At 41.2% G+C, this 144,179-nt stretch overlaps 1 protein-coding gene across 4 annotated transcripts; it reads right to left on the reverse strand.

Annotated features, from left to right (window-relative positions):
- Positions 1-11,761: 11,761 nt before the first annotated feature.
- ZFAT (zinc finger and AT-hook domain containing) lies at positions 11,762-95,060 on the reverse strand. 4 transcript variants are annotated; one of them, XR_013956317.1, is made up of 18 exons: positions 93,854-95,060; positions 82,997-83,167; positions 77,114-77,374; positions 70,818-70,991; positions 64,907-65,057; positions 62,776-64,244; positions 61,305-61,537; positions 55,326-55,413; positions 50,372-50,521; positions 47,977-48,150; positions 44,579-44,667; positions 41,171-41,309; positions 36,635-36,753; positions 34,550-34,676; positions 32,777-32,907; positions 18,482-21,395; positions 12,600-12,666; positions 11,762-12,469 (listed from the first exon to the last, which is right to left on the reverse strand). XR_013956317.1 is itself a non-coding variant. In XM_080611920.1 (16 exons), exons 1-16 carry the CDS (start codon positions 94,311-94,313, stop codon positions 21,156-21,158), a joined length of 4,176 nt encoding a protein of 1,391 aa, XP_080468046.1. In that variant the 5' UTR covers positions 94,314-95,060; the 3' UTR covers positions 18,153-21,155. The 4 variants fall into 4 exon arrangements, 1 of the variants encoding a protein (XP_080468046.1); XR_013956318.1 differs by having other exon boundaries at positions 11,762-12,666; XR_013956319.1 differs by lacking the exons at positions 11,762-12,469; positions 12,600-12,666 and having other exon boundaries at positions 18,153-18,684; positions 19,494-21,395.
- Positions 95,061-144,179: the final 49,119 nt, after the last annotated feature.

Consider the following 144,179-nt stretch of genomic DNA (forward strand, 5'->3'; position numbering starts at 1 on the left):
ATTCCCTGCAACAGCTTTCATAGAAAATGATGACACAAAAACAGTCACGTAAAGAGCCAGAACAGACTTCTCCTGATGGGAAACATTCCTAATTACATCTGGTTTCAGACCTACATGGGGCAGGCTGCTTCCTTTGCCAAAAGCATTTGAGGGCTGTTGTAAATTAAAGCAGAAATCTCCAAAGTTTAAACCACACAATCTACAAAACCATATTTCATGTACATCAGGCACTTTTCAAAATCAGTGACAACCATTTAAAGCAGGCAAGAGATCATTCTAAAACTCACTAGCAACTGCAATGGATTTATTAGTTCAAAAGTACACTGATATGGAAATAGTGTTTGATGTGGCATAATTATTCTATAAAATCCATTTCTGAAGAAATGTATTATTTAAACTGCAATTTCTACATACAAAAGAACAAAATATGTGATAATAGATGTGGACCAGCAAAAAATACATATAAATAAATCTGGGGTTTTTTTTCTAGGACTGGAAATGCTTCTCAGAAGATGCAGTAAGTGCTAGGGCAGCAGATCTTAATCCCAGCAAAGAACAGTCCTTTCTTCAAAGAGCATTTTATGCATTTAAAAAATAGAGACCTACTTCTGTCTCTTTTAGCTTGTATATCAGAAGGAGAAAATGTTCACTACCTGGCTCAAGTGCAGCTATAGCTCTACTGACAGAAGTATTAGTGGGGTAGGCAACATGTAGACTGGTTTTTACACAGTGAGTTGATGATTTCCTTACAAACTGACCAGGTTCCACGCTGCGAAGAGGCCTCTCTAGCCCTGTATAAAAACCAAAAGGTTGTAAGAGGTGAGTCTGACTGGTAAGTGTTGTCAAAGCGTAATGGATTATAAAATGAAGTATCCTGTCTGGTATCAGACACTGAAAAGGTCTCTGTAGAGATCCTTTCAGTCTGTAGGTCTTCATAATCTGTAGGCAGATTATGGAGATCAGGACCCCATGATCCACAAAGCAAGACCTCCTGCTGTTTGTTCTCTGGTATGGATCAGTGGTTTTAATTGTTAATCAAGTGACTTTTACAGGAAATGCCACATCCACATGATGGGTATAGAAGTTTGAGTCCTCTCATCCTGGGGAAGGAATTGAATGGAGGTCTTCCACACTCTGGACACGCGATGGAAAAGGTAGTTAATGTACAATGTTAACTCATCCCAACAGAGAGGATACAACACAGGTATCCTCTCTGCAAGAAGACCAAATGCTCTGACCACACAGCAGACCGACAAACACAATATGCAACACTACATCAAACGCTTGTATTTCCTTTGTTTGCCTCCAGGTTGCTCTCAGTCAGTGTGGAAAACACCCCTCATCTTCCACCAGAGCATTATTTCACCACCCAGAGAGGGAACCTTGCACCAGAGCAATCCCGAACTCCCAGCCATACAGAAATTAGCATCTTAACAGACCTCAAACTATTCTAACAGAGGTTAATAATTGGAGGTGGGGAAAAAACTACTAGGCAGTTAGTGAGACTGGAGATGGACCAGAAACCTGGAGTCAAACGAGAGGTATGGCCAATACACACACATCCTGGATTGCTCTATGGAAATACCAGCTTTTGAATGAGGGATCCTACAGCCTATGAGACTATGGCTCTACTCTGCTCTCGTGAGACCTCACTTGGAGTATTGTGTGCAGTTCTGGTGTCCTCAACATAAAACGGACATGGAACTGTTGGAACAAGTCCAGAGGAGGCCACGAGGATGATCAGGGGACTGGAGCACCTCCCGTATGGAGACAGGCTGAGAAAGTTGGGGCTGTTCAGCCTGGAGAAGAGAAGGCTGCGTGGAGACCTCAGAGCAGCCTTCCAGTATCTGAAGGGGGCCTACAAGGATGCTGGGGAGGGACTCTTCATCAGGGACTGTAGTGAGGGGACAAGGGGTAACGGGTTAAAACTTAAACAGGGGAAGTTTAGATTGGATATAAGGAAGAAATTCTTTACTGAGAGGGTGGTGAGGCACTGGAATGGGTTGCCCAGGGAGGTTGTGAATGCTCCATCCCTGGCGGTGTTCAAGGCCAGGTTGGACAGAGCCTTGGGTGACATGGTTTAGTGTGAGGTGTCCCTGCCCATGGCGGGGGGGTTGGAACTAGATGAACTTAAGGTCCTTTCCAACCCAAACCATTCTATGATTCTATGGGTGGCTTCTACCTAAGTGATTTGCTCAAGGCAATGTAGGAGGAGCGTGGCACAGCAAGGACCAGAATCGTAGAGCAGTTACACTGGGTCCTTCTTGGTCTTGCTCCTGAGTTACTGTCATGTTAATATGCTGCTGCAGCCAAAAAGCCAGGCACAACACACAGGGTACCGAGCTGCAGGAAATAAACCTTTTTAGCAATGCCTGGCAGCAAGTTAGCATAAGTCAAAGTTCCTCTTTTCTTGCCCTCCCAGCAAAGAGGAACAGTGGAAATACCAAACGACACATAAGCACTAAAAAGTGAGATTTTGAAAGCATCAGTACACTTCTGGTAATCCCAGGTGTTATTAATAGCATCAGGATGGGCATTTATTTTCCCCACGCTGAAACGAGAGTTTAATCCCCTATTGATTGAAGCTGAAGTGCAGGACACGCTGCAATTTACATGATTGATTCGCATTCCTTGAGGGAATCAAGTCATCTGTAAACCAAATTCTTTCTTCCCTTGAGGTCCCTGTTAAACAAATGTCTCTGTAAGCAGAATATATTCTTTAAATTAAGGGCAAGAGGGCAAATACACTGCTAGCAAAAGCAGGCAGACCTGCAGTGAAGTCCAAGAGGAAAAGCTGACCTGATAAATGTTTCCTTAAATTATGGGAAGGTGACTTGGCTTCAAGAAAAACAACTTTTTTAAGATTGAGAAGTTAAACGATTCCATATACAAGATACACTTGGCAGCACCCAGAAAATTATATTCGCCTATTTATATACACTAAGAACGCTCTTCTTTTCTAAAATAGCAGGTTATTGCAACAGCCCAAGCTGGTGCCCAATTCAAGCAGCTGGGATGTGCTCTGTTTTCAGAAGGTGCCCCTACTAAAACTACTAATCTTCACTCAGGTGTAAAATGAGAAGCTTGAATATCCCGGTCACTTCATGAAAGGAAGACAGGAAACATGTTCAGAAACTGCAGGTAAATCACCTTAGGAGTAAAGCCAGAGGGAGGAGACAGCCCCAGGTGCCTCTGGTGTGTGTGCTCGTGATCGACAGCTCCTTAAGCATTCTCTTTAAAGGCTTCACGTCGAAGTTTCTCCAGTCTCTTGACAAACAGAGCCTTTGCTGCTTTCAGCCCAGCAGGGGAAAGTGTGATAACTCAGAAGGGCAAAACTCAAAAGTGTTTCTGGTTCATTTGAAATAGCAGCAGCCATGAGTAATAGAAAACAAAGTTCTTCTCATTGCCGTGAATCTCAATGATGCTGTCTCAGGCAGGAATGATAACATTTCATTTTTCTTCTACATTTGTCATGCAAAGGCGAAGTGCCTTGAGGAGGGAAAGGAAAATACAGCATTCATACATGTATATATTTATTTATATGCTGAATGACAAGAGTAAGGAGTTGGGGATTGCATACAGGTGAGCCTTCTGGTCTACAGCATTCAAAGCCAAGAGCTAAGTAATTTGGTAATCGTAGAATCTACTAGGTTGCAAAAGACCTTTAAGATCACCAAGTCCAACTGTTACCCCAGCACTGCCAAGGCCACCACTAACCCATGTCACTGAGGGCCTCATCTACACGGTTTGTGAACACTCCCAGAGACGGTGACTCCAGCACTGCCCTGGGCAGCCTGTTCCAATGCCTGAGCATCCTCTGCGGAAGAAATTGTTCCTAATATCCAGTCTAAACCTCCTCTGGCACAGCTTGAGATCGCTTCGTCTTCTCCTATTGCTTGTTACTTGGGATAAGAGATCGACCCCACCTCACTCCATCCTCCTGTCAGGCACTTGTAGGGAGCGATCAAGTTCCCCCTCAACCTTTCAGACTAAACCCCCCAGGTCCCTCCACCGTTCCCCATCACACTTGTCCTCCAGGCCCTGCACCAGCTCCATCGCCCTTCTCTGGCCCTGCTCCAGCACCTTCTTGTCTCTCTTGTAGTGAGGGGCCCAAATGTAAAGTTTGGGTCTGGTTCATGCAAAAATCTCATTTATATTTTCTGATTTAAGTGAAAGTGGGCAACCACTTCCCACCCCAGGAGTGGATGCAGCCTGGCCCTAGGCTGGCCTGTTTCTGTCCTGCTAGCAATATGCCACCTCAGACTGATGAAGCATGCTGTCATGTTATAGAGACACCTCTTTCCAAGCTGCACATGGAAGTTGTGAGTGAAAGATTTGTTACTATAAGGGTTTTTTTCTCCCTTTCCTTTTTATGTATTATTGATGGCTTATGAGAAGAGATTCACGACTTCCCTGTGCACAGGATCTTCCCAACAGGGGAAGCTGCAATGAAATAACTATTGGATGACACCTCTATAAAACAAGTCCAATGAATTACTTCTTCATCTTCTCCACAGAGGATGACTTTTACTCATTCACAGTTACAAAGCCTTCTGGTTAAATTTAACTATGGAGAAGGTGATCAGTCTTTCTACTCACACCAATGTCGTGGCCATTGGGCCAGTGGGAGGAGGTGGGTGAGGCAGCATATGGGAAACGTGCCTCTGAAGCCATGCTGAGTCCTTGGAAAGAGCCTGGATATTCAGTTCAATTCCCTTCTTCCCAAGTAACTTTTCATTTTGATGTGTTCCTGTGCAGCCGTGTCTCAGCTGGATGTAATAGTGCCAACATTTTGAAAGGAAAATTGCTTTCCATTTCTCACAGTATTTCATGCATAAAGCATCCCTTACAATCAGAAAATGCAACTGCTCAGCCTGTGTAGAGCAGGGCAGTTACTGAGGCCTCAGGAAACGAATGGGCTGAGGTCTTCTCTGCTTTTCCAGTCTTAAACAGGAAAATTGATGATCCTTACTGTCATGACCAAGGGACCCAGGACTACACTGGCATGGGGCAGGACTAAGAAAAGAAGGATGATGATTCTTCACTATGAGGGTGCTGAGGTGCTGGCACAGGGTGTCCAGAGAAGTTGTGGCTGCCCCATCCCTGGCAGTGTTCAAGGCCAGGTTGGATGGTGCTTGGAGCAACCTGCTCTAGCGGAAGGTGTCTCTGCCTATGGCAGGGTTTGGAACGGGATGAGCTTTAAGGTCCCTTCCAACCCAAACCATGCTATGATATTTCTGGCCACCTTCACACTTAATTTTAAAAGTATTCAGAAAAAAAAAAAAAAAAAAAAGCAACTGGAATCTGTAGATTTAATGCAACGAAACAGAACTGAGAAAATGAAAAAGCCTCAGGTTTTTTCCATAGCCCCAGTTGTACGTTCGTTTCTGCTTGTTTGCCAGTCAGAATCATGCAAAGAAAGATTTCTTATCTACAACTAAGAGTAGTTTATTGTGTCTGTTTAAACGGCTATGAAAGAGCTTTTGGAGGAATGCGATGCTCTATTTATGTTGTAGGCAGCACTGCAGTAGCAGAAAACATATTTCTATTCACTTCCTGTGGGAGGTGAGGGTTTTATTTTTCCTTTTAAAGCATGTTTGTACATAACGTTGTCAGAAGGTGCCAGACGATGCCATAAACACAAATCCTCTATTCATTTGTCCATTAAACAGCTTGGGCAGTCCCATATGCCTGAGGGACTGCTCCTTATTGACTCATAGACCTGGGTACCAGTGGTGGAAGCTCATCTCCTGATCTAGTTGAAGATGCCCCTGCTCATTGCAGGGGTGTTGGATTAAATGACCTTTGAAGGTCCATTCCAACCCAAGCTATTCCATGATTCTATGATCATCTTCTCCCGCACAGGGAGCCTGTGCTGCTGCTGGGCCGTGTGTACCTCCCTCTGTGCATCTCACCCTGGGAGATACAGCCACTGTTCTTTTGTTAGCACACATATCTGTATCACATTCAACCCCAGTCAGATTTATCACAGCCTTTCCTTAAACGTGCGTGAAGTTTATCCTTGCTGCTCCTGAGGGGAAGTATGCAGAGCCCAGTAAAACAAGTCCTCAGAATGACTGTCGGGTATGAACTTCTGAACAAAACATCACACCCAGGGATCGATGGCGATCTCCGATAGTGCTTCCCTTTGTGTTTTCTCACCTTTATTATGCTGAGGATGGGCTCAGCTGCCTTTCTGCAGCTGCACAGTGCAGTGGTTCGGATGAGATGGAATATGTGAGTTATTGTGTAAGCTGAGGATTAGAGCAGGCCAGGAACAAACAAATGCTTGTCAGAAAACCAGTCAGACACACAGAGTGTTTCCTTCAACCCAACAGAGCACGAAACCCTTCACATCCCAAAAGGGTCCCTGCAGTGTCCTACAAACCACCCTTATGGAAATAATGACCAAGCAGGTCCGCTTCCTTGTGCTTTGCTGGCAGCCCAGTTACAAACCATCTCCAGCATTACAAGTGCACCTCAGACACAAAGGAGGTGAAAAAAAGGGGCTAATTTTAAGCCATCAAGAATGTTTTCAGGCTGTCAAACCCACTTTTGAGAGGGGGAAAGAGAAGGAAGGGACCTAAGAGCACTTGAGACAGAATTAAAGGCTAGCAGGAGCACATCCGGTACAAAGTGAGATGTTATAAATCCTCAATTCCCTTCAAAACAGTAACGCCAATCATTTCAACTTTGTTATTTACTGCCTGCTTACTCGGCTGCCTTTCAGTTTGAGCACTTGAGGAGAAATTTCTCTGGACAGCAGACCAGCAGCAATCAAACTTTAGAATCCAATTCATGTCTTTAACTCCAATATCTCCTCTATTCTGTAAGGAGACAAATGGGTATTCCACTAAGATCTAACACAGACCCAATCTCCCAGATTAGCACAAGGTGGCAATTCAGCAAAAAACCTGAAGTGAGATAGAATTTATATTATTGGATGGGGCTGGCAGGGAGAGAAACTTGAACATTTGCATTCAGGGTTTTATATAGAGGGGTTTTTAAAGGGAGAAAGAGATCCAAAACATTTAGCAGGGATAAAACTGTGCAGAATCTGTTCAGAACTCAGGCTGTGTCACTCCAACACTGCTCCCTTATTTAATGGAAATAGAAGCAACCAATGCAGAATGCTCCATCTTCTGATTAAAAAGAGGAAAGAGGAGGGGAGGGAAAGGTTATCTCTGTGTTTGCAGGACAGCATGTTGGCTTCTTTATTTTCTTCTTGATTTGGAGACTCACTTTTACAACTGCTCATTAATATTTCATGCAGCTTCTAAATGGCAGGGCAGACGCTGCTCCTTTGTCACCCTTCACAATGGCTGAGTGACAACAGTGGCTCTGACTCCAGGCTACTATCGGTGACTATCTGCCTGGAGAGACACATCGCTGCCCTTCCTTTGTCACTCAGTCCCTGACACAGCGGTGACAAATGCTGACATGCCCTGTCATCGCCTTCACCCTCCGATAACAGAGATCTGCCACTTTCCACTGCGCGGTCTGCACTCTTGTCCCCCTGAAGAAGAAGCTGGATGTTGATGATGCTCGGTGACGTGCAGGGCTGCTTCTGCCGGCTGCTTTTCCTCTGGTTACGTATTTGGATTGACCATGCTTCAGAAAGCACAGACTTTAGATGGTGTTTTGGGACCAGCATCCAGCTTCAAGCTTGTGTGATAATGGTGTCTCAAGGGGGTTGAGGAGCAAAACATGTTCTCTTTTTTAGCAAAAGTGATAGGAGACAGTGCCAGATCTTAGGACAGATCATAAAAGTCCATAGATGGAAAGAACTCTGTTTCTCATCAGTGCCAAGGAGCTCTTAGGCCTGAGCTGGCAAGGTGCCGTGTAATCCCAAAGCCAGTGCAAGGTGGTGCATGCCAGATGTCCCATGTACCTTCCTTCCGTGCTGCAGCATCACAAACCGCTTTGCAGAAGTTCATAAAGGAAACGATCCTTCTCCCTTTCTCGGGTGCTTGGAAGGCTTTGTTTCTGAGAGGCAGCACAAAGTGTGCTGGGGCTCCCTCTGACCCTGACAGCAACTTGCAGCCCCTTTCCTCCCTGCTTGCAATAGGGTGCACATGCTTGATGCATTCAGATAAAACTACTCTATTCACTTGATGCCCAATATCCATTACAGAGTATCTGAGCATCTATCGGGGTTGTTGACTCGAGAAAAGGGCTGGGAGCCTTAATGAGTTTCCTCATTTCCAGCACTTTGATCATCCCAGATAAGTGTATGCAGGCAAGTGCAAAATGAGGATTAAGTCATCATAGGCAGAGATGGCAATACCAGCCTACTGAACCCACCATGCCCTCGTGCATGCAGTGCCTTCACGGGGAATATCAAGCATTCAGCCAACACACCCTCGGCAAATGTTCACTCCACGTTGCTATTATAAACAGAGGGGACAAGATGTAACAAGGGCATTCTTTCTCCTACTGAGACATTGAACGCGGCTTCCTTTATCCTTAGCTACAGCAGCACTGTTACCGATTACAGTCACTAAAGAAGAGCTGGCACTCGTTAGAACAGAGCACTCTCCAATCCCACTGAGAAAGGATCTCCTTTCTTTCCTTGCAGTTTGGATCAGGCTCACGGACCTGATGGTTTAGAAAACAGAGGTTTTTTTTCCCTCCGTTCCTTTGTTACTTCTTCATCTCATGTTTGTGACTAGAAACCCTTTCTTCCCGTCTATACACCAGTGACAGGAGGTTGGGGCTGCATTATCCCCACCATTTCCATAAAACCAAAAATGTTAATTAAAAAGCTGCACAGCGGGGCTGGAACTATTAGAAACTAGAAAGGGAACAAGAATGAGGCAGAACAGCAAACACAGGCAGACTTTTGATGCCCTTTACGCATGATGTTTTTCCCCATTAGAATGCTTCCATGGCTGTTCCACGTGCTTCTCACAGCTCAATTTGTCTTGCACACGGATCTTACTGAAAGGTAATAAACAACTCCCAGCTAGAGAGTCTATTAATGTGTAATCTTTGACATTTTTGAGTCATCGGTGGCTGCCAGACAGGTTTCTCCCTTTTACTCATTGAAATCAATTGTTTGAGGGCTTGAAGATCTGATTTCAGGTTGCATTTTGCTATTCATCTCGAATGCGCTGTCTTCCAGTTCTGTGGTGGGAAGAGGCACTGAGTTCAGTGTCTGAAATTACCAGCAGAACTCTTCTTGAGCCCGGGGGGTAACAAACTGATCCAATGATGACTATGCTCACAGATCGAAATTTCCTTCTCTTTCCATTTTCCTTTCCTTTCTCCTTCCCTTTTCTTAATTTCCTTTCCTTCCCTTCCCCTTCCCTTTTCCCTTTTCTTTTCTCCTTTTCATTTCTTCCTTTCCTTTCCTTTCCTTTCCTTTCCTTTCCTTTCCTTTCCTTTCCTTTCCTTTCCTTTCCTTTCCTTCTCTTCTTTCCTTTTCTCCTTTCCTTTCCTTCTCTTCTTTCCTTTTCTCCTTTCCTTTCCTTTCCTTTCCTTTCCTTTCCTTTCCTTTCCTTTCCTTTCCTTTCCTTTCCTTTCCTTTCCTTTCCTTTCCTTTCCTTTCCTTTCCTTTCCTTTCCTTTCCTTTCCTCTCCTCCCCTCCCCTCCTCCTTCCCTTTCCTTTCCTTCTTCCCTTTCCTTTTTTCCCTTTCCTTCCTTTCCTCTCCTCTCCTCTCCTTTTCCCTTTCCTTCCCTTCCCTTTCCCCTTTCCTTTCCTTTTTCCTATCCCTTCCCTTCACACTTTCCTTTCCTCATTTCCATTTGGGGACACATCTTCACTTCCATACCCAAGGCTCTGAGCAGTGAAGAGGCAGTGTCCAGATGACTGCAGCACCTGCTGATATTACCCCCCGTTAAGGGTTCTCTCTCTTGCTATCCAAAGAGCTCAGCTGCTCCTGCAGCAAGTACTGAACGCGATGCAGAAAGGGAACATGATCTGAGCTTACCCTGTATTATCAGAACGCAAATCAGGAGAAGTTCAGCAGCTGCTTCACAAGGCAAAAGCCATGGGGAGAGAGTGACAGGCTGGGCAGCTGAGGGTTATCCTCTCTACATCCTTCCCAAGTTGCCAAGACAGCAGGTCCTTGATTTGCAGCCCAAGCAGCTTTGGCAGAGTAAGTTACAGGTAAGGAACCTTACTGGTACTGCAAGTACCTCAGCATTCACCTTCCAGACTGGTTGGACAGGGACCGTCATTTCTCAGGTAACCGGAACCCAACTGAGATTTCAACTGCTATAGAACTGTTTCATAATGTGACCTAAACGTCATTGCTCTGTAATTTCATTACATATAATAAAATGGTGTCTGTTAGTTAATAATATGCACATATCTAAATACAGCTAATGCAGTAAGCTCCGTCTTGCTCACCTTTCCGCATTACAGCTGGATCCACACCAGTCTCTACATAGGGATCCCATGTCAGCTCAAATGGTTGTAATTATCTGTCCTTGAAAGATTACCAAGAAAGCAGGATTATATGAAAGAATTAAACACACGCATAAAAAGAACATGCTTAGTAATGTAAGAAAATACATAGGTAGGCTAATGTCTGAATCATCCATGAAGGCTGAAAAGCTGTAAAATTGCCCTGTCTTATAGAGCTGTGCATGTTCTACATCTTGTTTAGCTTGTTTAGAATAACTGCAATAAACTGCCAGCTGTACCCAGAAGAAAGGCTACTAGAATGCTGTAATAATTTCAGTTACTCTGGGCCACTTGCTAGAAACAGCCACAGCTCTGCAAGTCATTCAATTCATCTGAATGTCATGTAAATATATGGGTGTTTGACACCAAGTGATGTCTTTTTGGTGTTTTCTCTTTACGCTGCTGAAAACCAGGCAAGATAATAGCAACGTTCAAGAAAGAGTGATTACCACCATTGTGTTAATGGTGGTCACAGAAGAAAGGCTCAGGCTCAGTGAGCTCTGAATTGAAAATTAATTTTGCAAAAGAAGTAAGGAATAAATGGGAGAATCTGAAGCCCAGACCCATAAGGAAGTGATTTACTGCAATTTTCTGTGGACTATATAATCCTAAAGCAGAACAGGATTCAAGCCTTTTAACAGAGAGCTCTGCCACGTTAATATCTTCGCTGCATCACCACCACAAAGTGCCTCCACCCACTGTAATACGCTGCTCCCCGGTCAGATGAAATGGCTCGCACCTCAGATTCAGTAGATGGCCAATAAAATCAAGCTGATAAAGCAGACAAATGCAGCCAAAGGAAAATTAAGCTGCACAGAAGTTACCGTTGCCAAGGCAGAAATGGAACACACAGAGCAGATGCAGAGAAGCTGCTTCACTCCCAGAGAGCACCGTGCTGGCCACGGCAGGGAAAAGCAACCAGAAATCAATGGCAATGTGTTGCACACGCTGAACAAGAAGCCATGCCATGGAATGCATGACCCAAACGCTGTGTTTGCTGGAAGTAAAAATGAGAGACAGACATTGTTCAAAGGGCAATCCAGCAGGTAAGTTTACCATCGTTTATGGAGAGTAGATCAATGTAAGAAGGTTCCCAATGAGAGAAGGAATTAATTGCAGTCAGCGTTGCTGGTGTATGTGCAGAAAGGTCACTGTGGGGCTGGAGCAGGAGATGAACAGACTGAAGTTTTTATTACACAGTGTTAGATGGAAATGCAGAATAATTACTTTTGCAAGCTTGCAAAGGATTAAAGTGATTTAAAGGGGATGAATCTAGCTGGAGCCCACTGCATCAGCTGCGTGACAGTAATTAATATGCAGATTACTTTGCATTAAGGCAACATTCTCCTTTCAAACTTTCAGTGACGTTTCAGTGGCACCTCAGGCCTTAGAATAGCTAGATAAAGTGTGGAAGATGTCATCCAAGTTCCTAATGTATCGATGAATTAATTTTCCAGGCTTCTTTTTAATGCCAAACAACTTAATTTGGGATTTAGATTTGAAGTTCTGATTTTACAATACAAATTCAAAAAGCGTTTAGGAAAACAATGTTCAAATGACTTACAAATATACATAGATAAAGTATATATACTATGGGTATATATAGATATAGGGATATATATAGCTATCGTGTATATATCTCTTTGTATAGATAGATAGATAATAGGGATAGATGGACTTGCTTTGGCTTGTATTTGTGCTTTGCAGCTATGTAAACGCCCCAGAGAACATTAGACATGCTTAAATGCTCAAGCTAATTATTCCCACATATTCATACTGCAGTAGCACTCACAAGCCCATCACGCACTAAGGTCCAACTGCTTTATTCATCTTATCAGTCAGACCTGAAGCTGCATGGACAGAGCTGGATGGTTGTAACAGGCTCCATCTGCAGTCCCAGACAAGGCAAGATGATGAATCAGGTCCAAGATTCACCCAGAGAACACAGTGAGGAGCAGCAGGAGACTGAGCAGGAAGCACGGCTGCAGAGAAAGCTGCAGGGAAGGTCTGAGGTCCATCCAGGAGACTGGAGCAGAGGCAGGACTGGAGACAAGCTACCTACAACCGAGGTCCAAGGTCCTTTTAGGAAACAAGGCCAGGCAAGTTCCTAAAATATCCACGGCATTTCCAATGTTGATCCCAGCTCCCAAAATACTTCTGTTGTCTGTCAGTTGTCTGTTGTACTTACTTATGCATGCTTAATAAGCATATGGTTAAACCAGTCATGATGTAGGCAAGTGCTCTTGACAGCCATGCTAATAAAGGAGAAAAAAGACTTGAGCGCAGGTTTTGTTACCTACTGCTTGATTTTCAAATAAGTCATAATATTCAACACTTCAAAGCACTCCTCACCTCTCACAACCAGGACTTGTATATCCATGCAATCTTCAAGACCACCATCCTATCAGTTTCCTTTTTAAGATTACTAAATCATTTTCATTCAAAAAACGAATTGCATCCTTATTTAAGATGCAGGTACCTGTCACTAACTAAAGATGCTGCTTTACTCTCTACTATTTTTATCTTACAAATGACAAAGAAGGATGGCAAGAAGGGCTCAGAAGGATTGGGACACCACTTGCAGTCAGCAGACAAGCTTATTATAGACGGCTTTTTAACTTTTGAGTAACAATGTAAGCAAAAGTTACATCTAGGGAGAAATGCTTTACTATTAGTTGTTCATTTACCCTAGGAAAATACGCATGCCATTACTACCGAGCTCCAACCTCGATCCACTGTGCCATTGGATGCTCACTTAGTGGTGATGAGCCCCAAGCTCATTGGCACTGGAGAATTAGTTCTGGGGTTTGTGTGCTGATGTTTTATACTCTTTACATATGCATAGCTAATTTTGGGTTTAGCCACATTAGCTGCTCCTCTCAATCTCTAAAACCTCCTGAGAAGTGGTGTAATTCCATTGGTTCCCATTTTCATGATACATGCTCCCAACACATGCAATTATTGCATGTGCAATTGGCAGCCTCACATTATTACTTTTATTGGCAGGCTCAATTATTACTTTCTAAATCAGGTATTTAACTAGTCCTTCTAAATCACGGGGAGGGTGATCTACACACAAATTCATACACCCTTGTGGTGTCAGCCCCAGTGAAATGGTTTGCGTTTGCGTTAAATCACACATCATCCACATCTTGGTGCCTTCTGTTTAAGAAGCCGGATCTATCTCAGAGAAGGTAAACTCCTTTAATATACAGAATCCTTTGAACGAGCACTAAGGAAGTCTAGACTGTGTTTTTAATACCCAAGCTCATTCAACTTTCAGCTCCCCAAAAGTATTTTCACTTCTAATGGTAGTAGCAAAATGAATGCTATCAAGGCTAATCAAAAAGGGGCACCATTTGCAAAACAAACTGTAAAAGCATTGACTGCCTCTGTAATCCACTGTAATGGTTTGTCCTCTGTTTCATTGCTAGCTCATAAAGAATATTAGGGATGAGGTAGCTTCTATGCTCTCATTCCCATGTATCTTTGGTGTTCATGTAAAATACACTTGCAGTGTATTTCATTAGGGTTCATGACACAAAATGATCTCTTATTTTCCAGATGATAACATTCTTTGAAGAAAACCACACAACAAAGCTTGTTCTATAAATTCCCATTAATAGCTTGATTTCATTCCAAAACACTGAAGACCTTTTGATCCCTTTTAATTTACCGAGGCTGATAAAGATATTTCCAGCCTTCCAGAAAAATTTATAGCACTCCCAAAGCCAGGCAGAGCTCTGTGCAATGCAGTGACTGTAATTCCCCTCTTCATCCACCTTCAACAAACAAGACTGTAAAAATATTTTTATGGAGAATAAAAAGGGCATTTATGGCACTGTCAGAGATGTTTATTTTGTACTTCTGTATTTTACTGGCAGCCAGTACTCTCTTCGAGACTTATGCTGGACTTTTCAATGAGGAATAAGTGACATAAGAATAACAAATTTATTTTGTTATTCTTTAGTTTGTCAAAGTGACAATTTTGCTCTTATTTCACATCCCATTAAAGCCCATCCCATCAATTCCTTCCAAGTAAGCTCTGACAAGCATCCTTGTTCGGTGTGGCTCTGAATGGGAGAAAGGCCTTATGTCATTTTGTTCTCCTTCGCTATTATTAAATGCTCAGAAACCTGATGTGTAAGAGAAACCTTTGAGGTCAGTTGCCCTGCTCTTCCCACCAGGCTCATTCCTAATGTCTGGCTGTATTTTGCTCAACGACACGAGCAACTCACGGAGGGCGGCTTCTGCTGTTTCAGGTCCTACCTTCTAAGCTAGTATCTCTCCCCAACAAGACGTTAATCCTGTTATTTGTCCTAGAGTTTCTTTTCCTTGACAGCGTTCTCATCATCCCATGTTTTTGTAGCATATTAAACCCTGCCCATTCTCCTTTGGTGAAATCCTTACGTATTGTTGATGAAGGTGCATGTGGGCACTTGGTATCAATCACCTGCTCAACTGATGTGAACACTTCAGGGACGGTGATTCTACCACTGCCCTGGGCAGCCTGTTCCAATGCCTGACCACCCTCTCAGTGAATAAACCATTCCTAATATCCACTCTAAACCTCCCCTGGTGCAGCTTGAGGCCATTGCCTCTTGTCCTATCAACTGTTACTTGGGAAAAGAGACCAGCCACCTCCTAGCTCCATCTTCCTTTGAACCTCCTTTCCTTTATCCAAAGGGTTTAGATATTAATGTAAAATTTATTAGGCACATTAAACTTCATTTAGAAAGCAGAGAGATAAAAACAGGTAGCTGCACAAAACCAAGCAAGCAGCTCTTGAACTCTTCAGCTGAAGAGTAGGAATACACTGACTATCTGGAGTCGCTCGCCATCCAGATGCTGCTGCAGCTAAGGTAGTCTATTTCATAGAATCACAGAATCATAGAATAGTTAGGGTTGGAAAGGACCTTGAGATCATCAAGTTCCAACTCCCGTGCCATGGGCAGGGACACCTCACACTAAACCATGCCACCCAAGGCCTCATCCAACCTGGCCTTGAACACTGCCAGGGATGGAGCATTCACAACTTCCTTGGGCAACCCATTCCAGTGCCTCACCACCCTCACAGTAAAGAATTTCTTCCTTATATCCAATCTAAACTTCCCCTGTTTAAGTTTGAACCCGTTACCCCTTGTCCCATCTCTACAGTACCTAATGAAGAGTCCCTCCCCAGCATCCTTATAAGCCCCCTTCAGTTACTGGAAGGCTGCTCTGAGGTCTCCACACAGCCTTCTCTTCTCCAGGCTGAATCTCCAGTAACCCCCAGTAATTGATTCCAGCAATCTCCAGTCCTGTACAAAGCAGAATTCAATTCCAAGGCTTCAGATCCACAGGATTATGTTTATGTACAAGCAGAGCATTTTTATCCATTAGAATTTAGCAAGAGAGAAATTTGATGGTTTCCTTTCTTTGCCTCAACTGTCTTCAAGATTAATGGGGAAACACAACAGACTTCAACAGAATATTTTGTTAGGAAAATAGAATAAGGGCTCTGTAATTTGCAGTCCTTTGAAATATGAGGCACTGCTTTTAATCCCTTAAAGTCTAATACTGGTAAGTTTCTGTTGAGAATAGGAACGCATGAACCTAACGAACTACCTTTACCTTTAAAATTATAGTAGAGATTAGTATGATACTGCATATTTATGTCATAATATCAAGCTTAATACTCTCAGGATGTGCCAAAATACACCTCTGTGACTGAGTGAACATGAAAGTCTTCCAAGATGAAAAGTTGTCCTCATTTCAAGGAAGAAATAAAGACAAAGGCAGTAGTGCTGCTACTGATGGAAATGATGTTTGCTAATGATGGGAAAGCTGGAAATGCAAACTGAGAAGCTGTCAAGCCATGTGCAGTACAACTCAGTAACCTCACTGTCATCACATTACAAATGGGAAAAGAACATTGCAGTTTATCACAAGGACTGTATTATTAGCATTACCTCAAGAAACCACATTGTTGCTAATGATGCAGTCTGCAAATGAGCTCATGTCTTTCCCTGTTGAAACCCTGACATCCAGCTCAAACATCCCTTCAAAAAGCAGAAACTGTAATCTGGTAATTAACTGCAATTAAGAAAACTCCACAGCCACAAACCACAAAACAAACTGTAACAACCCATTTACTCCGATTTGGTTACACCATCTGTTTCACCCAGCTCTATGTGCACTCTGATAAGTCACCATTATTTTCAAGCAAAAGAAGTAAAACACAAAACTCAATGTTCAATTCCAGTTGCAGAGTCCTTAGTTGAACCTCACTGTTCTTACATAAACGCAACTCCACATTTAAGCAAGGCACTGAAAGACAAGCTTGCAGTCTTTTAAGGCATAAGACTGGTTGATAATTCTTTTACCTCCATAAAAGATTAGGTGTGACTTTGGAAAAGAGTTCTCCCAAAGTGGTCAGTCTTGAGTATTCAGGATGCTTTTATCCCAAGAGCTTGATATGGAGAAGGACCAGGTGCCTAAAATTTCCTCACTTGGTGAATTTTCACATCTCCATCAACTACTTTAGCTTCAACAATCTGGAGCGGCTGATGTTAAACCTTCTTCACAGGCAGGCACAAAGAGTTCAACAATCATGTCCTGATCCTGAAAGTTTTCCTCACATGCCAAACACTTGGATCTTAAAGCATCTGAATTTGAGTATCCTGCAATATTATTTCTGCTACTTTCTTCCTTTCTTTGCTGTGCTAACAGTACTTGTTCATTCTTGAGATGCAGGGGCTTTCTATGTATTTTGACTTGGGTTGTTTTTAAGTTTGTAAAGCACATGGCCATGTTGTGAGCAAATTTATTGCAATGTGAAAGCATTTTTCTTTTCCTTTATTAAGACCAAACAGATTAAGTGTCATATTCTGTATGGCAGTGCTAGGATGTTGTGTGGGCCCAAAACTTCATAGTTTTAGAAGGAATTTATTACAGCATTCTGAAAATAGACTTGCAGCAATGTTCCTTCTATAATCGGTTGAAAACACGCAAATAAAAGCATTGAGGTATATATACTCAAAGAGTGTAATTCCTTGTTATAGTAGGGACAATTGGTCTAACATTATCATTTCTGTAGTACTCCTATCTCTAGCTGTGATTTCATAAAACCCAAATTTGAGGTAAAACAGCAAAGTAGAATTATGTGGTTCCTTTCTTTTTTTGTCCCATGGACTGCAGGTGAGGGATACAGACCCTGTACAAAGCCTCTATTAGTGCAGCTTCATGTAAGTTAGGATGCTACAATCACTGGTTAAATCCAGAAACAGTGCTGGGATCTAGAGGAACCACAACCAGCCACAGAAACCAAACCACATCAGAAAAGTAGGCAGATGCCATCTTCTTCTCTACTCAGGAAAGAGATATTACCTTCTGTGGATATAATAAATTAGGGATGTGAAATACTTTGGAACCTCCCTTTCCCATGCCCTCTCCTGTGCCTTTTGCCCTGTGAGGTCCAAATCTTCCCCTTTGCGCACAGATGCTTATACCATCCTGTAACATGAGGTCTTTCCGGAAGTAATGCTCCTAGTTAGTTCCTAGTAAGACCTTTTGAAGAAGACAACTTCAAGCACAATAATCCTACCTTGCATTAAATAAGACTCTGCTGCCACTAAAATAATTTGCAGTTTCCTTTTTCATTCTTTGCTTCCAAGACCTATCTCCATTCCATGCTCAACACAGTCCCAGAAACATTTGTGTGTTCTCAGCTGTGCAGATGAGTTACTCGATTTATGCATGCATAGGCTTTGAAAGACTAATATTTGCCAAGTGTTAGCCTAAAGCCAGAATACTCTTCAGGTGTCAAAAAAAGAGGAAAAAACAGAAGATCATATAGTGTAGTAAATGCTAATGAAAATGACTGGGGTGTGGGAAGAATGTATAATCTGCAGAAACAGGAGCTACTTGACTAACAAAACAGTAACAGCTTGTATCCCTGAACTGAAAAGGTCACTTAACCCTCAGATAAGATTAACTGGATAAAAGGAGGTGAATCTACACCAGAACCAATCTGTGCTGTTTAGGTGCTAACAGAAGCAGAGCTTGTCAAGCTATAGATTTAATTCTTACCTTCTTGGTTGTTCTAAATCCAGACGAAAGACAACTGGAGCAGCCATGGCCTCTCCAAACAAGCGCCTGGTATAAATAAAGCTCTTTGTTTAATTTGTGCTTCTGAAAAAATGCAAATCTTTGGACATTCACTTTGTAAAGTACCATTGCTTGCATTAAAGAGGAAGTACTTATCTCCTGGTAGCATTACAGATGTTGCTATTCTAGAAAGAAGAAAATGTATTCGTTATGGAGGGGAGAAATCAATGTGCAGTACACAACACAGCGGACAGTCCTACCTGACTTAGACCTCCTATGTTTCCAACCATTGCATTTCCAAGCAGAGTTAAGCCCCAAATTGAAAAGTATTTTTTAAAGAAATAACATTTTAAAAAAAGGGATAAATTAAATTAACAAAAATGTTTATGCTTTAGTGTAGGAAAATCTGATATAACTCATAAATCACACCTTAAATCACATTAAGTATGCATGGTCATGACATAGTGGAATTAAAATCAACAAAAAAGCCCCAAATCAAAACCCTTCCTCCAAATGCAGACTTGCCTCTCACAGATGTAAGTACTGAGTCAAACTGGAAATAATTTACTTAAGAACTCTTGAGTGATGCATAGCAAAACACATTTCTGTTTTCCTACCCCAGTCAGGTGATAATAATACAATACATTGTTGAATTGATTCAGAAAGGTTTTAGGTTAAGAACATAGCTGTCTCACCTCATACGATTATGATGCTCTTCCAAATGTGGTTTTAACCACAAGTGGGCCATGAATATTTCAGTAAATTCTAAGAAAACTTTTTCAGGCTGCTTTCTTCTCTGTTAGCTAACAGAAAGCATTATTCTTGCATATCAACACTGACTTTTAGCCAGTAATTACAAACCCAAAGTTTCTTCAGCTGATTAATCAAGTTGATACATTTGGTGCATCACTTTCTATCATGCTGCGAATGTTACTAAACACTTCATGGCCCATTCTAGTCAAGATTACTGAAGATACAAGAAATCAATACTCACATCTGTGACCAGCTCTGGCTAGTTACGCCAAATGGCAAAAAGGTCGTCATCCAAACATAATGTCCCAGGGGCATCTTGGGCACTTTCAAGATTAAACCAGAGGAAACATAACTACCACCAATGTCAAATGATTTTCAGTTCTTTTCCATCCCTAATCGCCACAGTTAAGAGAGAAGCTACCACTAAACGTTTGTACTCTGATTCTGCACAGCCTTAACAGAATCCAGCAGAATTAGAAGGGGCAGACAACCAACTCAAGAAATCAGAGCATTAGAAGACAACATGACAATTTTGTTATTCATTAATAACTTTTATAGCTCAAATTCAAAAATATTAAATCAGAAACAATTCAAGATTCAGGAATTAAAATCCGGAACTATATACATGCATAATTAAGAATATCTAGATTCCTCTCAATATTTACTTAAGCTTTTTATACAAGTTCTTTCACACAACCATATTTACAAACTTATCTGTTTAAAACATATGAACATACATCTTTTATAGCATTTACAAATTATTTGAATATAATTTTTGAGTAATTTGAATATAATTTTTTTTGTACTAACATAAGAATATTTCATTGATTTGACAGATTTGGTTTCATCATATGGTACTGGACAGGTATTTATCCAGTGGAATATCATTATTCAATTAGCTAAATAAAAGACATTGAACTGGTACCCAGAATTATCACATATGGCTTTTAAATACCTCCCAAACTCAAAGGATCATCTCACAATTGCAGCCCATCTGTGGTATGTTTCTAATTAAAGTCTTGAGGCTTTGTATGGGCTAGACCCTCAACGTGGCAAACACGTTCTAGGCATGTACTCAGAAACAAGAACCCTTGCAATTTAAAGAAAATAACTGTGCTTCCAGTGAATTAAGCACATATTAAATATGTATAAAATGGGACGTGAGGACTTTTCTAGGCATTCTAGCTACCTTTTTATAGGATACTTTATTGTCATGGGATAACATGGTTTTGACCAGTCTTTCTGGGGGTTTACAGGAATGAAGTGAGAGAGAGGGCCATGAAGATGATCAGAGGGCTGGAGCACCTCTCCTAGGAAAACAGACTGATAAAGAGAAGGGAGAATGCAGCTCCTGGGGAACCTCACAGGAGACTTCTAGTACCTAAAGGGGCTGACAGGAAAGCCGGAGAGGGATTTTTTACAAGGGCATGTTGGGATAGGACATGGGGAAACGGCTTTAAACTGAAAGAGGGTAGATTTAGATTAGATGTAAGGAAGAAATTCTTCCCAGTGAGGGTGGTGAGGCCCTGGCCCAGGCTGCCCAGAGAAGCTGTGGCTGCTCCATCCCTGGCAGTGTTCAAGGCGAGGCTGGACAGGGCTTGGAGCAACCTGCTCTAGTGGAAAGTGTCCCTGCCCACGGCAGGGAGTTGGAACTGGATGAACTTCAAGGTCCATTCCAATCCAAACCATTCTGTGAATCTATGATTTCTTATATACAGAAAGTCTGAGGAGGTTTTGTACATAATGTAAGTTACTGATACAATCTAACCAGTCAGATCACTATCTAGTAACAAGGTCGCACTTCACAAATTAACTAAAAATGTCAGTTTGCTTACTTTTGTGTAGGAAAAAAAAACCCCAAACTTTTGGCTTTGGCAAATCAAGTAGCCATTTCCTCTGTTCTCTAGAGCTCTTGCACTGTTTGTTCCACAGTTTGCTCTTCTACAGGCTGCACAGCTTCCTGAACATAAACTATGAATTCTGAAGCCTCTCCTCCCTGCGTATAGACAGTGACTGTCTCAATCCCCTCCACTTCATCTGATGAAACTACCAGGTGATGCTGCTCAGAGAGCTCCACTGAAGCCTGCTGCAGCGTCTCTTGAATCATCAAAGTGTGGTTGGCTGATTGCTCCTCTTCTTTTACCTAAGGAGAAATTGAAGAGGTTACAGGAATTTCACCTTTTCGAGAAGTACCCGGTATCGTGATGATTACTGGAAACACAGCACAGAAATTAGCAATCAGGTCATTTTGAAAGCAAATGTCAGTCTTACAAGAATTTGTTGTGAGCACTTCTGATTAGTAAGCGTAGAGACAGAATACTGAAAGCAGCAATGCAGCATCTCAGTGATATGCACAGGGAGCTGCATAGTTCCACAATGTAGGTCTTTGCGGACAGCTTTAATCTTTAAGCCGTCGTTCATTCAAATCTGCTCTTACCGAAATAAATCTCAAGTCAAACAATTCCTCTAGTAACAGTGAGATGAGAATGCATCAAAAAACACATGAAACCACATCTGGTGTACCCATCTCTTTCTCTTTTTTTTTTCCTTATCCAACCCATTGTTCATTGTAAACCTTAATAGACTTTCATTAGAAAGCTGTGAAATATAAATATTACTGAAACAGACTCCTAAGACCCCTGTTTGTGAAGCAGCAATTTGTACATTATTCAAAGGGCAGTGACAGAAACAATTGAAAATAACAGCATTTTTACTGAACATTCTGCTTCCTGTCAAAAAGAAAAAGCCAATACAATTTGGAATCGCACTGCAAAGAGCTCAAACAGCTGCCTGTCAATTATTAACATACAGTACTTACAGGAATCCAAGAACAAATATTACTTAACACATCCATACAGAATTTCTATGCAAAGTACTCCAGGCCAGTAAAAACACATCAAAACCTGTAAGTCATGTGGAGGAACTGCATTCCCACAAGTTAGTGATAATATCATGTACTTTTGAGGACAGAATGGAATAGCAATTTTTTGGTATGCAAGGTATATGCAAAGGCATTTCTTAGATGTTTTCAATACATTACCACTCCCTGTGTTCAGTGGAGAGAGCTGTTGCATTTCACAGAACCACAGAATTGTTTAGATTGGAAAAGACCTTTAAAAATCTGTACGTTTGCTTGCTTTTGTCTAGGAAAAAAACCCCAAACTTTTGGCTTTGGCAAATCAAGTAGCTATCTCCTTTATTTTCTAGAGCTCCTGCAGTGATTGTTCCACAGCTGATTCTTCTACTGGCTGCATAGCTTCCTGAACATAAACCATGAGTTCTAAAGCCTCTGCACCCTGTGTATAACAGTCACTGTCTCATCGATCATCTGTGATCAAGTCCAAATGCTAACTCAGCATTGCCAAGCCCACCACTAAACCATGTCCCGAAGCACCACATCCACACATCTTTTAAATACATCCAGGGATGGGGATGGCACCACTTCCCTGGACAGCCTGTTCCAGTGCTTGACAACCCTTTCAGGGAAGAAATTTTTCCTAGTATCCAATGTAAATGTCTCCTGGTGCAAGGTCAATCTATTTCCTCTTGTCCTATCGCTTGTTACGTGGGAGAAATGATCCCCCACCTCACTCCATCCTCCTTTCAGGCAGTTGTGGAGAGAGATAAGGTGCCCCCTGAGCCTTCCTTTCTCCAGACTAACCCCTCTCCAGGTCCCTCAGCCGTTCCCCATTGTGCTCCAGGCCCTTCACCAGCTCCATCGCCCTTTTCTGTCCCCACTCAAGCACCTCAGTGTCTTTCTTGCAGTGAGGGTTCCAGAACTGAACACAGGATTGGAGTTGAGGCCTCACCAGTGCCCAGTTCAGGGGGATGATCATGTATCAAGTTCAAGAAAATATAGTTAACATCAGTATTGCTGCTTAAGAGGGGAGTGGCAACAGAAGGAGAGAACTACAGAAGAGGTTCCAAGCATGTGTTTGACTCCTTACAGGCCAGCAAGGAGAAAAAGGGTTCTATATGTTTGTTTTCCTGCTGCTCTTTCCTAATTTCCCTTTTTTCCCTAAGCAACCATTTCCATTGTTGTACACTGTCTTTTTATTCCATGTTTAAAGTATCTGTCAGTTGAAGATTTCAGACACGCACAAATCCCTCAGGACTTCACTTTGAACTTTCACTCAATCCATCAGGCTATACAAAGCCTTTTCTTCAACAAGTGTGCTCAGGTGTTAAATTATATGGAGGCCTGAGAGTCAGTATGCCTGTAATATATCAATGAAATATATGTGGGTTTTTACCTGGTGAAAGATTTAACACCTAAAGGGAATCTTGCCATTGTTACTGACCTTAATGCAATGACACAATCGTACCTACTCATGCTGATTCTGGCTTTGTTGCACTGGATTCAGAGTATAGGGATAAAACGACAGGAATGGGCTGAAGTCCTTTCCATGTTCTATTTCTTTTACCAAGCATATCTGAACATTTTAATTGAAAGTTACTTTAAACAACTTCTGCTGGCTGGACGCTTGCCTTGATACAGTAAGATTTGCAACTACCCTCAGAAAAGCTAATTCATGTTGTCATAAAATATGGGAACCAACAAAGTACCCTTTCCCAATGGAAGCTTGAGCCCCTCTTTGAAAAGCAAGGAGCTAAATCACTAAAAGAAACAGCACTGTTAAATTCCTTCTCTTGTTCCTCCCTACCCTTCTCATTTTTGTTTTTTTCATTATTAAAGAAACTGGAAGTTCTACTGAAAGCAATAGGAATGTTGTGATTCATACACAGGACTCCCTTTTCACAACTGTCCTTGTCTCTCTCCTGAGGCTACTGCTTCTCTGAGGCTACTTTCCTGCTCCAGTGTCTGCTCCTGCATGAAAGGAAAGAACATACACAAGATCTACTAATGAAGATCGTAAAAGGGAGACAGAAGTCTAATCACCAGCAAACTCAGGAGAGAAGCTGCAGTTAAAGAGGTTACATAATTAAAATCTCACAGCCTGTTATGAATCAGCTCACAATTACAGCCCTTGATGATAAAGACCCTCACACTAACACACAGAGGTGTCTGAAATTTGGCCCTTCAATTATTTAATACACACTAAGTTCTCCTGTGTTAGTGCACTCTATGTTATCCTCTGACAATGTGCTTTCAGTCAGAAAAATTACACTACGTTTGCTAAGAGCTGCAAGAATACATCACACAGTCTGAGAAGGATCTTGTACAGTCTCATTTCAGTCATTTTAAACCAAAACCAGCAAATAATTTTGAATACAGTTTTGTAAGTGTATATAAATAACAAAGAAAGGAAAATAACTAAAGCACACTTGACAAGAAAATGAAATGAAACCAGAATCTCATTCAAGTCAATAGTAGCAATCTAATATTTTTTCAGTTTTATATGCTTTTGAAATGAAAATGGCCAATAAAGAAAGTTAATTTAACCTCCTTACCTGACTTTATCGATGTGATTTTATTACTCTTGTCATGGAGGGTAAAGAAGACTAATGCCCTTATTTCTGATGGTTCTAGCTTCCAGTATCTTTATTGGACAGCTATCTGTAACCCTTTTAGTTTGATAAATCACCGCCTTATTCTGGATATTTACATTTCAAGTCGGTTCAATGTTTACATGCTTCTGCTTGGTTCCTATTAGATCGTTCCACAGGGAATCATCTTGGAATGTTAATTTACATTCCTCAGATTGATGAAACAGTGGAACAGCTGCCATCGGAATGAATGAAGTCACTACACTCAATTCTTTTTATTGGCATCTGAAATCTTTTGAAGACTAACATCCAAGACCTCTTTTCTGTTTGAGAGGCAGCTGAAAAGCATCTGGCTGCTTATCCTTCTCTGAAGAATGACAGCAAGTGGCTGAAGCCACAAACAGCTGGTGTATTAAATCGATTCAGTACCTGCATCGAAATTCTTTACTAGATAAATGTGTCTCTCAAAAGCCAAAGGGACTTCCCCCCTGACGTCTTCATAAGAAATTTAACATTTCTAACTTATAAATGTTCTTAATTCAAATATCTGAGGACCATCTAAATACATATAAGTGACATCTCTTAGAGGTATCGCTTCCTCTCAAAACAATCAAGTATTTTTAATGCGAGACAAATTAATTCCAGTCATTAAGGAAGATGACTTATGCTTCTTCCCTTCCCTGAAAAAAAGTAAAAAAATACTTGCAGTAAGATGCTAAAGCCTCTTGCTTATTCTAGAGCACATCCTGAGAAATAATATCTTCAATTTTCTTTGAAGTCAGCAGGAGTTGCGGGTCCACAGTGTTTAAAATAGTCTTGCTGGGCTAGACTCCAAATCCTCTTCCTTTATTTCAGTTTGAATGCTGCCTTTCAGTTTACCATGAAGAAGAAATATTAATCACAGAGATCTTGCAGGATTTTGAAACCTTACACTGGGTTACAGATGCTCCTATTTATATCATGAGAGAGAGCCTTATATATGATATATGATGTACCAGCTTCTCTACCATTTTGTTCAGTGCCATTTGAATAATTTGAACTCTCTCTGTTCTAGTTTACATATGGATATATTGTGTGAAAACCACATACAGACACACACAGAAAACACTGCAGTTTGATCATATGAACCTCTATAATGAGCTACAAAACAAAGACAATCTGGCGCTCCATAGTTTTGGAATAATATGAGCGTTGAATATTAATGACTTGCTTTGCATAACATAAAGAACGCAAGCTAGCAAACAAAAGTTCATACTGGTGAGGGAGACGTTTACAAAGTCTTAGCAACTGGCTGGCTGAATATATCCTGACAGAAAGACTGTGACTAGCAACTCATCTGGGAAAAGGCTGTATCACCACATTTCCCTCTGAGGAAGTATGGCAACACAGCTAAAATCTGATAGCAAGATTCCTGTTCTTGAAACGATGGCAATCTGTTACCCCAGTTAAAACTTTCCTTTGCTGGCACTGTCACCTTAAGCATCAAATTGCTCCATGCCCTAAAGCAACCAGAAACGTGACAATCAACCTGTATGTAACTCCACGTACTAGCAAATTTTCTAGATGAACACCAGCACCAAGCATAGTGCAGTTACGAATCAAAGCCAGACTGAAATAAAAGGTGTGTTGCTGCAGCCTTTGACATGACAGCCATGCTAATATTATTATTTATTTGTGAAGATTTGTTACACTCTATAATACTGTTCTGTGATCAGCTTCAAGCTGATATGTAATCTTTGCTGTGCATTGCTACTGCTGTCACTTTGAAGAAAGTCACTGTTACCATGGTAGGATTTTACTGAAGCCTGAAGAGATCACAGAATAAAAGGATGAAAGGAACTAAAATAAAGGGTGAAACGCATGGAAACCCTTAAGTGTTTCCTTAAGCTTCACAAAGATCTGCTTAGCTACTGAAACACTTGATACACTTACTCTTCAGAGCAAATTATGCAGAAGTCTAGGTTGAAAATAGGTCACTATGCTTTTCAGGAAGAGCGTTAACCCTGCACTCCAGAGTGTACAGAGGTAGAACATCAGTCCTGTCTCTTATTTCTGAATGGGAGAAAAACGAAAGAATTCTGCAATGCAGCAGCCAATTGCTGCTCTTTGTTGTTAACAGCACAGTGCTTTGGACCAGAACTTGGATTATATCAGATAAGCTATGTGAAAAATGTATTTCATGGCCCAAAAGACCTTATAAGTTCCATATAGGAAGCAGATACAGAAAAAGAAGAATGGGGGAGTACAACACAAATGAGACAGGAGTAGTCTTGTGTGACAGACATTAGTATCAATATAGCAGTATAACCACAGATAATTACTGTCACCATATTTTTGAGGAGTAATTGAGAGAAGACAATGAGGTACACATTGCTCTTCATTAAAAATCCACATAACTAAGCACAATATGGAAAAAGGTGTTAAGAAACTTGTTTGAAAATGGTAATGAGCAATTAAATCTTCATGGCCTGAGCAAAGGTAGGAGTCAAAATTTTCACAGTCAATGAGAAATGTGTTCCTAAGCCAGAAAGGAGTAAAGAGCCTTGGAAACAAAAACAAACGTCTGTTTGATGTGGCACAAAAGAACATCAAGTGAACAGAACTCTGACAAAGAAGGGAAGAGAAAATCAATCCTTGAATTCCTCTGAAAGAATACAAAAGGGGCAAAACATACACTGTGAATGTTAGGAGAAAAGTTTTTTGTTACCAAAACCTTGCCACGCAAACCCAATACAGTATTACAGGCTTAAGCATGGCAAACTGGCAGCACAATTGTCTATCAGAGTCCCAATCAAAACCTCTAAAAAACAGATAACACACAGCCAAATTTAACAAGTTACTATTGCATGCTGATTAAATTCCTGCTTGAAACCAGGAACCCAAAATCGACTCGTCTGCTTCAGTAATTTGGGGCAAAAAGAAAAATGCAACTTTGCATAAGGAACTGTACATGGTTTCTACCTTTTGTTTCAAAGGCATTCGGCACAATTCACTACATTTATGAAAAATAAAGACATTACTTAAACCAGAAAGTATCTTTCTACTATTACACATTCCTTCTAACAAGCACTGGAAATGGAAGAGCAACAACCGTGAAGAAAATAATGCTGATGGACATAGAGTGAAAAGGGGGAACCCTTTTGATGCAGTGAGGGATTCAAGAAATAAGCTTCAAGGATAAGTAATATTTCCTGCCGTTTCTAAGCACTTATTAGGCTCTTTCCTACTTATTCTTCAAACTTAGCACTCTTTGCTCTCACCTTTTCCCCACCTTGTTACATGTTTTGGCCTTTAAGCAGCGCAGAACAACTCAACTAGCATGCCATAAACTAACATCCATTAGTTCTTTCAGAAAGAGATCCAGACTGGATCACTAGGAACTGCAAAGGACTCAAACTGACAGGGATGCACTTCTCCTGCCATGCTGCGATTCAAGCTTCAGTGTGGCTTTTTGCCAATCTCAGATCATACTGGTAACACTTCATATCAGTGATTTTCTTCTCGGGCATTTGGTGTGTATGATGTTCCTTAGCAGCCACATGTTTCCATAGCTGTCACACAAGATTTCTCCCAAATTAAATACCAGAAAAAGCTCAACTTTGATGATAGGTCAGTATACTGACTCTTAGGCAAGAATGAGCTGAAGTAATTTTGGGCTCTAGACACCACCTTTGAAAGGCCTCATACACATGACACTTTCAGACCCAACAACGATTTCTGTATCCCAATCATAATCCAAGCCAATAAAAGTTTGTATTTTGGGGCTTTAAAATGATAAGCTGAATCCCAGTTCTGACTAGGACTGGTTATTGCTATGTTGTCAAATTGCTTTCTTTCCTAAAAATCACTCCTTTATACAAAGGACTCCTTTGTTTATACAAAAAAATATAAAGTTTCCAGTGTCATAACTGAATTTCTTTTCTTCCAACATCACATTGAGGAGCTGGGGACTTTGAACAGACAATCTGATCTTGGTTGCACCTCCATTATGATGTGTATTCACGATTTCAGATACTTGCAATAAGACTACATGCAATCCAGAACAATGATTTAATAGAACACCTCAAAAACACAGCATCCTTTCTTTCTTGTGGCTTAACAGAAAACAATTTAGAAAAATATACCAGTATAAAATATATATGAAATATACCAATAATACCAGCCCAGATCTAGTTAATACACTGGACATCTTGCAATATGCTAAGAAGACTTATGGGTAAAGACAGAGCTTGCTTTTGCAGGCAAAAGCCTTGCACTAACCCAAAATACTACAAGTACTGCACACCGAAGGTATCTGAGCACACAGGTTAAGGGAAGTGCTAAAGCATGAAGATGGCAGCACTACGGATAAGATACATCTGGATTCACACGTAATTTTAAGGATTAAGTGTAAATGACACTTCTATGGGTGAAAAGTAAGGAAAAAGGGTGAAAAGCTGTGGGAGAAAGTTCCAGGGAGGAAACAGGAGACAAAGAGAGCAACAATATAGTGTAACTTTTACAACGATAAGTACATTCTGGTAATTCAGGATTTAGAAGTTCCTTGGTGCAAATATAGAACTATGACAGGAACTTGCAAGGCCTAGCAAAAAATGAGACATGAAGGTAAGAACTGCTGAAAGAAATGGACCATTTATATACTTAAAGAATAATACCAACGTAACAGCATAAAACTCAGAACTACAATTACTGTTGTTAAGGAAAAAAATGGAACCAAGCTGCTAAGGACGGACTCGCTGAGGCCATTAAAGAACAAGAGTGGAAAATCAGTGACAGCTGACGCTGATGTATGGCTGACATCCTGAATGAATTTTTTTGTCTCACAATCCACAAGAGAACCTGAAGGTCAAGGAAGAAGTGTGGAATAAATCTTCCAGTAGGAAAGTGAAATATGAACATTTCTTAAGATCACGTCAAGGTTAATAATTAGGAACCCAACATAATTAAAACCTGACAAAGTCGTAGGTACAAATGAGCGATATCCCATAGAAAGCTACTCAGAACTGGAGAAAAAAAGAAAAGCTGACAATACTGAGCAGGAGAGGATTACAGTCAGGTTAGCAACATTTAAAGACTCCTTTCCCTCAACTTAAGAATGGTTGTGGCTGTAATTCTGAAGCAATGCTCTGGGGGGACGACAAGAACTGGAAAGGAACTAAAGCTGTGGAGCAAATCAAACAGACTTTGATAAAACACTGATTTGCATAGAAAATTAAAAGAGAAAAAAAAGTAAAAGAGAAAAGTGAAAGGAGAAAAATTTAACAGAGGAATCATCATCATCTACAGACCTCCCCTGGTCCTTGCTCCACTTCCACAAAGCCCAGTTAAGGTAACTAAGCAGTCAAGTGGGCTGTCAGTAGCCATACTGCCACTTGATCCTCCCCTGGGAAATTAGAGATCTGCACACTTCTGCACACACGAAGTGGAAAGTCACTGAGGCTACCAGAGAAAGAAATGAGGAGGCATTCCAGTACGTGCAAGAAACATGATAATAGAGGAATGGTGCTTCGAGCATCAGAGTAAGGAGTTAGTAAACTCAAGTGAAAGCAAAGGTAGCACAAGATCACTCAGCTTGAGATGCACTGAAATTCTTCACTGCTTTTGCTTCTGTGCAACTTCAAGTTGCGGGGGGGGGAGCGGAAATGCTTTCTATTAACAAAACTCTGAGGTGAGGGAGAAAACAAATAAGAAAAGCAGCAAAATATTCTGTGCTCTGATGTCATGGTTTAAGCCCAGGCCATAAATCAGAACCATGCAGTCTATTTCCCCCCCCCCCCAACACTTTTCTTCCCTCCGCTCCTGGAGGGACGGGGAAGAGAATCAAAAGAATGCAACTCCCATGGGTTGAGATAAGAACAGTTTAATAACTAAGGTATAACACAAATCACTACTGCTACCACTAATAATAATAATGATAAGAGAAATAACAAGGGAAGAGAATACAACCGCTCACTGACCAGTACCTCACCCCCCACCCTGCAGTGATCCAGCCCTCCCAGGAACTCTCCGTTCTACATCCTGGGCATGACGTGCTGTGGTATGGAATACCTCTTTGGCTAGTTTGGGTCAGGTGTCCTGTCCCTGCTTCCTCCCGGCTTCTCCTCCTCCCTGGCAGAGCATGAGACTCACAAAGTCCTTGGTCAGGGTAAACATTCTGACCAGTAACTGAAAACACCGGCTATCAGTATTATTCCCAGGCCGAAAGTCAAAACCACAGCGCTGCACCAGCTACTAAGAAGGAGAAAAACTGACTGCTGCTGCTGAACCCAGGACATCTGAGAATGCAATACTTGATTTGATAGAGGAGTGGAGATGGTTAACAGTTCGACATCGGACCAGTGAGAGTCACTGATGTATACAAGGCAAGGGAAAAAGAAGTGACCACTGCTTAGCAGCTTGTAAACTCAAAAGCCTAGAAATATGGATTAAAAAGTCAGGGGAAATATTAATTTTGAATATAAAAACTTCTCCACAAAAAGCTACCACTAAATTCAGATGGCCTAAAAAGGAAGATGAGAGATTTTAAGATGAATTAGACATTGATCAGATTTAATAATTGGAGGAGGAAGAATCACTGAATTTTCTTAAAGTTTAACATTCAAATATCAAAACGTAGGTTTCTGTGAAGAAGAAATACTGAGCAGAAGTCTTGATGTTTGCAGTCCAAAGCCACCTCAAATGTACAATTATTTCCTTCTACTTGCTGATTTTGTGTATCTTATCATTCTTAATTTCTGAAGTGCTTTATTAATGCTGTGCTTTGCAAATATTTTTAGACAAAACTGTGCAGTACCAAACTCCAAGGAAAACAGACACACATTAAAGTACCTTTACCAATATCTCATAAGGTTTGTCCCATTTTAAGAGGAACTATAGTGCTGCCTACATCAATTCTATCAATTACCAGTTGAATTCACCATTTTTCTGGAATTAAGAATTCATGCAAAACCCTGAAATGAACTATCAATTTTATATACGCTTTTTTTGATATTGATCTGTATTTTCTGGTCTTGCACAGTTTCCCTGGAAAACAACAAAATTAGCCACAGATCTTTTCAGCCAACTACAACTCAGTTGGATTTTTCTTTATTTATATCAAGTGTGAGTGCCCACACTGACTTCTGTCTCACATAAGCGACGGCTGTAAAGGAGCACCTGCAATATTCTTCTTGGAGCTGTCATATGCCCACAGATCACTTCTGTTGCAACCCTCAGTGTGAACTCAGACTGAGAAGTCTCATTTTCTCCCCAGAGTACATGACTTCAGGACCCCACAAGTCTGTCAAACCTCAGCCACAGGACAGCAGTGCAAAGGCTAATGACAATGGTTCACCCTTAGGTACAGTCCTACATCACTACACTGCACAAACAACGCCCTTCTGTGCTCTTCTGTATCAGGATCAAAGCTGTGCCATAGACCTTCTGATTCTTTCAGATGACAATGGAACTAAGTGACCATGCACAACGCAGGTATGTTAAAAAGCCTGAAAATACCTGCTAGAAAAAAAGGTCCATTTCACACAATGTACATCGGTATGTGTATTTGTTGACTCATATTTTATATACATGCAAAAATGTCTGCATTTTTATATGTATATATATCATAGAATCATGGAATGGTTTTGGTTGGAAGGGACCTTAAGGCTCATCCAGTTCCAACCCCCCTGCCACGGGCAGGGACACCGTCCACTAGATCAGGCTGCTCCAAGCATGTCCAACCTGGCCTTGAACACTGCCAGGGATGGGGCAGCCACAGCTTCTCTGGGCACCCTGTGCCAGCATCTTAGGACCCTCATAGGAAGAATTTATTCTGAATATTTAATCAAAATCTACCCTGTTTCAGTTTAAAGCCATTACCCCTTGTCCTGTCACTATTTGCTCTTAGATATGTATAAATATGTATGTGTGTGGGCATATAAGCACACATACAACATGTAGTAAAAGATTACTTTAGGAAAAAATCTATACGTGTCTTGCACGGTCATTCAAAATTTAGCCCTTTCAAAGTAATACTCATTTCACAATAAATCTATGAAAATTAAATATAGCTTGTTTAGAGAAGAAAAGAGCTCTTACCTGCTTCACCACTGTGACAGTGCCAGGTGCCATAGTAACTACAGAAGCAACCGCAGTGGTGTCATGGGTTTCCGAACCCAACTCTATGATTTGCTGCAGGATGTTTACAGCTGTTGGATCAAGCCTTTCACCTGATCAGAAAGACAGTAAGCATAAGATCATTACAGTAAAACAGCTCTAAGGGTATGTGAATCTAAGTGCCAGAGGCAACTCTTTCCCCTTCTGCTTTAACTCTGACTCACAGCGCTTTTCATACATTTCAAATAGCTCAATAATATGACAATTCAATACCAGATCTATGGCAGGAAAGTAGTCACAAAACAAATTTGCCTGCGGAATACATGAACAGGAAGTGAAGCCGCACTGATCATTTTCACGTCTATGTGAAAGAGATCTGAAAGAATCCATTGGATAAATAAACAATAGGTACAACTCACAGCAGTAACTGCAAATTAGGAACCTGCAAGAGTTTACAAATCCAAATGTATATTTGCCAGACATTCAGCTGAAATAGAAGCTGAACACTATACCTCTATAAGCACAACAGCTATTTGGTATACTACAAACCTCTGCTTACCATCTGTCTGGCCACCTGCAATACCCTTCAATGTAAAAAAGTAACTGTGATGGGGATCTGGGTCAGATAATTTCATTTCAAACAGAAAGTACTTGTATTATGTACACAAGAAACAATTTTATCTGAGTACTGAAAACTGTTTGCTTGTTTTAGCTTTTTTTTCTATACAACTGCCTTTAGACAGCATAATACTGGTTTTCATACCTAGAGGCAATATGCTGAAAGAGTATCTGAAGTTGGATGCACTAAAAAGCAACTCACTTTACTCTGCAAACTACATCTTCATGCTTAAAATCAAAACTTATGTACAGCATATTCCATGACCATGTGTATTTTAAGTTAAATGTATAAAGCTTAAGTAAAGTTCCCAAGAGATTTTAACTCATTCAGAATTCTCAGTCATTAAAATAAAACAATACACAGAAATTGTCAGTAATTTAATTGTAACACGCTTGGAAATGCCATTAAAAGTAGGAGGTTTTGAAATGTATCTGTATTATAAACTCTAAAGACCACAATGGTAAACAACTGTAAAATGCTATCTTCTGGTAACCAACACATTTCTTTATATATGTAAACCCAAAATATATCAACACCTGGTCTAGACCCTGACATTTTAATACTCTCAGAAACCTGGAATTTTTTCCTCCTCTTCCAGTTTTGTTATTTCCCACTCCGCAGTCATTACCTAATCCCACTCTGATTCTTCCTCAATTTGATACGGAATAGCTTACTCAGTTTTGTGTACCATCAGAATTAAGTTTGTCAGTACTGTCTTGGGAACATGGTAAATGAGCTATTCCACCGTGTCACTGCTGCAGTATGGCTGACTTAAGCAGGGAGAAAAATAATAGCTAGAGAATTGCCATTAGATACACACCATCTATGCTGCCAAAATAGCTGATTTCACAATGTATTTAATCATACAGGCAGGAAATTCCACACCCCTAATAACCAAGTGCAAAACAGTGCATAATAAGTATTAATGACTTAAGGATATAGAAATTCATAAAGAACGATCATTTCTCATTATTTATCCCCAAAGAAAAATCCTGAAAGTAAGTTCTGGATGGCAAATTTCATCATTTTTAATAGTTTGACAGCAGATCATATGTTGCCCAGTATACTCAAAAGAATAATGTATTCATGAAAAAAGGTATGTTTTGTGTTCCAACCTGAAAAATAAGGTAGCTTACCATTCTCAGAAGTGTATCTGAGGTTCTGTAATGCAGCTACAGCAGCCTGAGTGCCTTGAACATCTTCTCCAGCCTCCGTGATATGGAGATACTGAGTGGATGCTTCTTCAGAAACTTCAGCAGTTAACTTGAAAACAAAACCCAGACAAGGCATGAATAATCACACTTGCATTTTAGCAATCCAGTGGCAATCAAAGTTCTGAGTTTAAAGGAATGACTTTTGGACAACAAATATTGTAACTAAAGTTATGGAAGTACTGAAGACTCTTCATTAGGGACTGTAGTGATAGGACAAGGGGTAATGGGTTCAAACTTAAACAGGGGAAGTTCAGGTTAGATATAATGAGGAAGTTCTTTCCTGTGAGGATGGTGAGGCACTGAAATGGGTTGCCTAAGGAAGTTGTGAATGCTCCATCCCTGGCGGTGTTCAAGGAGGCCAGGTTCGATGGAGTCTTGGGTGACATGGTTTAGTGAGAGGTGTCCCTGCCCATGGCACAGGGATTGGAACTGGATGATCTTAAGGTCATTTCCAACCCTAACTATTCTATGATTCTATAAGTTTCTATAATTCAAGAGTATTACATGGGAGTTGGGATATCATCCCATAGTTTTCTTCTAGATTCTACTTCAAAAGTTGTTTCAAGTATGCTAAATTATTGTGACTTCGAATTTGTTGCAGTTATTTTAGAAATAACAACTGACTTCTCTTGTACCAGTGTCTAGTAAAGACCTTTTGGACAAAATTAGTCTGTAACACATGTCCTTGCAGATCTGGTAAAATGCTTGTGAAGTCTGAAAACAGCATCTTGTATTAGAAAAATTATTCTTTCCATAATTGTATTTTTTCAAGACAAGCTGTCAGTATTCATTCCTGCTCTGATGGGACTTCTTTACAGCCGTTTGAGCAGTAAGATGTGCTTCCATCCTGGATGTCCTCTAATATTTTCAGGTATGGGCATCTACTGGGAGAGTGTATAGAGAACTGTTTGCAAAATTCATGTGGATACAAGACTTTGAAGAGCTACATTTTAAAATGCTTGGCATTTTTTGAATAACTGGCCATGCAGAATCTACTCTTATTTTTCAAGTACTTAATATTCCACCTGTGGATACTCAAAACCTGTTAAACAGGAACTGCAGGATGGCTCTTTTGAATCAGGAATTAGATTTATAACAGGGGTTAGACTGCCTGAAATTTAGCAGAACAGGTCTTAAAGTGTGGAGGTCAGCCATCTGCACTTGACTTGTGGCTTCTTCCTCTCACTGGAGACCAACAACAGCCTACTCAGGCAGGCGCAAAGACTCAGCTTGCCAACTCTAATTTTTTACATATATGGGTCTACACAGTTCTGTGGTTTCCCCATAGCTTCTGCATCTACAGTCAGCTCTGCTCTGTAAGACTAAGAGTTTTCATTTTAGAACAAACTGCTATGCACATGACAGCAGAGGAAAGCTTGAAAGGGGAAGCCCTCTCAAGGGCCCCAAACAAAGAAAATTAAAGTTGTTGGCTTGGTTTTTATTAACACAGCTTCTTGGGTCTAACTTAAATATTTTAAGGTCTGATCTTTGTGATGCTGTGATTTCCTATATACTTCGGATTGAAGCTGAAAACGCAGTACAAATGACAGAAGACTTACTATATACTTACTCTGTATAACTAGATTCTAGATTCTCACTTTCTCTGGTCCAAGCCCTAAGCTATTGTCATTAATTCAAAATAAGCTTGCAGCTTTGTTCATCTTCCAGTAAACACCAGTGAATATTTAGCATGTAACAAAATGCAGTAAGTTTTTAAATTTCACACTTTTTCACTGAAGCTTTCACCCTTTGTGCTGCAAATAGAGGACTGGAGTCCTAAAATGCAGGAATAAGCACTTACAAGGATGTTAATCGTACCAGTTATTAAAGCGGTTGAGCTTAACAGTCAGAGAAATGTATGCATTTAAAAAGGAGATGAGAATACATGACCTCCTGATTGCATATAAGGTCAAGAACACTTTTTGGAATACTTCTTATTCTTATCCTAACTTTTCTCCCTATATTTATTTAAAATCTTGCGCCAAAGCCATGGCAACTTTGCTTTACCTCCCACTTGGTCTCCCCATCTTGTTCCACTAGCTTCATTCCATGCTTGTTTTTAAGGTGTCTGTTGAACTCCCATTTTGTGCCGTACACAAAGCTGCAGACAGGACACTTAATGCCACCTATAAGGAGACACAAATAAATTCCTTGAGTTATTTTCGTACAAATTCTTTTCCAAGGCAGTAAGAACCCATTTAATTTGACCTCATCTTAATCAAGCCACACAACTGTAATTTAAAAGGCTTTTCTTTAGCCATCTGCCCAACATGAAAAAAGGGGAAGAAATAAAGTAGTTGAACTTCTATAGTGCTGAAGAAATAAAGTAGTTAAACTTCTATAGTGCTTAAAGGGCAATTTTGGATTAACGGTAATGGAAAGAGTCTGGAACAACTCGTATATCTGGGCAGCTACTGCAGTCCTGCTTTCCTGACTGCATGCCTCCCTTTGGTGAATGTTAAGCTGCAGGAATGATGTTCCCATCTTTCCTCTTTTCTACATCTCTCCCTGGGGAGCCCCAGCCACAGACCAATTAGAAAGAAAGAGCAGGAACAGACAGCTCTCTGCATTAGTCTCAGATACAGCATCACTCCTGCAATACGTACATGTAAGAAATATTGGTTTCATCTCTCAGGAGCTAAATGGTAAGGGAGTAGCCAAACTATAACAGAGAGAACATGAATTGCAAAGTAAATACCTCCTGGGTGAGATCTTGTACTTCCTTTGCTGACAAAAGCCATTCTGGAAGTGACATTAGAAAGTGAAAAAGTTTTTGGCCACAAAAAACACTGCAAACGTAGGGGATGCTTCAGTCTGTGCATAACAGTCGTGTTTCTGGCTGAAATTCGACAGCAGCTCTAGTGGAGACTAGTTCAAGTTTCCAAGTAAAGTTTCTTTCAAGTCTGAGGGTGTCTGACTTGCATTCTGCTTTAGGCCCACCAAAACCAAAGCTTAACATGTGTTTTATATAATTCTGAACTAATGCTTCTGCACTGTAGATACTCTTTTCACAGAATCATAGAATAGTTAGGGTTGGAAAGGACCTTAAGATCATCTAGTTCCAACCCCCCTGCCATGGGCAGGGACACCTCACACGAAACCATGCCACCCAAGGCTATGTTCGACCTGGCCTTGAACACTGCCAGGGATGGAGCATTCACAATTTCCCTGGGCAACCCATTCCAGTGCCTCACCACCCTAACAGTAAAGAATTTCTTCCTTACATCCAATCTAAACTTCCCCTCTTTAAGTTTGAACCCATTACCCCTTGCCCTGTCACTACAGTCCCTAATGAAGAGTCCATCCTCAGCATCCTTGTAGGCCCCCTTCAGATACTGGAAGGCTGCTATGAGGTCTCCACGCAGCCTTCTCTTCTCCAGGCTGAACAGCCCCAACTTTCTCAGCCTGTCTCCATACGGGAGGTGCTCCAGTCCCCTGATCATCCTCGTGGCCTCCTCTGGACTTGTTCCAACAGTTCCATGTCCTTTTTATGTTGAGGACACCAGAACTGCACACAGTGCTCCAAGTGAGGTCTCACGAGAGCCGCGTAGAGGGGCAGGATCACCTCCTTTGACCTGCTGGTCACGCTCCTCTTGATGCAGCCCAGGATACGGTTGGCTTTCTGGGCTGCGAGCGCACACTGGAGCCGGCTCATGTTCATTTTCTCATCGACCAACACCCCCAAGTCCTTCTCTGCAGGGCTGCTCTGAATCTCTTCTCTGCCCAACCTGTAGCTGTGCCTGGGTTTGTTCCGACCCAGGTGTAGGACCTTGCACTTGGCATGCACTTGTCATTTTATTTCAAATCATGCGGTTCCTTAGAGACTACATCTACTCCATTACACATCATCACAGCTTCTAAATGTGGATGCATGTATAGTCGAAAAATCTTCAAGACTGGGGTCTCTGACAAGCTCCAGCTTTAATTACTGGTTCCCTGTTGCCTTGCAAAGCCCTGCTGTGCCAGCCTTTGAGACACAATGCAAAATCAGAGTGTACTCTTTCAGTCAGTGCTAGGGTTTCTTTTGAAGTGCTTATAAACACTAAGATCTCAATATTCAACATACACAATAGTGGCATACTTGAATCATTTTTAAAACATGCATCTTCTCTATGAGAGCTGTTAGAGTTTTCTCAAGTTTCAAACAAACTGTATTAAGTTTTTTGGCACATTATCAAAGCAAACTGGAAGAGTTAACATCGTAATGTCATCTTTACCCAACTGTCTCTGCTTTTGAGAGTTTCTACTGTTTATGTTACTATACAAAACCATAAACCTAAGTTTTCCATCTGCAAAATGATGCACAGCATGAATTTAGCCCAAGGTTTACAGTATGAGTGTACAGGATTACAGACAAAAACCTGAGAATGGCAAAATCCTAAGTATCCAATTTTCAACACCAGATTAAACAGCTTTTACTCTTTTTCCCCTGATGAAAGTCAGTTGGTCAAATGTCACATCTCAGCTGCTTGTACTTATGCAAAGAAGTATTGCTCTTTTTCCCCCTATTGACTAAAGCAGAACAAAAATAATCTGCAAGTGATAAATGGTTGCATTAGGTGATCAGAACTCACTCTAACAAATCTAATGGCTAGGGAAGTGTTATGCCACTTTAGGAACTATGACACCAGATGGCTGACTCCACACTATCATGGCAAATGATGACTCTTACCCATCATGTCCAAATGCCTCAAATATACTCTCATAAACTGGTTATAAGCCAAGTCCTCATTGCATAGTCTTTTATGAATCAGGTAATTACAAAAGCATTCTGTTTTAGATTAATGGAAACTCACCTTATGGTATTCTACCAGGTGAAAAGAAATAAACTTTTTATTTTGATAAAAACAGAATATAACTGCACCCAGTCACTAGGGTCTTTCACTGCAGATGAGGCCCTTAGTGGTTTAGTGGTGGACTTGACAGTCCTTGGGTAAATGTTGGACTTGATGATCTTAAAGGTCTTTTCCAACCTAGGTGATTCTATGATTATTCCTATACGATTTCCTGTCCTTGTTCTCAATCTATTATAACTCTTCATCAAGCTTGACTATTATAGCAGATGCTCAATACTGCATCTCTAGACAAAACTGAGATAGTTTCCCTACTAAGGGAAACTCAAAAGTTCATAAAAGAAAAATACCTCTCTTCAGACTGGGACAAAGATATTACCAGTTACAGAAAATGAAATTAAATATTCATTTCACACCAATCTGTGCTAATGGCAAAAACCTGCTGTTGTGAAAGACAGGACACAATTCTGCATTACTCTGACATTGAAACTATAATAACAATACAGCAGAAGAATTAAAGCTGTTTCCTCTTCTATGAATCATTCATTTATTCATAACCTCATTCTAGGAATCTTGAGATGAGTCCAGCTGTCTACATTCATACAAATATTTCCAATTAAGATTATCTGCAATGCCTGCAATGCAGTCAAAAACCAGTTAAGAGTAGAGAAGAAAAGATGAACAAGTATGAGGTCATTCACTCCAGGCTCAGTGAGTAACTTAGAACAAGCAGAATACAATATGAATAGATATAGACAGCTTTTACTAGACATTAATCTTTGTTAGTTTCCCTTTAACTTACATGAAGGGCAGCGTATGCAGTAAATTCAGATTTAACATGGAGCTATAGAACAATGAAAAAGAAAAGCATAAATGTGTGTAAACAAACATGTAACAATGGCCCCAAATGGAAGGAGAGAGGAAGATGAACATCATACTCCTCCTAGCAAAGAACTCCAGAAGCTGATAACTTACAGAAAATCCCATTCCAATGCTAACACCAGAGGGAAACCACCCTTCTTATGACTCAGAGAAACAGTGGAGGGGTGACCACAGCACCAGGCAGAGGAGTAAAAATTAAACATGTACGTGTTACTATTTTAACTGTATTAATAATACTATTGACTCTTCTTCTGTATATTAGTACTCTATTTTATTGTTTCTTTATGATAATAAATAGATCTAGAATAATAGTGATTCTTGAATTAGACTGTTAAGATTTCCTTTATACTAATAATATTTATACAGATAAGGTGTGCTTCCTTTAACCAGAAACAAGATTATCAGCGTAACAATTTGCAACTTGTTTTACCTGTACTCTCTTCCCTCTCCCCATTTTTGTAGTGGAGAATGATTTGCTGCCATTTACTATTCAGTCTCTTCCCTCGTATTTGCTCAACCTTACCTTGAGTTCAACCTTGCCAAATTGTCATAGAAATTTATCAGTAGAATGATAGAAATTCATCATTCATTTCAACAGACAGTAATACTTTACTTACAAAAGGAGACAAACATGTGAAAATGATAAATGCATGCAACCAGGAATAGCACAGGCAAGGTCAATCACACCACCCTTTAGAAACCAAGAGCTGAATGAAGGGTAAAAAGTGGCCATTTCAGAATTAATAAAAAATAGCAACGATTTATCACGTAACTCCCAATAAACCAAGGAACACATATCACACAAAAGTTAACTTTACACCAAACTTGCTTCAGCAAATAATAAGTCTACTATATGGTAGATATGTACCTTGTTGGATCAGGGCTTCTGCTGCAGGCTCCCCAGAACCTACGTTTACATACTCTTCATTAGGATGCTTTCTGTTGTAATGCCTCTTCAGGGAACCAGATATGTTGCAGGAATAGTGGCAGTGTGCACAACGGAAAGGCTAGGAGCAGAAAGGAAAAATTAGACCATATTTCTAGTCCTCTTCAAGATACAGGTCTAAGCTGCAATGCTTCCAGAAACCATGTTCATTTCTGGTTTAGGCATCTTCCAAGGAGACCTTCCAAAATTAAATATAAATGGAAGTTGTAACTAAATGGTAACTAAAATTTGGTACTTTTTATTATGTGCATGACATTGAGTATTTTCATCATTATAAGTTTATAATCTACTTTTTGTAATTCAGGAAACTGTGGTTTCGTAATTGATGATCGCAGGCCTGACCACATGGAGACTTTTCTACTACAAGGAAATGACTCAGCTGCCATGAGCTTTAGTCTGAAGAGGGAGGTTAAGGGAGATAAAACAACTGGAGGCACAATATGATTGTGCAGCCAACCTAATTTCACAGGTAACTGTACCTGACAGGGTTGATCCCTTTCCTTTTCTTCTCTCTCCAACACGCTTCCAACAGCTCCTCTTTCACTGGCACTCACATTCATCTGACCATTTGGTAAAGTAAGTTTCGGGAACTAAAATAACTGATTTTTAAGGATACATCTGCCTTCAACTGACAGGGGGAGACATTTCTAAGGAAAAAAGCTTAGGAGAAAAGTGTTCATGCCTAATGTTAGCCTTTGAGAAGAACCTTCTGACTGAGAGACACAGTTACAGAAAGCTTAACACAACCATTAGAGTCCTGGAAAAGAATGCGACATTGACGAAAGTCCTAGGGGAAAAGTCAAGTACCCCTATATGGGATACAAAATGTTTCATACACAGCAACCAGGCCTGAAGATGGTTTGCACAGAAGTGTTTATTAAGAAGCTGAATTTAAAGCAGGGAAACATCTGCAGTCAGGGTCTGTTGACCAGAACATTCCCCTAAGCTTATTGCTCATGACCTTCCTTCAGGCTCCAAACAGCAACAATAAGAAAGAAAAGTGGTGTTCAGATCCCCTTAACCTTACATTTCAGAGGGCACTGTAAAATTCAGCTATTCCATTTTTCAGAGAGGGATACTCTCCTTTCCTATTGCTGAAACAGTCTTCTTTTCAAGAAAACATTTCTGTCAGACTTCTGGGTTCTTGTACCACTTTCTACATATTTGCATGTCCTGTGTGTTATCTGCTATTGGATAGCAGGACTGCAAATTCATGGAACTTGGAAATACCATAGAATGGCTTGGACTGGAGGAGACCTTAAAGCTCATCCAGTTCCAACCCCCTGCCACGGGCAGGGACACCTTCCACTAGACCTGGTTGTTCCAAGCCCCATCCAACCTGGCCTTGAACACTCCAGGGATGGGGTAGCCGCAGCTTCTCTGGGCAGCCTGGGCCAGAGCCTCACCACCCTTACAGGGATACTAGGATCTTCCTAATATCTAATCTAAATCTTTCCTCTTTCAGTTTAAAGCCATTCCCACTTGCCTTATCCCTACATGCCCTTATAAAGAGCCCCTTTCCAGCTTTCTTGTCAGCCCCTTTAGGCACTGGAAGCTGCTCTAAGCTCTCCCCAGAGCATTCTCTTCTACAGGCTGAACAATCTCAACTTTCTCAGCCTTTTTTCTTGGGAGATGGATCACATTATCATTAGGTCACATAACTACTGACATTACTGAGTTTGATATGTTGCAAACAACTGTCCCAGAAGGAGGCAATGTGTTACTAGCAGGTTTTGAACTCCTTTTGACAAATACTCCCAATTGACCTATTTCAGTGTTTTGCAGTTCTCTTGATAACGCACTGAATAGGCACACTTATATGCAGGCTGGCAAGAGTACTGAAAAGAGGTGCTGAGTCAACAGTTTTAAATCTAATCCTGAGGTTAGAACCAGCTATATTTAAAGAACTGCATTATGAGCACATTCATCCCGTTAGCCATTAAAAAAGAAGAAAGATGTATTTTCATTTACACAAAATCCTTTTTAAAAGATAAGTCCCCAGCAAAGCCGCATACTGAAGACAGAAAAATTATTTGTTCAAAATGTATCCTCTCTTTAGATAACTTGCTTCGTTTGCTTTTATGTCTTGCCTTCCAAAATTTAAACCATGAATCAAAAGACTGTCTTCCTTTCTGCCTTATGGAGGTACATAGCATTGGTGCTTATTAAGAATGGCTGAAGTGTACTCCTCATAGAAGCAGAATTATTTCCTAGATAATGAAAGATGTTGCAAATGAAAATAGTATGATAGTTTCAATAAGAAACATGCTCATAGCCAAGAGAAAATGTTGTATTAAAACGAACATTTTCGTATAAAATACCTGATTTTTCTGGAAAAGAAACTCACATTATTTCTATTTCCTCAATATAACATTTCACAATTCATTACATCAAAACAGATCATGCTGAGAACCAATATGAAATTTAGGAATAAAACCATACTACAGTTTATTGAAGTAAAACATATCTCTAACCTAAACACTTCACAGAAACATTAACAATCCTTAAAACGCTTTCCAAGACACGTTTCAGATAAATGGGGTGGTTTAGAATTAATTATCTTCAATTTTCTTCAAGTATATGAACTTATGTCTAGTACAATAGAATGGCAAACCTTCAGTGAAAATTAAGGTGGCAAAGAAGAGTGATGGATGGGGTTTGCTTTCCTACTTCCCTACAACCCTTTAAGGTAGAATCATAGAATAGTTAGGGTTGGAAAGTACCTTAAGATCATCTAGTTCCAAGCCCCCTGCCATAGGCAGGGACAACCCACACTAAACCATGTCACCCAAAGCTCTGTCCAACCTGGCCTTGAACACTGTCAGGGATGGAGCATTCACAAGCTCCCTGGGCAACCCATTCCAGTGCCTCACCACCTCACAGTAAAGAATTTCTTCCTTAGATCCAATCTAAACTTCCCCTGTTTAAGTTTTAATCCGTTACCCCTTGTCCTGTCACTACAGTCCCTAAAGAATAGTCCATCTCCAGAATCCCTGTAGGCCCCCTTCAGATACTGGAAGGCTGCTATGAGGTCTCCACGCAGCCGTACATGTTAGATGAGTTGCCTCAAAGACTGACAATCACAAAAATCCATTAATATTTGGCTTATATTGCAACATGCATTTTTGGCAAGTAAAGATACTATTGTCCAAGGATAAAACAACCCTATGTCAAAAGTCTGAATATAAAGTCAACATTCCCAAAATACTAAAGTGTTAAGACGCACAAATGTCATCAAACAGGAAAATGTGCCACTTTTAAAACTGTTGTCTGAAGTTCCACGCTTTTCTAAATCACTTATCAATAAGCATGATTTCTATGTTTTCTTACCTTAAAAGAGACATGTTGTTCCATATGACGGAGGAGCTGTGGTTTTTGGGCAGCTGTATAGTCACACACTGTACATTTAAACTGCTTTCCTGAAATTGAAATAGAAAATGGAATAACTTTTTTCTATTGAAGGTCAGAAAATGACTGATTCTATTTCCTCATATGAACAATAGTCAAAGTCTGGCACTTACTCTGCAAAATTTTGATTAAACAGAGCTAAGAGCAGGGTAAGGAAGAAAAAAGGCTTGAATGCCATCTTTAAATTATGAGCATTAAATAGGCTAAATGCTTCTGGGATAGTAACTTGGGAAAGAAGAAGAAGAACTGTTATAGTGCAGCTTAAACGAAAGAAGGAAATCAATTATTTACAACTGGAGGCACAGTTATTTTGCTACCTGTAAAATAGATTTGGAAACCCTTAACACACAGGTGCTTGTTTATGTTCACATGTTATAATCTACTTCTCTCCCAAGCACTGAACTGCTATGATTCAAATACATTTTCCTTTCAAAGCATTATCTCTCCCAAATAACCTTTTTTTCCTTATGATTTAAAACAACACAATTTCCTTCCTTCTATTCTCTGAGGTTCATACTCCCTTTCTCCGTTATTTTAAGACTCTATCAGCCTGCTACCTCCAGCCAAACAACAAGATGTATTAAATAGAGAAAGACTTCATTCTTGCATATTAACTGCTCATAGCTGCCAAAATGTATTTGACTTGATGTGGAATAAGCGTGTACTAAAAACTAATGCAAAAGCAAAAGAAGTAAAATGAAGGATGGAGAAGAACAATAGAAAATATTCTGTATTATCCTGAAGAGAGAGATTTCTTCAGAAAAAAAGTTACAAGTATTTTATACTAGGTGTGAAAGATTCCATAAAACAGAGCTAAGAAAAACCTTGATACAATTTCTGACATCAAATTAATATAATGAAACCCAGGCTTTCTGGTTTATTTCTAATCACAAACAGTAATAAGCCCAAACTATGGAATTGTTTTCTATCACGCCACTCTTGAGAAGTCCGTCTTCTGAAGAAGAATAAAGCAGACAGAAACCTACTTTATATTCCACTGGTTAAATTGACCTTGCAGGGCTGATATTTGAACAAAAATTTCCTGGATTCATAAGTCAGGAAGACAAGACTCATAAACAGCAACACATCTTTCAAATTCATTCTTTGTGAAATACCTGAAGAACACCGGATGTGCACAAGCAAGAGCTTTTGAAGTGCTGTCACTTTAGAAAGGGACATTGGGCAAAGAGAAACTGTCAGCATTCAAGAGGCTGAAAGTCCCTTGACAAATCTGACACTACATTCCTGGAGACAAATGTTACCTTATTTTTCACAAGTGTCTGGAATGCATGAAGAGGTTACTGGGGTGGACTTAGTGAGGGAAATTTCTTAAGACTCTAGAGACAGTGAGATTCTGTTCCCACCTGAGCCAATGGCAAAATGCTTTCCAAAGGTATGGGGAATTTCCTGGAACACTTTTGGAAGTGTAAAAAGTAAGGCAGAAGAGTATAAATCTTGGATTTATTTGCATCAGTCAAAAAGGGAGGTGCATGAAAAAGGAACATTCAATCACCTCAGTTATTGCAGAGGATGATGACAGTCTGAAGCCAGATAAAAAAGGCTCCTGGCAATAACACTGCCTCTAGAGTCATGGCTTCAGCCTGACCTAGCAGTAAATGATAAGAGAATATAGTTCCATGCATGCAAATAAATGTTTAAAACTAACTTCATACCCTAAAGCCAAAGCCAGACAAGGCCAGCTCCTGCACAACTACAGTGCCAAATTTCAAAGCAGCCTCAGCTGAATTGCAGTAAAGGCTTAAACACACGTGTATTTTGTTGAAGAAGTAGAACTAACTCCCAGGTAAAATAAAATTCAACTTTCATTGCTGTATCTCACTATTTGGACACACCAGATGGTGAAAACAAAACAGAAAGGTTTTGAAATGAAACCCCATGCAGAGAGGTTTTTAAATAGTCTAATTGTGCTCTGAATTTCCTTTTACTTCACATGCAATCTGCCTCCTTCTCCCAGCCAGGAATCAGCTGAGGATTGCATTTGATAAGTAAAATCTTGATTCTTGCATATGACGTTCAGATGTATGTGCAGCACCTGCCTGATACTGACCAAGTTGTTTCAACATCTTGGAAAGTACTTTTGGAATAACAAGTGACTTACTAACTCATGGTAATACTACAGTAACTATAGGCTTCCTAAAATATAGAATCATAGAATGGTTTGGGTTAGAAAGGACCTTAAGATCACCCAGTTCCCACCCCCCTGCCATAGGCAGGGACACCTCACACTAGACCACGTCACCCAAGGCTCTGTCCAACCTGAACAACAGTCCTTGAATACTGCCAGGGATGGAGCATTTACCACTTCTCTGGCAACCCATTCCAGTGCCTCACCACCCTCACAGTAAAGAACTTCTTCCTTACATCTAACCTGAACTTCCCCTGTTTAAGTCTAAACCCATTACCTCTTGTCCTATCGCTGCAATCCCTGATGAAGACTTCTCTCCAGCATCATATCAATGCAAAAGGGATCATCTCTTTCACTTATACATGCAGATATAAGCATAAATAACATAAATATCTCTGATAAAACCTTCACATAGATTCTAAAGTTGCAAGAGAGCATTGTGTGCTTTCTGTGAAAGAATAATATAAATGAATACGCAATTTTAACTAATTATTTAAATGAAATGGTCAATAGAGTGAAATGAGGTTTCACAAGGTTGCATGAGTAACAACGATCAAGCTACTAAGTCATAAAGAAGGTCTGTACGGCTTAGCTTGCTATTTTCAATTTGATAATCACAGAGGAATAAAATACTGTTCTATCCCAAAATTTCACACAAAAGATGATATTTTCCTGGATTTGTATCTCACTATTTCTGTAATCACAGAAATATTAAGATTACAGAGCAAATTCAGCTGCTGCATGTGTGCGTGTAGAGAACACATGCTCAGGCTTGCCACTAGATGATTAGACACAGAGCTGCAGCAGCCATGCCTCTGTTGGGCTACCGGATTTGCCAACTCCTAACAATACTCTTGCAGAAGAAAGTAGTAAGAAACTTAACTATGTAACTATTTGTGCTTTCAAATTTATATTGAGATCAACAATTGTCTGTAAGAATATAAAGGGATATAAAGCAAACACAAAATGTCTCAAGTACTGCAGAGACAGCTGGTTTTCTTTCACAGACACTAATTTTGCAAAGGTTTAAATTATTTCACAATGTCTCATAGGGATAAACAAATTCTGTAAGCAGCACTTTGTTCAACTGAAAAATGCTTGTGAGCAAGGCCCTGTAGTACAGCCAGTATTTATCGTCTTGGAATAAACTTGCACTTCATAAACATACACTTACCATCAGCAGTATGAAGGAGTTTATGGCTCTTCAAAGTGCCTTTTGATTTGAACTTTTTCCCACACATATCACAAAGGTGTGTTTTCTCAGTGCTGTGACGATTCATATGGGCTTTCAAGTTACTCTTGCTGCGAGTGGCGTACTCACAGAGAGAGCATTTGAAGGGTTTGACACCTAGGAATAAAAATATGTACTATGATACAAGCAAGCTGAACCTTGTGATGCAAGCAGGGACAAGTGAGCAACACGAACAAGGTCCAACAGTTTAAAATATGGCTATCTGCATTTAAGAAATCTCACCTACAGCCCCTGTGTAAATGACACCAAGCTCTTGACAGCATCATTTAACTTAATGAAAGGACGGTTTCTGTTAGAATCAAGTACTTCCCTACTGAAGCCAGGCACTGAGTTTAACCAAGGATATACTAATGTTTTGGTCTTGGTGATCCTCCATTTTGAAGTAGAGTCCACTGCCTAAATTGATGCCTAGCTGGTACAGATATCAAATATTCCTCTAAAAGTCTTCAGATAATGATCATAGAATCATAGAATTGCTTGGGTTGGTCAGGACCTTAAAATCATTGAGTTCCAACCCCTCTGACATGGGCAGGGACACCTCACACTAGACCATGTTGCTCAACACTCTGTCCAGCCTGGCCTTGAACACTGCCAGGGATGGAGCATTCACCACTTCTTTGGGCACCCTGTTCCAGTGCCTCACCACCCCACAGTAAAGAACTTCCTTATGTCAAACCTGAACTTCCCCCGTTTAAGTTTGAACCCATCACCCCTTGTCCTATCGCTACAGTCCCTGATGAAGAGTCCCTCTCTAGCACCCTTGTAGGCCTCCTTCAGATACTGGAAGCCTGCCACCATTCTCCATTTAATACCATAAAGAATGAAGAAACCTGTTTTACGGAGGACTGGTTAATTAGGCACTTGTGCAACGCTGTGTTTTATTGTTAGTTACTCTCAGGCTGGCTAATGGCTCACACTGTAGTACTTGTTTTTGAATTCGTTATTCTTGGCCCCCTTGGTATCATGCAAGCACTTACAATTTCACTTCTCTCAAACAGTTCAAAGTATGTAACAGAGAGAGCTACACAGTATGTCATCTAACAGATCTACAAGAACAAAGTAAATCCTTCAAAGAGAAGTTGAATAAATCTGAATTGGCAGAGTAGTTCAACAGTTTCATGAGGCTCTGGCAGTTTTAGAATGATATTCATGACCTTAGAACTAGATTTACAAGCATGAGGAATTATAGCCTCCTTTAAGCAGACTTGATTGCACACTTTGATTTGGAAATAAATTCCTATTCACCTCTTTCTCACACTAGTCAGATGGGTTCCAAGACTTCTTGGCAGAACAAACAAACTGTATCTAAAGGAATACACAAGTAATAGCTCTAAGCCTGCAATTTTGCATTACCTAAACTCCTTAGTGGAGTGAAGGCTACTGGAAAGAAGCACCACTACAGTACACAGACAGGTGAGCTGATAGTTAAAGCACTTAAACAAATATGCAATACTAGTACAAATGTCTGAAGTATCTGCATGGGAACACTTTGGAACCAAAATGCCAGTTTGAGAGTATCAAAACCCATTATCACTTTATGCAGAAAGAGGGCTAAAGAATCCAAAATCATGCTCGAACACTATAGTCAATCTGTTCCATAGACTATTAACTGATTAAAGAGCATCTAAGTGGTCTTCCAATTGTTATAAAAATAGACAGACTGGGTAGACACAAGATTTTACTGGGCATAGATTTTAAGGCATTTAGATTTTCAAAGCATTTTTAACTTGTGTGTTGCCACATTACTGGAATTTCTCCCTAAAAAGTCATAGGTATGATCAGCATTATCTTATGGAATTTTCATCACTGTTTATGTCTGTGTCAGCTACTTGCCATGCTCAGCATGATTTAACTAAAATACACACAGAATTTATATGTATACATCAAAGCAACCAGATTTCAATTGTTTTCCTACTAGGTTTCCAGCCCAAGTACTTTTGGACAAATGCGAAAGGAGCAGCAGTTATGCATGAGAAGATACATAAAATCACTTGCTTGAAGAGACTGAGCATGTATTTAATTCGCTCCCCCTTACTTACTTTTATTACACAATATTTTTATAGATGTTTATGAATGAGTTTTTGGGGAAAACTGAATCAGAAACATACTAATTTTATAAACCATTTAAGCTGTCTGTTCATGTTATGAGCGTGCAGCTCCATATGTGATCCAGAATGTACTAAATTATTTAGCCTCCAGTGTAGCTTAACGATTTTGATTCAGGTATAGCCATAATTTTGAATTCCTTTTTATATCAGCAAAGCTCATGTGGAATGAGACTGATTATATACCGGAAAGCTTAAAAGCAGAGTTTTACCTTCATGAGCCCAAATGTGACGTTGAAGGTCTGATCCATTCTTCATAAAATAAAAATCACAGTAGGGACATTTCACAGCTCGCTTTCCAATAAGTCCTTTCAGCTGAACTCTTCTGCCAAGAATCTCAGAAATAGTCGTCATTGAAACCTCTGAGAGAAATATAAAAGGTAATAAAAACCAGAAAGACATGAGGGAATTTGTTCTATAAGTAATATTGAAGAGCTAGATCCTGATTCACTCCAACTTTTTAAAAGCTCTACTTCCCCTACTGCCACTCAGATAAGGCCTGAGCAAAGAACATGAGGACCTTATTTCCTGCAGGGTTTCAGTTCATATCAGTCATAGCTATAATGGTCAGAATGTCTGATAATCAGGTATAAACTAGAAAGAAAGAAAAAGACTCAAGGAATAATGTGATTGGAAGGACCTCTAAGGTAACCTGTTCAAGCTGGGCCAACTCTGGAGTTCCAACTTCAAAGTTACATCAAGTTGCTCAGGGTCACATCCAGTCCTGTTCTGGACATATCCAAGGACAGAGATTCTACAACCTGCCATAGCCCGTTCCAGTGTTTGACGACCTTTACAGTCAAAATTGTTTTCCTAATTTCTAATAAGAACCTCCTTGCTTCAACCCATTGCCTTTCACTGTAAAATCCCAAGCAGATTCTGGCTTTGTCTTGATTCTGGCTCTGTCTTCTTTTTAATGTCCTATTAGATAGCTGAAGACAGCGATCAAGACTCCTTTCCTCGCCTTTGCTTATTTAGGCTCAATACACTCCGCTCTGTAAGTTTTTCCCTCATACGATCTAGTGTTTCAGTCATCACAGTGAAAAAGCTTAAAATAATTAAGTTTAAATTAAAATGCCCCAAATACACATAATGAAAACATTGCCAAATGCTTTTAAAAACTAAATCAAACTAAAAACTAAATCAGTGCATTTCAGATGAATAAAATGCTATCACCTGACTCAAGGAAAGTACACCACTCATGCAATCTAAATACCAAGACATGAAAGCTGACAACTTAATACGTCCAAGATCTTGTAAAAATTGGAAGTTACAGTCTAAACTTAGACTTTTATCAAATATGATCTGTCATACCCAGTGTCCTGATGATTGGTCCCAGAGTGGAATAAAAAATCTTGCCTGAACTCACATGCACAAGGAAAGCAACCTCTAAAGGGAAATATAAAAGCCCATGAACTGAGCAGAGAAATGTTCTAAAGTATCCAAAGAAAGAAAAATACAGATACAAGTCTGAACCCTCATCAGCCTTTTATGGCTTAGATGCTTCATTCATGAGTGCAGGCTAGCGTGTCTGCTCCGCAGGGATCTATCTCATGTCTCAGACTATTACGAAGCATCAAATTAAATCAGTGGACGAAAAGATGGAGAATTCTGAGAGCTGGGACCGGAATCCAAGACTCAACTTTCGATGCTCAGTATCCAAATCATTTGGCAATAAAGCCAAGATCTCATCATCTTGTTTTGAATAGTGCTCTACCAAAGTCTACAGAGACTTTTGTCCTATTGCCTTCATGAGATCTGAATTCAACTCCTATTCTCTGCAAATCTAGAAGGAGTACTCTTTTATTTCATACTTTCTACTTGATGAAACAGAAGAGACAAGAGAGGAGTCACACTGAATGATATTATGGAAGGAGAGGGAGTTCCAGGAATAGCATTTTAATGATAAATATGAGAGGGCTTCACTTTAAATTAATTTTTGATATGTCATTTTAAAATCCAATTCCCTTTAACAGTATTCATTTTCCGTTTCATCTTTATTATTTTCCATTTATGTTTTTAAAAACAATTGCACTCATTCCACTGTAGTACTTGTTACTTACTGCCATCAGATCCCTCACATTTATTTGGCTTGTAATGAGGTATGCTGTTTAAATAAAGGATTTCCTCCTGATTGCAAGGACAGCACACCCAGGAAGAGATTTGTGCATTAATTCTCCTCCATACATTTAAAGAGTGTTATTGCAGAAGTACTGCATAAGGCGTATCTTAGATGCAGTATTTCTTTAGTACCAAGGAGATATATCTTATAAATCTATTTTGCTTCCAAGTTCTATTCACCTGCTATATATGAATTAAAAATGAAGGAGGTGATCCTGCCCTTCTACTCTGCTCTCATGAGACCTCACTTGGAGTATTGTGTACAGAGTTCTGGTGTCCTCAACATAAAAAGGACATGGAACTGTTGGAACAAGTCCAGAGGAGGGCCATGAGGATGATCAGGGGCTGGAGCACCTCCTGTAGGAAGACAGGCTGAGAAAGTTGGGGCTGTTCAGCCTGGAGGAGAGAAGGCTGCATGGAGACCTCATAGCAGCCTTCCAGTGTCTGAATGTGGCCTGTAAGGATGCTGGGGATGGACTCTTCATTAGGGACTGTAGTGACAGGACAAGGGGTAATGGGTTAAAATTTTAACAGGAGAAGTTCAGGTTAGATATAAGGAAGAAGTTCTTTACTGTGAGGGTGCTGAAGCACTGCAATGGGTTGCCCAAGGAAATTGTGAATGCTCCATCCCTGGCAGTGTTCAAGGCCAGGTCGAACAGAGCCTTGGGCAACATGGTCTAGTGTGAGGTGTCCCGGCCCGTGGCAGGGGGGTTGGAACTAGATTATGTTAAAGTCCTTTCCAACCCTAACTGTTCTATGATTCTATGATTCTAAAAAAGAGGACACAAAAATAAGAGGCTGTTCAGGTTTTCTCTTTTAATCTTTCCTCTATTACAACCCAGAGTTTAACAGAAGCCACTTTTTTGGGTCAAAAAAATTTAAATTATACATTTAAAGGGATTCAGATACCAAAATGCAGGAGTTTAGCATGGCAAGGCTCTAGAGGTAACTGCTGTTTCTGGACCTCTGACACAGTGTACACTAATAATTCAGCAGTTAATGGAGGAGTGCTGACCAATGGCAACTTGTAACGGCATAGTACATAATGTACTGCTAGTTCACAGATCACATTATTTAGGGAGGCCTCCTATACTTCCTGGCTGAGAGAGCACATAGGATTTACAGGCACAGCACTTGAGATTCAATTTCTATGCTTACTGGGTGACATACCACCTGACTACAGTATAGCACAGAAACATCTCAATTTGCTGCATCAGACATGTCCTGATGTATGACAAGCCCTCCAACCACACTGTTGTAAAGTAGTCTGCAAATAAAGAGGTAACTAAAGTGCTGAAGCGAGAGTTAGTCTGAAATTGAAGGAAATTGTTTAAAACACGGGTCTAGCACTATCTAGTGGCAGTAGGAAGATAAGAAACTACTGCTTTACCTATTATGTTGTAATTCTGACAAAGACAAGAAAAGTTACAGCATTTTAATTGGATTTTTTCTTCCCCAAACTCAAGTTTTGAGTGTGGCTGGTATTTTATTTCTTAATATTATGGCAGGTGATAAGGAATACTGTAGACAAGTTAATTAAAGAATGTTGGCCAATGCAGTCAGCTCTCCTCTACCCACAGTAGCAGGGCCTTTCTATCTGTACTGGTTTTAGATGGGATAGAGTTAACCTTCTTCCCAGTAGCTGGTGCAGTGCTGTGTTTTAGCTTTAGTCTGAGAACAATGCTGGTAATATACCGATATTTCAGTTGTTGCTCAGTAGCACATACCCTGATCAAGGACTTTTCAGTCTCACGCTCTGCTAGTGAGGAGGGGCACAAGAAGCCAGGAGGAAGCAGAGATAGGACACCTGACCCAAAATAACCAAAGGGGTATTCCATACTGGGCCCAGTATATAAACTGGGGAGAGTTACCCAGAATGGACCGACAAGTGCTCGGGTTGGGCTGGGCATCAGTCAGTGGGTGGTGGTCAATTATATTATGCATCACTGCTGTTTATTGCCTGTCTTCTTCCCCATTTTAGTTTCGTATCTCTCTGCTTGCTATTTCCCTTATCATTATCATTAGTAGTAGCGGCAGGAGTATTATATTGTACTTTAGTTATTAAACTGTTCTTATCTCCATCCATGGGGTTTACATTCTTTTGATTCTCCTCCCCATCCCACATGGGGAGGGATGAAGGAAGGGTATGACAGAGCAGCTGTGTAGTGCTGAGTTACCAGGTGGGGTTAAACCACAACACTATCCAACATAATACTGAGGAGGAAAGTAGAGACACATCAATGCAGCTCTGCCGAGCTCTCATCAGTCAGATTTAAATCAGTGCCTGCACCAGTCACACTTTGGCACTGAAGTCCCAAGGTTTGAGAAAGGATTGTTTACTCAGGCACAGCATGTTGACTCACTGCACATTTTATGTTGAGCCTGCACTGATAAATCAGGTTCATTCTAGTGATGATTCACTAGAATGAGAGGTACAAACAGAGTCTGAATGGACTGCAATGGTTATCTTGGATCCAGCCAGGCTCGTCAGCTCCAGCTTAATATTGATCGTACTACACCGCAGACGGTTCTAGCAAGAGACCTGCTGCAGACTTCAGTTGGCCCTGGAGGTAAAGCCCAGCCACACACCAAATGAGCACACGCAGCATCAGCTCAGGGACTTCTGCCTTCACACCAATTACCTATGGACCCAGTAATGTGTAATAAATGCCTTTCTGTCAGTTTACATATGGCCAATGGGAATTTTATGTCTCATGGGTTGTTACAGGATGCCTGTCTGCCTAATTCCAAACTTCCCAATGCTTAATTTGAATTCACCTAGGTCCTCTTTTGGAAATGACTTCTGTGCCAGATGAAGACAGATTTCTTAGCACAATTACCTGATTACAAGCTAGAACAATGATTTTTTTTTTTTTCACTCTAAATTCTAACATCTGAAAAGCCACTACAATTCTTCTTCTAAACCAGTTAAATTAGATGTAGACTCTTCCCTTCTGTTGGAATATAATCACATTACACTGCTCACTCTAAACCTTTATCCCTTTATGGCAGTAGACTGAGAAATTTTCCTTGATTTTTCCTTACCAGGGTGATTTGTCTTGATGTGAGATTTTATAAGTCGATCTTCAGAAAATGACTTCTCACACACAGGACAGGAATAACTCTTTTTATCCTTAAGTGAGAAAGGAAGAAAGAGATTGCATTATCAGTCTACTGGTGTAATCACTATAGTCATTACTCAGTAATACATGGTTCTCAACAAAGCTATAATTGAAGGTTCAGCTTTTAAGGAAAGAAATGAAGATATTTATAATGAAGTAAGTGAAGGAGAAATATTAAAGTATTCTAAGCACACCATTAATCCCCATGAGTGTAGGGCTCCAAGTTACAGCACATGAGAATATTCACAATAAATGTAAGCATTATGTTCTGACTGACTCTTCAGAGAATCAAGAGTTGAAAGATGAGGTCACAGAACAGAAGAAAAGGTATTTGATGTAAGTAGTAACATTCAGGGGGTTTTGAGGTTTTTCATAAGTCTACCCTTCTGAAACCTAAGGATTAGATCTCATTATTCTGAAGACACCCACTAGTAGGTATATTTAGAAAATGGCCTGAAATTGAGCACAAGAGTTAACAATGACAGATGCCACAACTCAGTGCCTGCATTTCTAACTACTTTATAAATATTCAGCAGTTTATGTATTGCCAATAAAGTATTATTCTCCTATTTTGATTTCAAAGCCAGCCTGTAAGTTGTCTTTTATCAGTTTCACTGATGTTATGGAAGATTAACACCATCAAACACGTTCGGCTGGAGAGTTTTGATGCAATTTCTTCCTATATGTAATTTTAGTGTAATTGCAATTTTAATCTTTTTACAAATGTATCAAACTCCACATAAAAATGTTGGATTTTTCTCAATTAATTGGTTTTTGGAGTAGAAGATTCAAGGAATTTACAAGTGCTGACAAAATCTTATTGGGAAAGAGCTGTTCATTTGTGGAATTAGAGTCTTTCAAATGATACAACTTATTTACCCCTAAATGTGTCCCTGATGATTTCACACTTCTACCTGAACACGTAACTCAAATGAAAATTGGTAGATTAATTCTAATAAAACCCTATAGCAATGTTTGAGCCTCTCCAAAGGCTGGGTTACACGATCACATTCATAATTTGGCACATGTAAAAACATAAGCACAGCATCATTCAGGGGCTGCTGAGGGGCCAGCTGAAATTTGACAGACCTCCCTCTGTCAAACTGTTCCTCAAACTTACTACATAACTGTGTTCAAAATACACAATAAATGAAAACTGAAGACCAGCAACACTCAACTGTATATTACATGTATACTAGTTATTTTCATTTATTTATACTGGTATACTTTTAATGTACAGTTGGGTGCTGCTGGTCTTTAGTACTTTCTGTATTAAGTATTTCTCAGTGTGCCCAGAACACTAAGACAAATATACCGTGCTGTTTCATAAAGTTTAATTAGGAGAAAACCCAAGCAACCAACATTCCCCTCCACATACACTACTTTAAGTTAAATACTGTAATTGTGACAACTCTACATTCTTGCTAATACTTTTCACAAATGCAAGACTAGAAGCCTGCACCTGAAAGAGCCAAAATCATCAGTAAATGCATCAAGAGCTACAGAGTAACATGAAAGTACAGGCAAGAACGCATCTTTCTATGTGAGGATGGTAACAAAATTTTTCAGTAACAGAATAATTCAAAGAGCTTTCTTTAAGCAGTTAGAAAGTCATCACACCAAGTTCTGCAGCAAACGATCTTCAAAAGGGGTGTCTTTTTCAGTGTAACAGATTGCACTTCGGAGCACTAAGTCTCTTCAAAAAGACTCTGTCAAGCTCCAGCCTCTCACCAAAACCATCCAGCTAAAACCAAACCCTTCACAGCTTTTTGTCCATGCAAGTGCCACTGACTTCTGAAGCTTACACTGTTAGTTTTGACTGTCTAATGCACTACTGTCGCTGCCCTGAGACCTTGTGACAGTGCTGGTCCCTCCGTGTAATCCCATCACTCTCAAAACCAGACTTCAAGAAATCCCCTGTTGCAAGCTAAGTATTTCAGAGCATGCAGGTCACAACACAGAGCCTCAGAGAAGGTCTCCACCACCATGGCTCTAGCTCATCAGAATGCCCTTGTCATACATGATAACAAAGACACTTTGAAGGCCTTAGGCTGAGGTTGTAGTAATACCTTCATCACACTCTCAGCATGCAAGTTTTCCTCCGGTAAGACTAAAAGTTATTTATCCTATGCCTTTCTGGAGGGCCTGTCTTTTAAATATCTTTACAGTTGTTTTTTGAGGGACCCAAACAGAAGCAAAGTATCTGGAGAGCTGGATCTATCTTTGCTGGGGACCAGCTGCATGGTCCAATCAGCTACTTCAATTTCAAAGTCCCTTCCACACTTCCTGAGATTTGTTTAATCCCCCTATTAGCCAATTTGGGAACATCTAAGAAACTTAATTTTAAAATGAAGTGAGCTTTCTGACTTAAAGTCCTGTGCACGTTCCACACCAGGAATGAATTAGGGCCATAAATATTCTTAAACCTAACAAAAAGATTCATATAATACTATCATGGAACTTTCTTATTTATGCTATGTTTCATTATAAAATAAGGCTGCTTACATATACAGTGATGAGAAGAAAAATGAAAAGCCCCTGCGTACACAGCATTTAAACCAACAGACCACTATGGAGTTTATCTAATGAATCAAATAGTACTAAATATGACCTACATGCAAAACACCAGAAACATTAGAAGCTATTGTATCACACTCATCAGGAATGGACATTCTGATGACACAAATATCTCTTATGAACATCCATAGAATACATATGATCATATATTACAGCATCTACATGGCAATCCTACCACTAATTTCTAACGAGACTCTGTGAACTCCTGACAGCTTTGTTATCAATTCCATTAAAAGTGTAAAATTAAGACCATGGCCACAATAAAAAGTGTTTAGGCCCAAATTGGACAAATGCACTATAGAAATGAATGATCCATTCCCCTCCTTTTGTACAATTTTGTAGGGGAATACACAGTCAAAGCCTGCTCCTACATCTATTCGGATCAACAGAAATGTAATTTCTAATGCCTAATGAAACAGAATTAGTTCCCTGAGTTATGCTTCCAAAGACTGAGCATGTCCAAAAATCTTCATCATGCCATTAAAATCAGAATTTTCACAGAAGATTGCCAAATTACACTGATGTCCTATTAAAATGCAACTTGGCTACAAGGAGCTGATGTGCCCAGGAGGTGGCTACACACACGTGTGAAGGAGGCTAGAGAAGAATTTGTTAATGGTTAGACAGACTTATGAAGCCTGGCAAGCAGCAGAAATCACAGCTCACAAAATGACAAGCACCTGCACACTGTACTGCTCAAGCATGTTTTTTTGTGTGTGAAATAACTACTAGTAAAGATGACTGGCATTCATTATGGAAGCAAGGACCAAGAACAAAAGCCATTTTCCAACTGAATGCCTGATCATTAGATCATAGATTTTTTGGTTAATTCCCTCCCTTTCCAGTACTTTGCATTCTTGACTACACAGTGGCACTGGTCCAGAGTGCAATGGTATCATAGTCAGATCAGTGATGGTCTGAAAATTAACACTCCTCAGGAAGGGGAAATAAGCAATCACAGCTCGAGTATCTCACTTCCTACTGACAGCTCTAACTATGCTATTACAGGAAAGGTCAGCAGCATAATGAAATTTCTAAGCATCCTTTCAAGGACAAGAATCATTTGCACCTCAAAACGCACGTGACAGCAGATGTAGGCACCCAATAGGAAGTGGTGGTTCTGGATGTGAACTCTCATTTTATTTAGGAGCTTCTCTTGTAGCATTAATTACATATATAGATTTAACATCATTTCAGAGCTCAGCACACTGAGTACTGTAAAGCCCACTGGAGATTGTAAACAAACTGTGGTACCTGTATCAGCATTCTTCAGTCCCACAACTGGTCCCTAATGTTACCGCTAGCTCATTCATAGAATCACAGAATCATAGAACAGTCAGGGTTGGAAAGGACCTTAAGATCACCTAGTTCCAACCCCCTGCCATAGGTAAGAACACCTCACACTAAACCATGCCACATAAGTCATTATAGGCGGCCCATCCCTTTCCTAGCTATTATGACACTAAAGTGAGTTGCACATGTCACATAAAACATGTCACATAAACACCAACTTCAACCATTGGAAATGCTGGCCAAAAGCCTACCTGCTGACTGCAGAAGATGACCTGAAACCACTAGGCACTGTATATTAACAGCTTTTTTAAGTAGCTGAGCAGAAACTGGCCACATCCTGGGAAAAATTAACATGAATCCTTAATTCAAGCATCACATTTCACTATTAAAAGGAAGTGTTACAACAGTATTTATCAGTGTACTTTAAGTGAGTTGTGATGTTGCTTTCTCATGTGATTAGGAGAGATTTGTTGTATGTGGTGCATTCTGTCAAGTGTGTGTAAGATTTATTTACAAGACAATGCCAGCAAAAACCATAATGTTGTGTAAAGAGTGAAGAAAGATCCATCTGTGTGAGTATTTCCTTGCTCTTAAAGGATAGAAGAGTGAGTGTTGCAATTAAACAACTGGTATTTTCTCTTCTGCTGGAATAAGAATAAAAATATATTCAGGAGAAGGGTAAACTGCCTTTTGGAAGTGTTTTACTGCATAAATTATTAAAATGCCAAATTGCAAGGATGTAGTTCATGCCAATTTTCTGGCAGCATCAGTCAAGAAAGTTTAAATACAAATAGCATGCCTGTCACACACTTTCTGAAATGCTAAACTGTACTTTATTCAACACCAGTACCTTCATGTAAAATGTATGAGGTCGTATGTTCCACCTAAGCACTCCAGATGGCCTTCAAGAAATACTCTAGTTAAAAGTAGACTAAATTCATTATGCTAGGAGAGCAGGCACTTGCTGAGCACTCTTTTCTAGAGGTCAATTTGGAACAGGAAGGAACTTACCTATGTTCATACACTGTGAGTGCATGCACATTATAACCCCTCTGGGTACACACAAGTCTAGAACGTCCCAGATCAACTATACCTTGCAAGCAGGAAGGATCTTGCCTTTCGGACAGTATCTTAACCTATTTGGGCCATTCATGCAAAACAATAAGACAACAACAGGAAAAAGCAAGGCAGTTCTGACATAAAGAAAATGACTGGTTTTTCTTAACCTTGCAAGAAAAGCATGTAAGTAATTTCACTTTCTCATTCCTTAGTTTGAAAATATTTCTTATTTTGAATACCACAATAGATTTTTTAAAGTATACTGTGATAAAATGCAAGCAGGGTTGATGTAGAAAAGATTTTTCCTCAAAAGATTATTCATGAGGTAATGTTGGATCAGAGCAAGACCACAAAGCAGTGTATTGCACAAAGAGGTTTGCAGTCAGGCATGCGGCCCCTTGCATAGTCTCACATAAAACATGTAACAGGGCACATTGAAAAAGTAGATCTGATCTCTTTTTAACACAATGGCATTCAGAGCTGGAAAGCTTCATGAATAAGATAGGAGCCTTTAAAACATGATCTCTTCATCTTTGTAACAGCAGCAGAAAATGATAGGTGTTCAAAGAGACTGGCTGCAACTAGTTGGAGCTATCAGGAAAAAAATAACTCTTTTCAACTTATATTTCTTCCTTCTATAGTAATTAAGAGAGGAACATGTTTTCATTTCACCATTTTGTGAAGGAATGGAATTCAGGTCCATGGAATTAAGTGAAGTAACAATACTACTCTCATTTTACTCTCTCAAAACTCAAGGAATCTGAGAATATCAAGAAAATCAAAGGGAGAAAATGGATACAGACATATCCTATAGGAAACCACTACAAAATGGACCTGTAACTCATGTATTCCCTGCACATAAGAAAGCAAAGAACGCTCAGGTGAGATCCTCTATCTTCAAATATTGCCACGCAATTCCAAACACTGTGATGATGACACTTGAGACAAAGGTACCGTTTTGTTTATTACTCACCAGTTCTGTGTGAACTTTAAGATGTGCCTGGAGCTTGTATTTATCAGGAGTTGAGTAGTCACAATGTTCTGTAGGACACTTCAGCAAAATATTACTGTGTTTCTGAATGACGTGACGCTTAAGGCAGTTTTTGGTGATGGAAGAGTAATTGCACTGGGAGCAGTAATATAAATGTTCTCGAGTATGTGTACGAACGTGCATGTCATAATGTACCTGGTACCAGAACAACTTGCCTGAAAATAAAATTAGACATAAACAAAGTAAATTCTAAACAACTGCAATTGAAAATTCTAATACAGAACCAGTTTTCTTTCAGGGTAAAACACACTGCTTGAATCCTGTCCCTTTTGGTTTAATGAAAAGTTGTCTTAAAGACACTCTGCTACTGAAAACCTGTTTACAAAAGCCACTTTTGACCTGCAACAGCCTAACAAGGGCAACTTTAATACAGATCAATGATCTTTTTCCTAATGAGAAAGTCCTTTAAATCTGTTTTACTCTAGAAAGAATCTGAATGTAACTGTATACCAAAGACATTGTCAAAATCTTTTTGTTAGTTCCTTTTGTGTTACTCCTCTAAAAGCCTTTCTGACATAATGGCACCAACAAGTGCGTAGCAATTCATCTAATGTGCAACATCATGGTGTTTCAAAAACTTCTTGCAAACTTTGATTCCTCTCCCTTCTCAAGACTAAAGACTACAAAATAAATCCTAACTTGTTTCTTTTCCTGTAAAGACAAAAGTTTTCAGTTAGAATACATGCGAATGGCGAATTCCTCCCTCTTTCATAAATTCAAGAAATCAAATATGATCAGAACAGTCTTGATCTGATACTATGTAATGAAAATCTTTAGTTAGAAAAACATGGTTCAAAACAAGTCACAAAAACATACCAGTATATATGCATCTACTGTACAGAATGATTATTATTACACATAGAATCATAGAATAGTTAGGGTTGGAAAGGACCTTAAGATCATCTAGCTCCAACCCCCCTGCCGTGGGCAGGGACACCTCACACTAGACATCCTCACATACTATATGAGAGAGAGTCTGAATTTTGTATTAAGCTGATAATGAAGTTTAAGCATTAAAACATGGACTGACAAATGCTTATCTCATGCCTAATCTGCTGTGCTTGGCTCCAGTGAAAGTTATGAGGTGGGAAGAGGCATGTGGACAGAAGTGACCTAATTCTATCAAATTTCACATCAACACAAAACTGAGCATAACAAAACACTTCTTTACTATATTCCACTAGTGGGTTTTTTGAGATGAGTCATTTCACGCTATTTACACAGCAAAAAGTATATCTCACTGGACTGCAGAATCCATACTGAACTACAAAACTAATACTGCTGCAAAGATACACAAATACATCAATCACTAGTAACCAGAGAAGCAAGAAAAAGATGGCTCACTACACAACATTTTAAACCCCTGAACAAACATAAGTCTACTGCTCCTTACCACAATATTCACATTCTAAGTCTCCATAAACCTTCCTTATCCTCTCACACAGCTCTGTGTTCATTTGTCTCTTCTGCAAACTATCCAAGATCTGCATAAAGGCAACAGCTCCACTCCCACTGTCTGATGTAGCTGCATTAGAAGAGGCTGCTTGTGGACCAACAGCTGCATTCGCTGCTGCTGCTGGCAGAGGGCTTGTGGTTTCGGCTGCGTTTTGAATTGGCACATTGCTTGTTTCTGATTCACTGGAAGGAACAGGCTGATTTCTCTCCTCAGAGTCTGAAAGGTTCTCAGTCACTGCACTATCCTGACTCGGAATTAAACTTTTGTCTTTAGACAGCAAAAGCTGAACTTCTTCACCCTGCTCATTTACTGAGCTGCTGGGATTAACTTCCTCTTCGTTTGCAGGAGAACTTTTTAACTCATCAGGATCAGAAGTACCATTTTTCAGCTGAAAGCAGTCTGATGCTACACAGGATTGAACGTCTGGGACTGCTACATCTGTTGTCTGACACAGTGTTTCTGTTACATTCTTCATCAAAGGATTTTCAAATGCTAAGGAAATGGTTGTATCCATTTTTGTGTCACCATTAGATTGACCATTATGGTTTACGTCTGCAGCTGTTGATTCACCTTTACAATCAGATGGTTGTGGTGTGTTACCAGCATCGGTACTCATGACAGTCAACTCATCTGCACTTTGTGCTACCTGTTCACCAAGGGCTTCCGGCTGGATATCACCTCCCGGCTCAAGCAGGCAGAAACTCTGATTGATAGAACTGTTAAAAACAGAAGCCTCCTGCAAATCTGCATGCACATCTTTGATGTGAGCACGGAGTCTTACAGAACTGACAAACTTCTTCAGGCACACGGAACACACGTATACAAATGGGTGCTTTCGAACATGAAGCTCAAGGGCTTGGTATTTAGTGGCTCCATGACCACAGAGCTCACAAGCAAAGGGTCTTTCATCACCATGAACAAGCATGTGACGGTCTCGATCGAGTTCGTTCTTGAATTTACGCTCACAAATATGGCAGTCATAAAGAAGCTGCCTTTTGCCCTCTCGTGTCATCAAGCAAAGCTCATCGAAAACATCTTTCACCTTTTTATCTTGAAGATCATGTGTTTCCTTGATGTGCTTGATCAAGTTTTTCACATCTGAGTATTTCTTTTTGCAGAAGCGACAATGCTGTTTGATTTTCTTATGAACTCTTTCAATGTGGACTTTGAGGTGGCCTTTGCTGAGACAAGTGAACGAGCAGTAATCGCAGCTAAACTTCTCCCCTGTATGCTTCCGCATGTGAACGTTAAGGTTGGCTTTGATTGCGCTGGCATAACTGCAGTATGAACATTTGTAAGGTTTTTCATTTGTATGGATCCTCAAATGCGCTTGGAGGGAATGTTTAAATTTGAACACTTTGTTACAGTATTCACATGTGAAAATCTTCAGTTGAGTTGGACCCAACCTAAAAAAAACAACAAACCAGTTATGTTTACAGCACCAAAACTTCGTAACACATCAAAATTGCCCTAAATATTCATAGTGGACAGAAATGTTTGGTTTTAAAGGTATTCTACACAGGCTTTTAAAATTCTACAACTTATGCACAGAGAGACTGAGAAAGTCAGGGCTGTTCAGCTTGAAGAAGAGAAGCTGCATGGAGACCTCAGAAGCAGTCTTCCATATCTGAAAGGGCCTAAAAGGATACTGGGGAGGGACTCTTCATCAGGGATAGCTATAAAACAAGGGGTGAGGGGTTAAACTTAAACAGGGGAAGTTCAGGTTAGATATGAGGAAGAAGTTCTTTACTGTGAGGGTGGTGAGGTGCTGGAACAGGTTGCCCAAAGAAGTGGTAAATGTTTCATCCCTGGCAATGTTCAAGGCCAGGCTGGATAGAGCCTTGGGAAACATGGTCTAGAGTGAGGTGTCCCTGCCCAAGTCAGGAGTGATTGGAACTAGGTGATCTTAAGGTCCTTTCCAACCCAAACCAGTCTATGATTCTATGATTATTTTTCAGCTGTTCCTTTATTTAAAAGTCTCAGAAATTATTCCAGTTTCATGAAAATGGATAGGGAAGCATCTCGTTCAAATTTTCCATAAACACAAATGTAAATACTTCAGAATTACCTGCTTGATTTCATTGCCTGTTCATAAGGGGTTTGCTGAATGGCATATTCTTGATAACCTCTTCGTTGTGAAGGGTCTTGAACTGTTGCCTCTGGAGTTGCGGGTTCACTTTCTTGGGCAGTAGCCTCAACAGGAACAATTTTTGTGGCTCCTAAAAGCAAGAACAAAAAATACTCATTAAAAATATCCTATTAAAATGTGTTATCTATAATATACAAACATAAGCAAAACATTAAACTTTGTAATCATTAGATCAAATACTTTGGTTTCTGTTGTTAAATTCATGTGCGTAAAATGATAGATACACCTCCAGAAGCCATCAGTATTTATGACATAGATCCGCTTAAATAATAAGTCACAACTGCTGGTTCTGGGGACTGTTCATGGTGCTTGATGCCTGTTATTATGTGATCCTACATCTAAATACTTCCACATTCTAAAACCTGTAACTTTTCAAAATGAAATTTTAATATCTTTGTTTCTGCCCCATATTACATCCTTTAAAACCTCAGACAAGCTGTTTAATCAGTTCCACAAATAAGGCTGAGGAAAAGACACTTTTTAGTCTATTCAAAGTCTGCACAACTTTTCCCTATACAGATCTTTTAATGTTTATATTTTGAGGCATACTGTCATCCGTCAGAATAAAAGAATATGTTTCACGTGCACTTATCAATCTCCATTAAAAGCAGAAGTAAAGAGGCTCTGCTGAACACAGTAAGATCAGATTCTGTCCCTCAGAGCTTTACAGTTAGTTAAGGCACAAATAAGCATATTTTGAGATGTGATTGAGTGGAGATTATTTACCTGGGTGTTCTTTATTTTCTGAACAGTAGCAGGAAAAACTTAATGTTGGTCACCTGTAGTGCACATTGAAGGTACTGAAAATCCGTATCAATATTAATTTACACTGAAAAAAAACCCCCACTGATGTATATCAAACCGAGCACCCATTACGGATTGATCACCTCCTTTTTAACTTCTCATCTGCCCATGTGTTCAATGGCAATGCTATTATCTTCAAAAGTTGAAATTATATATATATTTGTGTATTTATGTACTTATCCATACATACATTACAATTATTTCACACTACTAACAAGTACTACAGAAAAAATCTTTGAGAAAATCAAATGTTGCTTTCTGATCTTCTAAGTTTTTAGCCTATGTTACCAGAACACTGTAATTTCTATTCTTCCTGTCACTCCTTATAAATGCCAGGTTGTCCAACAGGACTCCATCTATCAAACTGCACTATAGTAGCCCAGTGAGATAGGAGCTTGTCATTACAGTACAGGAGATACAGTTCAATCAGTGGGTTCAACATAAAGATGATAAAAAAGACATTAGACACCAGAGCAGTATTCCCATATTTCAGTATTTTTAAAATGGAAGCAAATTCTTCCATATTTAGAATGACTTTGTTAAAAGAAAATAGATCTTGAACTGCCCTATAAGCACGGCTACCTCTTCCAGGCTTCTCATTTCCTACATGTGAGACAAAGATCCGCATTAAATGCTCTGCACTAAACCTCCTCTGTGTTCTTCTGCCTTTCAGCATGGTTGACCATTTCCTGAAAAGACTGAACTGTTTAACAGACTTTTATGCTACCAGGATAGAATATTAATCACCTAAATCAGCTGAAAGATAAAGCTTAAAAAAAGGTAAAAGCAGCTTTTAATATTTTCCTAGGTTAGTTCACCATGAGCTTAAACATTTTAACTTGGACAAAGAAATAGAAACTCAGATGGAATGAAGATTACTACCCTTTTCAACAGAGTGGGCCATTAGATTGGCTGAGATAAATCAGTCTGTAACTCCATGGGAACAGAGCTACTTGCTCAGAAGAGTAAGCTTTAATTTTGCTCACCTTGCTTAATTCCATATTTGCTTTAAATCAATACAAGGTTAGCTTCTTTTCTCTAGCCCTCCACTCACCTACGTGCTTGTGATGCCAGCACAGGAGTTTACAAAGATGAAGAGGATCAGAAAAAGGATCTCTGACTAAGATCTACACCATGCCTCTCCTCCTGCAAATGGCACAATGATCCAAAGGATAGGAACGTGTGGCCAGGAGCAGGAGGACTGCACTGCCCCTTTGACAGCACTCTGTCCTTACTGACCCAGCTACTTTAAAATGGGTGGTCCCAATCCTCCTCCTTTCCCCCAAGAGACTCATTTTGACACCACTTTCTCTCTTCCCACCTTTGAAACTCCAGTGGTCCCAACATGAGACATTCCAGTTTGTAAAACTGGCAGTGAAAATACGTGTGTATTTATTTTACCAGCTTTCTGAAGCAGTTTACCACAAGTGCCAGTGCAAGAAACTGGGAAGTAAGAGACAAGCAGGAAAGCTCCCTTGGCATGAGTGTGATGTTAAGTCCATTCACACGTGTCATAAACCTACAACCATCATAGTGTGAGGTACAGAAAAGTCAGCTTAAACACAGAAGACTGATCAGTTTAATAGAAACAACTGTCATCAGTTAAACCAAGTCATTCCCAAAGTAATAAACAAAATTATATTCTTCCACTTCTTCTCTGCTTCCCAAAAATCTCAACGGGAAAAGGAACCAAGTGTTCATAAGTTACAGCACAGGGTACAGTAGCAGGAGAATACAGCTTCTTCACAGGTTCTTCAGTGGAAATCAGAGAGAGAAAAACCTGCACAGTGCTGTAGTAGGAATTTGTAGAAGAAAAAAATTTAACTCCTTTAGAAATTAAAAAATAATTAGAATGAAGAATTTAAATAATTTAAATATTTTGTGCTATTTTTGTAGATATGTGTATTTTATATATCTCAATGTCTAAGTGGAGATCAGTCACAAGTTGCTTTCCTCAGGGGTCAGTATTTAAGACTGGCACTGCTCAAGAACTTTGCCAGTGACATGGACAGCTGGATTGAGGTACCCTCAGCAAGTTTGATATTGACACCAAGCTGTGTGGGGTGGTCAACGTGCTAGAGGGAAGGAATGACATCCAGAGAGACGTGGACAGGCTGGAGAGATGGGCCAATGCCAACCTCGTGAACTTCAACAGGGCCAAGTACAAAGTCTTACACCTGAGTCGGGGCAACCGCAGTCACAGCTACAGGTTGGGCAGAGAGGGAATTGAGAGCAGCCCTGAGGGGAAGGACTTGGGGGTGTTGGTCGATGAGAAAATGAACATGAGCCGGCTTCAGTGTGCGCTCGCAGCCCAGAAAGCCAACCGCATCCTGGGCTGCATCAAAAGGAGCGTGACCAGCAGGTCGAGGGAAGTGATCCTGCCCCTCTGCTCTGCTCTTGTAAGACCCTACTTGAAGTACTGTACACAGTTCTGAGGCCCTCAACACAAGAGGAATGTGTGCCTGCTTCAAGCAAGTCCAGAGGAGACCACAAAAATGATCAGAGGGCTGGAGCACCTCTCCTAACAAGAAAGGCTGACAGAGCTGGGGATGTTCAGCCTGGAGAAGGCTCTAGGGAGACCTTCAAGCAGCTTTCCAATACCTAAAGGGGTGCTACAGGAAAGCTGGAGAGGGACCTTTTACAATGCATGTAGTGACAGAACAAGGGATAATGGCTTACGCTGAAGGAGGGTAGGTTTAGATTAGACATAAAGAAAAAAATTCTTCCCTGTGAGGGTGCTGAGGCGCAGGCACAGGGTGCCCAGAGAAAAGCTGTGGCTGCCCCATCCCTGGCAGTGTTCAAGGCCAGGTTGGATCGACCTTGGAGCAACCTGCTCTAGTGGAAGGTGTCCCTGCCATGGCAGGGGGGTTGGAACTTGATGAGCTTTAATGTCCCTTCCAATTCAAACCATTCTGTGATTCTGTATTTGGAGGGACCTAGAGACCTTGAGCAGACGGAACACTGTCTTCATGAGCATGCACGGCTGGTGTCAGATTAACTGTAGCACAGCTTTTCATAAGCACTGCAATTGGGAACGAAAGTGAGTAACTACAATTATATGCGCATCTAAAAATATTTTGAATGGCAGATACTTTTGTTCATAGTCTATGTTTAATAACCAGCAAGTAAACTCTGTCAAACATTGTCTTCTGTGGTTTTTTAAATGTATTTTATTTCCTATGTTTAAATTCTGTAATATTGCCAAAGCTTCTAAAACCAATTAGTTATTAATGCTCCATTAGTTTGATTCAGAAGAGATTCCACTTCGAACATATCAGTTGTTGTTGTATGTGATTTCTATAACACTTTAAAGACCGCAGCTTCTCTGGACAACCTGTGCCAGTGTCTCACCATCCCCACAGCGAAGAATTTTTCCTCCTATCTAATCTAACTCTTCCCTCTTTCAGTTTCAAGCCATTACCCCTTGTTGTATCCCTACATGTCTACGCAAAAATTCCTTCTCCAGCTCTCTTGCAGACCCCTTTAGCTACTGGAAGGCTGCAACAGGGTCTCCTTGGAGCCTTTTTGTCTCCAGGCTGAACATCACCAAAACTCTCAGTCTGTCTTCATAGAAGAGGTGCTCCAGCCCTTGGACCATCTTCATGGTCATGTTGAACTTCCCATCAACCAATACCCCCAAGTCCTCAGCTCAGCCCTTATTTGTGTTTGGGATTTGCCCAACCCAGGTGCAGGACCTTGCAATGGCCTTGTAGAAGTGCATGTTGTTTGCACTGGCCCACCTCTGAAGCCTGTCATGGTTTTTCAACACCTGCACAGAAAAAAACCCTACCAGTTTTATTCAAACTGTGTTTATTCTGAGAGTTAATGCAAGCTTTCACATTTCTAAAGCTGTATATCTATTACCTTTCATATGCCTTCCAAGTACACGTTACAGAAAAAGAACATGGGGAAAAAATAAAATCAATCTTTTGGGAAGCTACAAACTAACTATTGTGTTAGAAGGGACTTTTAAAAGCCCAATTTAGTCATAAATCTAGTGAACGCATGTTGTAGTGTCCCAAACCTAAATAGTGTATAGCAGAATTACAGCAAACTGTTAATGTAACACTTCCAAAAGCATCTTTCACTTAAGAAGGAAGACAAATAGTCTGAATACCTCCTCTATACTGTGGATAAAATACAACTAAGTCTTGAAGCCTTCTCTATGTTTCTAATTGACAGAATGCTTATCTGACATCCTCAAAAGGATTTTACAGGACTGGACACAAAGATGGATGTTTCCATGCATATAATAAATAACACATTTTAGTTGTTTTGACAGCTGTAAGCAAAACACGTACTTAGGAATGTTGGTAATAACAAAAAAGGAGAACAATAAAGCTACAAAGCTGAAAACAATGCACAGAAGTTCTTAAAAGGGATCCTGTCAGTCAGGTGAGTGAATGGTTTATATAAAAGTGGCAAACACATGTCTAGTGCTAAAATAAACAGTTTGAAATTATTCCTGAATTCTTTGATGAAAAGGCACTATAGGAATTTATGGATGAAGAATCCTTCAATCATTATATAGGAACTTTACTTGATTTTCAAATATATACACCTACTTTCTGCCAAACTATTTTTATGCATAAGTATTAACATTACAAATAGTAAACTGTAGATATATACTGTATTTTCATAAACAAATTTATATTTAGCATAAATATACACACACAAGTCAGGAGCTGTATCAAAGATATTACAAAAGAAAAATACTTTCCTGTTCTTTGGTCACTATTCATTCATTTTCTTCTTTAAAACTATTCACAGACTAAATGTAGGTGATGTTAATACAGATAAGTACACACAGGTATGACAAATGATGGTCCTGGGAAGAAACGTGATGGTAGTTCTAAAATGCTGTAGCTGTCAGATGCAGAGATTCTGCATCAAGGTAATCAAATAACACTAAATATCTTTCACATAATAATCATCCTGAGCAGTTCAGTCTTAGACCAATGACTAATTTTATACAGTGCCAGCACAGACAAAACTACATTTGATTATACAACTTAATTCTGATTACCTGGAATAGCTTCATGGGCTGTCAAAACCACACTTATAATAGGATTTTTAGCTCCTGAAACCTGCTCAGTCTCCTTAGTTGATGGAGTTTTCTCTGTTTTCTGAGCTCTGGGCCTCTTTGGAGTTTTCTCTCGCTCGTCTTCCTTCCTGTCAAGGTCAACGTCAGAATCATTACCTGAAGAGCAAACATCAGAAAGAATGTGACTATGCACAAAAGGAATGCAGGTAACACAGTCACTTACACTACAAGAAAGAATTAGGAGAAAGTTAATGCCCCTGTAGAAAGAAATACAAGTTACCAAAACAAGAGGTGCTGCATGAGTTCCTAAAGGGGAACTTCTTTCACCTCAATTTAAGAAAACTAATGTGATACTTATGCAAACAGAGAAAATAGGCAAAATAAAGACAAACAACCCAGAACTGTAAAACTGGACTCTCAGAAACATTTGTGTTTCTAAATTATTTTGTTGTTACTGTGGGTTTTTGTAAAAATTCTACAAACTGTGAAGAATTTCTTATGATTTCACCATTAATGAACAAATTATTTTTCCCCTTCCTACATGTAATTGTCCTGATGACTTTAGAATTATTTGTCCTAGTACTGGATTCATTACCTATCTTAGTTAATGGAAAGTCACCCAACAGCCTCTTTTGATTATGCTTTTTTCTCCCCACTATTACTGTGAATCAATAGCCAGAAACATACTTTTCTTTTTCAGCATCGTTGCAATAATTACGGTTCAAAGCAATTCTTTGTTCAACCCAACTCCTGACATGTAGAAGTGCAAGCTTTCAAAACAAAGAGTTACATAATTCCTGTTGCTATTCAAAATCATAGGATCACAGAATGGTTCGGGTTGGAAGGGACCATAAAGACCATCCAGTTTCAACCCCCTGCCACGGGCAGGGACACCTTCCACTAAACCACGTTGCTCAAAGCCCCGTCCAGCCTGGGCTTGAACACTGCCAGGGATGGGGCATGAATGTCTTCAGCTTCTTAAATGGGATAACATTTGGACCTACTAACTAGAAAGCAATGCAACAGTTGTATTTAAAACACTCATCTGAAATAAGAATAATCAGTAATGAATAATCATAAGTTGTTTCTTGAAGCTAATTCTTCCTTAAAGCAAATGTTTATACATAAAGAATTTGTATAAAGAACAAATACAGAGGGCTGAAAGTTTATATCAACAAAATTTCTTTATATTAGATGAAGTAGTGCATTTCTGTGTGTCCTCAACATAAAAAGGACATGCAACTGCTGGAACAAGTCCAGAGGAGGGCCACGAGGATGATCAGGGGACTGGAGCACCTCCCATATGAAGACAGGCTGAGAAAGTTGGGGCTGTTCAGCCTGGAGAAGAGAAGGCTGCGTGGAGACCTCAGAGCAGCCTTCCAGTATCTGAAGGGGGGCTATAGGGATGCTGGGGAGGGACTCTTCATTAGGGGACTGTAGTGACAGGAGAAGGGGTAACGGGTTCAAACTTAAACAGGGGAAGTTTAGATTGGATATAAGGAAGAAATTCTCTACTGTGAGGGTGGTGAGGCACTGGAATGGGTTGCCCAGGGAGGCTGTGAATGCTCCATCCCTGGCGGTGTTCAAGGCCAGGTTGGATGAGGCCTTGGGTGACATGGTTTAGTGTGAGGTGTCCCTGCCCATGGCAGGGGGGTTGGAACTAGATGAACTTAAGGTCCTTTCCAACCCTAACGATTGATTCTGTGATTCTGTGATTCTGTGATTCTGTGATTCTGTGATTCTGTGATTCTGTGAAATGTGCTAGATACAAAACCAGAAGGAAACAAGGTGTGTAGGTCAGTCATAGGCAGAACTGTGTACACCGACAACTCACAGTAACTTGATGCTAACCTGCAAATCTGAAATTCATATTTACAATACCTACAATGAGCAACAACCACAAACATTCAAACACACTCAGCCAACCAACTTTCTATGGAGTTGAGGTTTTTACCCCAGCTTCCAGTTTCTAGGTTATAGAAAACTATGCTCTCCCTTGAGAGGCCCCTGCTCTTCAGTGCTAATAGTTTCCTCAATTTTATTAGATAACTTCTTTGATAGATGCCTCTTCTCAACTATCTTTTTCTCTGTAAATTTCTAAGATTTTGGAAAATATTGCTGCTTTATAAAGAGTCTCATTATGTCCCCATTTAACTCCTTAATAATATTGTAAATTATTGATGTTGAAACCACGTAATTCTAACCTGACACTTCTCTGCAACACTTCAAAGGGATATTTGAATATAAAGACGTATTTAGATATGAATATAAAGACATATAAAGGCACTGCTTGTGCAGCACTTTCTTTTGGTGTGATGAACAGGGGTGAGAGGAAACAAATACAGTTTTCCACATGTCCTTCATGAAACAGCCTCTGTTAGCTTATCATCAACAATAAAATGAATTTCACAGCAGGACCAGGCCATCAATAGAAGAAATAAGTCTCATCAAGAATCAGAATATAAAGAGAACATAAAGCTGCTTATTAAATTGTGTTTCCCTAAGGCTGCATCACATACTGTTAAACAACAAATACAAAGATTAATCAGGCTAATTACTCTGCTTTGGTTTAGTGGACAGTGGGAGCTAGTGATAGTATGGGGGGAGGAAGGGGGAGAAGATTTGATATACCTGTGGACAAGACTGAAAGTCACTTTTTGTATGTTTTAGATAAAAGAAATCCACTACTATAGATTGAAAGGAAAGCTGTGATGAGGACAACAGAATATTCTCCATTTGGCTTGGGATCACATATTAAATTCCTAGTAGGCATATGAATAGAACCCAAGCCCTCTACTCTTAAATCTCTTTCTAACCATTAAAAAGTAAGGGTCAGTTTAATGAGAAAATAAAGTGGTTGAAAACAAACGACAAAACCATTTTATTGCCTTTTCATGCTTTTCATGTTAACTTGTAACTCTATTAACTTTTGAATATTGGAATTCTACTAAAAACAGAAAAGAAAGAAAAGGACAAACCCCAGACTTGATTCTGTCAGTGATCCACACTGATGCATAACTACTACCACAGTAATAAGCTAACAAATGTTTCATGCTGGTTTTCTTTCCTAATGTGCCTCTATCAAGCAGATCAGTTTGCTAATTCCTTCAGTTCAACCTAAGGTAAATGCTGTGGAAAAAAACATGTTACAATAAATAGATTTGATTGATTCCCTGCTTTCAAAACACAACTCCAAAAACGCTATTTAAAATAACATACAAAATTGCAATATACCTATTTCTTTACAGAAGTGTTGCTATTCCATATGCACAGAAATCTTGTGCGCAGGTGCCAAGTGCTAAATATTAAGATGATGGTCATGTGAAAATACTTAAGAAACCCAAACCTGGTGAGTACTTCAAAGAAAGAACTGAATCTCAACTTCCATCTTCTCAGTATGAGCTGAGAACATTCAGCAACTAACAGGAATACTACACTCAGTATCTGCAAAGATGAGAGGAAGGTACTGAGTGTCATGCGAAGTCCCTTAACACAGAAAAGCCCACATAGACATTGATCAAAACCAGGCAAGTGATAAAATACAACCAATTTGCTGATCATACATCTTCAACTAGTGTTGAATATGTTTGTGAATAAACATCCTCAAAATTTTTTTATATGGAAAAAACCCCCTGATTGTTTCCTCACTATATAGGGGTGGAACTAGATAGAATCATAGAATAGTTAGGGTTGGAAAGGACCTTAAGATCATCCAGTTCCAACCCCCCTGCCATAGGCAGGGACACCTCAGACTAGACCATGTTGCCCAAGGCGCTGTCCAACCTGGCCTTGAACGCTGCCAAGGATGGAGCATTCACCACTTCTTTGGGCAACCCATTCCAGTGCCTCACCACCCTCACAGTAAAAAATTTCTTCCTTACATCCAATCTAAACTTCCCCTGTTTCAGTTTGAACCCGTTACCCCTTGTCCTGTCACTACAGTCCCTGATGAAGAGTCCATCCCCAGCATCCTTGTAGGCCCCCTTCAGATACTGGAAGGCTGCTATGAGGTCTCCATGCAGCCTTCTCCAGGATGAACAGCCCCAACTTTCTCAGCCTGTCTCCATACAGGAGGTGCTCCAGTCCCCTGATCATCCTCATGGCCCTCCTCTGGACTTGTTCCAGAAGTTCCATGTCCTTTTTATGTTGAGGACACCAGAACTGTACACAATACTTCAAGTGAGGTCTCATGAGATAAGACGAGATAACCTTTAAGGTCCCTTCCAACCCCATTCATTCTATGATTCTATTCTATAGAATGGTCAAGTCCAGTTCTGATACTTAAACATTAGATTTTATTCACTAATCTAATGCATGTTGATGGCAGTGTCTCCATTCTTCCCCTGAGAGCAACAAGCATCTCCCAGAAACAATCTGTTGATATGGAGCTGTGGCTGCACGTGTTACCAGCACTTTTTACTACAGACGTAACTATTTCATAGTGTGTGCAACCTGAACAACCAACAAAAGCCCTCTATGAAATCACCAGATGAGAAAAAAAAACCAGCATCTTCACCCTCAGTGATAGCTGCCTTCTTCCTGAACTCTCTCTGCACTAAAACCCACTGAACTATAAAGTGTGCTTTATGAAATGGTTAATAGGGAGAGACAAAAGCATGTTTTAATGAAAAACCAAGAGTTACAACTTTGACCACAAGGGCTCAAACTGCCTTTCTGTAATATGGGACCATCTCATCAGTAACTTAGCTGTCTTACAGGAAAAAAACTACTTAAGAGTTAGCACTGTGGATTAGAGCATCGAAATAAGTGTGCCTCTTGTAACTAGAACAACCCACCCTCTATAGCACAACAATTCCTGCCGTATTATAAAGGAATATAATAACTTATTTTTAAGATGATTTATGAGAAAATAGAGTATCTGCAACTTAGAATAGCTATGCCAAGTCTCCCAAAGCAAGAAGAGTCTTTGCTTGGTCCTAAACAGATTTATTTAGACAAACTGCTTCACTTTGCATCTCTCTTGCCAAGAAGTCAGTTGGCACTTCAATTCAGCAGATGAATAAACTGGCCTCCCCTATCTAGCAACAGGCATTTTAAATGCCTGCTCCTGCTTCTTCAAGAATACAACACTGTGCCTGTGTCTTGTAACACATTTAAGGAACGGTCATGTCAGTGTTGACGAGTAAAGCTACTGTCAGCTCTGAATTAATCACGGCTTTCAGAGTCCTGTCGAACTAGAACTGTCCCATGATTCTATTTGTGCCATTAACTGAAGGTACTGCTCTCTGCATTCGTAACTGGATGTAGGTCATCTAGCAGGCACAGCTACACATCCTTAACTGGCATATTTTTAAACTACGCTTCATTCAAACTACTATTTTTTTATCCCCTAAAAGATGCTGGTATTTCATAGTAGCAAGGGAATAGTATGGGGAAAAAAACCAAAAAGGAAACTGGCCATACAAAATGAACACATGCAATTGCTTCTGCTGCAGAGATTGACATGATATTTGCAGGGGGAAAAAAAAAAAAAAAAAAAAATCACTTAAATCAGAATCCATCTGATGGCAAAACCATTTTAAACTAAGGCCAAAAGTGCTGTCTTTAAGAATGGTGCAGGCTCTAATTCAGCAGGAATGAATGGTTCACTCCGAGGATCTATCCACTACTGTAATCTGTCTTCCACCCAAATCACATTCCCCAGCCATCAAACGTCCTCTCTTATATCTGCCAGAGATTCAGCTCATGGTGCAGTGTGGGAGAGGGATGGCAGTTAAAATGATTACTTGTTGTCTATGCCTCAAAACAAGCAAGCTAAGAGGCAGCTGCTGGGGAACTGATTCAACCCAGATACAGCCAAACGCCCCAAACCCATCCCATCCCAGTGGTGAAGGCTGAAGCAGCTCCACTTTCTGGCTGGGAGCAGGCACAGTGAAGACATGTCAGGCTTCCCAGGTCACAAGACAGAAGAACCTCTCTGGGATCATCCTTCCTCACCTATGTGTGTTACTTAGCGATGTGGTCCTTACTACTTCTCATTGCAAAACTGTAATCCTCTTTGTGAGAGACAGAACAGTTGCTGATGTGGAAGCAGCACTTCAGGGAGTTTAAGACAATCATTAGTACAATAAACATGTCTGCCTTGTCTGGCTTTACTCTCAGTTTTGCTTCAATGTGCTTTTTGTGCTCAAAGAAACTGACAATTCCATTCCATTTGAAATTAACACTGAGGATTACAAGTCATTACCAATCAGGTCACAAGATGGAAACAGAGTTTCACAACATGCTTCAGACATTTTTGTTGGATATGTTCTTACCTCCATCTCCTTCTTCCTCTCCTTCACTTAAACCAATAATGCAGATATGCTTCCTCAGCTGACGTGTGTTGGAGAACTTCCGATTGCATTTCCTACATTCTAAGCTGCCTGGTGAGACTTCAGACAGTTCTGTTCCTTCTTCTGTCCCAGGCAGAGTCTCTTCACTTGGAACAGGGTTATTTTCTGCCACATCTTCATCCACACAAAACTTCTTAGTAGAGCCTTTTGGTCTGCCTCTTTTCCTCTTCGCTACAAGAAGCTCTAGAAAAAGAGATTTAAAAAGAAACTACAATTAAATTCCGTGGCTAATCAGCCAATATCAATCTGATCTGTGAAAAACAGGAATAGTACATTAAGTTTGACAGCCTCTATCCTTAAAGCTTAAAGAAAGTTTAGCTTCACACAAACTTATCTGAAAACAGTGCTATTTGTTGGTATTTCTGCTAGCTGCAAAACTGCAAATTTGAGTTACTGAGATTGGCAGATATCAAAGTGTCAGTTTTACAGGAATTACACTGCAGGCACTCTTTTAGGTTGTTCTATAACTGTATCAGCATGCATATTCTACAAAATCGATCTGCTCTGTTCTGACACTCAACAAAAAGCCCTTTCAATTTAAAGCACTCTCAAAGAAATGGCTCAAGTATTGACATGTATTCATAGAAAATACATGTCAATGTATACCTTTGTTTGAAAAACAAAAGCTCATTGTTCTTTTACAAGAAAACTGAACAATATTTTGCATGGTTCTTTATTAACACATCTTAGTCAAAAATTGGCATAAAAATTTTTTGGCAACAAATAAATTCCAAAAGTCATCGAAAAAAATGTTTCCTTAGTGAGTATTTCAAGTTATTAAATCTGAAGTCATTAAAAATTCTTAATAAATACAACATAATTTCCCATTTTTCCCTCAGTGACATGGTTTCGCGGTGGTCTTGGCAGTCCTGGGGTAATGGTTGGACTTGATGATCTTAAAGGTCTTTTCCAACCTAGCTGATTCTATGATTTCCATATTTCTGTAGAGGAAGTACTGGTAACATCAATGAGATGTAGTGAACACAGAAACTCATGGCAACATAAAATACTTCACGCTACTTCCTGATGATGATTTCTCTCATCACTGCTGTAGTTACCTCAAAAACCGCCTTGCTATCATCCACTCACAGGTGTAATTGTTGACTTCACTGACCAAACCAACTAGATCCCAAGGAAACTTTTAGTCAACAAAAGCAGATAGTCAGAGGGAAAGCGGGAAATTTCCAGATAGCGATCAAGTTATCTTAGGAGATTTCTAAGTTACTTCTATTGAATAGTTTGATACAATGACAAGAATCAGTCTCTATCAGTCTCTTTCTTGTTAATCATTGAGGTTGCTTGCTTGTGTTTTTATTTCCTTACACTGTGTTTCTTGAAGAATTAACTGATTGTTATTGTACAGGATTTGGTTATTTACTTTAACCTTCCTCTTCTGCAAGAAACTGTCTGTTCAAACAGCAAAGCCTAATAGCATTTAAATGGGTTTTCTAAAGTCTTAGCAGACATCTGGTGAAGTATTACATCTACTGCCTTTAGAAGGAAAATTACTGTGCATTGAAGGACATGGTTTAGTGGTAGACTTGGCAGTGCAGGGTAAACAGTTGGACTCAATGACCTTAAAGGTCTTTCCAACCTAAATGATTCTACAATTCTGTGAAAAGAGCTTGCCTGATGTTGTATGGAGAAACAGGACAGTCAGGCTTCCTCCAGGATTTTAGCATTCTTTTTATCTCTTGTTAGACAGTTGAGCTCTCAAATTAGTTAATATTTGCCTTCTATAGTGAAGAAACAGAGAAAATACCTTCAGAATGCGGTTCAGATCACATAAGGCCTGGACTGTCTCTGGATCCCAGGGTGACCAAGATCCCAGTTAAAGAACTTTCAGTTATGTGCAGTGACTTCCAGCTTTGAGAATGAAAAAGAGCTTGATATCATTGTAATTGCCAAAAAACCCCGGAGCATAATGTGCATTATATGTGCTGAGTGAAACACGGGAGGTGTGAAGTTCCTGTCAGCCATCACCTTTAGAATATCAGAGACAGGCAACATACAAAAATCTTGTCAAGAACTCTGTAATGCTCAGGAAAAAAAAAGCAAACTTAAATTTTTGGCATGTTTCACCTTAAAGCAGTCACAGCAAAGAAGTCCCTTAAAGCTGTTCTTTTACACCAAAATAGTTGCAAATGTTGAGATTTGTGCAAAAATAGAAAATAAAGTTATTCTCCTCAGAATTTCATGCTTTTACTGTTGGTTTGAGGGCTTCCTTGTTTGGATTTGGGGGTGGGCTTTTTTGTTGTTGCTTTTCACAGTGCAGATGCGATAAGTATGAAATATGTCTTCCGGGTTACACGAGAGAAATGCCCAGTAATCAAGCAACTGTTGCAGTTCTAAAAGCTTGAAAGTATCTTGTGATTATTCAAGCTAAGAAAGACTGGTCTATGCCACACAGAAATTGTGCCTCCTACAATAAACTTACATTTCTTCTCCTCCTATATCAGAAACCTTCACCAGTATATATCAAGAATAAAGATTAAGAACTATATAGGGTTTTTATTGAGTATTCATCAAGCCAATAGCCTACCTTCTGCCTGATAAATGGAGACCGACAATGTAAAAGTCTGAAAAATCATGAGAGAATATTAAATAAAATACAAACCCCAAATAATTTTCAAGTATATGTGCCAAAAGACCTTACTAAATTGGTTGAGTTAGAGCATATGGAAAAATGAATGACCTCAAGAATCTTAAGTGAAGATGATGCGATAGAACAGGAGGTGGTGGCAGCATCTTATTCAAAATCTGTTCAAAATTTCCTTCACATATATGAGGCAAAGAAATACCCACATACAGGGAGCACAGCTTTGAGTTAATCATGTAATTAATATCAAGTGAAAAAGAAAGCATTCTGTCTTGTCACAGGAGTGACTGAGAACCTGCCTGCTTAAATACCGAATCACAGAATCATAAATGGTTTGGATTGGAAGGGACCTTAAAGCTCATCCATTTCCAACCCCCTGCCATGAGCAGGGACACCTTCCATTACACCAGGTGGCTCCAAGCCCTGTCCAACCTGGCCTTGAACACTAGCAGGGATGGGGTAGTCACAGCTTCTCTGGGCAAACTGTGCTACTGTCTCACCACCCTCACAGTAAAGAATTTCTTCCTAATGTCTAATTTAAATCTAGCCTTCTGATAACACCAAAAGCCTCATTACGAACAGGAAAAAAACCAACCCTTTCGTATGTTTTGCAATCCTCCATCGCAGTGTTTTGCATTTCTGTGCTACTGCACTCCAGTGCAAGTAGTTTTGTCAATTATCAGCCAAGAGAGGTGATTTCTATGATACCCAGACTGTAACTGTCTTCAAGGTTTCATAATCAATAAAGCATGCATCCCATAGTGCAGATATAGCCTGAAACAATTAATGATCCATGAAGGAATAATATTATGAACAGCTGATGCTAGGGTCTCTAATGCTGTCCCTCAAATCATTACCAATCAGACTAAGCAAAAAAAAAAAAGCAGAGTTCTGACCAGCACTTTGAAGAAGATGGAGATCACAGTGAGAAGTTATGAAAGAAAACCCTAAGCACAAGTGGAGTATGAGTGATTGCTGTTGACAAGTAAATGTCTGTCATTTCCGAAACAAAGATGTCACACTCCAGTGCTGAACCCAATACGACCGATGCATAATTTGTATGACAGCAACATCTGCCTAATACCCTTGGTTCTACTTGATAGCAAAATGCAAACACCACCTTATCAAAAAAGCTAGAACAAACGATCTGAATAGATCATGACCTAACTATGGGAAAGTGGCGTGACTAAACAAAATTCAGCAGGGAGCTCTGCCAATAAAACAACATTAGAGTAATAACCACATATTACTTGCCTAACATCCTACTTGTTCACAGGACTTATAAAATCATCAATTTATTACTCGGGCAGAACAAAGAGCTCCATTAACAACTCAGTGTTCACTCGTTTATACCAGTTCTGGAGGAGCTACAGTGTTTACCAACACTTGGAAGAGAAACTGTGCTTTCAAATGGTAAGATGTTCACCTATCAGTCAACGAGTACTAAAAGGGAGTTTCTAAGACTGCCATTTATCAATCACTTCTACTTTTAGAGACATGACTGAATTACCACAAAAAGGGTCCACTGAGAAAAAATTTATAATATACATTTTAGAAGTTTTATCATTGCAGATTCCATAACAGGAGGGAAAAAATGCCTTGGAAGAACTCTCCAAATTCCCTGTTTCTCTAAACAGAACACAGGAAATAATTGAACAGGACTTTAGAACAAACTACCCTCTTCTCTGAGCAATCTGTGTGATGGGAAAGAAGAGATATTAAATGTATTTCTAGAATACAAGTTGAAAACTATCTGAAAGTGATTTACCTTGACAGTCTTACTGACAGCAGATGGCACAGAGCTGGGCTACGTAATCTGAAAAAGGTGGCACCATATGATCATATAAGGTGCTGAAAAGTATCCACCAAGAATAATGGAAAAGGTAATTTATGAATGTGCAACGTAACAGATGAATGTTGTATTTTACATAACTAGATTTGCAAAGTTCTTAACAGCTGCACATGTCTAATTTCTGCTGCTTCATATCATAATGGGAATTACATACTATTCTCATAAATGTACAATGCATGCTTAACAACTTATCATACAGAAAGTGCAGACACAAATGCAGATAGACCTTTAGAGAAGAGGCTTTTTACTAAAAGAAGTGAGAATAAGCTACACAAAGTACTAGTCTCGCTGTACTCAGAAATACAGTTTAGTGAAGGGATAACAGGAAACAAAGATTTCAGAAAGGAAGATGCATTCTGCATGCCCAGGAAATTCATTCTGTACAACTGAAATAAAATTGGAATGGTATTTTGAAACTTGACATACATCTGATATTTATTCATCATCTTCTGATGCGCTATTAATTTTAGGCATTGCGTAAAATAGTAATTCGGTGCAGTTTTTCCTCACCAACCATCTGAAGAAATAGCAGCTATAGTTGAATACTATATGACTATTATTAGAAATAGCTTCTTATGTTAAGGAAGTTAATATAACTGCTGAATGAATGCTGGTAAATAAATTAAGAAGCATCACATGCTTAATGATAAAAAAAAAAAATCTATTAAGTATGATATTAGAGTGGGTTTTATTCATGACCACATAGCTTTTAAAATCCAGAAAACAATGACTGGAATATCGTAGTAGTTTTGTTAAGGAAGAGGTTTGCCAGCAAGATAAATCCATTGCTCAGTAAGGGCCTAAAAGAAGATATAATTATGAATTTTGATTCACTTTCAGACTATTTCTAATATTACAAGGGATTGCAATTATAATCAGTTAAAAGTGGAATGAATGTAGCTTCTTCCATTGCAGAGTAAAATTGTTCTGTGTAACTAATTCGACCTTTGACTACCAGATTGCTTTACTTACCAGTGCCAATATCAAAGCACAGTTATAAATTACAAATCATGCCACTTCTTTTTTGGAATAGAAGTATTAATATTATTTGAATCACAACAAACAAGTTAGATAACTTAAAAAGCACACCACCATTCCTAAGCCTCAAGACATGTCCCGATCCATGGTGGCCTGGTAGCTTTCTATTGCTATTACACAGCTCAGATTAAACCTGTTGGATGCAGACTTTGCTATACCTGACATGGCCCAATGTCATTATTCCCTATCACATGCTGAGTTTATCCACATCTGTCCTCTGACCTATTCTGCATTGAATGAAAATAAGGGTGGCAGTTGTTTTATTAAAAAACTAAATGACTTTAAAAATTACATTCTTCTCAATGTATGAACTTACCTTCTCCATCTTTGTTGATGTTTGTGGGTACTGTTAGTGGTTGGAGAGGAATAATGATGTCATCCACATTGGTCCCTTCTTCTGTATGCTTCTCGGAGACATGAGACAGCAGTTCAGATTGATTTGGTGAAAATAAGTTACAAAGCTTACACATGAAGATGGAATTGATTCCTGAAAAGCAAGTTTAAAATGAGCAGTTAATCACTTGTCTATATTACCAGTAGTTGTTGAGGTTTTGGTTCAGCTAACCCAGTAACTATCAGTTAACACACTTAACAGACAGTAATGAGCTGAAACAAAGAATGCTGCACTTTATACTTCTTTCAAATATAGGCTGAAATTCTGTAAGACACCAAGTCCTCGTCCAGGTTCATTGTGTATCACATCAGTATAAATGCAAAACACATTTTTGTTTACAAAGCAGCTCTGAAACACAGTTGGGCTCCAAACCCTTATTTCTGTCCATAAGCCTCACTGTTCTTTCCCACATGTACTTCACCTTTCTACTTACTTCATATAAGCAAGTCTAATTTCTCTGATTACCTGTGTAAGTACTGGAAACAAAAGAAGGAATAAAATGCTGTAAAACATAAAAGGAAACTTTTGTTCACTATAACAACATTTTTTAGAAAATAAATATGTATGATAAAAACTGTATGTTTTGATGTGTCATTTTTGCCTTAGCATGTTACCATGAGCGTACACTGTGAGTTACAAATGTTAAGTGCGTGGTTTCAGAGATCATCACCCTTAGATGTGGCTCTGCCACAAATGAAAGGGTGGGAAGGAAGCTTAAAACATCTGCATTGCTGTAGACCACAAACTGTTGCATCACACCACAGTCACAGCTATGCAATCACAGTCTTCCTTTCTTCCTCTGGGCATTCACTTCAAGAGTTCTACAAACAAAGTTTTCTCTCCTTTTATCCCAATATTTGCAAAACAATATCAGGCCTCATCTTGACCCATCTACATGGAGAAAAATGGGCAGAAATAAGAGGAAAACTTAGGAAGGGGAAAAAAGGTTTTGCTCTCAAGATATACCTGTATATTAGCCTCAGAAGCAATATTAACATTAATTATTGCTGTGACAAACCAGTTCTAGGAAAAATTCCCACTGATTCAAAGAAAACCCAAAAAAAACTAAAAATCTTCAAAAGAGCAGCAAATTAATAATTCCATGAAAACTTTCCTTGGTCAATGCTTTAAACAGAAACTTTACAGAACTTTTTAGCCAGAACTTCACGGGTTTTGCTGGGTTTTTCTTTTAATTCACAGGTTCTAGAGTGTGACTTGAAAGCCACAGAAAGTAGGCAGCAATAAAGAGGGGTTAATATAAAGTCAACAGTTCAGAAAAACCCAGCTAAAAATAGTTAATTCAGAGACTTTGTTTGCTTCCTAAAACTGCTGTCATTTGTTTTAATGATTTGACTTTTCAACAGTCAGCGGCTCCTTTCAGTGTCTGATGACACCTAACAATAGCCAGGAACCAATTTTAACAGCCCACTTCAGCTACAGACCTAACCTCCTCATCCAGAGATTGGTTTCAACTGCTCCTCTCCCTCAGTGTCCCTAAGGAAAATTAGGGACATCAAACTGGAAAAACCAATGCTATTTGAGGTACAAACCAAACCCAGATTAGCCGGATAGGTAGAAAACTAAAGTGCTGTTTTGTGAATTTGGGGATGAGGCTGGAGGGGGAGAGAATCGGAAAGCTGTATTTTGGGATCTGTTTTCAAAACAGCCACAAGTAAATATCACAACTCCTATTCAACATTGCTTCCCTCCTTCCATGACACAATTGTACAGTTCATCCCACTCAGAAAAATCCATCTTTAAGGTGTTCTGAATGTTAAGAAAAGCAGAGCTGGCTCTCTTATATTTATTTGCACCTAACAAGACACCTAACCTTAGCACCTATAACAAAAGCATCCTCATCTTTGAAATAATACAACTGTTTCAAAAGGCAGGGTATGCCTTCATCTCTTTGAAAATGTATCTGCAAAACAACACAAATACCTGTTCCTGTTGTTTGAAGCACTCTATATTACACACACAGGCAGCTCTGTAATGGATAATACACTCGACATGTTCTTAGGAGCTCGGCAGGGCTCCTTGTCAGGCATTCTGCTGTCTTGAGCACACACATTTCTATTTTGATTGCAGTATGTTTACAATGGAAAAGTCCCTTTCAACTAGTTCAGCTCCAGACAGCATTATTCTTTTATTTAATAAGAGTAAGAAAAGTGAATGAAGCCTGTTTCTGATGCAGTAGATAATTGTTCTCTAAATGTAAATGCACATTTAAAATTCACACTATAAAACCTATGAGCATTACCTAAAGGTTTAACTAACACTGAACATGGATATTCCATTATCTGGATGACACTTCTGGTTTGAGGTTTTATTTGCCACTGTTTCTGCTTCCTGATCTGCTGGTTGTTTTCTCAAAAAGTTCAGTCTCAATGTTTTGTGTTTCCTGTCTCCTCCTTGAACAGCTATAATCAGCACTCACACATCACTTTCCTTCTCACTCCTCCCACTTGAAGACTTGGAAATGAGCAGAATCATAGAATAGTTAGGGTTGGAAAGGACTTTAAGATCATTCAGTTCCAACCCCCTGCCATGGGCAGGGACACCTCACACTAAACCATGTCACCCAAGATGCTGTCCAACCTGGTCTTGAACACTGCCAGGGATGGAGCATTCACCACTTCTTTGGGCAACCCATTCCAGTGCCTCACCACCCTCACAGTAAAGAACTTCCTCCTTATATCTAACCTGAACTTCCCCTGTTTAAGTTTAAACCCATTATACCTTGTCCTATTGTTACAGTCCCTGATGAAGAGTCCCCTCTCTGGTACCCCTTCAGATATTGCAAGAATTCCCAAAAGTCTCTGTGGTTGTTTAAAGTGCCTGATTACACAAACCCATCAAAAAGAAGTAAAGCTGGAACAAAACCAGGGGTGAACAGACCAGGTGGCAGAGAATAACATTAGTGAAGGTGCAGAGAGCATCAAGAGAATATGCAGAAGATCCATGTGCTTTGCTCAGAGGAGAGATGGAAACAAAACCTGAGTAAAGAAATTATTTCAGGAAGAATGGCTGGAAAAGGAGGTCAGATCATAGAATCATAGAATGGTTTGGGTTAGAAAGGACCTTAGCATCATTCAGTTCCAATAACCCTGCCATGGCAGCGACATCTTCCACTACTAGACCATGTTGCCCAAGGCTTTGTCCAACCTGGCAGATAGCAGAGGATAAACCCTGCTGATCACAGGCCTAAACAACTAGATTAGAAGTAAGCAAACAGTAATTGATTAACCAGTTGCTAATTAGGTGGTGCAGCAATAGAGTAATGAATTATAGTCAATTAAGTGTAAAAATCAAATAAGCAAGAAGTTAATTAGCTATGCAGAGACTCAATGATTAATTAATGAATAATTAATGATGTAGGAAATCAACAGAGCAATTAATTAGACAGCAATTAAATATGCAGAGAAAGAAAGGCACAGTAATCAAGTGTGCAGGTAAACAAACAACAGGAATTACAGCCAAACCCAAATGGGAACATTCCCTTCACTAAGCACACTTTGTGTTAATCCATTATCTTCACTTTGCCCATATAAACTGTGCTAAAGGTACACTGAAACATGTAACACCAATAGTTTTCTTCTTACATGGAAAAGAGAAAAGTTAAGCTCTATGTGAAGTTATTTTGTTTTCATTTTTCCAAAGTTCCCAGCATATTTCTCAATCTTTTTTTCTTTACATTGAGCACGAACACAGCAAAGGGAAATCAACAAATGGATTACTAAAAACAAAAAGAAAGTTGCAGACTAGCAAGCATGTCCCTTGATTTCCAGCCCCCTTCACAAAGTATAAAAACTACCTATGCTGTTCGCTTTAAAGCTGGATTGGGGAGGAAAGAAAGGGGGAGAAAGAAGCACTTATCTTAGAAAATCACTGAAATTAATGCTATTTATAGTAATCAGGTAAGATATTATTGACATTGTGCACTCACAGGCCAAAAAGTGCACCTACACGTAGAAAGCCAACCATATCCTGGGCTGCATCAAAAGGAGCATGACCAGCAGGTTGAAGGAGGTGATCCTGCCCCTCTGCTCTCATGAGACCTCACTTGGAGCATTGTGTGCAGTTCTGGCGTCTTCAACTTAAAAAGGACATGGAACTGTTGGAACAAGTCCAGAGGAGGCCACGAGGATGATCAGGGGACTGGAGCACCTCCTGTATGAAGACAGGCTGAGAAAGTTGGGGCTGTTCAGCCTGGAGAAGAAAACAGAAGGCTGCGTGGAGACCTCAAGCAGCCTTCCAGTATCTGAAGGGGGCCTATAAGGATGTCGGAGAGGGACACTTCATTAGAGACTGTAGTGATAGGACAAGGGGTAATGGGATCAAACTTAAATAGAAGAAGTTTAGGTTAGATATAAGGAGGAAGTTCTTTTATGTAAGGGTGGTGAGGCACTGGAATGGGTTGCCCAGGGAGGTTGTGAATGCTCCATCCCTGGCTGTGTTCAAGGCCAGGTTGGACAGAGCCTCAGGTGACATGGTGTAGGGTGAAGTGTCCCTGCCCATGGCAGGGGTGTTGAAACTAGATGATCTTAAGTTCCTTTCCAACCCAAACCATTCTATGATTCTATGACATATGTACTTTCAACCACTGTATGGCAAAAACTAGTCCAGATTTAAATAAATATTTTCACAGGAAGCACAGCAAGGGAATATTTTTTCCATCCCGTGCAATGTAGGACTATGGTTTTAATACCTTCAAGCAATGAGCGCTGCTTCAGTACTTCAGTAAAATGGAAGTAACTGCCAGGTGCAGTTTTCTATCTTACAAAAAAGGATCTTTAAATGAATCAAGTTTTGATTACACCCACTTGAGGTTATATTTAGCCATGAATTTATTCCTCAAACCTCTTCCTTGACCTTATGGCATTTTAGTTATTTTAATGAAGATGTCAATATAAAGTAATTTAATTTCTCTTCATTTGATAGAGTAAAAAATTAAATAACTCAATACTTGTCTCCTGCTGTTTTCTCTATTTTGATTCATACAGAAATTAACATGCAGGATTATGGCAGATCTCCAAATTCAAAGCATTCTCTTCAGTAAACATTAAGGAAAAAGTGTATCAAACATGCCACTATGTGCTATTATTAGAACAGCATCACAACAATCCCTGTTCAAAACTAACTGTGCTAAAAGCAGCAGGCAAGAGAATAGAAACCTATTTTAGGGCTTTCTTCATCTGAATTTGAACCACTCCAAACAGCAACTATTTTTAATTCACCAGCATAAAGTAACTGCTCAGACCAACCCCCCAACACAGAATATACCCAAAGTAAAGGAGCACCTGGCCATGTCTGTGCTCACTTTTACCTGCTGACTAAAATCAGGATAATTTAATTCTCTTTAGTTAATTGCCACAGGAAGGAGGGAAGTTATGGCAGTGTTGCTATAGGATGCACTCCTGCAAAAACTAAGAGATGGTACCAAGATCTACATTGCTTAATATGACTTTATAGAAAACCTAATTATACACACTAAGTATTTCTTCTAACAAAGCCACAAGCTTAGTTTAGCAGGTAAACTACATCTATAGAGGCTCTCAGACATTACAGAGAGCTGTGTAAGACTAAATTACACTGATGTTTGTGAATGTTTCTGATTAAGAAATGAGGTGCATTTAAAAATCTAAGCAGTACAAATATACCAGGACAGAGAGAACAAAAGTGGGGGGAAAAAGCACTTGGGACATGAATGCATAATGGTGCTGTTGTGAGCAGAACCAATGCATAGTGCTGTACATACCAAATGGAACAGTACAAGTTGAAAACAACATAGAGAGGAGCATCACGCTTTAGCGAAATTTAAGAGATTATGAAAATACTTTTAAATTACAGTCTGAAGGACAGGTGACCACAAAGACTGAAGTGATTCATCTTGAAGTGGTAAAATCATGAAGACTGTTTTCAAATGATGACATAGAAGTTAATAAAATTTTAAGGGAAACAACAAAGAACAGTAGGAACAAAATCTGTTTACCATTTCCTTACAGTTGCTTGTAAAAAGACAAATGTACATACTACTACGATAACACAAGAAGCCTGATAAGGTATCCTGTAGACAAGGTGGTGAGGCACTGAAACAGCCTGCCCAAAGAAGTGGTAAATGCTCCATCCCTGGCAGTGTTCAAGGCCAGGCTGGACAGAGCCTTGGGTGCCATGGTCTAATGTGAAGCATCCCTGTCCATGGCAGGGGGTTGGAACTGGATGATCATTAGGTCCTTTCTGATCCAAACCATTCTATGATTCTATGATTACTGACAAGACATACATTCAAACAAGCTGCTGAAAAATACTGTTGTGATGCCAGTGGGACATGACCACCTTAAAATGTTGAGGACAGAAAGTACTGTTTATGAAGCAATGCTATCTGTTAGAAGCAACTTAGGGTCAAATCTAATTACCAGGCTGTTTTAACAAGTAACAGACTCCCTGAAGAATGAAATACTCACATTGCACAGAAATGCAGTGTTAGGACTACATGAGGGTAAGAATGACTGTGACTCACTGAAGGGGATAAAAGAGGTTACAATGACATATAAAAACAATCTATTGTAGGCTTCATTTATTGGTTAAATGTCAGGTCAGGACAGGATGCCAAGATTAAATGTTTAGACACCACTAATGAGTAGTCTCCCAGCAAGCAGTCAAGGAAACTAGGTAAGGAGAAACAGCTCTTAACTTTATCTAAAGAAAACACAGGACCCCACTCAAGGCAGCAGTACTTGAGAGCTACTTTGTAACCATGATTAAGGGAATACTCAAAATGCTTTAAAAGTGATAAAGAGCAAAATGTTTGCGTTTAACTTAAACAATGTGAACTATATAAAGATAAAAAGAGTCTTTAACAAAACAAAAACAAACCACAAAAAGGACTAAAAAGGTTCCAAGAGTTAAGTCCTTGAAAGCAGCATTTAAAAGCATCAGATCTGATGCTAATCATCAAAGGTTTTAGAAGTGGGAAGAAAAAAAACCCCTATCACACAGCTAAATAGCAGTGAAAGAAAACTTTAGTAGAAGAAAACATCTTTATAGAGTTTTGTCACACAAGAATACATATACAGATTGTAAATTTAATGTAAAACCATAGTAAGGCAGGTCAGTATGGATAATTTTATCTGCTTGAAAATACAAAGCGGCATTTTTTTAAAGCACCTCAATAGTAACAGTCCTGCCCAACAGCCCCTGTAGTAAGAAGTAATCTGTGTATGAAAAGACCCTTCAAAGAAGAGGAACGCATAGCAAAAGAGGCTTTCTCAATTTGCTGTGCTTTCTAAGGGTTTGGAGAGGTTTCCTACAAAAGATCTCACAATTCTGGCAAACACTTTAACAAGAGCCTCAAAATGAAGTTAAGAACTGCACTACTCAAACCCCAGACCTTACAGTTGCAATAGACAGTCCTAGAAAACAAACGGTCCTGTAATACAAATGCCTGAAAAATCCAGGAGAGAAGTCCATACTGGGCTTACATCTTTGGATACTGTTCCTTTATCTTGAAAAAAACAACCCAATCTAAACTGAATTACTATTACTACCAATAAAATAATCCTTAAAAGGTCCAGCAATAAGGACAATGAAAACCAGAGCACAATTCCATACAAGAAACAGCTATATAAATTAGCATTTTTCTGCTTGGAAAGGATTGAACTTAGGAGTGTCGAAAAGGCAAAGCCTAAAATGAAGAACTATGAAATCATATGTGTCATGGAGACCACAGCAGATTATCTCTCTGAAACCACCATTTGCTTTTTCAGTTGATCTCTTCCTGCTGCTGCACTGGAAAAAGCAGAGAATGTAAAAGGACACAGTTCTGCAGGTAAAGGTTAGTTGGGTAAAGGTCTGCTTGATGTTAAAAATTCTTGGGAGGAAAGTCCATCAAGAACTAGGAAGTGGACAGACTCTGCTTGGGGTTCCACAAGCCCAGAAGGGCTTGTACTGTTCTTACACTTGCCTATTTGGACACCCATCAGGAGGCACCATTAGAGACACACATCAGGCGTGCCACAAAATTAAAGATCCAGATATTGATACTTCAAGAATCACACAACAGTTTGGGTTGGAAAGGACCTTAAGATCATCCAGTTCCAACCCCCTGCCATGGGCAGGGACACCTCACACTAGACCATGTTGCCCAAGGCTCTGTTCGACCTGGCCTTGAACACTGCCAGGGATGGAGCATTCACAATTTCCTTGGGCAACCCATTCCAGTGCCTCACCACCCTCACAATAAAGAACTTCTTCCTTATATCTAACCTGAACTTCCCCTGTTCAAGTCTGAACCCATTCCCCTTGTCCTGTCGCTACAGTCCCTGGTGAAGAGTCCCTATCCACAGCATCCTTGTGGGCCCCCTTTAGATACTGGAAGGCTGCTACGAGGTCTCCACACAGCCTTAAGTTGCAGTAGAAGCATTACACAATGTACACTTTAATGTAGGTCTGTCACTCCATCATTCAAACACTACAATATTTCACCAGCATCACACAGTACCTCTGAAAATCTCCAAGTATTTGACATAAAGACATCATTATCTCCAATACAGAGGTAGACAGACTAGTAACAAGCTAGAGTTCTGCTTTTTAGTAAACCAATTTTAGAATGTTAATTCCAGTTACTGAAAGACTGAGCATCCAGGTTACATTGACTGTATTCAGACTTAAGATATGACCAGAAACCAGAACTCACCCCATACCACGAGCAAACAGCCACCCCAACAAGAAAAGGGCACAAGGCTCTTATCCGATTTGTGTCCTCACGCTCTTACTACAACCAAACATATTTTATTTAACTAGTCTGCTACTAGATTTGTCAAAAGAAACTTGCTTTTAGAACTACTGAAGCTTAACTAACTGAGGCAAATAAAAGCATATGTATTGTTTTCCTTTTAGCTTTACAAATGCTACTGGGAAAAGTTACGTAAAGTTCGTCAAAAGAAGCCAATGAACTTTATATTGGCTAGAATATACAAAATTCAGAACCGGATTAAAAGCTACGCTCTAATAACTAGAAAATTAAGTCATTTGCAGCAGTTTAGAATAACCAGTTTATCACACATATAAACAAGGGAGCTTTTCCATCATTAAAAAGAAAAAAGCCGTAATAGATGTGCTTAGATTTTGTCTCTTTTGATGTTCTAAGATCGCCCCCATGTGGCTAAATGCACCATGGCTGAAGCTACCACTAAAATACGCTCCTGTACAATATCGTCCCATCAACCGCACTGCCAGAGACGCTGAAAATACTCGGAACAGCACAAAGAGTAAGTACGAACTGCGTGATCAGCCACCGACTTCTGGATACAAGGGGTAATGGGTTCAGACTTGAACAAGGAAAGTTCAGGTTCGATATAAGGAGGAAGTTCTTTACTGTGAGGGTGGTGAGGCACTGGAACAGGTTGCCCAAAGAAGTGGCAAATGCCCCATCCCTGGCGGTGTTCAAGGCCAGGCTGGACAGAGCCTTGGGTGGCATGGTTTAGTGTGAGGTGTCCCTGCCCATGGCAAGGGGTTTGAACTGGATGATCTTAAGGTCCTTTCCAACCCTGACCAATCTATGATTCCATGATACCCTGGCTGAAACACTTCAAACCAGACTTTGGAAGCACACATAAGAGAAATGCATTTGAAATTGAATACAGGTCAGAAGTTGCAGGACCAAACATACTGGATACTCACAACAGTGCCAGGTTCAATGACCCTCAGAACACTTTTCATTAAGATAAACTGAATTAATACAAGCTTAGTAGTAGCAATAGTAGCAAGATAATTAAATTCTCATTTAAAGTTAGATCAAAGAATATAAAACAGTCCTGGAATGCTTTTATAATAGTACTTAAATAACACAGCACCTGTTAGACATTCTCTTCACATACAAGTTATTCCGATAATGCGATTGGCTTTGGCACAAAATCCTGTTTAAGTTGTAAACTAATTACAAATACTCGATAGGACAGCCAGAAATAAACCTTAGGATTCTAAATATTAAAACGTCATCTCAGGGAGCAAGGACCAAAAGCCACATTTGAACATACAGGGTAATTGGTGAGTTGAATCATTGCAACAGCGCTTCACAAACGTGCACTGCAACGAACAGGTAGGGATTGTGAAACGCAGAGAGCACGTACTCAGCATTAGTGTGGCTATCAAGGTAGTTCTACTCACACAGTAATCCCTGCGCGAGTCAAGCCAACAGAAGGCAGATAAAGGACTGCGATAACAATGCAATGGAAACGTCTGACTTTAACTCGCTATCTCCCTTCTGCAGCTGAACCGAGCTAAAACTATTTACACAAGCTGCTAAAGGAAAGCACGAGTGTTTTTAACCCAAGCGTGCCTTACTCCAATACAAACAACAGCCGGCAGCTGCTCCTTTCCAGGTGCTCCCCGACTCCTCCTCAACAGGAGAGGCAGCGGGGGCACCACGGGGCTCCCGAGCTGGGCCTTCCCAGCCCCTGCACCCCGCAGCCCCACACGCACACGGATCCCACGGCCCGCGCTATGCGGCTTCCCCCTGCTTGGCCCTACGGGTAAAGGCGGCTCCACACTCCCCGGGAAACCCTGCAGCCGTTGTCCCCCCCATAAAGAAGCGACGAACACGGCTGGGCTGCGCGAGTAGAGCCGCCCGCCGCTGAGGGAACTACTTCTCGTGCGGATGCAACGTGACGACAGACGCCCGCCGGAACTACTTTCCTCCGCCCCGTGCCCACCGTCAGCGGGGGCCGCGCCGCAGAAGGATCCGTGCGCGCTCCGCGGGCCCCAAGCCGCCCCGCTCACCTGCGGCAGCAGCCTCCATGACCGCGGCGGGGAAGCGGCGGCGCCGGGGGGGGAGCTGGCCCAGAGCCGAGAGGCGCGGAAAGGGGAAGGGTAAAAACAAAGCTCGCTGTCCGCGGCAGTGTGCCGGGGTCCCGCGGGCCTCCCGCTTTGGTGAATAAAGGCTTGTGTGACTCGGTGCGGCGGCGGGGGCCAGGCCGGGGGAGCGGCGGGTTATGGCGAATCTGCCGCCTCCGACACGGCGCCTTCTTCCGCGGCGGCGGCGTACGGCGAGCGTGAGGGCGGGGCGCGCTGCGGCGCCTGCGCGGTGGCGGCGGCGTCGTCGTCGTCGTCGTCGTGCGCGCGCCGTTTCTGTCAGAAGCGCGTTCGTGCTTCCGGGTGTGCTGAGGTGGTTCCTGGGGGATACACGGGATGGGCGCTGTAGGCACATGGAGACAAGGGCGGTGTCCTCTCGGTCACCCATCAGGCTGCGGTGCCCCCGAGGGTCGCTCTGCTGAGTTGAATTCACCGTGCCAGGAGCAGCCTCAGCCGTACCCCGGACCCTGAAGAGGAGGATGGGGAGGATGGGACTTGCACTGTTTACACTGACACAGCCTTTCGGTAACAAAGTTGTTTTAATTTACCCCCAGTAAGTTAAAAGTGTCTTAATGAACCTGCTGCGTCGTATTTACTACAAGATAACTGGACAAGCTGGGGGAAAAAAATACAGTTTGCACCATAATAAATTCATAAATGAAGACTGGAAGCTTCTAGTTCGGATGAGTGTTTAGCCTCATGATTCAGACCGTATTTAAGTTTATTTTTCAGTTTATAAGTTTATTTTTCAGAAGTTTTAATGTTTGCCTTGGAGAGCAGCAGATCAATGTGTGTCAACAGTGGTAAATCACATTGTTTTGATGCGGCTTTTATATTGTGAATTTGGGTATAAATAATTTCTTCAGCTTTTCTTAATAAGAGCTTGAAGACAGGTACTTCCATGGCACAGCACAACTGGTGGCTCTGGAACACTGAAAGAGCCACTTGTGCCTCCTGTTCTGTTTTGTTTCTCCACTAACAACCACCAAATACCAGTTTTATCACTCAAATCATCACAAATATTTAATGTATTCAGTATTAATGAATTTAGTATTAAATCCCATAATGTCTGTTATTGTGTAGGAATCTCATTATCCTTCCTGAACATTAACAGTGTTATATTATTTTTGTCATGCTGCAGATGTACTCAGTTATGTGTGAAGAGTAAAAATTGTCAAAATGGGAATTTATTTCAGTATTGATTACACTAATAAACCTGAATAATTTCCTGTTGTAAAGGAAATAATGCATACAGAATAGCTGCAAAATAGCTTATAAAAAACCTTAGTGCTTATATCTCATTGTGACCAGTAAAATTCAGCCAGAGGCAGAAGGCCACAAAACCTATATATTAGTCCCATAGACAGTTTTAAATCTAAAAATATCTATATGATAATTCATATCATAAATATGGCCTCCAGAGCCCCAGTTCACATTCCACACTGCTCTGGGCCTGAGCCCTCTCTATCATCATAGAATCAGGGTTAGAGTTGGAAAGGACCTTGAGATCAAGTTCCAACCACCTGCCATGGGCAGGGACACCTCACACCAGACCGTGTCGCCCAAGGCTCTGTCCCACCTGGCCTTGAACACTGCCAGGGATGGGGCATTTACCACTTCTTTAGGCAACCTGTTCCAGAGCCTCACCACCCTCACAGTAAAGATCAGATATAGAAGACAGAGAACAAACTATAGGCCTGCAGCCAAAGGAAGGTGGGTCCTGTTACTTAACTCACTGGGACCCATGGGAAGCTGCAGTTAAGGCTTGCAGGGTGGGAGTGTAGAGATTTCTAACAAGTGTTAAGACCATTGTGAATGGAAACATAAGCATTGGGAACAGAAGGAACTGAAGAAGGGCATTTGTTCATTGACACCGTGGCCTGACTACACATGGCTCCTCAAGATGTCCAGGTCAGGAAAGCAGAAGGCAGACAGAGGAGGCATAAGAGGAGCTATGCAGTGTTGTCAGTGACTCATGGCATGGAGTGAGGTGAACACACAAGAGCTGAAAGTTACTGTCAGCTCCTAAATGGCACAAAAGACACATGCCCGAACACCAAGCTTGCCAGTCAAGGAACAGTCAGGAGACATGATGATGGGGACTCAGTTGCCTGTGTTCCTTGTCCCCCGTGTCACCACAATTCCACCCAGCCTACCTGAACAAACATCCTTGGTGCTTATGCATGTGGAAGGGCAAGTGCGAGGAAGTGAAATCATTTGTGTGTTAAAGCAGTCACCTCTCCTATCTGGTGTCATGTTCTGTGCTGCTGCTTGCAGCATTGAGCAGTCTTACGTTGAGTTTTGCTGCATTAGTTGCTACAGATGCAGGAGGAGGCTTGGCCAGAGCCAGCCTCAGCCTTAGGCCCCAGCAGAAAGACTGACTGAGCAGCTGTACAGCTGAATCTACCAGTGTTCACCCCACTATAGAACCACAGAATCATAGATTGGGCTGAGTTGGAAAGGACGTTAATATCATCCAGTTCCAACCCCCCTGCCATGGGCAGGGACACCTCACACTGAACTATGTCACCCAAGCCTCTGTCCAACCCGGCCTTGAACACCACCAAGGATGGAGCATTCACAACTTCCCTGGGCAACCCATTCCAGTGCCTCACCACCCTCACAGTAAAGAACTTCTTCCTTATATCCAATCTAAACTTCCCCTGTTTAAGTTTTAACCCGTTACCCCTTGTCCTATCACTACAGTCCCTGATGAAGAGTCCCTCCCCAGCATCCTTGTAGGCCCCCTTCAGATACTGGAAGGCTGCTCTGAGGTCTCCACGCAGCCTTCTCTTCTCCAGGCTGAACAGCCCCAACTTTCTCAGCCTGTCTCCATACGGGAGGTGCTCCAGTCCCCTGATCATCCTCGTGGCCCTCCTCTAGACTTGTTCCAACAGTTCCATGTCCTTTTTATGTTGAGGACACCAGAACTGCACACAATGCTCCAAGTGAGGTCTCATGAGAGCGAGAGCAACTTCATTTGTCTCCACTGACCTGAATGACAGAGCCACATCATAGCAGAGTCATGTGTGGATATTCCGAGCTGCTAAGAAGCAGCGTTTAGGAATCTGTCCTTGTCTTTGGTTTGCTGCCTTGACTTGCCCTCTTCACCTTCTAGACTCCTAGTGTCCCTTTTTGCCTCTCTTCCCACCCCTGCTCAATACTGCATCTACCATTTTTTCTACTATAAGCAGTAAAGGTGAAGGCACATTCATGCTCAGGCATTTGCCACCACCTGTGAAATGAAGGGATTGTGCTCTTTTTAGGACATGAGCAATATTCATCCTGCCTTGGCACTGTAGAAACATGCTCTGGTCCTTGAGTCACCGAGCCTTACTACAGCAACTAGTGTAGATTCTCCTGCCAAGAAAAGTGCTTCTCCCAAATCTCTCACACAGTTAGAAAATGCATTGGTTGATCATCAACAGGACTTGTGCTTTGTTACTTTCTACATACAGTTGTTGCATATAGTTATGCTTGGCATGGTCACAAGCCTGTGTAAAAGGCCATATTAATAAAGGCTGGGTCTTTACCAAAAAAAAATCAGAGCTGGAATCTCTGAGCTTTGGCATCTGACCCAGTCCAAATGTTCTGGGAGATCTGTCTGCTAGAGGTCAGACAAGAAGGACAAGAGCAGAAGCTGCTGAGGTGCCTGCCCTGGTCACAGAACCATATTAAAGCAACGTTTGTACAACTCTGAATCACAATTTCCACAGCTTCAACAGAAATACCCTCAAGTTCTTCCAGAAATTCCACCATGTGCCACCATGGAATATGATGTCCACCGTGTAACTCATCACCAGCATGATTGCTGCTGCAGCACACACCCAGCTGATTCAGCTCACGGGGTCAGTAGCATCAAGTGGAAGTGCCAGCTCAAAGTAGAGGACAGCCCTCGCCTCAAGAGGGAATCTGGTCCTGGGCTGTTTATTAATCTGCCTGTCCCAGTTTCCTCATTGACTATATTCAAGGCCCACTCCACCTATGCATTCCCTGTCTCTCCTTTGTATCTCCTTGTCTGACCTCTTGCTGCCTTCTAGCTCCCAGTTTCATTCGCATGAATATCTGTACTATTTTCCTCAAAGGCTCTTCCCAGGCCCTTTCTTTCACCCCAACTTCTGTCCAGCCACTTGCAGATAAGCTCCTTCATGCACAAGTGTACATCAAATGCATCCACCAGTTCCCTTTCCTCAATCCACCAAGTAGTTTGTTGTTCTACCTCCATGTGTAGCCAACATCAGCTGGCTGCTCCTTAACCGACTCTCATATTATTATAATAATAGAATAAGAACACCACCACAACGACAACAATGCAAAACCCTACAGAGTGCTAGGGAATGCAAAGTTCACATACAGATCCAGTTAAGCATTGAAGAGGGCTTCAGCCTGCTTTTGGAGTTGGAATCCATGAAGAGAGATGTCAGTTCCTCATAGAATCATACAGTGATTTAGGTTCGAAGGGACCTTAAAGATGATGTAGTTCCAACCCCCCTGCCACAGCTCTAACCCAGAAATCTGGGTGAACATGTATTACCACATAGAATCATAGAATGATAGAATCATAGAATAGTCAGGGTTGGAAAGGACCTTAAGATCGTCCAGTTCCAACCCCCCTGCCATGGGCAGGGACACCTCACACTAAACCATGCCACCCAAGGCCTCATCCAACCTGGCCTTGAACACCGCCAAGGATGGAGCACTCACAACCTCCCTGGGCAACCCATTCCAGTGCCTCACCACCCTCAGAGTAAAGAATTTCTTCCTTATATCCAATCTAAACTTCCCCTGTTTAAGTTTGAACCCGTTACCCCTTGTCCTGTCACTACAGTCCCTGATGAATAGTCCATCCCCAGCATCCTTAAATCACAATCGAGGAACCTCCCGGATTGCTTAAAGAGATTATGTTTCATTGTTTTTAAAACTAAAGCACCACTGTTTAATGAGAGCAAAGGCTGAAGTTTGTTGAGCAATTCATTAGTTCTTCCTGGGATTTCAAAACTGCCTTTTCACTCAGAAAATTCTAGCCATATTTACAGCTGTGGAGGTATTCAACGGTGTCCTTTTAAGATAAGTTCTGGCAGGGGACATGAAGGAGAACATTCTCAATATATTTTAGATGTCTAATTAGGGTACATAAGGTATATAATCTAAGTTAAAAGGAAAAAAAATAATAAAGACATGGGGTTCTTCCAAAGAGGAGCTCAAAGCACAATATTAAACAACAACATTAGGTGTTTAAAGTTAATTTACCTCCACCTTCTAGTGAATAATACTGCTGTTTATCCCATCACTTTGATTATCTGCATGGCAAAAGCCAGTCCACCATGACACAGGTTTAACAGGAACTTTGAAAGCTCTTCAGCACAGATTTTTCACCTTAATTTCCCCATTGATTTCAAAGGGAAATCAACTCAAGCTTGATTTCCTGCTTTGAAATGCAAAGGAGGTGAATGCTCAGAAATTATAGGAGGTCCTTTTGCGCTAGTTTTATGCTTAAAAAAGTTGTCATTGCTTTAGTGTAAATGCCAATTTTTTCTTCCCTAGTATCTGGGGTAACTCTGTGTGCTTATTATTTTTATCTGCTATGTTTCATCCGGGGTTCTGTAGTTAGGACTGCACAGCTGCTGTTTTCCTGTTACAGAACATTAACTTTATGCTTCCAGTAACAACTTTATAATGAAAATGCTAATAAAAATGGGGCAGTGCAAACTGCACACTTAGAAACTTTTCCAGAGCTTAGGATAAGGCTTGCCATAATTCTTGCCATCTCAGGATTGTAGAGCCTGTTGATACTGATTACACTGCACAGTTCATTTAGAACTTATCTCCTGCAGGCCTGAGAGAAAGGCAACAATTATAAATAACTTCAGGAAAAATACATACTGAAAATGCTTCTAATAAACACATTCTCAATGTAGCAATATAATCACCACCAGACTTAGAAATACCCTGTATTAATCACATTCCTGCTTGCAGGTCATGCTGTTTAATCCTATTCCAACTGTGCAGCATGTTTTTCCTTTGCTACGTGATGTCAGACTCTCTGGAGACAGCAGCACAGCTGGAACACTGTGCAGATTTAAACGGTGCTTTTCCTTCTTCTTTTAAGGAGTTTTTGATTGGGGCTTTCTTAAAGAGGCTCCCATGAGACAAAAACTTATGTTAAATAAGCAAAAGTTAAAATGAAACGTGATGTTCTGTTTCTTCACTCTGATACAAAATGAACACCACACAGCTGGACTGAGAGAGGAACACACGTGAGAAAGCAAATTTTCCCCGAAATTGCTCAAAATGTAGCACTGATAAAATAGAAAGTTATTTATATTTGTGAGGATGTATAAAAAAGACAGGGCAACATCCAAACAGCACCCTGATTTCATTCTTTTCACCTTTATTATAGTGCAGGGACAGAGGAAGTACATCCCAAATAGAACTAGTAAATTCGTAGTATGAATAGCTTATTGTCAGTACCACTGAGAGGCAGTGCTAATGAGAAAGGCACAAAGACAGGTGTAGGAGACAGCCATCTTTGTGCTAGTATTCCTGCTGGGAAAGTTGCCACAGCTCTCACTGAACAGTGAGCTATTTATAGGATGGTGGAGCAGAGAGGGAAAACAGCACCAATCATGCTGGGTTTGATTTATTAACAGTACAGCAGGAATTTGACAAACATGATATACCCAAACTGCAGGCTACACAGATCTGACTGTTCCTATATGATTTCTATGATTTTGATTTGATTAGACATCGCATCATATGTTTGGCTTCGGCAGGCTGCTGTTCTTAATCTTTATCAGTTTTCTGCAAGATTAGCATGCCATTAAATTATAGAATCATAGAATGGTTTGGGTTGGAAGGGACCTTAAAAGTCATGCAGTTCCAACCCTGTGCCATAGCCAGGGACACCACACACTAGATAATGTCACCCAAGACTCTGTCCAACCTGGCCTTGAGTTGGACTTGATGATCCCTATGGTTCCCTTCCAACTTGAGTTGTTCTACAATTCTACTTTCCTCTCCTGACTGTGGATAAGTATGCTAACATACAGCTAAACTCTGCAGAGCCTGCAGAAGCATACAGACTTTCCCACTGACTGCAAAAGGAGGCTGATAGGATTACTGTGACCATCTAAACACCACTGTAAAGGAGCAAATGCCTACTTAGGAAACAAGGTAAAAAGAGTTAAGGTACCCAACTTGTGTTATGTCGATATCATTGATTTGCTCATTAGTCTTTGCATGTTACATTGCAACTTCCACAATTATTACAGCCTGATAATTCACTCTTTGACACAGTAAATATTGATGACAGGAAAAAATACTTAAAAAGAGAGAAGCTGCAAATAAAGTCCTTTTTCAAGGTAATATTGCTTGGCTGGCAAAAAGTCCCATTGCCACCTCTTTGTTCTTTGCTCCTTACAAGAAGGAAAATGCATGCATTGCACAGTGTTTGTGAGTATTTTAACTAAAACCCCCTTCCTCCTTCTTGCTTACAGTTGAATTTTGCAGGTGATAGATTACACCACAAAAATGTTTTAAGGAAAATTAATAGTTTTATAAGTTTTCCTAAAATCACAAACATTGCTCATCTTTTGAATACTCCAACTACTAAATGTAACAGTAACAACACTGAATTGTGAAGCCTGCATAAGAGACTTCTCTAAACTCCATCTACAAGGACTGACAGAGGCTCCAGTTAAACTCCTTAATCGATATGAGCTGTTGAATATCCCTTTTTTATTACTTCTTCAGTTTAAGCTAATATCTTCAGGTTTCACTGTGTAATACCTCAAAACGAAGCAGCTGCATGCTCTATCTGGGATCATTCTCTTAGCCATGCTACCAGGGTTTTCCAGGTCCAGGAATGATTTTCATCCCCTCTCCTCCCTGATAAAAATGTGTTGAGTGTGTTTAATTTCTAACTCCAGGGCTCAAATGAAATAACTGCTCAAGTTGGAGGGTAAAAGAAACTAAGTTTTGTAGCTTATACGCTTGAATATTTCCTCTATTTTTGGAGTGTTCTTTGGGTCGTTTTCTGTGTTATTTTAGCAAGGAGTGATAAATGAGGCTTTGAAGGTTTAGCTGTGTTTCTTTCTGCCTCACTTCTCTTTCTCAACACAGTTGCATAATATGTGAAGTGCAGGCCCTAAAAACCATCTGCTCAGTCTACTCGCATTAGTACATCACATCAAGGGTTTGGGGGCTTGTTTTTTTATAACAGACACTGTTACTTAGACATCTAAAAAGAATACAGGAGTTCAGTTTTCATGTTTGTAACAGGGGAGCTGATAAATCAGTCATCCCTGTCATAGCTGTCAATTTAGCAAAACTTGTTTATGATTAAACCCACTTATGTATTGTGTACACTTCATGTGCTTTACCTGACTGCTTACATTTGCTCATATTTATTATCAACTGATATATTCCAAACCATAACTGAAGCCTGCTTATAATCTCGTTCATGTTAATGAAAGCCAGAAGAAGATAGATTAGAAATCAGTGAAGTCAAGTGGGTATAATGGAATTCAGTGGAGTCAGAATCTGGCCCTCAGTCATAACTACGCTTTGATTAAATGCTTTCCAGTGAGCACTACAATTCTGCTATAACATCAACCATCAGATCTCATTGATAGCTGTGAGCTATCACTGAGATCAAGGCATTGGAAGCCATTAGTTTAGTGTGACCTCACTTAAGATATTTTTCTAGCAGAAATACTGTAACTCAAACAAAAATTCAGGGAAGTTCAGTGCAGTTATGATTTTTCAATATCCCAATATCTGGATGCACTGGAGGAAATCTATCTGAGAACCAGCAGACACTTCACATAACTAGCAGTTCCTATGTCTACAAGAGCTTCAGTACTGAAGCTGCCAGTGAAAGGTCAGAGCTTGGCACAATGCAGACCTCCTGTCACAGAACCAATAAATTGAGGCTCAATGAAATTTATTGTTCAAACTCTATTAAAGCTCCATCAACATTAACTACACATTGGGGATGTCACACAGGTTCATCACTACGCTGCTGACTTTTAAACTTTATGGCCAATGATCCAAAATGCGCACTCCATAAGGGAGGGCTCAACCTCAAGGAGTTCTCTTGGACAATGTCCTGACCCAAGGGGAGAGCCCCCGACTGCAGCCCTCTCTGCTCCAGGGAGGAGCAACTCCAAATGGCACCCAAGGGGCTCCATTGCTGCCCTGGTGAGATCTGAGCTGTGGTCAGATGTGAGCATGTACCCCTATGGGCTTAGGACCCAACTTCCTGCCCCTGCACCCACCAAACACCACAGTGTGCATGGGACAAGAGCTGTGCACATGGGAGCTCTTCTGGGATCTGTCTGTGGGGGGAAGGTTTTGTGGGCTTTGGTCAGGGCAGGTGGCCCTGCTACCTCCACATGCCCATTCACACAGAAATAAGCATTTCAGTCCTCTCCCTGAGTCCCAGGAAAGCTTCTTGTCCCTGTCTTTGGGGGAGCACAGAGAGGGATCTTTTGTCCATGAGGGCAGACTGAAGCCTGCTATCTATGGCTCTGGGGAAGGCTTGACATATCATCCTATCTCCCTTTCCCCCCAGAAAGGGCTGATGTCTACCTAGAAGCTACCAGCCTGGCAGGGAAGGTCTGTCACCCTTCCTGGCCTATCTTTTGTCTCTCCCACCCACTTCTTAGCCCCTCTGACACACACTTCCATCCTTCCTTCCCCCAGTAATCAGCTTGGAACTGCAGAAACTCAACTTTTCTCTCTACCATCTGCAAGCCCATACAGATCCCTGCACAACCTATCTCAAGTCATCTCTCACAAAATACATGTAATGCTGTAGGCATTCTCCTGTCCCTGTACTCCTGGATGGAAGCAGCACCATCAGTAGTCCATGGGTGAGCTATAACATGGCCGTGGAGTCTGCAGAGGGTGTCCTCATTCACAAAAAGAGAGTTTTAATGAAGGTTTCTAAGGGTGACAGATGCTCAGGAGGAGCAATTCCAAACAGCAGCTGTGCTCAGGACAGTGGCAGTGAATAGATGACATTTTACAGATGGGCTGCTTGTGTATGTTGTCATGTCATGATTTACTAGAAGATGAACATGCAGTTTCAGTTTGGGCATGAAGCTTTTTTTGGGGTAGGGGGAGGTTTATGCATTGTTATCATTTGTAAGTATCTTAGTTTAAAAGAAATGGCCAAGCAGAGGTTACCAGTCTGGTACTGGTTTCTTTTTTACTTTTACTCTGCTTATATTTAATACATTTAAAAAAAATCTCATTCCATTTTTGGTTCAGAAAAATCAGTTTCTAGTATGGCCAGAAGTGATTCTTACATATCTTGAAGAAACGAAGTTTTATTCCACTACTTGTTCTCTCCCTGTCAACTCTATTGTAGCGGCCAACAAAAGTTTGACTAGCAAAAATGTTTCTTAGGAATTAAGGTTACCAAGGGTGCAATTTAAACCGTTCTTACAAAGCACTTAAAATCCTTGCAAAAGGTTAAAGTGTTCTTGTAACACTAAGAATAAACTAGGAGCAACTTCTCCTGCTGTCTCTTATTCACCAGTCCATTGAGCAGGTCTGGGTCGCAGTGTATGTGTCATGTATCTAAAACCAAGCGTGCTAAAACAATACTCAGAATGTTTCCTTTTGATTAATATTCTGTTATATCCCTGTGATAGAAATAAAACCACCACATACTTCAAGTAGGAGAAGGTAAGACCTTCATGTAGCAGGCTGACTTTGGGAAATACTATTTTTGAGACTACTTAAGCACCTGATTATAATCCTTGAGAATTAGAAAATTATTTGTAAATGGGATATTGTCACCCAATTCTTTTTCATAGTTTTAATATCTTTTTTGCTCATAATCTCAAGAAGTTGATTCTTATGCTCTCTGAAATTTTCCTGTTCTCCATAAGAGATGAAGACCAGTCCACGCTTCCAGAAATCCAATACCAGGCAGCAGAATACGAAGCAGAGTTTGAAAACTTCAGCTCATTTCAAGTAAACAAATAATGCCAGAACATGAACGGCAGCAGTAGCATTTGAAAGTGTATATTCCAGTAGCTAAAACCCTCCCTAGCTGCTCCTGATCAACTCCACATGGGGACATCAGTATCTTGTTTCCTTTTAGCTAAAACCACTTTAATGTCTTCTGACATATGAAATAAATCTGGAGCCAGTTTTGGACCCAAAGCTCAATATAAAGAACAAGGTACAAGTGAAATGCTCCATCCCTGGCAGTGTTCAAGGCCAGGCTGGACAGAGCCTCGGGTGACATGGTGTAGTGGAAGTCATCCCTGCCCATGACAGGGGGTTGGGACTGGACGATCTTAAGGTCCTTTCCAACCCAAACCGTTCTGTGATTCTAAGATTCTATGAAATAACGGGAAATATTCTTATCATACTGCCTCTGCCTCTCTAGCAGCTCACATTGCGTGTACTGGGGTATTTAGGCATTGAGATCAGGAAAGAAAGTTCATACAGCAAAATGCAGCAAAACTTAAGATGTCTCTGCATTTTAATGTCACCCCAAGCAGTTGAAACAAAACAAGAAGTCCAGTCCTGCTCTCCCTGCAGCTTAAACTGGCTTCAACAGCTTTGATTGCATATGTAATACACTAATGATTATAAATCCCACTTAAGCATAACTCCCTTGCAGAAAAGAGGAATTTCTCACACTATTGGAAATAGGGAGCAGGTATATTAACCAAAAGTGGAAACTGCAGAATCACGGAATGGTTGAGGGAGGAAACTAACGGGGTCCATCAGTTCAGGCAGACCCTGCTCAGGCAGAGTCTCCCAGAGCACATTGCTCAGGGTTGTGTCCAGATGGCTCTTGAATACCTCCAGGGAAGGAGACTCCACAGCCTCTCTGGGCAACCTGTTGCAATGCTTACAGTAAAGTTCTTAATCATGTTCAGGTGGAACTTCCCATGTTTTACTTCATGCCTGTTGCCTCTCATCCTATTGCCTGGCACTACTGAGAAGATTCTAGCCCCACCCTCACATATATATATATATACACATTGATCAGACCCCCACTGAGCCTTTTCTTCTCCAGACTGAACAGTCCCAGCTCCCTTAGCCTTTCCTCATAGGAGAGATGCTCCAGACCCTTCATCATTCCCACACCCCTTCACTGGGCTTTGTCCAGGACCTCCACATCCCTCTTGTACCAGGGAGCCCAGAACTAGGCACAGCACTCCAGAAGAGCCCTCGCCAGGCATGAGCAGAGAGGGGGGATTCCTGGGTACACGTTCCATCTCCTCTGCAGGTACGAAGCAGAAGCTATAACATTCTCCCCTATATATTATAACATAACCCACCTTCAGTATCTAAAGGGGGCCTATAAGGATGCTGAGGAGGGACTCTTCATTAGGGACTGTAGTGACAGGACAAGGGGTAACAGGTTCAAACTTAAACAGGAGAAGTTTAGATTGGGTATAAGGAGGAAGTTCTTTACTATGAGGGTGGTGAGGCACTGGACTGGGTTGCCCAGGGAAGTTGTGAATGCTCCATCCCTGGCGGTGTTCAAGGCCAGGTTGGACAGAGCCTCAGGTGACATGGTGTAGGGTGAGGTGTCCCTGCCCATGGCAGGAGGGCTGGAACTGGATGATCTTAAGTTCCTTTCCAACCCAAACCATTCTGTGATTCTACGATTCCTGTTGACTCTTACTACTAAATTGGAATCCAGGTTAAGGAAACATTGCTGACTTACAAATTCCTTAGACTTTTATTGTGAAACACCTTAAAATCATTAATAGAACACATTTCCTACCACATTAGTAGAAAGTCAGTTTAACTGGTTAGTCAATTCAGCTGATTTATTAATATTTGGGGAAATGTCTGTGTTAAATATATGCACTGAGCTCTGTACTTAATGTACACTCTTTCAGCATGTTTTCCATAACCTTCAGATACACAGTTTGGTTCACAAAACATCTTTCATCCCTGCCACCTCCCATTTTCCTGTCAGACAACGATAAGGTTTGTGTAAAGTTTGGAAAGATCATTTTTCGCTTTATTAAAATGGCAGATTTTTGAGATAAAGCCATGTTGTTTACAGGAAATTATTCCTCTGCTGAGAAAGAGATGTTATCAGCCAGCCAGTGATCCGGACTGACATAAACCGCATTTCCTCCGTCGCATGCAGTGTCCATGGGTTGGGCTTTCCTCTCCTTCAAGGACACTTTCAGGGGCTGCTCTTCCCTCATGGAGAAACCCCAAATGTCCATGTTCCTGAACTGACTGAACAGACTTCAGCATCAGCTGAAGTCCTTCCTATTCACACTCAACTACTATAGAATGCTGTGTAAGTTTTAAGTGGTTTTAACTATGCCTTTACTCACCACATACACAGAACACATACACAGAACCCTTAAGAAACATCAACTAAGACTAAGATGGTTAGAACTGGTTTATGCCATCACTGGTGCCATGGGATTAGGACTTAATCTCTTTAAACATCTCCAGCACAATATGTGTCAGGTCCACCCACCCTGACAAAGCCCTGATTAAAGCCCATGGAAGCTTCCTCCCACAGACAGACCCCGGGAGAGCTCCCACATGCACAGCTCTTGTCCCACACACACAGTGGTGTTCGGTGGGTGCAAGGGCTGGAGGCTGCATCCTGAGTCCAAGGGGGTACAGGCTGCCCAAGGAAGTTGTGAATGCTCCATCCCTGGTGGTGTTCAAGGCCAGGCTGGACAGAGCCTTGGGTGACATGGTTTAGTGTGGGGTGTCCCTGCCTATGGCAGGGGCGTTGGAACTGGACGATCTTAAGGTCCTTTCCAACCCTAACTATTCTATGATTCTATGCTCATCTCTTTCCTTGTTCTCCTATCCCTGTTTTCCCAGATGTTTCTCAGTTTGTTCGATATAATAAAGGGCAACTTTAATGATCTGTTGGTTTGTTGCTGCTGGGTTATTTTAGCATTACACAATATATCTATTTCTTCTTTAACAATGAGCAGGTAGGTACCAAGCAATAAATCACTGCTGCAATTGAGAACTGAATATTCAGTATAAGCTTTTGGACTATTTCTCTGGCATCAGGGTATCAGAAGTTACTTTCCAAGCTAAGACATATTATCACAATTTGCAATTAGAAAGAGAGATTTCATCAGTTAAAGACTGCTGCACAATAAACATGTATATCTGTATACAGCCAATATAAGTCATAATTTGAGTATTAAGACATTAATTAACAACATAAATACAGCACTGGCTTTCAAGACATCCAAAAATGAATCTGCACAGACATACCTCAACACAGTGCTGCAGTTTGCACCAACTTGTAAGGCACGTGCAACACTCATTGAGCCTTATGAGCACTAGGAAGTTGGAACGTACTTTTAATCTTTCGAATATCAGAACTCAGTAAGACTCTGAACAGTCCCTAACGCTGCCATGGTACAAGAAGGAAAACAGGAGCCCATGGAGAGCAGCGTTCTGCTGCACTTCCCTGCCAAGCCCCTTGATGCTCTCAGTAGACACCTTCCAGGAATCTCCAAATCAAAACTGGAACTCAGACCAGAATGCATCTGGGAGATGAATGGAATGGTACAAACCAGGCAAGTCCTCAGATGTCCACCTCAAACTGCATACGCAGAAATAAATCTCAGTGATGGAGAACATTTCAGGTTTCCTTCATATGCTGAATTCCAAAGTTCTTGTTGCTACATTTGGTTGTGTTGTGTTTTCTTACACTAATTCCCACTCCTCCTCCAGAGTATTTTCAAGGTATCCCTATTATTTCATTCTAAGTTTCCTCCACATGGATTTAGCTACTCAGAAACACAAGTCATTACAAGAAGAGACAAGTTTGTTCAGCTTCACCATCTTGCCTTAGATTGCTCAGGTATATTTAAATGAATGTTCAGTCTCAAGCAAGATCTCAGGAATCCAGGACAAAACACTTCAGTGAACTCACATGGCCTCAGCCTTCACAAAGCTCTTGTCTGCACAGGTGCTGTGCAGCACTTCTGAGGAGCAGGAACCACAGATGCAGATTACTTCATCACAGAGGAGGGGGGAAGCCTCCGAATGTTGAACAGTTGTTCTTTGTATGCAGAAAACATGAGCTCAACCATCTCTGCTGCATGCAGCTGTGGGTTCACAGAGGGGGATCAGAGCTTCAGAGGCCACGAGGAAGGCACCGAGGACTTTGATGCATTGCTTTCAAGAGGACATAAAAAAAACACTCAGAGGAAAACCACAAGCAACTACTCCAGACCCCAAACCCTGCTCTTCACAGACATGGCACTCGCTCAGCAAGTGAGGACTTCTGTACTCCTCCTAGTATGGAGGGACTAGGATCCCTAGTATCACACACAGTATCACAGCATGTTAGAGATTGGAAGGGACCTCAAAAGATCATCTAGTCCAATCCCCCTGCCAGAGCAGGAACACCTAGATAAGGTTACACAGGAATGTGTCCAGGCGGGTTTTGAATGTCTCCAGAGAAGGAGACTCCACAACCTCCCTGGGCAGCCTGTTCCAGTGTTCTGTCACCCTCACTGAGAAGAAGCTTCTTCTCAAGTTTAAGTGGAACCTCTTGTGTTCCAGAAGGTAACTGTATGTTGTACTGTGTAGACAGCACGCAACAGCCACCCAATTAGTAACTACCTGTGTGCCCACAATTCCTGGGCCTCTGTACCACCAACCCTGTTTTCCTTTAGGAATTTAACTCTGCTTTGAAATCAGTGCATTGCAACAACATCAGAAACCGATCCAGGACTCTAATGTAAGGAACAATCACAGGCTTCATCAGGTTAACAAGACAAGGCACTTACTTGTTGATCATCAGTGATGTGTCAAATCTGCCTCTTCCATTCCCAAGCTGATTGTTACACTTAGCACTGCCCAGTTCTGTGACTGCTGCTTCAGCTCCTCCTCCCCACCAGAACAGCACTAGCGTGCCGAATTCCCACTGTCCCCTCCAGCAATCCCAAACGCGAGCTCACCTGGAATCATGGCGCAAACATGCACTTGGGCAATGCTTTAAGAGACCCACCTTCTTCAGCTGCAAACAACAGCCATGTGTGAGACACGTTCAGTACTTCTTTTTCATGTAGAGAAAAAGAGAGATCCTTGTATTTCAAATACTTGGCAAAAAAAACCCTCAAACAAGAAGGCAGTGTTGGTTTTTTACATCTATTTATTTCCTGCAGGTACATACAAGCCACTTCCATTTGTTTCCATGTGCAGACAGGTGGTTAAGTACATGTATTAGGTTCTAGTACGACCTAAATGTACACAGTAGTAAAATTCCACAGGACTGGACTGACAGATTGTATGTGAACCAAGCTTATAAAACCAGAGTTATCTGGCACATGGAAAGGCCAAGACAGCACTGACCAAAATGGCTACTAGATTCCTCATGAGATAACATGTTTCCTTTGATCAGAGAAGTTCGTTAACAGAGAATGCTTCCTTTCTTCTGAGACCAAGTACTACACAGAACTCGGAATGATAAATATTTACAGCAAGGAAAGCTTGGAAAACAACTACCAGCACTTTTATTTCTTTTGTAAAAGAAATCAAGATCTGTAGATTCTGCTTCAAAGCCCTTTTTATAAATACATCTACATGTCATCAAACCAAACAGATCGTATTTAAAACATGATTTTAACTGAGGCTGTATTAAGTTGCAAGCTGCTCTAAAGACAAATCTCTGCATAGGTACTAGCAATGAATTAGATCAGTAAGTTCACCACCTTCTGTCACCACACATGTCACCAGACAGGACACCCAGGAAACAGAAGCAAAACCCTTATGGTTGTTGCACTGTATGGCAGTCCTGGGTTCAGGTCTGGTCATTCACTGCCTGCTTGAAGAGCACTACCTGTCCCGTGCTGCTTAGTCTGGCTTTCCCAGGGCTAAGAACTCCACAGAATTCTAATTCTGATAAATCAAAGAGAAAATCTTTCACTTTTCTAAGTATTTGTATCCTTGACATTATTGCTTTAGGCTGGTTTGGAATCACTGAAGAGCTAATTCTGGAGAAATACTTTCAAGAGCTGTTATTTACACGACAAGTAAACCTTCAGAGTGACATGGAGGGGCGCAGCACAGGCCAAGATGACCATATGGCAAAACAGAGGTTACCCTAGGTACTGTCAGTGCAAAAACATATCCTGTGTTGTCAGATTTTACCCTTCATTTTGGCCTTGGGTTACATCCAGCTCACAAACAATGAGCATCACCCAGTCATAAGGAGACTCAGAATGTGGAATTCCAGGAAAAACCCTAACAATAAAACGTAAGGCATCTCAGATAAAATGCCTGCTTGAGTATCTGACAGCATTCATAAGAGTTTTTCCTATGAGTCATAAGTAACAGAAGCTAAGAGACAATTCATAAAGCAAGTTTATGGATAACAGTACAAGAAATGAACCACCACTTCCCATTATGTCCCAGTGAAGCTCATATCATAGTGCAGTGAAGAACTGTTCCGAGTGACACACAGGCAGCAGCTTTGTATCTCCAGGTTTCAACAAATCGTACCTACACTATTAATAACAATCAGGTTAATGCATAGAATCATGATTCATGTGAAGGCAATTCAGCTGTGTCCGTAGAAACAGTGTTGGATATATATCTGTGCACACAGGTATTCCTGACAGCTTTTCCTTCTGACGTTGCCCAGGAATAGCCAGGTGCAGCAAACATCTGACTGAAAGCTAGAGCTGGTACAGCTTCCAGTCGGGGATGTTTACAGCACCAGGCTACTACACACCGCAGCAGCCATCCAACAGTGCAGAGCAGCCGTCACCTTTGGAGGAGGAGAGAGAAAGGCAGAGAAGATTTAAGCCACAATCACTGTCCAGCCAACGCTGAAGAAAACCTTATTTTCACATTCAGTAACACAGTTCTAGAGTCTCATTACGTTAACAAAGTTTCTAAATGCAACACCTAGAATACAAATTCTCAGATGTTAAACATATATTAAGATATCTTTAGGTTTGTATTTCTATTATATATATTATATATATATAATATAGATTTATTCATTAATAAGAATTTCCATTATACATTAAAACATAGAAATAATAGTGAGTTTTTTCACTGATCCATTGACTTCACTCCCCTGTAATACCCTCCTTCCTGGAGCTCTCAGAAATAAGGGGACTTCCACTTTAAACATCCCCTGAATTCTGCAAATAGCCATCCTTTCAGAATCATTGACATTATTTAATATAGCTATATGCAAAGTCAAAGACAGAAGCAAAACGAGCCATGTGCATAATAATTTATTTATATATCATATATATATGTGTGCGTATCGGGAACAGAAATTTGCCAGATTTCTGAAGGTATTTACTTTCAGTGTCAGAATCCTACCTCATCAGTTTAAAGCTCTCTTACAGCCAAGAAATAAAGTCACTTCTCTTTGGGTGTATACATTAGTATACAAGTATATACTAAACGAGAGTGACAGGGTGGGAGGCAAAACTACAACAACATCAGGATGGAACCATTTTACTTCCCCATCTTCAACAAGACCCTGTCAGAACACCCACAAGACTGCATCCTGTTCTGCAACAAGCTATTTCCTCCAAGTTAGAAGAACCTTGGTATTATTAATAGTTGATATTTACAACGTATAACACTTAAAGGGGAAATAATTTAAACCGAAGTAACTCATGAAGTGCATTTCACTAAGTTACTGCACAAATTCCACACTGCTGTGCACAGAAGTAATCCAAAAGCCAAAATTCAAAGAGCTCCTGCACTGCTCCTGCTGTTGTAAGAGTCTCCCCCATTCTCTGATTTGATCACATTTACATAATACTTATATGCCTTCATTTTGTGGTTTATAGTGCAACGTCTTCCTTTTACTAAGAGAGCTGAAAGCAGTTGATGTATTCCCATTTAGCAGGCTTCATCCCTTCAGAAAGGCAAGAATTTTGCATGTAAAGAGTTTTCCACTGCCAGGTTACATGCAATTTAACGTTGCTTGTTCCAGGGAAAGGTGTGTGAGGGGGTAGGTCTGTTTAGGCAATTCATAAAAGAAGAATCTATGACAAGGAGTTTAAAAGCGGAGAAAAATGACATTATTCAGGATTTCTGTTACAGAAACCCATTCACATCCCACTTTGAGATAAAGGTTTCCTCCCAGAACATGAAAGCTTGTTGGCAGTAAGTGACTCGTCATTATAGCAGCATACAGAGATTAAGGAGGGAGCTGCATGCAGTCACTATGGATACCACGCTGACCTTCATTAGTTCTGCGAATAAACAGTTAAAATGCCAGTGGTCATTTGCAACAAAGGCCTCTTCAGGCTGCTCCAAACCTGAAAATTCCTATTTGACATTGGGAAGAAATAGGCTATTTCATGCAGAAGTAGGCACATGGTATTTGACTAATTAGGCTGCTGAGCAGTAAGTTGCAATGAACCATTTCTTATACTGCTTTCCTTTAATACTTACTTCTTCAGGAATAACGAAGGTTACTTCAATGTCATCTGCCCAAAGAGAACAAACTCTCCACAGCCTCCTTTTAACACGTAAATCATCACAAAATAGCCAGTACACGACAAGGAAATCTTTCTGCTTTATCAAACTTAACTACAAATACAAAGCATCTTACAAAGTGATTCCATTTCTGTCAAAGGAGTTGAAATTTTCAGTTCCAAATGTGGTCTTAAAGGCAGAGCCATTACAGATCACTTTGTACAACTACATGCTTGAAGGATACAACTTCTATAAGAGGCCTATTAAAATTGAAGCTGTGTATTTATTAAGAAGCATCTTCAGCTATTTTACTACCTTTTCAACATAAGCAGGCAGCATACTCCTGCCTTTGTTCAAGTCACTGCCCTCATTTCTGTAAAGCTTAAAAGCACTGAAAATAGGCGTTACCCTAATGTCATCACAAACATTCCAAATCAAAGCCACAGAGATTTACTGCAGTATTCCCTCAAGCATTATTTTACTGGTCACATACAACTTTAACTGCACCTTACACAAGCACATGGAGCAGAGTTCAACAAAACAGGAGGAATCAGGGGAGGAAGGGGGAAGGAAGACTGTGAGGACACAAGCAGCCAAACTGCTTCTTCTTTCTCTTCTCACCTCATCTTAAGACATCCTCTGTCTACCCCCAGCATGACCACTACAACAAACTGACTCCAAGACCAGCCCTGCAGAGAAGGACCTGGGGGTGTTGGTTGATGAGAAACTGAACGTGAGCTGAATTCAGTGTTTGCTTGAGCCCAAAACCCAACCTTTTGATACATCCCAGGACACAGAGTGTGACCAGCAGGTTGAAGGAGTGATCCTGCCCCTCTACTCTGCTCTCATGAGATCCCACTTGCAGCACTGTGTGCAGTTCTGGTGTCCTCAACATAAGAAAGACACAGAACTGTTGGAACAAGTCCAGAGGAGGCCACGAGGATGCTCCAGTGGCTGACGCACCTCTCCTATGAAGAGAGGCTGAGAAAGCTGGGCTTATTCACCCTGGAGAAGGCTTAGGGGAGACCTTAGAGAAGCTTCCAATACCTAAAGGCGGCCTACAAGAATGTGGTGAGGGACTTTTTACAGGGGCACGTAGGGACAGGGCAAGGGGGAATGGCTTTAAAAATAAAAAGAGGGTAAATTTAGATTGGATATCAGGAAGAAATTCTTCCCTGTGAGGGTGCTGAGGCGCTGGCACAGGGTGCCCAGAGGAGCTGTGGCTGCCCCATCCCTGGCAGTGTTCAAGGCCAGGTTGGACGGGGCTTGAAGCAACCTGCTCTAGCAGAAGGTGTCCCTGCCCGTGGCTGCGGGTTGGAATGGGATGACCTTTAAGGTCCCTTCCAATCCAAACCACTTCATGGTGGTTTTATTCTATCTCCAAGAAACTATCCCCAGATAAAGATCTACATTGAAAGCAGATTTTATTACGAATGAGGCAAAAATTCCCTTTTTTGTAAGAAGGACCAAAAGAGAAAGGTAAATAGCTGAAATTATGAAATTAGAACTATACTGTGCACAGCAATAATGAGTTGTATCTTAAACCTACTGAATCTGTATAATCAAATATCCTTTGGAGACAATTACAAGCTATTAAAACAAGTCACTGTAAATATTTTTCAGCTACCTTTACATGTCTCCTTGTTATTCTGAAGAGCCTTCCAGTTCCTAAGTTGGGTCAATAGTTTGCCCTTTCTTCTTTCAAGGTAACCTGAATCTCTGATCCAAGATGACAAAGCTGTCTGTAGAAAATGAGCTCCATCTTCTTAAAGGCATCTTTAAGTATAAGATTCCAGAGATCCTCCAATCTGAAAAACACAAAGTTCACACGACTGAAAATACAGTAACTCACCTGATCAGGACAAGGGGTGATGGGTTCAAACTGAAACAGGGGAAGTTCAGGTTAGATGTAAGGAAGAAGTTCTTTACTGTGGTGGTGGTGAGGCACTGGAATAGGCTGCCCAGAGAAGCAGTAAATGCTCCATCCCTGGCAGTGTTCAAGGCCAGGTTGGACAGGGCTCGAGTGACATGGTCTAGTGTGAGGTGTCCCTGCCCATGGCAGGGGGGTTGGAAGTAGGTGATCTTAAGGTCCTTTCCAACCAAAACCACCTTATGATTCTATGATATCTCTTAAAGAGAATGGAAGGCAAATGCAGGAGGGTAAAAAACAACCCTAATACTTGACAAGAAATTGAAACAAACCCAAATGCAAATAATTCAGTGTTTACTATTTCCAGTAGCAATTTAAGGCCTTCCATGCCTGCTGCCTCAACTATGGCCAAGCATGAATGGAAAAACCTCACTAATAAGATGAAACCCAAAAAAGCCACACCAATATGTCATTTGTTACGCCAGGCTGTGTTTTCTTTTGGGTTTTGACTGGCTACCACTTGAGTCTGGTGCGGTAGACTCAAATCAGTGACGCATTTACCACACTCCTTCACTTAATGACTTTTCACTCCCATCTGCAATTATAATTCTCTGGTGATATCAGCTGCCAACAATAGTTCTCTGTAACACTGTGATGGAAACAAGTTGAGTATTGCAAGGAGAGATTCATACTTCAAAGTCCCTTCACTGAACAAAGCCAGGTCTGGGTAGGCTGCTACCCTCAGCAGTCCAACAGTTCAGTCTACACCATGTTACTGGATTGCTGCAGAAACTGCTAAGGACACGAAGAGATCTTCAGGCAATACAAGCCGAACGTTCCCATTTTAAGGGTAGTCCTGTGTGAACGCATTCCAATCATTGCAAATGGTATAGTTGCAAACCTGACAAATCCTGGCATTCTCTCACCTCCTTTTGGTAGGCAGGGTCTGGAGATTGTTACTGAAGCCTTTGGGGAAAGTACAGCGTTTCCCCTGGTCTATAAAGTGAGTTTAACTCCTCCACTGCAATTAAATCCTGAAGGATATCAGACCGAGACATGAGCTGTACACCAGTATCAAGTCTAACCTGGCTCTTTACTTGAAAGAAAATAAGCTCAGCCCAGCAAGCAACAAACAAACACCAGATAAGTGCGTGGCACTTGGCTTGACAAGTTTCTGTACTTTTTAATTTGGTTTTTGCATCTTTGTCCTTCAAGTTCAAAGCAAAATAAGTTAATTATTTGTTCTGCAAGAATACCCAAGAGACCCACTCTTTTAAGTGCACACACACAGCCTGCTTCCACAAAGGAACAGTCCACACAAGCACAGCATGCAGCCACGGCACCCACTGCAGCATCAAGGATCTCAAAAACCAAAACAAAAGGCATACAATATAGAAAAACATGATACAAACCACCTTTCAACTACTCTCAACATGATTATCTCTACTTAAGATGTAGATTTCACTGAATTCTTTTCAGGATTTACTGACAGTAATTGGGAACAGACATAATGTGCTGGCAAAACAGCTCATTTGGAAAGCATTAGTCTGTATTCTCTAGTCAGTCTTACACAGGATCTGACAAGTATACTTAGAAAATTACTACTTCCACAGCCTCTCTCTCAAACACCATCTCCTCTAGAATCGAGCCGCCCCCCATCAATAACTCACAACACAAGAACTAAAATAGACTTTCCTAGTCTGTAAGTACACCAGGAGTGAATCTTGACAAATATGAGTCATGCTGCATGCCTGTGCAATGTTACATTTAGAGCTTAGTTACTGCACTACAATAAGAAGAGAAGCCACTCAAGTTTCTGGAGGGAGAACAGAAGAGATGTTAGGAGGAATTTTCTCTCTAAATCATGAAAATAATCTTTGATTTTCACAGCGACTGTTAAAAGTTTTGCTTACCAACCACCTGGCTGGAGGCTGCGTGGAGACCTCAGAGCAGCCTTCCAGTATCTGAAGGGGGCCTACAGGGATTCTGGAGATGGACTATTCTTTAGGGACTGTAGTGATAGGTGATGGGTTCAAACTGAAACAGGGGAAGTTCAGGTTAGATGTAAGGAAGAAGTTCTTTACTATGAGGGTGGTGAGGCACTGGAACAGGCTGCCCAAAGAAGTGGTGAATGCTCCATCCCTGGCAGCGTTCAAGGAAGGCCAGGATGGACAGATCCTTGGGCGACATGGTTTAGTATGAGGTGTCCCTGCCCATGGCAGGGGCTTGGAACTAGATGATCTTAAGGTCCTTTCCAACCCAAACATTCTATGACTCTACCAAATGCACTTACCAACTACCATGTTAGTCTTCTTTTGCTGTGTTCTACACAGAAATTAACAGTAACGAGAAAAAACATCATGGCATTCACAGAAGGTTCCTGACAAGCACAAACCCCACTAGACTCATGTCTAGGACTCCAGGGGCCAGCACAGGGCTCTGAACACACTCAGCAGCAGCCAGGAAGACAACACAGAGAGCAGCCTCAGAAACAAACAGATGACAGTAAAGTGCAGAGGGCAGAGAAGACGAGGCTGACACTGTGAATGGCAGCAGTTCTACCAACAGAGACAGACCATGACAAACCTGAGGATGGGGCCAAAGAAACCTCACTGGGTTCAAGAGGGGAAAGCACAGAGCTCTGCACCCAAGGCAGAAGAGCCCCATGCATCAGCATGGGCTTGGTGAGAGCTGAGTAAAAGCCCTGCTGCAAAGGGACTGGGTGCTGGGGCAGAAGGCAGTTGAAACAGGAGCCAACATTTCACTGCAGAAGGCAAACTGCAGAAGGACTGCAGGGAAGGGATGCTGAATGCTCATGTGAGGACCCTCACTTCAACAGGATGCTGAGGAACCAAGGAGAGTCCAGCCCTGGGCTACCATAGTGGTCAAGGGCCCCAAGGGCATCACTCACAGGGAAAAATGAAGGGAGACACGCCTGCTTCCTCTGGCAAAGAGACAGCTACAGACCATCTAAGACCTGCCTACAGCTACAAGATGGGACCTCTACAGACAGTCAAGACAAACTCAGCACTGGCTGACAGGGTAAGACAAAGCAATGGCCACAAAAGGCAGCACAGCAAATGCAGGTTGGACACAATGACAAACTTGGTCACCAGGAGGCTGGTGAAGCCCAGAAGAGGCTTCCCAGAGAGGCAGTGGATTCTCTGTCCTTGGGGGTTCTCATGGCTTCATAGGACAAAGCCATGTCTGAGCCCACCACTTAGAGCCCTGCTTTGAACAAGTGGCTGGACCAGAGACTTCCAGAAGTCTCTTCTGACCATTATCCCTGCAACTCCATGATCTCATAACTCCTGTGATACGCTTCCAGCACCTACAGCCTTGTTTACAGAATTACACTCAGACATGAAGTCAGTAAGTCTTTGGAAAAGGAATTATCCATAGATGACATCAGTGCAGACTTTACTATAAATAGCCAGGTATTATCAATATACTGCAGTGCTGGCAGCTCCAGCAAGTTCTGAAATCACAAATATTTAATGTTAAAACTATTTTAATCAACTGCTGCCAAACACTTAAAAAAAACCCAACCAACCCCAAACACCTACAGTGAAACCAGAACTCTCCTACTTAAGCCTACTGAAGTTAAATATGCTGCTAAACGCCATCCTATGGGCACCTGTGCAGACTACTGTTCTGTCAGGAAAAACACCCCTTCAAGAGGGTCATTTTATGCTGTGTCTTTAAGAACAGGCAATGTGAAAGCTATTGGCACTTCATTTGCTTGCAGAAGCTCCCTCAGAGTCGAAAAAGGCAGAATATTTCCCCGAAGACAATTCTGAAGTGTTGTAAACATCACTAAAACTACACACTACAGATTAAATGGCTATGTGTCCTTAGCTAGGCTCAGTTTTGTTTCCTACCAGTATTAAATCTCGCTTTTCAAATCAGAATAAACTAAATACAGAAGATGGGCAGTGTGACCAAACTTTTCTTTAGGCGCACTATAAATGTTGAGCTTTAGGGATAACCAGAATTAAAGCAATTACAATAAACAAATACTTTAGAAGTAATTTAGGAGGAGAAGGACTGGTGGTTCCTACAACTCACTCCTAGGGCCACAGAGATGAAGCAACTATTCAATGCAACAGACAAAAGAGCTTGGTGAAGGGGAAACCTAGGTCATTACCTGACACTATAATCCTGCTTTTTGGGTTCTTTGGGTCTGTGAATCTTCGCTTATCTGACACTGTCACCAAGCTTCAAAACAAGATTGAGAGGCACCCGATCAACAAGACTTGTAGCTAAAATGAACTCTCTTCCCTGCATTAACTGGTGTGTTTCTTTTGGCTAATTAACCAATGTATGCATCTAAAATAAAAAAATCAAACAGCAAACCCCTACACCCACATTAGTAGGTATTGTACTGCAAGAGGAAGAGATCAGCAAAACAGTTTGTGCTGAAGACAATATTCAAGCTACACATGTTCCACATGATCTCACTTCAGGACTTGCTCTGGTCCTACCTATGGTCTAAACAGCCTTAAACAAAAAACATTAGCCAAGTCCAGAAGCATAGCTTTGAATTTGGTTTCATCCAAAGGAAGTTGATTGGCATGTTCAACAGCAAAGAATGTCCCTATCCAGCCTATAGTGACAGGCATTCTGGGGATAAGCCAGTTACTCCAAAATTAATCTGAAGCAATTTTCATTAGCTGCATGTTAAGGCAAAGAACCTAAATAGTTAAATTCTATGCATGTCTACAGAGTTGACAACAGTTATGTGTATGCAACAGTTATGTGCAGCTGAGATCTTTGTTATGAATGCAACAGTTATGTGTAGCTGAGATCTTTGTTATGAATGCAACAGTTATGTGTAGCTGAGATCTTTGTCACACCTCAAATAGAAAACAACTGTGCAATAAGAACATGACTCAGCACAATTTAGGGTTGCTTTGTAATTATCTTAAGGAGGGAAGCTCTTACACAACAACCATTCCAACAACATGAAGAGAACACTCACGCTACAGAGCCTGACTGAGAGTGTACTTTCAGGATAGTTTACATTGAACACGGTAAGAGCGCTGAGGCAGAAGTACAGTCCTGTGCTCTCTGGCTTCCAGCTGAGGGAGTCCAACTTCCTCCATTGTTACAGGGATTTTATAATGCCATGGTTCATAGTGCCAGTTATTTGGACAAGCAGTGTATCAGCTACAAAGTAATCCTGGAAAAGAAAAGGAAAGGAAAACACATCAGTTTTTTTCCTACAGCAGGTAGCTGATCTCAGTCACTGGATAGCACTACAATCCTCAGGACTCAGGAAGAGAGTGTTGTATAGGGCAGGACTGGTTGCTTTGGTGGCTATGTTGTGCTAAACTAATACAGGTGAATTGCTTAACCACCCCTCAAGAAAAAGATAGCAATACTTAAGACCTCTGGTATCAATGCTGTGAGTGGGAAACAGTAACGTAAGTAAGCTGCATATCTCAAAGACGCAGTAAAGAACCAGCAAAGACAAGGAATTTGGCACAATCATGCTCCCTTAAAGCTAGTATCAACTTTATAACTATTCTGGATCAGCTTCAATACTTCCATGCCTTGCAGGAAACTGGTATTTGGATAAACCAGCAGAGCAACACCAAGATGCCTTTCACTCTCTGCAAAGTTCACACCAACTGCATGTCTGAAGCTATCCTTTGGCATTTCTTGTTAACACTGCATGTTAAGATGGAGCAATTCCCTCAGACTTCCATGCCAAACACAGTCAGCAGACCCCACCTCTACAGCAATCAGCTGAGCAGGACTTAGATGGCAATTCCTAAATGCTGGAGGGACTAGGCAGCCTGTTCTGTTACCAACGCTCCACCTGCTGGTATGCTGACATTACAGAGTGGTCCAGGCAGCATCCTGACCTGAGAGAGGCAAAGACAAACAAGAACAATGCAGCATTAAACTAAAATGTTCTGAGTATTCAGAAGCATCAAAAGCACCTCAGGCAAAACCTCCTCTGAAGACTTTGCCAGTATAAGACATGTCTGAATACCGATATTCCTGACAAATACTTGTGAAAACCTCTAACCAAGGATGTGGTTCAAGCCTGCTTTGGTGGCTGGCCGCCTACTAACACATGAGCATTAGTAACTTCTTTAGGTCAAGGGTACAGCTCTGCAGAGCAGTTTGCATGAGTGATGCAAGCGAAGCTCCTGCACAAAAACATCATTAAGTCTGGAGTTTCTGCATTGCAAATTTGATTTTATCAGGATTGTAAAATGAGCTTTACTAGAGCCCAAAACAAAATCTCATTAAAGACAATCTCCCCAAAACAAATTAGCCAAACACCCAAATTACAGCTGCCCACCTCATTTCAACATATTTACATATGAAATATAATGTCTACAAAAATAAAACATAAGCAAACACATGGCTCTTCATCAGAATCTGGCCACGCTCCCTTCATAAACCAGATCTTGTTCCCCAAAAGAAGTTTGAACCAGGACATTACAGTCCTTAACACTTATTTCACCTGCTGAACAAGATGAAAGGTGTCTTTCGCAGCCATCATCTGTTTCAATTGCTTTTCTACAAGCCAAAGAAATCAGGATAGGTAACTGAGGAAAACTCTCCAAGTGTTTGGAGATTAGCTGATTTATAACTTGAGTTCTCAACCTCCTCTACACTGTTCACCTGCAAGTGTGGGACAAGCCACTGAAAGCACTTTTTACATCCACCCACTACTTCTACTCATCATCTGAGTGACCAATTGCAAATGCTCAGTTTTGCAGATCTGTTGGATCTCAAGCAGAGGTCAGTGGGAGCCACATCAGCACAACAGAAATGCTGTAAAAATGGCAAGAAATTCCTCTAATGAACCAATTCAGTTAAAGAAATGCTCAATTTCATGTGCAGTTTGTAACTGTCTTTGAATGTGAAGAATTAAAATGTTACTGGTACTGGGGTAATAAGCATCAGGCATCGCATTTCTAGAACAAATGCTCTGTGAAAGTAGTTAAAAGTTAACCTGTACAATGGGACCTGTGAAAGTCCACTGCAGGAAATGCTGCAGATACAGGCTTCCAGCCAGTGTTTAAAATAAACTCAAGCACCAACAACAGACCAAAACTCAGCTCTTTTCCACAAAGCCACAAAGTGTCAGCTGCCATAGGCTCATCTGCCTCAGGCTCCATATAAATGCAAGAGCAAATCATAGATGGCAGTATCTGTCAAGCTGTTTGCAAATGAAATCTTACATTTAATCTTTCAACTTCCAGCTTAACTACAATACTATTGAAAAGTAAAACGCTTCAAACTGATTATATTCTCCAACTTAAAAGCAGTAGCTTAAAAGACTGGAAACCTCACAGAGTTCTCAATAACCTGTACACTGCAGTGCTTTGGTCTCCAGTGACCTGAAAGCACAAAGATTAACCAGACAGCTAAAATAAATTGACTCTACAGGGGTGAAGCAGTAACTGAAGCTGACAGCCACAAGTTCCAGTTAACAGCATACTATAAAGTGTTTGAATTATTATGGAAAATTTTGCAGTAACAGATTTGTAGTGCACCAGTAAATTGGCAGAAAACCAGCATTCACCTTTTCACTTAGAGTGGGTGATTTAGGAAAACACTCCCCTTTTCATAGAATTTCCTTGGGTTGGAACAGTCCTTGTGATCATTCAGTTCCGACCCCACTGCCATGGGCAGAGACCCCTCACACTAAACCATGTCAACCAAGGCTCTGTCCAACCTGGCCTTAAATGCTGCCAGGGATAGAGCATTTACCACTTCTTTGGGCAGCCTGTTGCAGTGCCCCACCACCCTCACAGTAAAGAATGTCTTCCTTATAATTAGCAGCCTTTGCTAATTGCAGCAGAGGTTTGGTTTTCTTGGACTGCCTGGCATTCTTAGGAGAAATGTAAAAGTAATACTACACATAACAGCAACTCAAGCTGTGTAAATAAAGGTCTTTGTTTCTTAATTTACATATAAGAAAGAAATCAGGTATCATTAACTACAACAGTAAGGAATTTCACACTGCCATTTGTGCTGTGTAAGAAAGAACAAGTAAAACAGTACTCCTCCCTGACACTGTAGTATGCAACTTCATGTTAACATACAGAATCACAGCTTCAATCAGTTTTTGCTAGAACCAAGGAATGTTTAAGCACACAGATACCTTTCACTTTCCTAAGATTTTACTGCTTCTAGTTAATATTTGGCATAACCTGACTTTTCACTGAACCACCGCATCTGGAATATTGTGTCCAGTTCTGGGCCCCTCAGTTCAAGAAGGACAGGGACCTGCTGGAGGGAGTCCAGCGCAGGGCAACTAAGATGATTAAGGGAGTGGAGCATCTCCCTTATGAGGAAAGGCTGAGGGAGCTGGGTCTCTATAGTTTGGAGAAGAGGAGACTGCGGGGGGACCTTATTAGTGTATATAAATATATAAAGGGGGAGTGTCATGAGGATGGAGCCAGGCTCTTCTCAGTGGCAAACAATGATAGGACAAGGGGTAATGGGTACAAACTGGAACACAAGAGGTTCCACTTAAACTTGAAAAGAAACTTCTTCTCAGTGAGGGTGACAGAACACTGGAACAGGCTGCCCAGGGGGGTTGTGGAGTCTCCTTCTCTGGAGACATTCAAAACCCGTCTGGACACATTCCTGTGTAACCTTATCTAGGTGTTCCTGCTCCAGCAGGGGGATTGGACTAGATGATCTTTTGAGGTCCCTTCCAATCTCTAACATACTGTGATACTGTGATACCAGCCTAGCAGTTCCTGATCCAAGCAGTGTGTTTATCAAGACAAGTCATACAGTCACCATATTCAAGTGAAACAACTCACTGTAAAGTTTTGATGAGGCTTTTGAACTCACAGCAGTCAAACAGGCTGAAATAAGATGAAAAATGCAATGATAATCATGCCTAAGTACATAATATCCAAGGATATCAACTACTACATTTATTTAGTAATTAATAATATTAAAAGTATCAGAAGAGAAGGAATAGTAAAAATAGAGAGATGTGGTATTTTCCTTGCTGAAAAAGCACATTTCCCTGTTAAAGAATGTCCTGTATCACAGATGATTCAAGTTTTGAACATGGCAAGCTCTGTTTAGTGTTACAGTCTGCTATAGAGGCTAGAGATACAGCACAGCAATCTTCACAAAGCTCTAGAAGTCACCTTATCTTTGCTTGATTATTTCCTTGAAATACTCCCTCAATATATTCGGGACAGGCTGCAGAAGAACTAGCTTCCCTGATACCAGAACATTCCCCATGTTCCAGTGACCTCAAAGTGCCTGATCTTGTCAGCAGACGGCTTGGTTATCCCACAGCAAAGACTATGTGAAAACAAAGATGTCCTTGACCTCCAGGGAGATCAGAGAGTTAAGCTCAGAGAACCAGCATCAAGAAAAGCATTCTTGAAAACACTGCCTTTGTCTTACAAATTCAAAGTATACACCTGCCAAAGTAATATTAGAACTTAGCTGTAGTATTTCTTGTCTTAATCTGATTTGATGGAAAAAATGTGTTCAGACATCCTTCTAGAAGCAAGTGCAATATTGATTACTCAAGTTCACATTTTACTGGTTAAGTTCACTGAATAATTCAAGCAAAACTCCAAATGAAGTAGGTTGAGGGGCAATGATGAGAAATTATACTTATTTATAAGCACAATCCATATATAATCAGATCACAAAGTTTATCAACATGCTAATAGTATATCACGTGGTCTCTATAAAAAGCTAAAGATACTCTCAGAAGACATCGGGTTAACTATACACATTACACCAAAAGTTACATTACAGTTACAACATACACCAAGTATGTTGTAAGAATGAATGTTACAATAATGATGCCTATCAAATATGGGCCAGTCAGCCAGCAGAAAGAGTCTGGGTGCCACAAACAACACAACAGCTTTCATGCCCCAGACAGGGCGCAAAACAAAGGAGGATGTGATGGAAAACTCGCAGCAATTTTAGGTTTAAATACGAAATCAAAGCTAACACTGATGCCAGAGTACTGCTGTGAGTACTCAATCTCCAGGTGCAACAGCTGAGCCATTCCTTAGAAATTCCAGGTAACAGCAGCTTAACAGCTGGATAGGTCACCATTTGCTTAAACAAGAATAGAGTTTTCAATCCGTTCTACATATACCTTTTTCTTTCTGGTATCCATCTTACCAAGTAACTCTGCCCTCTATTTTACTGTTCTGTTCACCTGGTACTGAGCATACAGGGAAAGGAGATTAAAAAGGTTAAAAAAGAGAAGCTACTCTGTGCCAGCAGCCCCAAGTACCCTGTGATACACACTTAGGAAGCTCAGGCACTACAGAGCATTTTCTGCCAAGCTGCAGAGGGTCAGGAGGGCATCTTCTGTTGCCAAGCATCAGCTTTGGGAAATGGTACCTTCCAGAAGGTACAGATTTGAGCCTTTGCTGTAGGTTACCATAACCTACATAAGTACATAACATACCACTCACCCAAAACTGCCAACACACCCTGTGATCTCTGCATGTAAAAGTACTCAGCGCACCAAACACTGAATGATGAAGTTGGCAGTTTATGTTAATACACAGGCAAGAGCTTAGTCTTCAGGAACACTCTGAAACACTGTGAACATCAGAAGAACGACAACCCTGCACTTGGCTGAACCATGCTGTATCTGCAGAGAAAACAATGAAGTGAATGAAGGAAGTCCTCTGAGGCCCATCTAGCATTTTGATTTATTAGACTCATGTTAAGCCTCCAATGTTCATTCTCCACTCGGCTCTGACACAGCAGATTTGTTTTGGACTTACTTTATTCCTATGTTCTTTATACAAGCTGCTCACATTCTTACAAATTCCACTAATACCACTTCGATACCTAATATCGTGTTGATTCAGTGTGAAACATAAAAATTCAATCCAACTTTTTAGTAGCTTAACTTCTTCATTCCCACAGGATTCAACACGTCCTCAGACATGAAACAATCTTATCTAGGGCACTTCTGAATATTTTAGTATTTTTTTCCTTATCTTTCTAACCTTCATTTCTGCAGAAATATACACCAAATTCCCTCAACCTTCTTGTGCTGTTAAAACTCTTTCCTGGTGGTCTCAGACTGAGGCATCCTAAGAAGACAGTGTACAAGGAGGAAACTGATACATTACTAAAGGGTAATTCAAGACCACAAAGCTTATCTATGCTAGACACACTTTAAACTGCAAGGTGGGATGTGCTGCTTCTCCTTAGGTGCCAGCCCAGACAAAGCAATGCCTCTTTATTAGAGAGTAGGGCATTCTCCAGTTAGACCAGTTCACTGCTGGTTTAACTTATGGAACTTGATAAAAGAGGAAAAGGCAGGAACATCTTGAACGAAATACAAACAGGAAAGACTGAGATTGCTATTGTATTGACAAAGTTCACTCATCTGCACAACCATCCCTTTGTTCTTTACCTTCATCACTCCTACAGTGCCTCCAAGCAACAACCTGGAAACAATAACTGAGCCAGGCAATGAACACTTAGGTCAGACAGCTATCAAATGTTTTCCAACAAACTACATAAAGTATGCAATGTAAACAGATCATCACAAATATGTCTTGTTAAAAAAATACCTAGGGTCACACCACATATCTATTCCCCAGGCACTATGATTCTAGATCATTTTAAAGTATTATTCCATGTTATTCATGAGCTGCACAAACTTGTAGGTGAAGTCTACAAAGCTGAAGAGGTTTTTAACATTTCCAATGCACAGTTCTGAAAGCACCGACTTTTCTACTCATCCCAGAAGTTCCCTCTGACAATGCTTTCACCATGATATATGCTTCCAGCTACAGGTTTTCTACCCCTCTGTTTCCTAGATCCCAGCAGGAAAACTCCCCATCACTTTAACCCAGAACCACAAGCAGCATGCAAACAGCCCACTCACTTGCACAGTCTATTCAGCTTCTGCTCAATCTGATTATTCACCTGCTTTGTACTGACTGCCATCTGCCCATGCCTCCTCCTGTCTGTCTCTGACACAGACTCTGTGCCATCACAGAAGCTTTATTTTAGCACCTTCCTGTACACTATTTCCAGGTCACTGATACATACAGCGAATAAACTTAATTGCAAGATGGTTTCCTGGGGCTCCCCAGTCATTGCATTTCAAATCAACTCCAATGGTTTTGTAACACTTAAAAACCGCTATACACTTATTTCTTTAAGTGTATTTATATACATAAAATATGTATGCAGATATACATATTAAATATTTATATCTTTTCATACATATTGAAGACAGGAAATCTATTAAAGACTAAGTCTGCCACTACTCACGCTCTTTTTCCCATTTGAACTGCAGCATGAGCACTCATGAGCATCAGATACACACAGGAGTAAGCGCTCAGGTATTTTTGTTTTAGGCAAACAATCCACTGCTTCACAGAACTTGACAGTTGTCTCCATTACCTGCTATAGCCAAATCTTATCACGTGTTGAAAGGACACTGGGATTAATTATGTACTTCCAATCTGGCCCTTTTATTAGTATCAGGAATGTTCGTTTCCTAAGTTGTACATGACAGTCGCTTGAAACTCCATCTGGCTTTTTTGACTTACACCAAGAACTTCCCTGCTACAAGAGTTCATGAATATATTAACTGCACTCATTTCCCCCCACTAAAGAAAGAGAAATTCAGCTTTCAACAAGACACTTAACTCCAAACAAACCACAAACCTGCAAATGTCTGTTAACATTGGGAAATTTAGGAAATAACTAAGAAAGATTTCATAGTTCTTGACATAAGGAGGGCTTGTCTGAAAAAGCAGAAAAATAAATCCAAAAGAGCCTTCACTTCACTTTGTCTGCCACCGACCTTTAGACCTGACACCCACTGCATCCTGTGGGAAACTTTTTCCAAGAGCCAACTTGCTTATAAATATTTTAGCAGATTTAAGCATCCGGGCTACATTTTACTTGCCTACATCTACTGAGAAGGCTATTGAATAATGACAACGTGTATCTAGACCTTCACGTAAGTATGTGCAAAGCAATAAAACAGACTGCAATGGAATCAAATGTGCTACACAGGCAGGTGCTTCTGAAGCTTTATGTATTTATTTTACCAGGTTTACTCTTGCTTTTGAAGTAATTTCTTATTTTTATGATGTTTACTTACAGCTGCTACAAGTCTCTGAAATGCGTACCACAGCACTGCTGTCCATTTTCCTGCCTATGGTTTTAAAAGAGATTTGCATATCCTCCAAAAATAACAAAAGCACTAGAAAAACCCCTTGCATTCCCAGATTTGTGTGATAACAGCAATAGTGATAATTTAATTCCCTGAAAACTCAAGTCCCTCTTAGATGTTCTGCCAATAAATACCCTGAAACTCTGCAAGAAGGGCTCACTTACAGGAATTTGTTTAGCTTTCAAGAGTCAAAGCACTGCACCTGCTCCTTTTCAGATAACCAGTCTCCTTGTCAAGTCTTATATTGTTCTTGTTTCTCCATTACAATGAGAAATTGTTCCATGCAGTATGGGACAGATCACTTGTGGAAAGTCACAGGGAAGATTTCATTACTTTCATAGGCCACATCAGCACTCCTCTCCAGGTTTGCTTCTCCTCCACATCAACCCTTCCTCCCTTCTGCATACATTTTATCTACTGAAAAGGATATTGAATAATAACAACATGGATTTGGACCTCCACATAAGTATCTGGAAAGCAATAAAATAGAAAGTAATGGAATCTTGAATGTGCAGAGCTGTACACCCTGGACATGACTGCATTACATCAGTGCTCACACGGAAACTTTCTGTCTGTTCAAAACAAGCCAAGGGGCCACACAAGGACAACCACATTCTCCAAGACAGGTAAGTAGGAATGTGGCTCCCTCACACTGCTACAACACTAACAAAAGAGCCTAGAGTGTATTTAACAAACACTTTATTATGTCAAACTGACATATTGGATACTGTTCAAAGAAGGTGCCTGATTTACTTAGAATTAAACTATAAACAGCAGGACTCTATGCCAGCAAGTTTCAGTTAGATTTAGCAGGCAAGGAAAACAAAAGGAATGCTTGGGTTTGAGAGCTGATAATGGAGGGTTTGCTTCAATTTCACCCAGCAAGTGACAGCATCTTCATTATGCATGACTAAATGCTAACTACAAGAACAAGTTTATAGCATCAGTATCTGAAGGCACAATTCTTCTCGCAGACCTAGTAACATGAGGAGGACAGTAACAGTACATAAAAGCCTTTATTTTGCAGTCTTGCTATTAGCGAAGCTTCTATTGAAACTTTAGTCCTTTGAGTTTTATGGCTGGTTTATCACCAGCCATCAAAACTACATTAGCAGTCCATGAATGTATGATACAGACCGAGGCTTCTGCCCAGCAAAACCTCTCTCTCGCGATTATCTCCAGAGCCACACTACCCTACAGTGGTTACAGTTCCCATTACCAACGGGCAGGGGGATGAGTTATGTCTCACGCCAAGTTATTCCTCTGATGTCTCCTAGAAGGACAGTGTTACATTCCTGGCACAGATCCCTTCGGCATGCTCATGAGAAATTCGCATGTAGACATTTGAGACAAGCAGCAGCCAGTAACTATTCAGCACTCAAAGCCTACAGTAAGATAACGCCAGTGAGTTCTCATGCACGGGAACAGCAGGACAGGATGTACAGTGTGAGCTTACATAAGACATGAGGCACTGCTGGGAACCAACAGAAGTGAACAGCAGAAATGGCTCAGGAAAATGCTGATGTCACTCGGATACGTTCGGGTGGCGCTGGCCAAGTTTCTCTGATCCTAGAACTGGCCTTTCTCCCTCTTCATAAAACCTCACAGTTTGTTTTACCAACATCTTAAAGAAGAACTTCCTTTCAAAAACTTGTTTTTCTTCCTAATAGCAAGATGAGAGAAATAAAAAAATACAAGAACACACCAGATTTACTGTAGCACTTTATAAATAATAACCTAACCAAAAATGTAATGAAGAGCTGGAAAAAGCAAGTAGTTTCATACACAAGTACTTGCTCCTAATACTTACTAAAAAAAATAGTTCAAGCACAACTTCTCTGTTTTAAAATATGACCTCTGCAAAGCTAGTAAGGTCAATGAGACTTACAGCAGTTACTCAGTGAGCCCTGCTTGCATAAATTAAGGATGCCTAAGGGTAGCTCTGAAACTGGGTATTTGATTTTTCCAGGGCACCTACATACTATGAATTAACAATGAATGGCCATTTTACCAGAACAGCTTTCAGTTTTTGTTAAGGAAAAAGAAAAAAAAAAAAAAGCAAACTAAACAGCCCAAAACTGTGTTGTGTGCACCTCCTCCTCCCTCAACACATAAAAACTTTCCTACTGAATGTTAAAACTCGATTATGGAAGTTTCATATTAACTTGAGTAGAGCATTGAGAAACTATAAGTCAAATTACCTTCAACCCCCCCCCAAGACACCAGTCAAACAGTGCTGCTTCCTGATGTATCCGTCTACAATAGACTGATAAAAAGAAGACAGTCTAGCTGCAAAGTTAGCACAAAGCAAAACTGTAAAGAGGGAAAGCTTACTCAGGTCAGCATTCACAGCAGAAGCAGCAACTCCCAGCTCTATCCTTGGCTGCTCTCACCCCTTACTGCAGCAGCTGCACACTGCTTCTGAGCAGTGCGTGAACCTGAACTCCTGCACAGTTCTGGGGTTCCTGGATTGAAGCTTTTACTTACGGCATACTTAAGGCATTTGATTTTCTATAAAGAGCATTAAAGTGGGAGGGAAAATACTGTTCCTAAACCTGAACTACTCAGTTTCTCTTTTCATTACACATGTAATGAACTCACTGTGACTCCCTTGAGCATTTCTGTGCAAATACACAGGCACCCTGAGACAGCCTGGAGTTAACACAACCACCCAACCCTGGCAAGTACCACTCAACACTATCGCAGTAAGCTACAAACCAGTGCCAGAAGTAATTTCTTCATCACAGCAAGTACATCAGAATTCCTCTCTCTCTTCCAGTTCCCTACCAAAACACTGCGTCTAGTTCAGAGATGCCAACTATCAGAGATAATCAGCCACATTAGGGATTCACAAGGTTTCCTTTGCTGTGGAAGAGGACACCAGCTTTGTTCTAGGCAAACAGGAGGAAAAGAGCACACACAAACTATTCGAAGGGTGAAATGGCAGCTCCCTGAAAGCATATTAGCACACACTCTCCATAAATTTGTGAAGACTGAGATGAACACAGTGCAGATCATGCGATATCACAGGTTATTAAACATCTTTTTAAGCAAGTGCCCATTTCTAAGGTGTAGCTACTACTGGGAAATTCTGCAAGCAAAACACTCGCATCCTAGCTACAGCCTCCATGCTCCTGTAATAGAAATCATATCTCTATCTACCTGTTATTACTACAGCAGATAAGCATTTCACAGCTATTAGTATGTTTATTCACAGGATGTTTTTGGAAAGCACCGCTGTTCCTGATTCATAAGCAAACAGAGGGCTGATGCAGAAGGACTGAGCCAAGGTCACAGAGTAGGTCTGTGGTAAAGTAAGAAACTTCACCTGGGTTTGCCTTCATGCAACTAATACTTTCTATTAATGAGTCACTGCTGCTCCTCTGAATTATTCTTTGAGCATGAAGAGACAACAGAATGCCTGTGGCATTCAAACTCCACATGCTAAATAGCAGCTTCACTCCAGGGCTTGCTAAAAAATATCACGCCCAAGGGCCTTGTTCTATGCTAGCACAGAATCTTCCTTCAGCACTGGGCTGCTGGAGGGAAAAAAGGGAGATATATATATATATAGAGAGAGAGATAATAAGTGTCGTGCCTTGTTTGCAATCCAGCTAACCAGAGAGACAAAATCCAGTCCATGAATAGTTCAACTCCCTCCTGCACAGACCACCGGGCAAGGGCAAAGTGCAAGGAGGAAACAAGTCAACTGGGGAGACAAGTTATGCAAAGCTGGGGCCGGGGCGGGGGCAGAGCTCCCCACAAACCCCCCTTATTCTCCCTCTAAAAATAAGCAATCAGAAAAGCGCCCAAGTTCTGTTCTCATCAGCGCGGCCGAAGGAGGGGACGAGGAGCGCAGCCCCCAAGGACTCTGAGATGGGAAAGGGACCCCCGGTACGGGGAGGCGAGGTGAAGAACGCGGACCCCCCGCGGGGTCCCCATGCTCACCCCCAGCCCCCGACGGCTGCTGCAGGCCCCCAACCCTCCCGCCCCACCGCCGCCGGCTCGGCCCCGGTCCCTTCCCCACCCGAGACCGCGGCCTGTGCCCTCCGCCCCAGCCGGCCCCCACCGCGGGGCCCCCCGTATCTGTGAGGGGAGGCGGCGGGGGAGCACCGGAGGCGCTGTAAGCTGGGGTTACCTCACCCGGGCCGTTCGCAGCTCCCCGCTACCGGCCGCCGCCCTCACTCCACCGCCGGGTCCCGCGATGCCGCCCGGCCGTGGCTCGGCCCCGGTTCGCCTCCGCTCAGCTCCCGCCCGGCCCACGGGGCCGCGTCTCCTCCTTTGCCTTTACTTTGACCTTTTCCGTGTCTCCGCTCCCTGTCCCCGGCACACTTTGACGTCACTCCCATGGCAACCAATCCCCGCCCCTTCCACCCCGCGCGCGCGCTGCCCACCCCTAATCCCTTATCCCCCTCTTTGCCCCCCTCCCGCGCCCGTACTTTCTGCCCCGGTTACGCACGCACGCACGCACGCGCAGGCGGGAGGGGCGGGGCCTCCTTCCCTCGTGGCCAATGAGCGCGCAGGGTGCGCGGGACGCGTGGTGTGCGTAGCGTGTCCGGTGCGTGAGGCGCGCGGTCTCTGTGTGGGGAGACCCCCCCCTGCCCTCGGCACTGGTGAGGCCGCGCCTCGAATCCTGTGTTCAGTTCTGGTCTCTCAATACAAGAGAGACATTGAGGTGCTGGAGCGGGGCTGGAGAAGGAGAACGGAGCTGGTGCAGGGTCTGGAGCACAAGTGTGATGGGGAACGGCGGAGGGACCTGAGGGGTTCAGTCTGGAGAAGAGGACGCTCAGGGGGTACCTTATTGCTCCCTGCAACTGCCTGACAGGAGATTGTCGTGAGGTGGGGTCGGTATCCTAAGTAAAGAGCAGTAGGACAAGAGGAGACGATCTCAAGCTGCGCCAGGGAAGGATTAGATTGGATATTAGGAAAAATGGCTTAACAGAGAGGGTGCTCAGGCGTTGGAACAGGCTGCCCAGGGCAGAGCTGGAGACACCGTCCCTGGAAGCCTTCACACACCATGTAGGTGAGGCCATCAGTGACATGGGTTAGTGGTGGCCTTGGCAGTGCTGGGTTAGTGGTTGGACTTGATGGGTCTTTCCCAACCTAGTTGATTTATGGCACCATGTGTGCGTTGTGTCACCACCACCATGCAGGTCACTGCTTCCGCCCTGCGAGCCCCAGCAGTGTTCATGAGGATGCAGCAGGGAGGACTGATGAGCATTCAGGAGAGCACAGAGGGACGGCTGAGTCCTTGCAAGGCACATGCTGCAGCAGGAGCAGGGCTGGAGGGGTTGGAGCAGGAGCAGGGGCATGCTGGATGTGGCTGCTATGGAGCAGTGCATTAAAGTAAAGGCCACTTGTCCATCAGCAGAGGTAGGGGCGAATGGGGGATGACACGTTATTTCACACTCATGGAGTTACTGTTTCCCCCTGCTCCAGAGGGAGAAGGGAAATCCTAACACATGAACTCAAACACTGCTTTTTCTTCGCACGCACATGCAGTAGCTATGCTAATGCCTTTGAAGTTTGCCTGCTCCTTAACATCTCTGCTGTTCTTCCTTACCCCATGATACTCCAGCATTCCTCAAGGAGCAAGCTGGTTCCCTAAACCCACAGCTTACAGCATTCCCATTGTTTGGGAAGCTTATGAGCAATTACATTTACTTTCCCCAAAATATTTGGCATAGATAACCGTGCATGTACTACATGACATACAGGAGGCTGCATAGCTCAGTCTCTCAGTGTGTAAATTTTTTATGCCTCAACACTTTGCTTCAAACCTTGTCAGCTGTGAAAAGGCTCCACACACACGGCATGCAACTTGTGCAAGGCAGGGGTGTGAGTCTCGGATTTGTAACTTGTTTCATGAGAGGTGTGTGCGTTTACAACGTGTTACATGTTGGAGGCTCTGAGCTGGGGTAAGTACACAAGTATGATGTTTAAATACACTATCAGCAATTACACGGTGTCTTTCACCTACTCTACATGAAGAATGCACTGTGGACTTTGTATGTGCCACGTACTCGTAATAGCTGTAAGATGACAGTTTGAAATGATTTTTAATCAGAAATGCTCATTCAGAAATATAATCCCAAGATCAATCAGGAATACAGACTGAGATGTAGTCAACAAACCCTGCCTGAAGGTGGCTAAAAGAGCATGGGTGCATTTTCCATGCATTTGGAATGCACAGTTCCTTTCTCCCAGTCTGTTAACAAACCAATTTAAATAGTATCCCGGCAAGACCTGCAGTGTGAATTCATATATAGAATGGTTTGGGTTAGAAAGGACCTTAAGATCATACAGTTCCAACCCCCCTGCCATGGGCAGGGACACCTCACCTCTAGATCGTGTCGACCAAGGCTCTGTCCAACCTGGCCTTGAACACTGCCAGGGATGGAGCATTCACAACCTCCCTGGGCAACCCATTCCAGTGCCTCACCACCCTCTCAGTAAAGAATTTCTTCCTTAGATCCAATCTAAGCTTCCCCTGTTTAAGTTTTAACCCATTCCCCCTTGTCATCACTACAGTCCCTAATGAAGAGTCCCTCTTCAGCATCCTTATAGACCACCTTCAGATACTGGAAGGCTACTATGAGGTCTCCACACAGCCTTCTCTTCTCCAGGCTGAACAGCCCCAACTTTCTCAGCCTGAAACTGCTCTGGGTCTTGCTCATTTGAAGGCACAAGTTTCATAATGAAATTATAGTGAGGAGAGCTTTTTAGCTATCAGTGACTTTGTGACATGGCTGGAAGAGCTGTGAAGGGGATGAGTTGGCCACACGGCAGCGACCAGGACTGACCTTATGCTAACATGCCAGACAGCCATCTGGGTCTGATGTGATTTTCAACGACCACGAGCTGCACATTAAGACACAAGGACTTCGGCGTTTGTACTTGTAGTACTGGAAAACTGTAGTGTCCATGTTACTGTCTCCCCCCAAATCCCTCTTGAGTCAAATCGGGAGGACGACTTTGAACAGCAATACCCTTGGGAAGGGCATAAATGAATATGCCACCAGGCATATATCCATTTGATACCAGCGTGTCCCCAGAGAAGATGTTTTCTTCCTGCGCACCTCCTGTTGCCCCCTAGTTCACTGAGAGTACATCCTTTTCTCCCTGGGGAGAATCCATGCTTGTGTGCTATATATTGGGGTGGGTAAATAGCCCTCAGCATGAGTAAATGAATGTAAAATAGACTTATTTTCATTTTGAAATCCTACAAATGCCAAGATAAGCCCATAATGACAGATTGGACATGACGAAGAGAAGATGGCGCAAAAATGTAGGTGAGGGAGGAGATGGGGAAATCAGTCCTGAGGAAGGCTCTGGCACTCACAAGACATCAGAGAGCCAGAGCTCATCAGTTCAAATGCAATCTCCCAGAAAGAAAGAGGAGGGGGGGAAAAAAGCAAGGGTGTCTCCTTCCTGCACAGACAATGCCGGAGTCCTGCGCCTGATTTCCATGAGAAAGGCCACTCCTGGCATTGACATTCTGTGGCATCAAGTCCCCACCACAGACCTCCTCCTCAATGCAAGGCTGAAAGAGGAGGGGAGGAATAAACTGCTTTCCCAAAGGGCTGGAGCTGCCGAAGAGGCCCATGGAAAGTCAATTGTGCAAAGAGGGAAAGCAGGGAGAGAGAGGATCCCTGCTCATAGCCACAGTGAAAATATAAGTGGGAGGGGGGCTAAGAGGCATTTTAATGTATTTGCATCAACCTTGACTGAGCAGCGCTGGATTAAAGTGAAATTGTTGACGAGGACACTGACGTAGGGTTGCTTTTGAATCCTGAAGTGTTTCCTTCGTATGCATAGCATCCATAAGGGCTGCTGATTTCCAATCCCGGCTCACACAGAGTTTTTATGAGTACTTTTCATCTGTCGATCTTGGAGAGCTTTACAAAGGAGAGAGCTATAAATAAAACAGATGGGAAAGTGAGGAATAGAGAGGGGCTTTTAAAGGGTGATAGATTGTTTCTTTAAGGGTTTCTGTGGATAAGAACCAGATAAGAACTGCCATTTTACTGAATATAAAATATTTTGCAATGGCACACTGTGCCAGATTACTCGTGCATAGATATTTATGTTATTAAGGCGAAAGTTTTGTCATGCTGTGTGCAAATTGTCTCTAGCTAAGCTTTTGGAAAACACAAAAAGGAAAGCATTTAATGTTAGATTTTAACATAGTGTATGGATGTTTTAGGCACTTTTAAACTGAACAGATCAAAGCCTTTTATTCCTAAATGCCAGAAATCCAGTGATATTTGTGTGACTGTGTAATTTGACCTGTCTGTTTTACATGTTCCCAAGGGCTTAATATAGGCAGCTTTCAAATTAAGTGGGCTGGAACATTTGATGCTCTCTCCCCTGGTTTTCAAAGCCTGTACAGAACTCATACTGGGTGAGTGACACTGTTGTTAAAGCGGTTGCATTTTAGTTTTATCACGAGGTACTCAGCACAACGAGGGAATGGAGATTACCCTGGTCCTGATTCCAGCTCTGCCACTCCAAGGCAGCCATTTCATTTCTGCCTCCTTTATCTTTCCCCTCCACGGAAGTGGGTACAATATTTCCTTATCCTCCAAGGTGTCACAAAGCTTAATTAACCTTGAGGGAAGGAATGAGTGAATTGCAAACAATAGGGATAGAGTGGGAAAGGCAGTTTAAGCATCTCCGTGTTGATACTCACCTGCATGGGGCAGTTTTACCACAGGTGCTCTGCAGTGCCACAAATTTGGCAAGCTTGAGAGAGCCTCAAATAATGTCCCTGCATTTGAAATAACATTATTGTATAACTGGCAGGCAGCCGTAGGCTGATGTCTCAGTGATGTTTTATGCAGCAATCCTTTCACCCAATGGTGACCTTGTAACTGGATCATAAAAGCCATATTCCACGCAATTGCACCTGAGCTGCCACTATTTACATTGCAATAGCACCTAGAGGCCCCATTGTATAAGGCACAGTAAAACTGTCACTGTCTGTAAGAGACTGAAAGTGGGAGGAGAATCAGGAACAGAAGAAAAATGTTTGTCTCAAGGTCATATATCAGAAAAGGAGCTCAGACAGGAGCAAAACTCAGGTCTCCCAAGTCCCAGTAACAATGAGGTTTAAGGAAAAAAGGTGTACTTATATTCTAGGAATATAAATATAAAATGCTGGGAGATCACAATGTCTGCAGCAGGTTTTCTCTTTTATTATTCTTCTGGCTTTAGACATGCTTGTTTGGTAGTTTAGGCGGTTTTAGACAAATACTAAATTGCAATTAAATTGTCAATACCTTCATGAGATACATGATTTTATCTGAAGTATGTTATGATTTTCCTAATAATAGACTCAAAGGATCAACATTTTTTGTGTTTGAAAAGCTAATTGTTTCTGGAGTAGTGCTTGCTGGGTCTGCAGTGCTCTTTTGTAGGTCATGAAACAATGAGTCTTCAAGTCACATCATCCTGCTTTCTCTCCTGTGTGTTTCTATGTCACTATCAGCTGTGCTTTGGTTTGATCTAACCAGATGGTATCTCACAAGATGCTAGACATGAATATTTCATATGGTTTAGAAACTGTTTTTCCTCACTCTTCAGTGGTAAAATGTGTTGATTTAAGACTTTTCACAACTTGAGACACTTTCTGGCACGGCTCCGTAACTCAGGCCAAAGACAGCTGAGCATTGTTGTCATCTCACAATGTGGGAAGCAGAGGATGTTTTGGGCTGCTGGAAAAATGGAGCTGAAATTTTCCATTCAGGATAAAAAAAAGAAGAAAAGCATTTGTCAGGCAGCAATCTTCCAACCTAGCTGTACTTCGGTTACGTTTTCTGGATGTAATGTGGAAAGTCAGAGGCATTAGATCAATGCAATTTTTGATTCATTGAATTGGCAGCTGAGTTAATCTCCCATCTCTGAGCCAGTGAATACTTTGTTTTCATTCAAAGTCAGTCTTATTTCAGTTTAGGCCATTTCTAACACTGTCTTCTTATTTACACTGTGTCCTGGGTTCAGCAGTAGCAGTCATTTTTCCTCCTTCTTAGTAGCTGTTGCAGCACTGTGTTTTTGACTTTCAACCTGGGAACAGGGCTGATAACACCAATGTTTAGACTGACCAAGGACTTTGTGAGTCTCATGCTCTGCCAGGGAGGAGAAGAAGGTGGGAGGAAGCAGGGACAGGACACCTGACCCAAACTAGCCAAAGAGGTATTCCATACCACAGCACGTCATGCCCAGGAGGTAGAATGGAGAGGGCCCGGAAGGGCTGGATCACTGCGGGGTGGGGGTGAGGTACCGGTTGGTGAGCTGTCAAAGTTTTCAGCCACTGTATCCTGTGATATAACTCAATTAGCAGGTACCTGCCTTTCACTCAGACTTTGCTTTTGCTCCTCTTTGGAGGCATGAGTATTTTCTTTTTCCCGAGGTGTGTGTTGGTTTTAGTGGATAATCCATATCGAGTTGCAAGTGTTGCACTGAAACTTTGGAACTTGTAAAACCAGCTTATTCAGTTCCTTCAGCCACATATGAAACTCTTTATTTTAGCTGTAAGTATTCTCAGCTGTGATCCAGCTCTGGATTAAGACACACAGAGCTTGATATTCAGTTACCCACACATAGATCTTCAGTGACATTTAAGATGTCCTGGAGGATTATGCCTAACCTCCAACTCCTGCTGCAGAAGGTGGCAAGTCTATTGTGTAATTTCTGCCAGTCCTGTAAATGCATCTGAGATACCCTAGGGCATCTCCAATGACACTTAACGCTTGCATATCAATTGGTTAAATGTAAATGTTTCTGTGTGGATATCTACCTCCAAGTTGAGTGTCTATATTCCCACTAGAGTCAAAAGGGACCCAGTCAGTAGAGCCTGCAGAGTTGACCATACAGACCGTAAGTGTCCACTTTAGGGTATGTAATCATCATGCTTTTCTGCTTGACTTTCAGATGACACGTTTTTGAGAGCAGGGCATGTTTTGCTCTTTAGTGAGCATGTTGGCAACTAATTTCAAACACTCTGTATACCAAACAGTGCTACACAACTCCTGTAATAGAAGGAGCTGTGTAGCAAAGGACTGGGGATCTAGGACTTTCTTTCCAGCTACAAGGGTGACACCTCAAAAAGGAAAGCAAATTGCCAAGCAAAATTCCTCCTTAACTCAGCTGTGCTGCTTCTCGTCCCCCAATACATGCCTTGCAATCTCCTGGAGTCTTTGATGGTCCATTCATAGAAGTGAGCAGTTGTGGTCCCTCAAGCCGAACTTTGTATCAATGTGCGTCTGCTCTTGTTTAATTTATGCTCTCCACCATACGATACTGTAGTTAGGCACAGAATCTGGTAGGTATAGTTTCCATCTAATATCAATTTCCAGGTAAGTAATATCATGGCAGGGGAGTTGGAACTAGATGATCTTAAGGTCCTTTCCATTCCTAACTATTCTATGATTCTATGATCAGCCCATCTTCAGGGAGTCATGGGAGGCAAGTGGTGAATGGTGGTGGGAAGAAGAGCTGGGAGTTGAAGTCAGTGATCCAAGGTGCTCGGGAAGATTAAGCAGGTGTAGCACAGGGCAGAAGAAAAGAAATAAGAAGGAAGAGGGAGATGGGAAGGAGAGCGTAGAGATAGAATTGGGAATAACAGGTATTACTGCTTGAGAAGCACTGTTAGACGATGCTGGAAAACAGAGGATAAAGCACAGAGAAGGCGTTGGTCCTTTGGCTGGACTTCAGTATCTCCCTAGGACATCAAGGGAACAAAGTGTTGAGATTAACAAGAAATTTGTGAAAGCAAAAGCAAACACTCAGGCTGTGTTTATTAAAGCAGCTTAAAGAGCAGTGTAACTTAGCCCTGGTGGCAGAACAGCATGGGGGATGGAGAATCTCTGCTCTCCAACACACCAGCCCTTCAGGGCCAGAGGCAGAACAGCTCCTGGATGACAGTCCCATCGCCTGCTATTACAAACAGCCCCATGATCTGGTTCAAAACCTGTCAAACTCTGTCAGAAGAATAGTTTGGTTGGTCCCCCTCAATGCACTGCAGTTATTAGGCAACCTTAGGACATTCCTATTCGGGTGGTTAGAAATCTTCTGGACTAATTCGTTTCTGAGCCAATTTATACCACTTGTTTTTTCACCAGAATTGGCTTTTCACTTACATAGTTCTCCCCAGTGTTTCCCTCCCTGCTGTATTTATAGAAAGCAGTCATGTTCCCTTGCAGCCACTCTTCTGCCAGGCTAAACAAGACTCATTATGAAACAGGACATTATAAAATAGGTTCTCCATTCCTGTGGTCCTTCAGAAAGTCCTTCCTTTCACCTCGTCCACACTGAATTTGCCTTTTCTGAACTTGGTCAGTTAGATGTGATCACAGATTTCCAGAGAGGTTTTATGGGTGGCAGCGTTTGCTTGGGACCACAGCTGCACACCACAGGCCTCTGAGACCCACTTTCAGCTTTGTCAGTTGTTACACACTTAAAGCATCCATAGTGTCTATCGGTCATGGTCCCTACATCCCATTCCTGCTCCTCCTGATGGAGTACTTGAGGGGATGTGGGTTTTCAGACTTAGCCGTTGTGCCCAACATAGGCAGGACCCTGCAGATCTTACGGCTGGTGATAGCTTGCCTCTAGGGAGGCCTTAATTTCCACTAGAAGTGTGGAAACCCTTTGCACAAGGTGGGTTGGATTCATACCTGCATTTAAAATGGCAGCTCTCAGCTCCTGACTACTTTTGTATTTGCCACCTGTGTCCAAACACAATGCTTGGAGTCCAACAAAGGGACAAAAGATGCTGTTGCACACTGAGCAGCACTGTTGGGCTCTGTGAGAGATCCCAAGCACACCATCCCTCCAGCAATGGTATGAACATAGCACTAGTTTCTCAGCCATACCTTTGCAAGCTGCATTTACTGCTATGCTTCCTTTGGAAATACAGCAGCAGGGGTTTTTTTCTTAAAAATCAGAACAAAACAATTTATATGTTCAAAATAAAGAAGGTGTGATCTATCTTTATGACCTTTATTACAGTTTGTCCTCAAGAGGACTTAACCTTCAAACTCTGTATTCCAGGCATGGGAGCACTTTTGCAGTGACTGCAAATATTCTTCCTGACTTAGATTACTTTCCTTACTTATAAAAACTAGTTCACCACAGTTTTGTTTCACAGCTGTTGCACTTGCAGAGTCATTGAAGAGACTTCTGGAGGTCTGTGGTCCAACCACTTGTTCAACGCAGGGCTCTCTCTAACTAGCAGTTGGTGGGCTCAGCCATGGCTTTGTCCTACAAAGCCATGAAAACCCTCAAGGACAGAGAGTCCATTGCCCCCCGCTTGACTGAGTGGCTCAGCTGGGTCACATAGAGGCAGCCCTGAAGCCCCATGGCCACTGCTCGGGCATGGCCAAACCCTGCCGAAATCAACACCTTGAGCAGTTCAGTCTGTCGGCACATCCATGAGGCTGCTCAGGCAAGATCTGCCCTTGAGAAGCTTTCATTGTCTGTTTCACAAGGGGAGAACATATGGAAGGAAACTTACTTAGAATGTCTTCAACACTGAAGTCTCTCACCCAGAACATCAATTTTCTCTATTTAAAAACCAGATCGTTCTAATTTGTCTTCTAATAAGAACAAACCCTTCATAGTCAGCTCTCTTCTCGTTTGATGTGCTTGCTTTGGGAACAGTTTGCAAGTGGATCTGCAGTAAGGCTTTGGCTCTGCTCTCATCGCATCACAGACCGTCAAACCTGCCTTTGTCACACCTCTGCTCTCCTGCTACGCATATCAGAAGGATTTGGCTGGAGATCATTATGGTCTCTTCTCACTTCTGAGTCCTCTCCACAGAGTCATCTGTCTCACTGAAAATGAAAAAAAAGGTGGTTTTTGTCTGGTCTTAGCCCATAATGAGATTATCTTTAGCAATTACTCCACTCTGGTGAATAGATATACTTTTACTCTGTTCTCTTCTTAATTATGATAGAAATCTTTTACTGTGTTACATCTTTTTCCTTGCTGTGTTAACTTTCCTCCCTAATGTCTCGCTAGATCAGAACAACATCTGTGTACACCACGGAGGCCATGGTTCCCATCGCTTTTTGATGAATGGGCCTCTACCAACCTTCAGCATTCTGCGCAGAACACCATGCACAGGTATTACCTAAAAATTAATTGGAAACCTTATTGGAAACATAGCTTAATGTAGCTCCAGAGAGCGGCTGTGAATTAATTCCTATGGCTGAATATACCCTATCTGAAATTTCTTCTGAACACCCTCAGATGCTGAGGACAGACTGGATGGAGGGCAGAGGGAGTGATCCAGCCCCAGCAACTGAGCTGCTGTCCTGAAGGGCTATGTGTGATGCTCTGTTTTACTGTGTTAGACCCCTCTGATGGGGGTGTATCAAACACACAAATTTTTGCCATCAGCCATTTCCCCAGTCTCTTTCTTTTGTGGGAAGTGGATCATGGTCCTTTGTTTACCTGCTTGGTTATATCCAATATCTGAAAGCATTCTGTTGGTTTTCTCCTATAGTGATCAGTGAGGCAAAATCTACAAAATCATAGACTCATAGAATGGTTTGAGTTGGAAAGGACCTTAAGATCATCCAGTTACAACCCTTATTCCGTGGGCAGGGACACCTCACACTAGACCATGTCGACCAAGGCTCTGTCCAACCTGACGCTGAACACTGGCCAGGGATGGAGCATTCACATCTTCCTTGGGCAACCCATTCCAGGGCCTCACCACCCTCACAGTAAGGAATTTCTTCCTTATATCTAACCTAAACTTCCCCTGTTTCAGTTTGAACCCATTACCCCTTGTCCTGTCACTACAGTCCCTAATGAAGAGTCCTTCTCCCACATCCTTGTAGAGCCCCTTCAGATACTGGCAGGCTGCTATGAGATCTCCACGCAGCCTTCTCTTCTCCAGGCTGAACAGCCCCAACTTTCTCAGCTGTCTCCATATGGGAGGTGCTCCACTCCCCTGATCATCCTCGTGGCCTCCTCTTGACTTGCTTCCACAGCTCTTGTCCTTCTTATGTCAAAGACACCAGAACTGCACATAGTGTTGCAAGTGGGGTCTCACGAGAGCGGAACAGAGGGGCAGGATCACCTCCTTCAACCTGCTGGAATAACAACACTGAGGCCATTATCTTGCTCAGGACTGATTGACATGGTTGGCTACAGCTGTATTCTAAAACTTCTACCATCCAAACTAGGGTGGCCTCATCTGGACTGCACCAGCTCTTGCATGGTGTGCAGGGACTGCTTAGGGAAATGCTAGCTGGCTGAGATAAACCCATCACTCTTCTCACAGGGTAAGATAGGGAGGATTCAGTTCTAGTGCCCAGTAACTTTCACTGCGTTTTTGCATCCATTTGTATGGGTGTAACCTGCATGGCAGCTCTGCTGATTTATGTTAAAACAAGTCATGTCTTTAAAAAACAGAGGAAGGGAAGACCCATAACTGTAAATCAAGCATTGCAGCTCTGATACTTGGAAAGATAATACGAAGAATTATTTGCTCATCCCTTGAGTATTAGAAGTCTACGAGAAGCAGCCAACATGGATTTGCTAAGAATAAAGCATATCACATGAATTTAGTTTAGTTCTTTAACCCAGTGGATAAGGGTGAAACAGTTTTCTTGGCTGTAGTAAACATCTTGGCATAGCCCTGTGAAATGTCCTTACTGACAGATGAAGAAAACTGGTCTAGATGAGCACTGCTTAACCCGGAGGATGCCCCACATCAGCAAAGTCCAGCACATCAAGTCCCT

The sequence above is a fragment of the Psittacula echo genome (assembly GCF_963264785.1).
Source record: "Psittacula echo genome assembly, chromosome: 2".
NCBI classification, from domain to species: domain Eukaryota; kingdom Metazoa; phylum Chordata; class Aves; order Psittaciformes; family Psittacidae; genus Psittacula; species Psittacula echo.

What these genes read in the sequence shown, in the direction of transcription:
- ZFAT (XM_080611920.1), bottom strand. Translation starts at nt 94,313, where the DNA reads ATGGGTGACCGAGAGGACACCGCCCTTGTCTCCATGTGCCTACAGCGC. An exon ending in AGAAGCCCTGATCCAACAAG is followed by an intron (nt 36,754 to 41,170) that starts GTACATATCTAC and finishes GTCTCCTTATAG; the next exon opens with GTGGCATTAAGTGTCCTGTC. An exon ending in CTGTCACAGTGGTGAAGCAG is followed by an intron (nt 21,396 to 32,776) that starts GTAAGAGCTCTT and finishes ATTTCTCCTTAG; the next exon opens with GTAAAAGAAGAGGAGCAATC.